Below are 141367 nucleotides of genomic sequence, written 5' to 3' on the forward strand. Positions count from 1 at the left end.
TGGTGTCATGCATATATAGGAGATAACAAAGTTTTTAAAAGTTGAGTTTCACATAATAGATGAGCATGGTGGCCAATAATCATGACACTAACTATAAACAATGTTTGGGTCTTGTGTGTTGAATAGTTGATGTTGAACTTAAATGCATCATTATTAAAATACTAGTGTTCATTTGATTTGCACTTGTTTGGTCAAAGAGGAATGAGAACAGAAGATTTTGATTTTAGTTTGTAGAAAGTATTTTATTGAATGATAAACCCCACCTTTGTGTGCGACAGAAGATAGGCACCTGCTTCCCATGGCTGGTAGTGATATTGCTATCATACTTGTGTTTCACCAGTCATTGCTCATGCCTCAAACTTCTTCTATTTTTATATTCTCACAATCTTAAATTCCACATTCGGTCGGTAAAATCAAAACATAGACAAAAACCCTCGTGCATCTTTGTACCTCAAATAAAATACACCATGGTGCATGTTCATACATTATTGGATGCTACTTATTGTTTTTTTCTTATCATCTCATCAACCTTTTCATATGGACACTAAATTGCATTTATTTATTCTTAATACAACAATACTATATTGTATCTGTATGGGTGTTACAGTATCAATTTCAAGACGCTTAATAATAATAAAATTGTGATGAAATTTTCAATTTTAAAGTGATTAATCGTAAAAATGTTGTTTTAATGAATTTAAATGAAGTTTGCACCCATTAATGATCCGATAGCAGACTCTAGAATAGGCTCTATACCATATTACAAAGTAGACTTTAAGTCTAACTCAACCCCATAAAATCGGTTCATGAGGTGAGGTTTGCACCTACTTATATACAATAAAATGTTTTCATCTCTAATTGATGAGGGATATCCAAGATATAAAAAAAAATACACTATTTAATAGTAAAAATAGCATTACCTACCAACTATTACCCACGAATTCTGAATCCGTAGGTAAATTTAGCAATAAAATCTAAACCCTAAACCACAGTTGGTAGGTAATGCTGAATTTACCTACGGATTCAGAATTCGTGGGTAATAGTTGGTAGGTAATGCTGAATTTACCTATGGATTCAGAATCTGTAGGTAATGTCCTAGGTAATATCCGTAAGTAATGCTGAATTTACCTACGGACTCAGATCCGTGGGTAAAAATCCGTAGATAATATTGATTTTTTTTTGTAGTGAGTGTGATTGCTTATTCATGTTATATTTCCTAAAGTAAGTTGATTTTATCAATTTCATCGAAATAATTATTTTGACTAGTTTTTTTAAAAGGATAGATTAAATTAAAAATGTTTAAAATAATGAGATAAAAAATTTAAAATTATTATTATTTATAATATTATATGAAGTGGATTTAATTTTTTAATTACTTTTGATTTATTTTTAATTGCACAAAGTTATCCTTTAATAAATAAAAATAATTTATTTATTATTAAAATACACAAGTTATTTATTCAAAAGTGATTGTGGACGTAACATTCCAATTTTATTACATAATATATATATATATATATATATATATATATATATTTTGCATAATCAAAGGAATGGACTTTTAAAATCTTTAAGAGAATTTATATATATATATAATACTTTTATATAGAAATATTTTCTTTTTAATCGATAGTCTTATTGATCACCAACCATATCATTATTTATTCTGGTAGCATATAAAGGCATATTGGTCAAAAAACATACATACAAAGAGATTAGCTAATTTAATTTAGAATATACAACATATGATAAAAGATACATACAAACACTTACATATATATATATGTATAATCTTTAATTGCATACTCATTATGATACATAATATACATATTATAGATTATACTATTACAATGTGAACAAGATGAAAGTCTTCGATGCCAACATCCCCAATCAACAATATCTATTGAAACATTGTCAATAATATATCAAAATTTTTAATCGTGTTCCTAATGTATAGTGTCTCTAATGTTGTGTGATTGTCATAGAACTCCTTCTGAAACACACTTTGATATTAAACATGTTTCACCAAACATTAAGAGTGAACATTTGATAAGGGTAATTCATGCATCTATTTATTCAAGATTGATGCGTAAACTTAGTTCAATTTCTCACTATTTGATATCATAATATATGTGATCACATAGTTGATCAAATTTAAATATCTCATTTACTTAATGAATTTAATATTTCATTAAATGGGTAGATATCATCATAGATATCAATACATCAATCTTTCACTAAGGGACCTACATGGATGCACAATCTCATATCGAACAAGAACATTATCATATCATATCGTTTTTTCACTTCTTATAAGTGACTAAAAGACATCATTTTCACTTAAATAATACTATGTCACTTAAGTAAGATACTTTAAAAAATTAAGAACTAATTTTAGTCATAATTTCACTTAGACTTAAGCAAATAATAATTTCTTTAACATCTTGGTGTCTTTAGAATTTTTCATAAAATTTCATAACCCATATATAATTATTAATATCACTTAAACTATAACTATGTCATTACTTGTGAGTTATGAGGCTTGAACACGCTACTTAAATCGTGTGTCCATATCGGACACTGACACTCGTATGATACTTGTAGGATATGTATCGGTGAAGTGTTTAATTCAAAAAATATCTGTTAGATTTTTTTATAATTATAGCACGATTCTAACACAATTTAAAAAAAACATTAATTTTCTAAAAACTCAAATTTATTGTATAAATTTTTATTATAATTATAAAAATAAAGAACAAATTTTTTTAAACCAGTCATAAAAAATACTTTAAAAAAATTAAAACATACTTATATATAATTTTTTATTATTAATTTATATAATTTATAATTATATAATATATAAATTTATATTTTCCTATTCTATCTTATAGGAATTATATATATTTGTGTGGAATAAACATAGTTTAGTTTTAGTTAGAGATTATTTTTCTAAAAGAAGGACTGCATAACTTTCCAATTAAAAATAACTATCATACATTAAAAAGAACACTTTATAGAAAATGATGATTTATTTTTTAAAAGTGCATTATAAATAATAAAGATAAATAAATAAAATGATAGTAGGTGAGAGAGAGGGGCATAGCGTAGTGGATGATGACGTAACGGTGTTCCATCTCTACCCAACCATCCTCACGCAACCTGCGTGATTGATTTGGGACGCAACAAATGCCACTGCCTTTTCTTCCTTCACTTCTCCCAAAATAACTGCACTTTCACCACTCACACACAACACACACTCTTTTTTCTTTTCTTTTTTTTATTTCTCTCCTCAATTTTTAATTAATAACAATTCTCCACTCTATCACATGTCAATGGATTTATATTATAATACTTTTAAATCTGTAAAAATTAATTTGGATTCTTTAATATAATAAAAATAATTTTCGTAATCATTTTATCTATAAAATAAACCATTTTCTTAATATTCCGGAGGTTTTTGGTGAATCTTACAAGTAACCTTACATATTTTTTTCATTTTTATTACTTTCTTATTATGACATAATTGAGATATAATTTTAAATAAATTAATAAGAACTTCCGCTTAATTTAGCATCAATGCTTTAGGGGTGTTAAGCACAAGCTCCAATGAATAATTATTGTTGAGAAAGTAACTATTAATTGGTTATTTTGTCTCTTTAGATGTTTTTTGTATTGAAGATTAAGACCTTAAACACTTTTATTGAAGATTTTGAAGACAAGGAGAAACAAATATTTCACTTTCCCTATGAGAAACACTTTATTAAAATTATTAATATTATATGACTAATAACCTGAATAAATGATGGCATGTATTGTGATTAAACGTAGGTACCTACGCAATGTGAAGCTAATAATAGAGGGTATTAATTAAATAATTAGTTAAGTAATTAATGTGTAGGTGTAGATGAGGTGAGATTAAAAAGGGATTAAAATGAAAATGGAATTAATTAGTGGAAAGTTTGGTCTGTGGGTTAGGGGTCAAAGGGTGGAAGTTGGGGAATGGTTGAAATTGGTATTGCTAAGGACAGAGGAGGCATAACCTAATTGGGCCCACAAATTAGATTAGGTGTAATCCAAATATGAGACAACAACTAAGGACCCACTTTACTCCTTTCCACACCTACCTAGCTTCTTCTTTTTTTTCACTTTTTAAAAAAAATAAAATTGTAATGACTTTGTACCAATACCATTTTGTAAATAATTACTTAATTATAATAATTTTAACCTTTATTTTATTTTACTTTAATTTAAAAACTTTTTATGCAAATTAAAAATGTTATATACTCATGAATAAAAAACTACATACTTTTGCTTCATTTCCTAGGAAGGAATAACCTTTCAAATGTTGACCCTTTCTAAGGGTAAATAAGTCAACCTATGTAATGGCATGTGGACTGCTTCTTTATGAAGTCAAATTTGTTTTCCTGTTATTTCAATAAACTTCAAAAGAAATTATATATATAATAGAATATGTATCTATTATCTACCACAAACACTCATACAACACAAACATGAATAAAAAATACTTATAATATCTAGAATGTATTATATAGATATACAAATCTATATATTATATAATTATTATTTATATAAATTGATAATAAAAATTTATGTCCACAAAAATTAATCTTTTTTTTCAAAATTGTGTTAAAATCATGTTAAAATTGTCATAAATCCAACAAATATTTTTTAAATTGGACATTTTACCAATACTTGTCATATGATTGTCGGTGCCCGATAAATATGTTCGACACTAACATGCCATTAAGAGGTGTGTTCGAACCTTATAGTGTATATATGTCTTGGACATTTATAAAATATAATTATAATTTTAAAGTAATTACTATAGAATAAAAAACCCAATGTGTGATAGTTTATAATTCCATAAAAATGTAAAATTTATATTGCCAATGATTAATAATTATGTTGTTTTATAATAAAAACTGGTTTAATTAGTACAAAGATGGAATATATATCGATGAAAAACATTGCCTACAATAATGAAATAAAGGACAATTTTTTTATTAAATATTATTAAAAAGTTTATAATTAATCATAATAAATTATTATTTTATGAGGATTGCACTTTTCTCTTTAATGTAATATTTAATTGACATTTTGAAGTTTCAGATTCTTAAAAAATTAACACATAAATATACATATCATTGTTTTTTTTATATGACCATTGTGCCATTTAGTTTTATGTTTTTTTAGGTTGAGATCTTTCCACGAATTTGTTGTAATGTCTCTTGTATAGTAAGTGGCATGAATATATTATTATTATTATTATTATAAGTTTTGCAAATCTCCAAGAACCAGACACATACAAACCTCTAACTCCAAGAACAGCCAAAATACCAGTCAAAAGAAATTCTAAAAGTTAGTTAAAAGAATAAAAAAAATCACAATTAAAACTAAAAAACAATATGAAAACAAGGGGATTATTGAAGAAAAAATAAACTTAATATATTTTAAAAACTGATATGATGTATGTGTTTCTTAACTTGCTAGGTAGAATTTGATGATGAAAAAATGGGGATCAAAATGAAAGAGAGGAGGAGAGAGCCAAAGAAGAAAAGAAAGAAAAGATGCATACAATTGATTTTTGTTTTATGTAACAAAGAAGTAAGAAAGAGAAAAGAAGGGGAAAAAAGAATGAACCTAGAACCTAGGGTTTTACATCTGTGCCTTTTATACTTATTCCATCTTATACATCTTCCTACACTTGGTGCCTTAAGCTCCATGTTTCCAAATGTTAGGATTCATATAAACAATAAAATATTTATGCTAATGTGTGGTTCTATTTTTCTTATTCTAATTCTTTCAATGTAGTTTAGTTCTTTAAAATGGTTTGGTTCCTCTACATTTGACAAAACATAAATTTATAACAACTTAAACTAATATTGGAACACGACTACAACCGTATAAAACATGTCATTTTATCCAATTTATTTTTTAGTTGTCAAGATAGATAGTTAAACCTATGTTAACATCAAAATTCTTAGAGATCCATGTTGTCTAAATATTAAAACATTTTATAATATGTTATCATAATTATGTAGAGTACACATTACAAGAAAATCATGAAATAGAAACCAATTTTTAGAGACCAAAATAATTAGTTGCAATAGTAACTAAATTAGAGACCATTTTAGAAACTAAATAAAAAATTGGTTTCTAAATTAGTTTCTATCATTGTTAAATAGTTTCTAAATTGGTATCTAATTAGCAATCAAGGTTTTAACTACCAATTATTTAGTTTCTAAATTTGGTCTTTAAAACCTTAGTTGCTAATTAGATACCAGTTTAGAAACTATTTAAAAATAATAGAAACTAATTTAGAAACCAAAATTTTGTTTAGTTTCTAAAATGGTCTCTAATTTAGTTACTATTACAATTAATTATTTTGGTCTTTAAAAATTAGTTTCTATTTCATGATTTTATTATAGTGATATTATAACGAGAGTTTGTTGATTTTTCAAGTCATCAATTATCAAATCATTATTAAATCATCCATGATACATATTCTCACATATATATAACTTGATAGATCTAGATAGAAAATGTATTAAAAATCTTACATAAAAAAAAATTATAACATTTCATAATAAAACTCATATAATTCAAATTCAAAATATTAAATTAATATACTTAAAAATACACGTTAAAATAACCTAATTAAGTTGATCCTGTCATATCTATCATACAAACTATTTAAAAGAAAAAAAAAATCTATTCAAACACGAATAGACAAGACATGTTCAACTTTCCTAATATTATTATTCTAAAGAAAACATAATAAAAAGTAATCTTATCTGGATTAAAAAAATACTAATTTAAAGAGGAATGACACTAGTTAGTGAAAAAAAAATACAAACTTGTGATGAGGCTTTGTGGTGTAGTTTGGATGGGATGGAAAAAAGAAGAAAGAAAGAAGAATGATGTGTGATATGTGTTTCTCTAAAATGAATCAATGAAAAATAACACTGATAACAATGTTGCAGCTAAACAATTCCATCTAAAAATAGGTATGGTGCTGTTTCTTTCTTCCATCTTCTGACAGTTTCTTAAAAAAATTATGAAATAAAAAAAATATGATTTGATAACTTCAAAAATTATATATAATTATATATATATGATAAGTTTATAAATAAATATATATAATAAAAGATAAATTTGTAATTAAATAATACAAATAATATTAAAATAATATTAAAAATTACAATATAATTATATAAAAATTGTGAGTTGTTGATAGTATTACCACTTCTCTCACTTCTTTTTTTCTTTTTCTTTCTACCATTTCATACTTCTAACTTCTATTTCAATCCAAAAAAAATAACACTGTTCAAACACGTGAACGTTTGTGTCTCAGGTAAGTCACATCCAATGGAGGTACCTGCAACTTGTAATGTAATTTTGTCGGAGTAATATATTATTTTCTAGTATTTTTCTTTATTACGGACATACATGGCAAGCAAAAACTTTTTTTTTTACATTTTAAATTTTTAAATATGTTAGCCACTATTTTTTATTACAAACTAATTCACTTAACCAACTGTAAAAATTACTAATAATTTTTTTTTTCAAATTGTTTTACTTATTCAACTGTATTTTTTCCTCCTCATTTCAAGGTTTAAGATGCAACACTGATTTCACTTCTATTCCAATTGCACAAACAATACTCTATTTTAATTAAATACACGCAGATGCAACTTTTGATTGCACAAACCATACACGCAACATTATTTTAATTAAATAAAGTTAACGAAATAATTAATATTATTATTAAATAAATTTGATATTAAAGTTAACCCATTGCAACATACTCACAGACAAAAAAGAACCCTACCTTATCCTAAACTTCGACTTTGGGTGATTATAAACCTACTAAGCACCAACTAATTGACACATTTTCTTAGATTTCTCACTTTAAGGTCGTGCTTACTTCATATACTTAAGACTCTTGAGGCTTAACATGTTTATTAGGAAGCAATTAACTAATATAAACTTAATCTTAACTCACAATTATGAGAGTGATGTTGAGAACGATAGAATTATTATACTCATCATGACTTGACATAATAGATATCCTAAGTAATCAATCAACCTTTGTCAGAAGAACCATGATTAGCATCATAATTTCTCTCTCTCATAAATGTGCTGCATCACATAAACAATGGTAAGTTGAGTGGTTTGTTTTGAGATGTGTTTTCCTATAATTGATCATAAACTCGTCATTTCGGATTACTGGGTTCAAAATTTGGTTTCAAACCCAACCCACACAGTTTACCGGGTGTAAGATTTTCCTTTTGTTTTGTCTTTTCACAGTATTATATGATATTATATAATAAATTGGTAGCATTTTATCTTTATATTTAATATAATGGTTGAATCAGTTTACTATTTATTTATATGTAAATAATGATCACATCTTGAGTTTAAAAAAAAGTAAAAACACTAATATATGAGAACGAAGGTTGATTCGGTACTCACGAGACAATCAAGAGTCGAAGTTAAGAGGAAAATGTGAGAAACAAACAAGGAGATAGGTTAGATAGATAGTAGCACGATCGACCAACATAAATGATAAATACGATACTTCTTAATAGTTCTATAGGTCTCACTTTCCTAACAGAAATATATGTATTTTGCTATTCTTATTGTGTTGTTTTAAGATGGATGATTTATGTGATTATGGTTTTTACTTCTTTGTGAGAACGTGTTGTGATTATATATATGTGTTGAGAGTTTTGAGTTTGTGTCTGATGATTGTACAGAATGAAAATAAGTAATATTGCATATAAGAAGAAAATCTCACAGAGACCTGAAAGGATGTGTGTGTGGATTCGTGTACTTTTCTTTATTTTTCTCAAATTAATGAAAAATGTTGTTTTGAGAAGTAGGTTTCATCTGATTAGGTGTTAAGAAACAACAATGTTATTTTATAATTGTGAACTTAAAGTGATGTGACTGATGCGGATTTTGGGTGAGTGAGAATGTTATGAGCAATGTTTTACATAAGATTTTAGTGGAGTAGTGAAGGTACTTGAGCTTGTTGATTTTGCATGTTTATTTCAAGAAAGATTTATCTTGTTAAAGCAAAATATAAATTTGGAAACATGATTTTAATCTTAAAACTTCTTGTTCAATAAATATGTATTGTTAGAACTAGAAGTACCAATACGTAAACAATACAATATTAATAGTTGAATTAAGTGATCGTTATAAGTAAAAATTAATTTACTAGAAAATATAATATGATTCCAGAAAGAGTTTTCTTTTTTTATAACACGAATTACTTGTTTAAATTCATTCTTAAATATTTTAATTACTATATAATCTATACATGTATAAAGAAAATTCTTCATTATAATTATTCTTTTTACACAATTTTTTTTACACAGATTTGTTCATCTTTTATCTTTATTAATATTTTATTTTATTAAATTATTTTGTTGTTTTAAAATTTCATTAGTTAACAAAATATTTTTTTAAATTTAAAAATTTATTTTATTTTGTAATTACTTGAATTTAAAATGAAAAAAAAGTTAATACTAAATTTAAAAAATATTTAAGAGATCTATAATACATTTATTATTTGACAATAATGAATCAAATTAAACTTTGAATTTAATCGTAATTTGATGGACACTTACTTTAACTTCCTGAAATAGATAAAAAAGACACAATAAAAAAAATCATAATACTTAACAATTTACTTTTTTTTAATCTTAAAAATAATAAATAAAATTTTTAAAATTAAAATTTTTATGAATGATATGTTTTATATAATTTGATTATTGTTATAATTTAATTAATAAAGATACTCATTAACAACAATTTTATTTTTTTTAATAATACGTATAAAACATCTGAATATCTATCTCTATTTTTATTTGACCTTTCTTTTAAAAAATTAATATTTTTTTTCTTATATATCTATAAATAGATAGATAATTTGATATTTAAAAAAAAAATCCACATATATCTATATTTTATTTAAATAAATATAGATACATATATGATAATTTACATATAATAATAATAAAAAATATATAAAATACAAATATACATGTCTGGGTTTCTGTTAATTATATATAATATTGTTATGTTTGAAAAATGAATAATATAAAATTAAATATATATTGTTGTAATAGGTAGTTATATTAGAAGTAAAGTGATAAGGTAAAAGATGATTTAAGAATAGAAACGAAAGATCTAAAAGTAAAAATGTGAAAAGTTGATGATGATATATGGGATAGGTAAAAATAGACAGAACATGTGGAAGAGGATGGAGGTGTGTGAAAAGGTAAGAAGTTGCATTATTTTTGAAAAAGAAAGAGGTCCCACGTGGCAGAACTTGTGAAATTTGCGAAGAAGAAGGAACACAGCAATAGTGGTTTGAACATGTGATATTCTCTGCTACTGTAAAATAATAATAATAATATTTATTTGTTAACAGAAATGTAAGTTTAAATAGTATTAAAAATTGGAGGGAGGTGCAGGTATGGTATTTGAGAGAAGTTCTGAGACAGAAAAGGAAGGAATATTCGTGAGCTTGTTGGTTTGGACCATACAAATACAATAGAAGTGGACCCCATGCTCTGTGTCTCCACGTGACATGCCTTTACCTTCACTTTCTCTCTTTTACTGTCTCTTGTATCGTATTCTCCCAGCATGCTCTCTTTTCTTCCCACAATTTCCTTTTTTTTTTTATTTCTCTCTCATATCTTCATCTAAATTACCAAACTGCCTCCAATCTTCACCACTTTCATATCATAATCCCTGTTAATTAATATTCCAAGCTCTCAAACTATATTGGAACCCTTTCTTTCTCTATCACTGTCCTTTATTCAATATCTGATATACAAACATTCAGACTCTACTAGACCACAAAACCAATTCTCAAGACAAATAAAAAAAAATCATCATCTACCCTATGAGGTACCTTATAACCAATTTTTAATTAAAATAATATAAACAAAATATCCCCTAATACAACCAATTTTTAATTAAAATAATACAAACAAAATATCCCATAATAGAACCAGAAGTCCACAAACACATTTACTGATCATATTTCCTCACCCACAAACAAATCTCATAAAAACCCACTCAAAATTGAATCTGCTTTCTTCAAACCTAAAATAACTTTGTTTACCTACTAATGTATGAGAACTGTAATACTTATTCAAAGCTTCAATAACTATATATCAGAATAACCTGCACAAAAATCCAACAAACCTGAACATATAAAAGTTAACATTCTCCACAGCATATTTTTTTCAAATACTTCATAATAATTATATTAATTCATATTGATGTTTTTAACAATTCATTCGTTATTTGAACAAGTAAACAAATCATATAAAAAGTATTTTTAGTATTTAAAATGACATAAGAAACTTTTTTTTATAAGAATTACTGAGACTTTTTTATACAAATGAGAAAGAAGCTTCCAAAGGGGATATTAAAAAAAAAACAGTTTTTAAAAACTTTAATTTCGCCACCAACATACTTAACTACGTTATGAGAGATTAGATTATTGAGTTTCACAGACTGAAATATAGAGTTTAGGATACTTATTCTTTGTGAAAGTTATAAATGTATATATAATATTCTATTTAAAAAATTGAAATAAAATTCAGGGTTGTCCAAATAATAATAATACTATCTGTTAAATACTAAAAGAATGATAAAAAAATTGTTCCCAAAATTACCGTGGGAGTAAGAAAAGTGCAATAAAAGACTTGTGTTTCTTAAAAAAAATTATATATTATTATTTTCTGTACTGAATCAAGACCTGTCTAGTCTTACCCAGCTTCATCACATATGATCAAACATCTTTCGACTCACTAAAGAGACAATTGCCCAATTAAGTTTAATGTATGCTAAATTTTGTGTATCAATATTTTCACGTATTTACCAAAATCTATTCAGCACATATATAGAAAAAAAAATAAAACCTTCCTAATTCATACAAAAACATCTTGCACTATTTTATTATTTTATTTTGGTATATAAACTTTAGCATATATTTATATTTGATACACATTTTTTTAATGAACTTAAAATATTCAAATCTAGTAGTGTTTTTTATTTGAAGGAAACGCGTGTTTAAAAAATAAATTTATTGTTCTTATTTTAACTTTTAGTTCATATCCAATACTATTATCATCATCCATTATCACGTTACATAATGGATAAACGAAAGTTTTGAATAAACGAAGTGAATTGTTTTAAGTTTAGATAGAATCTATTTTGAGTAAATTGTTTTTGAAACCTAAAATATAATTACAGTGTTTGTTTAAAAAAAAAATCTTAATCATATTTTTACACTACTTTTTAGTCTGAATAATGATTTCTTTAATTAATCTTAATTGTGAAATATAATAAACAACCCTTCATTCAATGAAGTGCAACACATTAAAATATTTGACCACTATGCATGTTATCATGTCTTAACATTAAAATAAAAAAGCTATATCCAAACCAAAGTATGAGAATATTAACATTATAAAAATATTTATGACATTACATATAGTACAATGTGGGAACAAGAAGAGGATATATATATATATATATATATATATATATATATATATATGTAAATCTCCCTCATTTGTAATGTAACCTCCACTTATATTTATTCATATTTAATATATATTTTTGAATCATTCAATATACTTTAATATTAGTTAAAATTCATACTAGTTATACTAATCTATGAATGAAGTTTATTGAAAGCGAAATAAAACTTTTATATTTAACAAGCTTCACATAATTGTTTAGTCATAAGAAATAACAAATTGCAAAGGCTATACCCTGTAAACCCTAAAACGTGAATTAATAAAGCTTCATGTAATTTTTATCTTGTTTATCATGAAAAAAAAAATAAAAAAATCAAGGACATTTGAAAGTGTTTCATGTTTTTTTAATGTAAATAAATATCTAGAAAAAACAATACACATACACTGCATTTAATTATTTTTAAAGAATACACATACAATGATTTTTTTTTAAAATTTCTATAGCATATTTATTTTGTGTGTGTTGAAAGGTGCATGCTTTTTTGCTTGTATATTTTTTTATACATGGTTTACATTGAAAATTTGTTAACAAATATGTTTACATTGAACATATAAATTATATATTAATATTTTGAAATCAACAATCTTGTAAGTAGAAGAAACAAATAGATTTGAATAATATTATTAGTAAGATAAAATACAAGTTGTTTTCACAAGAGAGACAAGATGAGAATGTTTGTGCAAAGAAACTATTAAACTATGACAACAGAGCAAATATTTTCAACTTTGTCATGCTGGTCTAACTCCACATTACCCACTTTAATTTAAGAAGAGTTAAGAAAGTTTAAAAGAGTTGAATAGAAAGATGTGGATGAATTTGTTAATTGTTAGAGTTTTAAAAGTTTTAGGCATGTAATAATCACTTGTCTCCTTAATGTATACATGTCTCTCACGGTATTTATGTGTATTTAATATTTAACAGGTGTGTATTTGCCACGAACAAGACGTGTCGAGTTGTAATTAGTTTCTAAGTAAAAAATTCTCTATGCATGTATGGTTCATCTATTCTTCTTTCAACTCAACAAGAACACGTCCTTTTGTGTACACTTGTAATCCTCCCTTCATTTGCTGCTGAGAAAAAAAAAATGAATAGTTGATCAATCAAGGGACTACAAGTTAATCAGATATTTTCAAGTGTTGGCTCACACTTCATAGCACACGTCCAAATATGTTGTTGTGTGGTCCTGGACCATGGCCAAGGAGAGAAATTAATATTTGAAAATGGCCACGCATCCATGAGTTTTGAAATAACTTGAGAAATAAATAATGTATCTGGAATAATAATAATAATAAATAAATAAAAAAGGAGAATATTGGTATAATGGGTACATATCTTTGTCTGAGAAGGTTAAAAATAGAAAATGGTTGCGTATTAAAAAAGGAAATACAATAGTTGAAGTGTGTGTGCTGACGAGTATACACAAGTGTATATGTGTGCATATTCTTGGTAGACTTTCTTGAACTTGACCAAGTTTTATTGTGCTTTTTGACTAAAGAGCTTATGGGCTAAATCAAATGAGGTAAATTTCGTAGGAGGGTTTTTGAAGAGATTATTGGTGGTTTGAATTGGGAAATGAAATGATGTTTTGGTGGTTAGAAAAAAATGAGATGATAAGTAAAATGAAGGTTGTAACAGTAAGATGAAAGAAAGAGGTTGAGTGGTTAACGCAAAATGGATAAAGAGAAGATGGTAGATGGAAAGAGGGTTTGGATTGCGATGTGAAAATGCATAAATGCAATGGGCATTAAGATGGATGGGATAAGAGAAAGATGGAAAAGACGCAAATGGGGCGACAACTGCTGTTCAGTCTTCACAGTTGTGTGGTGCCCTACCGTCCTCGCGCATCAAACTTCTTATCACAATCCCAATAAATAAATTAAATAATAATAAAACAGCTAATATTTCTACCATTTTTTTCATTATTTAATTCAATGGTTAAAATTAAAAAAGAAAACAAAAACAAACTATGGTTAAGTTGCGCGGGTGGTGTTAAATGCGCCCTCGTTGCAATTGCATATCGCTGCCGTTCACAGCGAGACAACGCCATTTCCCAATAAAAACAGTGCAACTTTCCCGCGACCGTCAAGACAAACGGTATTAGATGCCGCATCCAATAACTCATCCACGTCTGTTAACGCCGTTAATACAGACGTCTTTCACTGTCGCAGGAGCCGCCAAGGAGATCGTGCTGCCCTGTGAGGGAAAACACTACCACCGGGTGTATCCGGTTTCCAACGGGGCTCAACCGGTAAAAGCCGGTTGCCCAGAGTGGTTAGGAATTGACCGCGGTTTAATTGATTGTACGCTGTTTTGACCACTCTGGTTAAGTCTCCCTCTCCGACACTGGTTCTGGTGCTGCAATGCAAGTCATTTATCAACTGAGAGAGAACAAATAAAATATAAAATAAAATATAAAAAGAAAGATAGAAGGAGATAGAGAGAGAAACAGAGAAAGAGAGAGATTGGTTGAAAGAGTCCTCTGAAGGTGTAGAGAGAGAGAGAGAGTTTTTGGGAATTGGTGTTGCTTCGTGTGCGTTAATTTGGTCGCGCGGTTTGAGGATTTTGTGTTTGGATTCTGCAACGGTGAAGAAAAGCGGAGGCTCCGATCTTGCCATGTGGTGTGAGAGAGATCTGTGAGGAGCTTCAACGGAAAAAAAATGGCGTCGTCGGAGGTATCAATCAAGGGAAATTTGGTGAACGGAAAAGGAGAAAACAGTTCCGGTGGCTTCAACAACGGCAACGATGTTAGGAACGCTGGAGGAGAGCCTCAGAATGGTTCTTCTTCGTCATCCGCCAGAGGTAACGTGGTTTTTTCCGCGGAAACCATTAGTTCGTGCCTTGGGTAGTGTTTGGCGTGACGATAACGTGTTTTTTGGTTTCAGACGCGGAGACAGCGCTTTACCGGGAGCTTTGGCACGCGTGCGCGGGTCCGCTGGTGACGGTACCTAGAGAAGGAGAGCGCGTGTTCTACTTTCCTCAAGGACATATAGAGCAGGTAAGTGTTCTTCCACCGGTTCGGTGAGAGGGAGTTCAGATGCGGCGCTACTCTGTGGAGTTCCGCTTCTGGCTCTGTCTCTCGCAAGCGGACTTGGTTTCTACAGTGAAATTTGGTGTACTTGTGTTTTCTATATTTGGTTTGAACACGAGTGTTTGTTTTTATGGCGCACACGCACATTAGGTGGAAGCGTCGACAAATCAGGTAGCGGAACAGCATATGCCGGTTTACGATCTACCACCGAAGATCCTTTGTCGGGTCATCAACGTCATGCTCAAGGTAGCAATGGTTAATTTTCTCGGCTTTTAAACTGAGTTGGTGGATGAAGTTATATATCGTGGTACTTATTTCCTTTCTGGCGAAAATTTTCAGGCGGAGCCAGACACAGACGAGGTGTTTGCTCAAGTGACCTTGCTTCCTGAGCCAAATGTAAGTTAATTAATCTTATTTTAGTTTCTGGGTGTGGTGTAATTCCGCAACGACGTCGTCCTTATTTTTCTTTGTGGATCTGGATGATAGCAAGACGAAAATGCGGTGGAGAAGGAGGGTCCTCCGGCACCGCCTCCTCGGTTTCACGTGCATTCGTTTTGTAAAACGCTGACGGCTTCTGATACGAGTACTCACGGTGGATTTTCGGTGTTGAGACGACATGCTGATGAATGCCTCCCTCCGCTGGTTGGTTTTATTTTTTTTACCATTTTACCCTTCCACGTGCTTTGTTTGTTTTGTGTGCTGAAGTTGGGCGGTGTCTTCCCCTGTTTCGTGTTTGTTGGCAGGACATGTCAAAGCAGCCACCTACCCAGGAGTTGGTGGCCAAGGATCTACACGGGAACGAGTGGCGATTCAGGCATATTTTTCGGGGTGATTATTTAATATTAACTGTGGATCTTGTTTTTTAAGTTCGTGTTCTTACTTTTTTTTTTCCTATGACTGATGAGTGGAGTTAATTTCAGGTCAACCGCGTAGACACTTGCTGCAAAGCGGATGGAGTGTTTTTGTGAGCTCCAAGAGGCTGGTTGCTGGGGATGCGTTTATATTTTTGAGGTTTGTTAATTAATGAATAGGGTTCTAGATTTATCTGGTTTTGTTTGCTTTCTCGGCACAGACTAATTTAGGAACTTTCAGGGGTGAGAATGGGGAACTTCGAGTTGGTGTTAGGCGTGCAATGAGGCAGCAGGGTAACGTTCCGTCCTCGGTTATCTCGAGCCACAGTATGCATCTTGGTGTTCTCGCAACTGCTTGGCATGCCATATTGACTGGAACCATGTTCACCGTGTATTACAAACCTAGGTTTGTACCTTGTTGTTTCCTTGGACAACCGCATGGACATGAATGAATTTGAGTGTTTCCTTTTTGTTGTTTTCCTTCGCAGCATTTACAGCAATGTTGTCAAATTTATTTACAGGACTAGTCCAGCTGAATTTATAGTTCCGTATGATCAGTACATGGAGTCTCTAAAAAACAATTACACCATCGGGATGCGGTTCAAAATGAGATTTGAAGGTGAAGAGGCTCCCGAGCAAAGGTATGAATGGGTAGCGTAGTTGTCTATGTAATTTAGCAGTGCTGTATTATTATTGAACATATAATTTTAATGAAAGAAATTACTGGACTCTAAATGGCAACTTTGTAGGTTTACCGGTACCATTGTTGGAATTGAAGATGCTGATCCCAAAAGGTGGCCTAACTCCAAATGGAGAAGTCTTAAGGTTGCATTCCGGCTTTCATGTCACTATTGTATGTCTGTTGAATTGGACATTTTATAATGGAGTTCCCTGCGTGTGTTGTTTTTCCAGGTGAGATGGGATGAAACTTCTAACGTACCTCGTCCTGAGAGAGTTTCCCAATGGAAAATAGAGCCGGCCCTCGCTCCTCCTGCTCTTAACCCTTTACCTATGCCCAGGCCTAAGAGGCCTCGATCTAATGTGGTTCCATCATCCCCAGATTCCTCTGTTCTTACCCGTGAAGGTACAGACAAGTCACTTTTTATATTCGATATATACAAGATTTTAATCTTTGCTACGCATTTGTGAGTTTGTAAAGCCTGATATTTGTTGGTAATTAACAGCATCGTCTAAAGTGAGTGTAGACCCTTTGCCAGCTAGTGGGTTTCAAAGGGTCTTGCAAGGTCAAGAATTATCGACCTTGAGAGTAAATTTTGCCGAAAGCAATGAATCTGATACGGCAGAGAAGTCTGCGTGGTCATCTGCTGCAGATGACGAAAAGATTGATGTTGTTTCCACCTCAAGAAGGTATGGATCAGAGAGCTGGATGTCAATGGGAAGGCATGAACCAACATATCCAGATCTACTTTCTGGCTTTGGGGTCCATGGAGATCAATCTTCCCATCCATCATTTGTTGATCAAAATGGTCCTGTAGCTAACCTTAGTAGAAAACATTTTTTGGACCGCGAAGGCAAACATAATGTTCTTAGTCCATGGCCCAGTCTACCACTCAATCTCTTGGACTCTAATACAAAAGCCTCTGCTCAAGGTGGTGATACAACTTGTCAAGTTCGAGGGAATATGAGGTTTAGCAGTGCATTTGGTGACTATACTGTGCTTCATGGGCACAAAGTTGAGCATTCACATGGAAACTTTTTGATGCCTCCTCCACTGTCAACTCAATATGAGAGTCCTCGTTCTAGAGAACTGTTACCCAAACCAATATCAGGAAAACCGAAGGACAGTGACTGCAAGCTATTTGGCATCTCACTTCTTAGTAGCCCCATTGTTCTGGACCCTTCTGTATCACAAAGGAATGTTGCAATTGAGCCAGTTGGTCACATGCATAACCAACAGCATACATTTGAAAATGACACGAAGTCTGAGAATTCAAGGGGATTGAAACCGGCTGATGGTCTGCTGATTGACGACCATGAAAAGCTGTCGCAAAATTCTCAGCCACATCTGAAAGATGTTCAACCCAAATCTAATAGTGGTTCTGCTAGAAGTTGCACTAAAGTAAGTCCCCCTTTTTAATTTCTGATTTTAACTTGCGAACATCAATAGTTTTGCAGGAAAAAATTAATCAAAATGCTTTTATTTTAGGTTCACAAGAAAGGGATTGCACTTGGTAGGTCGGTAGACCTCACAAAATTCAGTGCGTATGATGAGTTAATCGCTGAATTAGATCAGCTATTTGAATTTGGAGGTGAATTAACCTCTCCCCAAAAAGATTGGCTTATTGTCTACACTGACAATGAGGGCGATATGATGCTTGTTGGTGATGATCCGTGGCAGTAAGCATCTCTGATTGTACACCTTTAGTTTATTATAGACTGGTGCATGTTATTTTATTTTCTTTAAAATGACACGTCATGTTGGATAATTCTATTTAAATCAGGGAATTTGTTGCTATGGTACGCAAAATTTATATCTACCCCAAAGAGGAGATTCAGAAAATGAGCCCGGGTACCTTGAGTTCAAAGAATGAAGAGAATCAATCGGTTAGTGAAGGTGTAGAGGCACAAGAAATAAAATGTCAGCTGAATCATTCAGCTTCAGAGGCCTGATAATTCGTATAGATTTGATTTCCATAGCTTCCAGGTAACTTTATAATTTATCGTGCTCCCCATATATGAATTTTGAATCCAGTTTTACTCAAAAGAATCTCATGGTATAAAAATGTGTTGTTTTGACAGATTCCGAACTGGAGTGGAAAGTAGGAGGTGACTGTCATAAAGCCATCCCCAGTTGGAGAATATGACCTGAAGAAGAAAATTCTAATTCTGAATCTGACTGTTTTATAAAGTAACTGCTCGTGTTTGGAATCAGAATATGGATGGCATGAATGAGTATCCATCCAATTTTGGACCTTGTCGTTGAAGTAGTAGTATTAGTATATATGCCTCTTCCCTGTTAGACACTCCTAATATAGTAGTATGTAATTGCCTTCTGCGATCCTACCTTCCTACCCTGTATATAGGTTTACTCTCTGCTTCCTTAGAACCCGAACTCATTAATGTAATTAAGTTCATATAGAAGGGCGGTTATCTGATTTTAAATATGATTGTCTCTTATTCTAGTGGGGTAGTTTGTGCCAGTATTGTGAACTTGTGGAAATCACTGGATATTTAAATATTGATATGCTTTTGGGGATGTGTAATTTAATTTTGCCTCAAAGTCTTTGTTTTTGTGCTTGGTGTTTGGCGAGTGCGGCCATTACCGTCTTGTCACGGACGGTGTGGATTGAAGTCGAAGTCATGTCACGAGAGAAGAAAGTGGACACTTGGGTCTGGAAATCTTTGATGGAGGATTTGAAAATTCTTTAGTGAAATGTATTTGTGGTTATTTGGGATGGCACTGCTGGTTGTGGTGTGGTCCTATCTGAGATATGTGTAACGTGGTTACGTGATAAAACTTCATTCCTTGAAAGCACCATCGTTCAATATCCAATAATAATATTTCAAAATTAAAAAAATTGATTGTACTTTTCTGAACAAGAAACATACTCTGTATGCCCACGTTGTGGACCTCATTATTTTCCGTGGTTCTGTCCTTTATGTCTAATAAACATTGGCCCATGGAATTCATTATTTATCTACACTAAAAGTAGCCTACTGTGGGGACTGTGTTTGGCCGAACCTTTAATTTTTGCTCAGATGCATGAGACCCCATTTATCCTGGCCTCTTTAGAAGCCAGCATTGAAGTTTCAGTTTTGTCTGGTAAAAGTTCTTTTTTTCCTCCATATTTTTCATCTTTATCTCCTTTTCATTTTTGGAAAAAGGAGAGGTGAATCGTCGGAAAGAGCAAGATTAATGAATGATTAAAAAAGAAGAGAAAGCATTGCATTAAAGCTTTTGTCCCTTCTAATTGTACAAGCAAGACGGTGGAATTTAGAAACAAGCTTGATTCAAACATGCATTTTCAGAGTGTCCCTAAACTCAGTGGAGACCATCATCAGATTTCGTTTCAAAAGGTCCCAAAATTTAGTAGTGCTTTTAATTAGTAAAATAAAATTTATCCTAATTCAACTGAGCAAAAGTTAGATGAGTCTGTAAAGTACACTTAAATTTTGAGCATAAAAAACACGAGGTCTGCTAAATTGACCTTTTGTAAAGGTAGTGCCTGTAGTTTGTTTCTTGCCATTAGTTCATGCTATGGAAGCCAGCTGAATCTAATAGAATTGCTTTGATTTGCTCTGGATGCACATCTTGACCTTCGTTGCGTAGCTGATTGAGAGAGAAAATCAGCCCTCAGCCTCAAAAAAACTCATCAATTCATAATGCTCACAATTTTTAATTCCTAGGTATAATCTCAATACAAAGTACAACCTTAATTATAAAGCAAGGAATATTCCTGGGAAGAAGTATAATACGAACAATTCTGAATCTTTTGACAATGTCTTACAATTCCTTCTATTTACTAAATGAATGATTGAATACATTTTATATTTCTAAACTATTAAACCCTTTTACTTTCTTTTACACTCAATAAACAATGAATACACACAATGTCCAGAATTTTTTCTCATCATGCTTGTTGAATTCTATAAGAATATTATTATATTAACCATGATTTTCGATAACAGTATAAAAGCTCTGATATGAATATAGTGCACAATAATTATTATTGTATAATGAGGATTAAAGAATAAAAAGAGATTAACCTGAGCTCGGAAAATATCCATGGCAAAGCCATTGCAGTAGGTGATGACTGCTTGGTGAATGTCTATGCCAAGGTTGTCGAGAGCCCTCATGGTGGACAGCAAGAGACCAGGTTTCCTCTCACAACACATCTGAATCTTTACTCCTCTTCCTTCACCCAACCCAACCTCAACCTATATTTCCACCATTTTTTTTCTCTTAATTTCATCACCATAAATCTTTATCTCAAATATTAATACTATTTATTCGTGTTAAATGCTAACTATTGCCCACATCTATTTAATAAGGAATCAATTTTGACTTTTAATGTATTAAATGCTTTTATACTTTATTCAATACTTCCCATTTTTTACTCATTAACAACTCAGAAAATACTTGTTAACAGCAAATAAATATTCATACAAGACTTGGCTTGGCTTTGATGAATTTTGCTTAACAGTAAAATTACTAAATTCAACTTTCTCCATTCCTAATTAAAAACTAATACTTTAATTAATACAGATAAATCTTTGCAGACCTTTATTTTAAGGCATAATATTATGCTTTTATAAATCACACTGTCTAAGCATATAATTACGAAATTTATTAAGTATATATATTTAAACCATGTTTAATTAAATTTTAATACTTTAAGAATATTTTAAAAATTTAAAATAAAATCAGAATAGAAATTGAACTTATAATTGAGATAACAAATAACCTTCCATACTCTCATTCATTTCCCGTTTTTATCATGGAAACCAAAATAAAACAAACAGATTCTTATTACTTTCCCTGTTAAAAAGAAAACTTTAACTCTAACTTAATCCAACAAATTCACTCATGAACTACTTATATACAATGAAATGTTTTTATCTGTTATCTGTAATCGATATGGGATTCCAAATATGTTTCGGAAATTCCCAACTTCATAAGTTTTGGGATAAAATTTAAAATCGTAAAACAAACATAGTGTAACGTTTTATTTTACTTTTGTTTTTAGAATGAATAATATAAAAAGGAAATGAGAAAGGTACTCTTTTCATGCAATCATGCACTTCGAAGAACAAGCAAAATCTAACTTGCTCATTTTTGTTGTTGTCGAGTCATATATGATATTCACACCCAGAAATAGGAACAGAAATTAAGAAAGGCATGTGGATTGAAGGATATATATATATATATATATATATATATATATATATATATATATATATATATATATATATATGGGAAAAAGAAGAAGTTCCAGAAAAGGGCAAGCAATATTACCCTCACAGGTTGGCCATTAGGGCTTGGCAATGAACTGAGACAAAGTTCTTCTTGCATACGTGTTGGTAAATTGGGTGTCAAAGGATGAAGAAAGCTTGAAGTCAATGAAGAGCCAGCATGTGGTGTTGACTCCAATTCATTGTGAAGGTCACCGATCCTTTGCAGAAGTTCCTTCAAATACTCTACTGCATCCCCAAGTATTGAAGCCCTATCCATCTTAGTTTTAAACAAAACTTGTCAAATAATTCAACAAATCCATACATATGAAAACCATGATATATATACATATATGTTGATTAGTTACCATAATCAGTTCTTATGTCTTGATTTATGAGTGAATATTATGAATCATGTGCAGCATATACCATGATTCAGTAACCCTAGTTCCTAACTGAAGAAAAAAGTAACAATAAAGTGGTGGTTATTCATTCCATCATGGTAAAACTCACATTTTTTTCTTATTTTCTGTGTGTTTTGAACTAGTGGTGTACTAAAATATTTAGAATTGAAGTTTCTGCATTATAACATATGTTATCTATCCTTAATTACACAAAGATTATATTGAGGTAAAAGTATGACATGAAAAACAAAACTAAAGGTAATTGAATGAATGCATCAAGTTTGGTGTAAAAGAAAATTTTGTCTTACTTTGCTAATATTGGGAACAATGGATCTCAGCATATAGAGTCTATCATTGAGCTTCTTCCTTCGGCGGCGTTCAGCCATCAAATTCTTCGCAGGTATCCCTGTCTTCTTCTTGCCCTTTTGATCCACGCCGCCATTGACGGTGGTACTATTCGCATTCGAGCTGTTTCCACCGTACCTTCCACTCTCTTCCATCGTCTTATTCTCATCACTCTCGTCAGAATCATAATTCAACCCCGACCATTCAACACCTTCTCCATTATTACACGTCTTCCTCTTGTTACTATCACTATTCCCTTTACTCTTGCCTTTGAGGTTATGTTCCAAGCTTTTCCTTAGTGCTGCTCGCTTCTGAAAAAGTGTTGGTTGTGCACCTGATGGAGGGAACGATTCAAGGGGTCTCAGTAAGGCCTTTCTTGAACCCTCCGCATGATCAGAGTCACCAATATTCTTGAATCCCGAAAATCCAAGACCATCTTGTAGGGGAGGCATTGCACACATGGTTGCTAAATTTGGAAGGGCTAACTGGTTATTGCCATTTGAGGTGAATAAGACACCGCCATGATGAACCTTGTTCAAAGGTTGAGGGTCAAGAAGTCCCACATCGGAAGCCGCGCGAAAGCCATGCTCCAACGGGTAAAAGGAGGGTTTGGGAGTGAGGGAGTTGAGCCCTTGAGATAGGTCAAGGTTGGTGGAAGAAGAGAAAGTGTGCAATGGTTGGTGTTGTTGTAGTAACATGTTATCAGCAAAGTTGGTGGAGAAGGCCATGTTGTTGGGCACGTGCCATTCTTCATGGATCTCAGGAATGGGTTTGTAGGCACACAGTGAGAAGAAGCTTAGTTCGTTGGCGTTTGGGCTTGACCACGAAGCAGAGTTTTGTTCTTCTGTGTCTTGCATCCAACCAGACATCATTTGGTGTTGTTTTCTTTTGTTTTGACGAATGTTGGCTTGTGTTTTGGATGGGGTAGAAGAATTGAAGAAGAGAACAAAGGACTAAGAGGTGAGAACGAGAAGTTTGCAGAAGGAAAAGGGCATCACTATTGTACTTGATATAACTATGTATTCTCTTATAAACACAATATATACTTCCAACTAAATAACATCACTTTTGCTTAGTATTTATTAACATAGACTAATCCTAGTAAGCATGTTGCAGAAATCATTCTAGTGTCACTTTTCAAATCGAAAAAACTACTGTTGTTAATATTAATTTAAAAATTGCCGTGTGTGTGTGCATTTCTATCTATGTTACTTTATAGATATTATTCTGAGTACAGAGAAGATTGCAGAAAACAGAGGGAAATGGATTACAGTGAAAGTAATGTATGTAGAGAGTATGTATCATATGTGTCTTGTGAAGCCTTTAATTCATCTCAATCTAACCCTATCCTTATCTGTTAGAAGTTATATAACCCCATCAATATCATTCAATTCTTTTTCTTCATTCAAAATTTATTCAACATGAATAATCCAAATGCTTCTGTTTTTTTCTGTTTTTTTTATCAGCAAGAAACCAAATACTTTTGTTTATAGCCCTTAAGATTAATTCTACTTGCAACTGAGCAACTCCAATTCCTTATGTAGTTGCTTAAGAATTAGTTTCTTGACACAGTTTCTTCATCTTAAAAAGTTTCATATTGTACAAAAATATTGTTTCTTTATCATAAAAAGATATTTCTTAAACTGAGTTTCTTATTATCGGAATAAAAATATGTAAGCTTTTTGAAGTTTCTTTATTATTATGAGTGATATGATACGACGTTATAAGGACCACTAGACACAATTTTTAATGCAGGAAGAAACTTAAATGAGTTTTCTTATGATGGTTGGAGATTTCCCATGTAATAAAGATTATTATATAACTGGTAAGTGGATGGAGATATCTATAAATCAGTTTTATAAGAATGAGTTAAACTTAAAATTCACTATTTAATATGATATCAGAGTTATTTCTGAGTCTATCTTTGACTTATCATACTACTCACTATCAGATCGTTATTGGAATACTCATAATGACGTGTGTCGTTATTGAACCATCCATAATAAGATTTCACATCGATTAGAGATTAGAACATTTCATAATATATAAGTGTGTAAACCTTATCTTATAAGTTAGTTTTATAAGATAAAGTTACACTTAAAGTTCACTTTTTAATAATGACCTTGTTATTTTATTTTTTATTTTTTTAAAATAAAATGACTTAAATATATTTTTAGTTGTAATGAAATGAATGAATTCTGATTTTTGTATTATTGTAAAGAATTTTTATAAAATGAATAAAGCTTATTTTAGGTTTTTTGATTGAGTATAGTTGGAGATTGAAAGTGTAGTTGTAGACTGTAATGGATAGAGGGAAAATGTTGTAACCCTGTGTGTTAGGACCCACTGAATGAAATGCATTTGCAACATGCATGTGTGATTGAGGGACAGAATTGAATGCAATGAATAGAAAAATTGAAATGATAGATATGCAGAATAGGTTTAGAAAGCAAAGAGGGACAAGAATCTTAAAGAGTGAAGGGAAAAGGAAGATACTCTTCACTTTATTGTTTCTCTACTAACCTCGTGAGAATGGGACATGCTTCTTAATTTCCCTTTTCCTTTCTCTTGTGGGACCTTCTTTCTTATTAAAATATCTATAAATGGTAAAAATAAATTATTTTTATTTTTTAATTATCTAAAATTATTCATATTTAATTCATACTAAACCATCAATTTAGTTGTTGAAATTGTACTAGCTAATCAAATTGGCCATTTCAACAACTTTTTTAAAATGTGCATCATCCATTAATTTAGTCATTCGAATTATATAATGTATTCTCAAATTGATATATTAAATAGACAAAAATATTTTAAAAAATAATTACTAATTATTTTAATTTTAAAAGTTTTAAAAATAAAACGGTGACAAAATTTTAAGATATCTAAAGTAAACTCTCGTTTCTTTTCACCTTTATTATGATATGAAACACGCACAATGAAGTGATTCTCTAATAATATTATTTTAATGTACTTTATATTGAAATAATAAAAAAATTATTTCCTAATTTTAGAAGATTTAAATAGTTCTAATTCATTAGAAAAACATAAAAATATATCTAGGTGAAAAAAAATGCAATCAAACATTTTTGTAATTAAGGTCGATTTGTTTTATTATTACATTTTTAAGGATTAATTTGATTGACAATTTATGATTTTAAGAACCATCTCGTCATTTTATTTATTTTACGGATCACATAAATTGTCCATTATAATTTTAAGTACTAAATTGATTGATGATACGCAGCTTTAAAAACTATTTTGTCATTTTATTAATTTTAAAAAACCGCTTAAGTTGGTGGTTTACTCTTAAAGTTAAAATACACTTTGTACCAAGAAAAAAAAGTTAATATACACTAACTAAAAAATATTTTATTAATTTAAAACATTAATGTATTTATAAAATATATTTTGCTTAATTTTGTAAATTAATTTCTTTTCTTAGATTCACGAGACTTGGTTTTTTAATGCATATATAATGTAGAGTTGGGAATTCTATGTAAAATTTTAATTCAATGATGATAGTAAGTACTTAATTTAGTATACGTAAAATTTTGTGATTGAAAAAAATATTTGTTTTTACTCATACGAACTAGTTAATCAACATTAATAAACATATTACGAAGTCATTTATTCCAATTAAAGAAATCATTGAACAATAAATATTACTAATAAAACATACATTACTAATAATGACTCTATTTTTTTCAATTTAATCAGCTTTTAGTTTTTTAAATTGATTTAACAGAAATTGTCATGGGTCCTAAGACTTATAGGCCTTTTCTTATTCTCACACCCCTTTTTTCTAAATTGACCTCCTCTTTTTTGAAAAAGAAATTGAAATAACAAATATAGTGCTTTGCAAGGCCAATAAAACAGTTTCTAAATTTTCTAGTAAAATTCTTTTTACACTCAACCTTTTTTAACCTGTTACCTACATATTTTTAAAATTTCAAAAATATTCTTTACTTTTGAAAATAAATATTTAGAATTAAAACAAAATACATTCTGAAAGTTAATCTAAAATAGATTGGTGTGTTATAGAAATGAAAATTCAGAAACATTCAAAATCAAAATTTTATTCTGAAAAAGTTAATTCAGAATGTAAAAAATATATTATGAAAATAACTACAAATATATTTCGAAAAGGAGGGTTTAAAATGTATTTTTTTATCCAAATCCCTTTTTGTGAAAGAGCATTTTTATCATTTCATGTAAATTTGATGCATTTTTAAATTTGATTAAGTGCAAGAAGTAATTGCAAATTTTCTACTTTTGAATGTTTTTTTTTTTCACATTTAAAACATAAACTTGAGATTCTAAAAGTTAAAGCAAACTTCTACCAAGTGAGATGAGCAAAGTTCATTTTCTTTTTTATTTGAGTTGAGTAATTTTAAAAAATACCAGTTCTTAAAAAAATACCTCAATAAATATTTTCATTGTTTCGTAATATTTATAAGATTATGATAACACATATACAAATAATAAAATTGTTAAGCAAGTACCTTTTTTTTATATATCCTATTTCCACTCCCATATAAAAGTGTGTAATTATTTTATATTTATATTTTTTTTATTGATGAAATATATCTTATAAGTATTATAATTTTTGTTTTTACTTAATTTTAAACTATTGTAATGTATAAATATTCTGATTACATTTTTTACGTGGTAGGCTTAAAGCCCCCACGACTAGTTAAATGTTAATTTAATTACATTGATTACTTTTTTAATTGCTGTGTTATAATGTCATGTATTTATTATTAATTTTATACCATGTCTTATAATATTTATACTCAATTTTAAACTAAACTAAAAATAATTTGGCAAAACATTACACTTTCATTAATTTAACCTGCGTAGTGATTAAAATACCCCAAAATATAATAATGTCAAAACAATATATAATTCAAATACATATTTTACTATAAAAAATAATTGTATGAATGTCTTAAATTGTAATGTTGGAATACTAAAATAAATATTATAAATAATGTAATAGTCACAATAATGATTGTAATATAAAAAATACAAAATGACAGTACAAATATAAATAAAATATTTTTTTTATCATTATCATTATAAGATAACGTATAAAAAGAGTAAATATTTTTTAACAAAGTCTCAGCTTATATGAAAAGGCAAAATAAATAAAGTCTGAGTAGATAAAGAGATAAAAATATAATAAATTCATGCATTATAAACCATTCATTACTAATTACTAATGAAATCAAACAAGTTTCCACAAAATAAAAAAACCAGAAACTAATAAAATGTTTTAGGGAATATAATCATAGTTTCATATACTAAAGTCACATTAAATAAGAAAATTTTGGAATTAAAGTTTTATTTTAATTACGACACTTATATGCTTTTTAAGAAAGGTTTGCATAATTAATTTAAATAATCAACCCAATTTAATTTAAAACAAATACCCAATTTCACTTCATTTACTCTATAAAGTTCTTCTTCTTCTTCTTCTTCTTCTTTTCGTTCTCAGGGTTTATGCTTTCTTCTATTTGTTCACCAAGCGTTCGTTCCTGCGTTAGTGCTAAGCCCAGTCATCAATTGGTAAGATTACGCCCTTCTCATTCATTCAAGTTACTGTTTTTTTCTTCAAATGAATCTTTTTTCTTGCTCCTCATTTCTGCTGCTACTGCTATTCGTGTTTTTTTTTTCTTGTTGCTTCTTCTATTTCTTTTTCTTGTCTTTCTTTTCAAATTATATTTCCCTTTTCTGCAAAACAAAGGGTAACCCTTACATTGGCGAATTAGACTGTGATTTTTGAGAAGTTGATCACACTATTAAGTGAGGTTTTGCTCTAAGGGTGCGCGTTTTCTTTGCGGTTCTTGTTATTGTAGAAAATTGTGGAGAAATAATCTTGTTGTGATTGCAATTGCAGTCCAAAAACCTTGACGTTGTGGCGGAAATCGCGTTCGCAATAACGATCATAGGCCATTTTTAAAACCTTGCATGTCTGGTAAAACCTTGAACACAAATTGATTAACAATGATGTAATACACCTGGCAAATTCAGCACCAATAATGCTTCCAAAAACTATGCCTATACACTGCCACCTGGCTTGACAATATTTGCTGCTGATATGTGTAATGATTGATACAGGTCAAATGATGACCCCCATTTGGACTGTTAGAACAAAATATAGTGCTGTGTCTTTAATATATACTTTTGGTTAGGTTTATCCCTTTGTCCAATGTCATCAATTTCTCATATTTTACATAATACAGCCTCCTTTCTGCTCAAACAAAACTGGGAAGAGCTTGTAGTTCATTGTACGTGTCCGTTACAATTTATCCTACAGTGCATGCCATTGTACAATTCAATTATTTTGATTCACTTTTCTTTCTTGGCTTTTATTGTAATTGCTATGGGGTTGGCTTTTACCAATCTTAACTTAAGATGCTATAATGAGTTCTGTACATCTAAAAAAGGGATGAATATTATTCCAATTGGTGAAACACAGAACAGTGAATACAATGTGTGCCGATATCCTCATTCTCAAAATGTATGCCAGACTTGCTTTCAAGCAATGGAGTGATCAAATTGCAAATTTCTCAGTTTGACATGTGCTCTGCCGGCTCTGTCATATACGAATTAGCTTTGGGTACTCACACAATTAACAACTTAAAAACTATTAAGCTTGATATTAATAACTTGCACATGCTATCCTGCTACACTAATGCACAAGGTGTAATGTCATGATGATTGGCACTTTCCAACTGCCTTGTTGAAGTTATGAATTATGTTCTCTTTCCAACTTTTTATTTCTATTTGCTGCAGTTTCAATCTGAGATATTCCTATCTTCGTGTAATCTGTGTTGTGATCAGCATATAAAGACACAAATGAGCAGTGGTGGAAGAGCTGGGAAACCCAAAGAGGAGGAACAAGATGGCATGTCCGTCCACTCTCCTTGCAAACCTCCTCCTTCCTCTGCTTCCTCTCTCCCCAAGGTCTCTGTCTCTCTATCTCTCTTTGAAATTTGAATTTGGGTTTGGAATTGACATCTGGTTATGTTGACAGGAGCAATCACAGGTTGAATTGGAGATGAGATTGTTGGAAGCTCTTGAGATTTACCCTCCAATGAGGCTACAAGGTAATACACACGCATGTTCACATACATGCACATGCACATGCACACATAACTCTTTGAGGATTATGGATGATTTTGATATAACAATTTTGGTATTGATATGTGAAAAGGAAAAATAATGTTTTTCTTTTCCAAAATGAAATGTGGGTGGAAAATTATATGTAATTAAATGAGGTTATTGACTATGGACTGTTAGTATAAATATTTTACACTGTCAGCCAACCAGCCAACCAATCCTAAATCATTGTTGGTATGACTTTTAAGGTAGTTATTGTAAAAGTCAACAAACTTACCATACATGGTGGTTTGTCAATTGAATGACAGTGTAAATATGCTTTACATTTTCAGTACATAGCCTATTTTCTCTAATTAAATTTGAAAGTGAATGTAAAATACAATTTGTTGCTGTGAACTGGAAAATTATCAATACATAATTAGTAATGTTGTCTAACTAGAAAGAAAACAATTGAAGTTGCAACATTACTAGACGTTTGATATCTACTGGTGCTTCATAGTTTGTGGACAGTAGCACCAACTGCTAAATCATGGGAGTTGGCATTGTGTGTCCTAGTAAGTGGGATTTTAGTTAAAATTGTTTTTTCCTTTGGGCAGGGGGCCATCTTCTCAATTTGAGCACTTATAAATGATTCCTAAAATTGATTATTTAAGATATATTTTGGTACGTATAATTTTTTCAAGAACTGCAGAAGTTGCTATTTGGTTATTTTCAGTTTATCTACATAACAGATTCATGAGATCAAGGGTGATGGCCTTATCTTCAATTACTCCTTTTATAATTTACTTTTTATTCTGTAAAAATCTATAGCATGTGACATTGTTTTAAACAATAAAAAGTTGTTCCAGTGATATGACAACTTCAAACTGTCTTTCTATGTTGTTCCTGGACAAAATACTAATGTATTTTTTTTTTCAATTATAGAATGCATATATTTCGAATGCTTGACAGTTGATTTACAAGATATTTTTATATGCATGAAATCCTTTTTAATAACAGTAATACTGAATTTCAAATTAAATAATGAGGGTGATTTCTGTATCTTGAGCATGTTCTTGAATATACATTTATTATCTAGAAAGGGGATTACAAAGAAAAGATGCTTTGTGTTAATTGAAGTGAGGCCAAGGCATACTGCATTAAGCTCCCTGTTTACTTTGAGGTTTCGTAATTGAAAAAATGTAAAATTTTATCCGTTTCTGCTGTAAGTGATATCTGGTTAGATTTGAACACTATGTAGTAAGTTATATGGTTAAAAATGAATTATTTACCATCATTGATTGAGAAAGTTTTGTCAAATTTGTGCACTAGCCTTTCAAATAAACAGTAAGCATTTGTAGCGATCAATGAATTGCACTTTCTTGAGTTTCATTAATGAACCCATTACATGTAATTGCTGCTTGTTTAGCTGTTATTTGATACTTTGCATTTCTTATTTTTATCAAGGGTTATGCTAAGATGGGTCATGGATGATCACTTTGTCCTTATAAAGTATTCCCTTGTTAGATAGTTAACTCTAGTTGGATCAAGATAGATTCATCAAATTTAATGCTTACAATTAATGTTGCTTTCATGAAGGAGTACATCGCCACTTTGTCCTTTATGGTCTGATGGAATTTCTAAAGAGGAAGTTTGACAGACACTTTTCTTCTGAGGAGGTTCTTCAATTGTTGGATCGGTTCTACAACATAGAAATGCTGGTATGTTATCAATAAGTTGTGGTTCTTCCCATTCATCTTGCTACCCTCAAATAAGATGTGGGTTTGTGGTATTTTAACATTGTGCTGTGGATTTTGAGAGCTGATAAAATGTAGTGGTTTATCTTTCTTCCTCAGAAAACAGATGATGATGAGATTGATTTGCTTACTCAGGAAGAAGAATTTTCCTTGCCTCAGAGTTACTTTGTGAAGGAAGAACCCTGAACAACAAGTTTTGGAGTATATACATTTTTTGCTTCAACCATTGTTCATCTTTTGATATGTACAGCTGGTTATCTATTCCTTTCCCTTCTTCCCGTTTTAGGTATATTATATTCACGTAGACCCGTTAAGTGGAGGTTCTTATCGCGTGTCTGTTAAGTTCCACCGGTAGTTCCGGGAACTCTGCTCCAGTTTGATACCTTCTGTTCTGTCATAATGTATTTAGCTAGCTAGACTAATTTGGATATAATGCCTTTTAACCGTAATATGTTTATTTATTTTAAATCCTTCAACTAAATCATTCAAATTTATTGGTAGGAATTTTCACTACCCGATCTGCAATGACAAATAGATAATGAAAATATAGTAGAAAGTGTAGATTTAATTGATTGAATAAAGAGATAGAAAAGTAGTGTTGTAGAAATTTCCCTACCAGTTAATTGGAATGATTTAGCTGATGGATTTAAGTGTATTTTTAAAGCAAAATGTGAGGAGGGGTTTTGGTTTTGTAATGAATTGATGCTGTGCTGTTTCCATGATGGTTTGGTGGAATAGAGGAAATATAGCCTGAAATAGTGTACAAATAATGGCTACTTTTCGTGTGGATGGGAAGTGCAGCCAACTAAGGAGATGATGCATTGTTTGTACCAAATCATTTTTTTAAAATTATTTTCTTTCTCCTTTCTCTCACCCCTTTTGGTTCATCATCCCTACCTCCTCGAAGGATAAGATGTTTTGTTGCTTGAAACAACTTTTATGCCGGAGCATTTTGACATGACAGTTGGAGTTGTTTAAAGGCAATGTTTTATTCTTCTATATCACCATCATTAAATATTATGTACCATAATAAATCTAAATATGGAGCACCTCATGAGTTGTTTACATTGAAGATGCTCTAATACCACCTTTGTTGTTAGACTTGTGTTCCTGTCACCTCAACCTCATCATTTAGATTTGCTTTTACTACCAACATAACCAGTTTCCCCTTCTCTACCATACCATTTTTTTAGACTAGTTGTTTCGGCAAACTTTAACATATTTAACCATTCCCTCTTGTCATATACATGTTTCATTGAGAAAAAGGTATACCACATAAATAAAACAAGAAAAATAAACTTGTAAGTTGAGGAGGATTGGTTTGAGTTGAATTCGAATTCTTCCTAGTGAATTTGAACTATTTTGAGTTGGATTTATTATGTACAATATTTCTAGACATTTTGAAAAATTGGAAGAGTTCTTCCTTCTAGGATGCATGTACTTAGTTTTCGTCCAATGTGTTTATGTAAGTACTTATAAAGAAAACAACTTCTATAATTGGCTTGGTCAAACTATAACTTTGGGGGCAATTGATCATGTAGTGCATTCGAGGATGAAATTATCAAACAATGTTAAAACAAATAAAATTGTTTTAACTCGTTTATGTTACTGTGAGTTATTTGTCACTTGCACAAGTTATAATGCAAATCACTTGTGGATAATGTTATGTTAAGATCAATTAGAAGCATTGTGGTAGGATACAAGCAAATCAAATATTAGTTTTATGAAAAATGTAAACAAAATTTCAAACTAAAGGTTTAATCTTGTAATAATAAAGATTTTAAAGTTGTGACTGTCTCTTTACCATTTCAACATTGTTACACTATGTTTCAATCTAACACATTACTTTTAAATTAGAGGACACTTGTGCACTCATTATTGATATATTTTCTAAAGAATTCAGTAGCAATTTAATTTTAAAACACTTAAATTCCATAATATGATGAATTTGGTTTCAACAATTTTTCTCTTTATGATGAAAAACTATATACAAAAATTTTAAGTTTAATGATTTAGGATCAGAATATATATATATATATATATATATATATATATTATTTTTGCTAAAGTTTTAAGTATTTTATCTTGATTTATGTAAAAGCTTAAAATGTTAAGTTCAATTTAACACAAGATAAAAACACTAAAGTGATATCGATTAAATAAAAAATACTTCTAGTAAACAGAATTAGTCACTATCTTTAAATAAAAATACAATTAAATATTGAAAAATAATTTTTTTTCGCAAAAAAAATTATTGTACTTTTGATATTAAAAACTTTAAATATTCCACTTCTCCTTCCTTTTGGTTTATCAACTAAAAAAATAACAGGACAGGTAAAGTTGATTGAAAAAAAAAACAGAATTAAATTTATTTGAAGTGTTGTTGGAGTGGAGTTTCTTCTGTAAATATAGTTAGGAACTAAGATTTGAAATTGTTTTGTGTTGTGCAATAATTTAGGTTACCTTTTATCTTTTTCACATCTCACTTTCTTGTCAGTAATACCACGCAATAATAGATTTTTATTTTTAACTTCATTAATTGCAATAGCAATTTATGTATGACATTTTACAACTTTATCATTCAAATTATGTAGCAATTAGGATCTTTTTATTTTTCATATTGTTATATCTTTTATCCTCATGCGTTGTAACATCTGATATTTGTAAGGTTGTTACCACTTAATTAATTTAAACATTAATTATTTTGTAATTTTAAAGCAATAATATTTGTTATCTATATTTATAATGTAGGAGATTTTTTTTATAATGATGTTTTGGTGTACACATTTTGTTTTCAAATTTACCCTTCATAATATTAAAATATAATAAATTTGTTTTGTTTTTAAATGGTAAAATTGGAAATATTACTTCAATTGAATTTAAAAAAAAAATAGTTTTAAAATGAAATGTGGTTTGACGTACACTTATTATTTTTAGACAAAGGCTGATATAAGAAAACTATGAGAAAAATAATATGAAAAACATTTTAAAAATTTGGTGTTATTTGATATTCTTTATGCACAGTCTAAAGTGGAGGCAAATTCAATTATGGTGTTTTCTCATAACAAAAATATATTTTTCAATTTTTATGTGAAATATATTTCTCAAAAATCTTGATAAAAAAATATAAATAAAAAATAATAAATAAATTTTTTAATTTTTAAAATTAAAAAAACTATGAATGATATGTATTATTTGATTATTGTTATAATTTAATTAATGAAAATATTCGTTAATTATAATTTTATTTCTTTTAAATAATATGTAAAATAACATTTTGAATATTAATATTTATTTTTATTTAATATTTTTTTAAAAAAGAATTATATATAGATAATTTAGAATGATTCTCTTTTCACTAGTATAGGTATAGAAGCAATAGAAATAGAAAAATAAAGAATTTGAATAACTATGACTTATGGAAGGATTTGTTGGATTTATTTGAAAAGAATGGGTAAATTTGTTACGAAATAGAAAACTATTACTCTTTCAAAATAAAATGATAAAAAGTATATTATTATATATATATTTAAAATAATAAAATAAAATATTAAAGAATAAAATGGAAAATTAATTCCGTTTATATTGTTATAGAGAAGATCTCTCTTCTTTATATATAGGTATATGGATGTGAACAAAAGTAATGTACTTTAACAGGTGAGATAAACAAGCTTCGTGCGTGCAATCGAGAAACCACTGTTATCTTCGCCGCCCACCACGCCTTCTCTCTATATCCCTTCTTTTTCACTGTAATCTTCCCAATCTTACCCTTTTCATTTCATCTCTTCTTCTATTTTATTTCTCTGCAACGCTTCCGCTGAATTTATCATTTTTATTTTTCTTGTTTTGTGTCTGTAAAAGTTTGTTTCAATCAGGTATTGGAACTGTCAATTCTCTCATGTTCAGTTTTTCTTCGCTCATGGCTTAGCGACCTAGATGTTTGCTTACGTTATCGTAAATGATTAATTTTTATTTTGAAAAAGTGGCGCCCATGTGTTTGCGGAAATGTTTTGCTTGCCCATTTTTCTTATTCAATATGTTTTTACTAGGTGGTTTGATTTATGACATGCTTTTGTTTTTTTTTTTTTCATTTTTGGTTGTTTGAATCATTTTGTTACCATCTTGTGGATAAATGCAGGCAACAATATAGGAATAATGGCTAGGGTTTTGGCTCAGTCTATCGGTATGCCTGGCCTACTGAGTGGGCAAAGGCATGGGCAGCATAAGGGATCAGGAAAATCAAGAAGGTCTCTCAAAATGATGAGTAGCTTACAAATGCCTGCATTAAGAATGTCAAGTTTCTCTGGACTGCGTACTGTGAACAATTTGGATCTTCTTTCGAGATCTCGACGAAGTTTACCTTCTAAGATGTTGACTTCAACTTCTTCTCGTCGTGAAAGGGCTAAAAGATTCGTACCCAGAGCGATGTTTGAGCGTTTCACTGAGAAAGCAATCAAAGTAATTATGCTAGCCCAGGAGGAAGCTAGGCGGCTGGGACATAATTTTGTTGGAACAGAACAGATTTTATTAGGTCTTATCGGTGAAGGCACTGGCATTGCTGCCAAGGTGCTGAAGTCAATGGGAATTAACCTGAAGGATGCTCGTGTGGAAGTGGAAAAGATAATTGGAAGGGGCAGTGGATTTGTTGCAGTTGAGATTCCATTTACTCCCCGTGCAAAACGTGTTTTGGAACTCTCACTAGAGGAAGCTCGCCAACTTGGTAAATGCTGTTCTGTTCTGTTCTTCTGTGATTATTATTACTTTAATTACAATAAAAAAAAGATTTGTATTGCCTAGAATTTTCTTTCTTTTTCCAATCAGTCCATTTATCTAGTTTTCCAGTGTTTCTTTTGTCATTTATTCTATTAAAAAAGATATAAGTGATTCGGTATGGTTGTATTTATTGTTATGCCTTTATCTGTTTTAGTCGAGTAAACTTCATTCTAATCTAATTATTTATAATAATAAAAGAATAAATTAACAAAGAGGATTCGAAACCACCCATAACCACCCATCATAGAGAGATCCTGAACTAGATTCAGTTTTAAATGGACTCCAATCTGCATTTTAGCTCACTCCTTGAAATTTTTAGGTCACAATTATATTGGATCTGAGCACTTGCTTCTTGGTCTTCTACGAGAGGGTGAGGGTGTAGCAGCACGTGTTCTTGAAAATTTGGGTGCTGATCCAAACAATATTCGGTCTCAGGTTAGTATTGTATTATAATTTTTTTTTAACTTATTTATATCATATATGAAACATGTTTTTATCTATTTTATGTGTAAAATAATCATTATTGTATTCTCACTGGATGGACAGGTTATTCGCATGGTTGGTGAGGGTGCTGACAGTGTTGGTGCTACTGTTGGTCCTGGAAGTAGTAATAACAATAAGATGCCAACTTTGGAGGAGTATGGCACCAATTTGACTAAGCTAGCTGAAGAGGTAATTGTACTATATGATTCGGCGCAACTCATTCAATTATTTCTTTTGGCTATGTTCAATACCTTGGATTACCATTTTCTTCTTTTGAATACCTGTTTGATTATTTCAACCCCTCGGGTAATAAGGTCTGTCCAAATTGTCCCTATTTTATAAAAGGTAGAAAATTTCTTGTAAATCTAATTTATGTTTATCTTTATCTCAACTATATGTAATTTTGGGAATGGATTAGTTATCTTCTAACCAAATTCTTCTAAATCGTGCCAAAAAGTTTGTAATATTTCCCAACTCAACTTAATTAGTGAATCCACAAAGGATAAATTTCATGGATATTTGATACTATCCTCTATGGAAATACAAGAAGCCAATTTCACAAACATAGCTAGTTTTTTTAGTTTTTTCTGAAAATTTCCCCAATGATACTTGGTTTGCCACCAATTAGAGATACCAAGTTTTTTTTTATAGATTTGATACAAAAATTGAACCACTTTCAAAAGCACCATATAGGATGACATCGTTTGAACTAGTAGAGCTAAAAAATCAATTAGAAGAGTCAATTGAAAGACATTCAATTGTCCTAATATGTCTCTCTAGGGAGCTCCTGTTTTGTTAGTTAGAAAGAAAGATGAAAGCTCTAGGCTGTGTATAGATTACAATCAATTAAATGAGTTTACCATCAAGAATGAATATCTTTTCCACCTAAGGATAGAGGATATGATAGACCAATTGAGAGGAGCCTTTGTATCTTCCAAAATAGACATAAGGTTAGGATATCACTAGATTAGAGCAAAGGCAGAAGATGTACAAAAAGATGATTTTAGGACAACATATGGACATTATTAATATCAAGTGATGCCTTTTGGACCAATGCCACGATATAATTATTTTCATACATATAATTATTTTCGTACATATGACCATAAATAATAAGAGATTATGTTTTTGGAAATGTAAGAGACGAATGATGTGATGAATATTGTTTATGACTTATCAACACTAGCTAACCGACATGGTCACAGCAAATAATAACGTCACGCAAAGCTTCGAAACTAGTTTTTTACAATTTTTCAATTCTATGAATTCACATGCATCAAACTTTTTGTATCCAAGCATATAATGTAATATAATATAATAAATAAAGTCACTTCCTTACTGTTGAGAAGAAATAATGCTCACCACCTGTGACATTATAATAATAATGAGAAGAAGGAATATTATTGCATTTGGGTTTCACGCTTACACTGTCATGACTCATGGCTACAGATCATAAGCTTCATCTCTAAATATATAAAAGAATAAGTAAACAACACTTAGACTACAGGAAGATGCCAAAGAAGCTTCTTCTTGGCACTACTTTTCATCCCAACGCGGACACTTTTACAATGTCAACCTTGTGTGTATTTAATTAACTGTCTCCTTTGAATCTAAAATTTCTAACTAGACTACTTCACATCATAAGTTTTCTTGACACACGTCACTCCTCTGACTTAAATAGTTTTCATAATTTAAAAAAAAAAGACATGAACATAAAAAAAGCAATTGAGAAAGGGTATTTCTTTATTAATTGTCATAGATAATATTTTTCTTGTAGAATATAAATTTATATATAGAATGTAGACTAGGCAGATAATATAGAATTTAGAGTAAAATTTTCAAGATTATTCTCTCTTAACAGTATGCAACGCTAAGTTATATCAAGTTGGGAGTTGGACAAACCATGTATGGAGTTGGAAGCTGGAGTGAAGGAGTGTTTGTTTGAGTGGGAGATGAATTAGGTAACCCACTCATGGATCAGCTGGAAGGAAAAGGACTGATAAAGGAAGGAGAGGATAGGTGGTTATGGAAGGAAGGAGAGTCTTCAAAATATACGATTAAGTCAGCTTATAGTACAATAAGGAAAGCAATAAATGGATAAAATAAGATGTTGTACGAGTATTTTTGGAAGGTCAAGCCTCTACCCTCAGGAGGTTGTTGCTTGGAGGGTGATACAAAAGAAAGTAGCAACGAAAGATAACCTCCCCTAAGGAGAGGAATGGTCTTAATTAGCTCTGTTTGTGTAATGTGTGAGGAGGAAGAGGAGACAACTAACCATCTATTTTTTACCTGTAGGATAGCTTGGCTAGTATGGTGTTTGTGCTGTAGGTGGATTGGTGAGATAATGGTTAATCATTGCAATGCAAGGTTTTCAACACCACAAAATAGAGTGTGTTGGTGTATGTGAGTTGCTATAATTGGTGAGATTTGGAAACAAAGGAATAGTGTTACGTGAGTGGTAGAGACCATCTTGAGATTTTTACGATGACACAATTAAAGGTATAGTCATGGATTACAAGGAGCCAGTAGTTGTATTTTCATATGCTGAGTGGTGTATGGAGCCTGTAACATGTCTGAAATCAGTGAAAAAGAACTAAGTGGTTATAGGAGGTACTCACTTGTAAAATTGTTGGTATTACTAACCTTTTTTTAGGTGCTGGTTTGGGAATGTTTAATTAGACTGTAGGGGTACAACAACTACTGGGAGGTGGCGCATTGGCTCTGTGATTGCTGAGAAACCTACCTAGAGCATGTGCCGTGAATGGAGGATTGACATCTATCAAGGTTGTTAGTTGCAGCAATGTAACCAAGCAGGGGCAAAGGAAGAAAGGTTAGTTATGCTGCTGGAAGTTTTCATTGCCGCAAGCTCTTGCACAGTTGGCAAAATATAGTAGGTGTCATCATGTACTCAAAGTGTGTTTTCGTGATTATGAGGAGAGTGTCACTGAAAGAGAAAGCTATTAATTAATGCAGCAAAAAGTGGAGGAATGAAGGATGAAGAATTTAGTATAACGAATGAATGATCCATCTAAAACTGGGATCATAAATACAAGAGCGCATTTTCTGGTGTAGTAGCTTAAATTTGTTTTTTTTTGGCAAGTTCTGGTGTTTAATGTATGTATATGTGTGTAAGGTTGGAACTCCTGAATAATGTGATTGTTGTTGGAGCAGGTTTTTTTGAGTTGGGTTATTATGGATAACTTTATATAGAATTGGAATTTTCTTAAAATACACTATTTATTTATTTATTTTTATTGCTGATAAAAAATAATGAAAATTAATATATATATATATATATATTAATTAGTATTATTTGACTTAATATTTAGTACAATATATATTATTCTATTAGTATAGACCTAATATGTTTATTCTATGAAATTAATTTCTACATCTTCAGTTCAAACATTTAAATCATGTGGAATAATTATATTTCTCAATGTTCATCCTCTAGAAAAAATCCCATTGTTACTAGATTTCTTATGCCAATGGAAGATCAGCTTTCATTTTATCTTATGGTGTAGTTTTTTATTACTGATCTTTTCTCAACCTGAACGATAGGGAAAATTGTTTCATTCTATCTTGTGGTCTGGTTTTTTATTACTGACCTTTTCTCAACCTGAACTATAGGGAAAATTGGATCCTGTTGTTGGTAGACAACCACAAATTGAACGTGTCACTCAAATCTTGGGTCGTCGTACCAAAAATAATCCTTGTCTTATTGGAGAACCTGGGGTTGGGAAGACAGCTATTGCTGAAGGGCTTGCCCAAAGGATTGCAAATGGTGATGTTCCTGAAACCATAGAGGGGAAGAAGGTTAGTATATGGTCTATAAAATTGTATAAATGATTCATTCTAAAACAATGTCTTATTTCTTCTATTGAGTTCGGAGCATGTTAACTGCAGATGTGTTTTTGACTAATGTTTTGGATTTTGGGTGTTTATACACTTCTGGGGAGTTCTGAATGATATGAAACCTTGTTCTGCATGATATAGGTTATAACCCTTGATATGGGTCTACTGGTAGCTGGAACTAAATATCGTGGAGAATTTGAGGAGAGATTGAAGAAACTGATGGAGGAAATCAAACAAAGTGATGAGATAATACTTTTTATTGATGAAGTACACACTCTAATTGGAGCTGGAGCAGCTGAGGGGGCAATTGATGCTGCAAACATACTAAAGCCTGCTCTTGCCAGAGGTGAACTGCAGGTAATATTTTCGCATCATGTTCAAAATGTATTGTCATTGATTTACACTTCAAAATCGATTTGTGTAATGTGTTGGGAGGATTGAGCCTATGTTTTCATTGATATTCGTCATTGAAACAAAAAATACAGAAGGATAAAAACACGTTACTTTTGCTACCTTTGCTGGTCAATAATCGTATATTTAGGTTATTTTTGCAGATATATCTTTTAGAGAAAAGAATTCATAGAGTATGTATTGTCATTTTAATTTTGACATCAAATTTGTTCAAGGAGAAAGAATTGAGTTTGTGTTGCCATTGAAACGTAAATGCTAAAGGATAAAATGACTTCTATTCTGTGTTGCGGACTCGTACATTGTGATAAATGATCACTTAGTTGAATTAAATAATGTCTATTTTTTAATATTTAGTTTTGGAATGTTTTTTATCTTAAAAAAAAAATCCTTTTGCTTGGTCAGCAGTTCAATGTTGGTTGAATAGTGTAAGAATTCAGAATAATATTTGTATTTGTAGACTGTTGAGAAATTTGAAGGCACTTAGTTAAGCTTATACTAAACTTACTGTGATGCTTTTAAGTTATTATTATATGCAGTTATTGTTGCTTAGTTCGAACTTGTACCTATTGTAAGGTGTGTGATTTTTTTATGCAGTGTATTGGAGCCACGACCCTGGATGAATATAGGAAGCACATTGAAAAGGATCCAGCACTGGAGAGGCGATTCCAGCCAGTTAAAGTGCCAGAGCCAACTGTAGATGAAACCATACAAATATTGAAAGGGCTTAGGGAACGCTACGAGATTCATCACAAACTCCAATACACAGATGATGCACTTGTAGCTGCTGCCCAGCTGTCACACCAGTATATTAGGTTTGTCATATTTAAACCCTCTGCATTTTTTTTGTTCATTTTGCTTCTGTTTATGTTGGACAGACAATTTTTTTTTTTATGTTGAATGTTAGGTATCTTCTAGCTTAAATAATTGAATTGAATCCCTTGCAGTGATCGATTTTTGCCCGACAAAGCTATAGATTTAATTGATGAAGCAGGTTCCCGTGTTCGGCTTCAACATGCGCAGGTATATTGTTTGTCAACCTTTCTCATAACCAGGACTTCTTTTGTCTGTTATAGAGCTAATTTTGCTAAATTTGCATACGTTTAGTTACCAGAAGAAGCAAGAGAGCTTGATAAGGAGGTCAGACAGATTGTAAAGGATAAAGAAGAAGCTGTTCGCAATCAAGACTTTGAAAAGGTAATGTGCCTTTACCCAAGATTGGACTTCGTTAACTAACAAATCCAATTAGACAATGTTACTTTAGTATTTCTAAAGTTGTTTTACCTTTGGTAAACTCAGAATGGAGGGTACCTCTTTCCCAGTAAAATAATTATAAAGTGACTTCTAAAACAATGCAGTGGTTTGTTCTTTGTTCAATTATGCTTGATTATTATATCTGCAAGTTATTGTGTATTAGTGTGCTGATGATTTATGAATTTTGTAATAGGCTGGAGGGCTACGAGATAAAGAAATGGATCTTAAGGCCCAAATATCCACACTTATAGAAAAAGGCAAGGAGATGAGCAAGGCAGAAATGGAGGCAGGAGATGGATGTCCCATGGTGACTGAAGTTGACATACAGCATATTGTCTCCTCCTGGACAGGTATTCCGGTAGAGAAAGTCTCAACTGACGAATCTGATCGCCTACTCAAGATGGAAGAGACTTTACACACACGAGTCATAGGTCAGGATGAAGCAGTAAAAGCAATTAGCCGGGCCATCCGACGAGCTAGGGTGGGATTGAAGAATCCTAATCGACCAATTGCCAGCTTCATCTTTTCTGGGCCAACTGGTGTGGGGAAGTCTGAATTGGCTAAAGCTTTGGCTGCATACTATTTTGGTTCTGAAGAAGCCATGATTAGGCTTGACATGAGTGAATTTATGGAAAGACACACAGTCTCCAAACTCATTGGTTCACCCCCTGGATATGTTGGTTACACCGAGGGTGGTCAACTGACTGAGGCAGTTCGGCGTCGTCCCTATACTGTTGTGCTATTTGACGAGATTGAGAAAGCCCATCCTGATGTATTTAACATGATGCTTCAGATCCTGGAAGATGGAAGACTAACAGATAGCAAGGGAAGAACTGTGGACTTCAAGAACACTCTTCTAATAATGACATCAAATGTTGGAAGCAGTGTGATTGAGAAAGGAGGACGTAAAATGGGATTTGACCTTAGTTATGATGAGAAGGATAGCAGTTACAATCGAATCAAGAGCTTGGTGACTGAGGAGCTGAAACAATACTTTAGGCCAGAATTCCTTAATCGGTTAGATGAAATGATTGTTTTCAGGCAACTCACCAAGCTGGAGGTAAAGGAGATAGCAGACATAATGTTGAAGGAGGTGTTTGAAAGACTAAAGGTCAAAGAGATTGATCTCTCAGTGACAGAAAAATTTAGGGAAAGGGTGGTTGAGGAAGGATATAATCCTAGTTATGGGGCTAGGCCTCTAAGAAGGGCCATCATGCGACTTTTGGAGGACAGTATGGCCGAGAAGATGCTTGCTAGAGAGATTAAAGAGGGTGACTCAGTTATAGTAGATGCCGATTCTGATGGTAATGTGATTGTGCTTAACGGTACTAGTGGTGTCCAGGAGTCACTATCAGAATCTCTTCCTGTGTAACGTGGTTGCCTTTACTAGAGTACTTTTTTTTTTTCTTTAAAAGAAAAACATATTTAGTTTTAGTTGTCATTGGACATACTTTTAATTGAATGCTGGTAGTTTTAGTAGTCTCAGGCAAGTTTGCTCATAATCCATCAACACAGCAAGATTTGAGTGTGAATGAAAAGAAAGGTCTGTTGGTCTACTTTAGTGACCAATCTTTATTTATCGAAATGGAATTTTAAAGTTACATTTATGGTCTTACAGCTTAACCTAAAATAGTTGTATCACAACTAATGATCAATTATCAAATGTATGTTTTTTAATTACAAAGTACAAATCCTCCGAATGGGATATACATGATTCTAATTTATGAAACTTTGGTAAGAACTGCAGTCATATCTTAACCCGATTTACATATCTTAACCCGATTTAAAGTTTCTATTGATCTATTATTGGATGAGATTATCTTTGTGTGGGGCTGACACTCCCTCCACGGCTAATCTTCAAAGCTGTCAAAGCTTTCTGAATTTCCATAGTCATGGCGCTATCTACACTCCCAGAGGACAGTTTTCTATGTGATTTCTGCAGATGGAGCTTGAGTGAGCTGCTGCTTAGTCCAGCATTCTTCCCACATATTGGGCAAACTTTCATCATTGGTTTTCGCTGAAGCCATTCCATCGAAACCTTTCCATATAGTTTCTGATCCAATTCCAATAAGATCTTTGCAAAACCGTCGTTGGGTTGTGCTCGACAGTGAACTCGCTTCAAAGCTTGCCATGCTTCTGATAAAGTATACTCCCTGCACCATAAACAATCAGTTCAAAACTCGTTGCAACTGTCACTCACGAGCAGTAGTAATCAAAGAAAGAAAGTGAGGACAATATGTACTCTTACTCGTACAATTTTGAATTTTACTTACTTCCTGAGCATTAAGTATGCGAGGACCAATGTGACACTTCTGCTTTTCCCCTCAAAGCAGTGAACTAAAACTCTTTGACCAGTTTGTTCAACATAATCTATAAAATCACATGCTTCTTCAAATATGCTGCTGATGTTGTAATCATCACTGTCACATACCTGCTCAAAAGGAACCATGAACCAAATAAATATGAAGACATTCCTAAAACGAACGTAAATCAAAAGTAAATTTTAATAGAAAAAAATATTAAAAAAAGCACAACTAGAGTGCATCAAATCATATTGGATGACAAATTCTGCTATTTAGAAGCTATCAGCCAGAAGATATTAACAATTTAAAGAGAACTGCAAAGCAAAATCTACCCCATCGATTGCTCGAATCATCCTTTGTTAATAAGAAGGATTAGAAATATTTTGAGCAGGGTAGATTCTCAATCCAAAGGAGAGATATCACCACCCAAAAAATAAATCTTAGCAAATAAGACATTAGAGTAAAGGTAAAAAATAAGACATTAGAGTAAAGGTAAAAAATAAAGTAAATACGACTTACAGAGAAATTCTTATACACAAATAGATCATGATACTGAGTTTCTGACTGTCCAATTTCATTGGTACACAAACATAAAATATTTGTGATTCCCAAGTATTGCAGTGTATGAACAGATCTTGCAGCCAATGCTCCACCAATAAATAGACTACTCGTCACGGCTGAAGGTTTCTCAGTACTTGCAGCATCTGATATCAATCCAATTCTCTCGAGAATATGCTCAAGTCTAATCTGAAAGTTAAAAGGGTAATGCAACATGAACGGAAATGCTTCATAAATGAAAGGACTCTACTACTAGTGAATTTCAGATTTGAAAGCAATAAAGTGAAGATAACCTTAAGTTCATATGCGTCAATAACACAGTTATTATCACCCTCAAAAAATCCTGGATTGAAATTGTTCTCCTGACATAGTTTGATGGCGTCACTTTTAAGCATTTCATTCCATTGTTCCAATTCTTTACTGCATTCAGCATCAACCTGGAAAACATGATACAATTTAAAAAAAGTGGAAAGAAACAGCAAATTGCGTTGCTTTTAGTTTAGTCTTATATTCCTATTTGCCAGTCAACCCTCTGAGACACTGTATTATGTGAATATGAGATCAGCACATGCAGAGTGAGGAGTGGAGCTGTTGGTATGATTTGAAAACCCACATTTTGGTGGCAAATAACAAACGGTGCAAAATCTATGCTCTCACTTGTGGAAGAAACAGGAGCACATTGTTATAAACATTGTCCACATTGGTCAATTTTATGTCCAGACATATAGTCCTATACTTCTACATTTTAAAGCAATATGCCACGGACTGATTGTTTATGAACTATGCAATATGTAAATGGAAAAATTGCACAAAACAATGTGTTACTAAAAAAGCTGCACTGAAATCATGTGACTAGAAGATAAGGTTATGTTTTGTTATGAGATCGACCTTGGCAAATTTATGGAAGTCACGGAGCATAGTAGTCAAACGCAGACTACGAAGTGGTTCCCCATTTTTATAGAACTTTCCATGGCAAGTTTCTCTTGACGTAGGACTGGAATCTCTGTTGCCTGAAGATGATGCCTTTGAAGGAGTTCTCAGTGATTCTGAATCAATCAAATCATGATGGTTATCATTACCAAGCCTCCCCTTGCATGATGGAGAGGAACAATGCCCCCCAGATGCCAGTGAAGGTGAGTCAGGAACCACAGTATCTTCTTTGTCAAATTCTCCCAAAGATATTTTACTTGAAATGTTCATAAATTGTCGTAACAAAGTATCAAGTCTTTGGTGAAGTGTGAGTAGGAATATGTGAAATCCCTGCAGATCCCTGAGAGCAGCGCGGAAACCAGTACGGAACGCATGAACTACAGACATTACGTCATTATCAGTTTTATCCATGTCTTCTTGTGGAGGACATCCTAATTTCCCTCCAGTCACATCATATATCAGGTTTGAGGCAAATTCAGAACTATTGATTAACAACTCAATCAACTTAGGATAATTAACCTGATCATTTGCACGTTTTCCAGCAGGGGGTCGCCGAGGAACACAAGAATCAATGGCTACTATGCTAATGTCCGTAGACATTGATTCTTCAGATGTTTGACCTATAAGGTTCATGTCAAGAGATATTGGAAATTCTGTTATATCTGAAAGATCAGAGGATTGTGATATCAAGCCAGGATCGTGAGAATCGAGTCTGCATTCTACTGAAGTTGACCTTCTTTCTTTCTGAAGAGCCCATGTCATCTTTGGTTTATATCGGTCAATTGCAGAATCTACAGCGGCTTTTAGCACATCTGTATTTGCACAGATAATCTTTCCAGCCAACAACAAATTTGCTGGATTCCCACGCCATCTAAGGTCACGGCAAGGTAGCCTATCTTCATTTCTGATGACAAGGTCCAGCATCAGCACCCTGCCAAGAGCTTCAGACGTTCTCTCTGCACATCCCTTTGACTTGAATGCAGTAGAGCTTTCAAGCAAGGGTGAACCGTGTACATAACTGCAAGAAGATGGTGAATCTTCAGAAATAATAATCAAAATTTATTTTGTAGAACAAACAAGTGTTTTTCTCCATAATGAACAATGGCCGTCATTGACTCTAAGAATGTTTTCTCTTTCTGTAAATGCCATATTAACGAATTTCATTGTTTTCTTCAGAAACTAGTGACAACATAAGATGAGCCCATAAATTCTTTAGAATTAAAATATTTTCTTATTAGGGTAGCGACTATCAATGTATTGCTTACCATAAAAAATAGAAGAGAAAAAAGAATCAAAATGATTATTTCTTGGTGGTTCCCACTTGCCAAAATCATTTAGATTGAGATTGATAAGAAGATACCATTTCTCGGATGATTTCATACTTGCATTAACTACGTGACAGCACAGAAGCCACATAAGTCCAAGCATAAACAAACATAATTATACATGAAACAGAAAATCATCAAGTGGCAAACGTGGTAAAAATCAAGAGTCAATATTCTGTGTACATTTTTTTAGATGGGAATATTATGTATCTTCTTTCCTAAAAATGTCCATACCTTGATGCCAACAACACCTTCCTCTGTCCAGACACTAGGTTTTCTACCCAGGACATTTTGATGATTAGTATGGTAAAAAGGAATAATAGGGACAAAGAATTCAATCAGGAAGAATAAAATTTCATGGGTTTTCCACGTTTCCTACAAATGCTAGGATACATTTACTTCTATTTAGTATGCTTGAAAAGCTGGACAAATCAAGAATAACTTAAGTATCAATTGCTGTCACACATAGTGATGGGACTTTTGTATAAGGGAAAGAACAATAATCTATTTCAAAGATTTTCTATAGGTGTGTCAAGATCAATCAACCAGTTCAATACCAAGCTTATCAAAATTCAATGAACAACATCAGAAGCAGCACAGTTGCAATGTCTGCATTTAAACAGAGTTGTTGGAAATGACAAAGCAAGCAAAGGTATTCTGTGTTTCCATGTTAAACCTGAACTAATTAAAATCAGATGGATCATACCTCATAAAAAAGAGACACCGGCTGAGCTCAAGTGCTTCCAAAAGTTCAAAGCATGTCATCTCACCAATTTCATCACCCTCAGAACTTGCTGCTTCTCTAGCTTTTTCTGCAGCTTCCTTTATTTGTTGCCATTCAAAACTGGTATTGTGAATGACTCTACCCTGCATCTTCCAAAATTAGTAGAGGAGAATGAATATGGAAGAAGTATAGTCTACTACAAAGTTAAGCTTGCAGATGTTAGAACAACCTGTGGAGTTTGGACTCCCAACCACTTGGCAAATTCATAGCCAAGACGTTCAGACTGTGTTGCCATTCTTGATGGTGATACCTTTATAACTGCTGCTGCTTCTTTTGGACAAGTATCGGCATTCCCAGGGAAATTGAAAAAGGCAAAGAAGACAACTCCTCCAGAATTTACAGTTACCTATGTGCACACAACTGAGGAGACATTAATCCAGAAATTAAGAAAATACTGCAGCAAAACAATAACTATTCTTTATAGCTTATATAGCTAACTATTATCAACATGCTCATAACCACATTTTCTTAATCCATCATATCTGACTAACCAAAAACAAAATTATTTGATCAAGTATGTATAGTCATAAATATAAGGAGCACAGATAACAAATCCAAAAAGGATATCCATACACGAGGTGTGCATTGGCTTACATGAACAACTTATGTTAGCAATCCACGGCACACAAGTGGCATCTAAAATATCAACCTGTTTGGTATTTGATCCTCAAGAATTAGCCACAAAGTATTTAGTGTACTGGTGGTTGTACACAACAATTATAGAAAACAATTAACCTCGAGAGCTTTGTTCATCTCATCCTCAGATTGTTCATTGCTACTACTGTGTTCAGTGTGGTGTAGTGAAGAGAGCATGTCCCAAGAAAAAGAGCTTGACTCAATGTCCAACATTGCAGCCTTCCCAAGCCTCTCCCACAATCTAATTTCTGTCTGATCAAGGTGCAGCACCAATTTTGGATCCTCCAACCGTTCTATAACGCTGGCCACAAATGATGCGCATTAGCAACTGTCACAAACTTCACTTTTTAAACACGCCCTAACTTCTCACCACCCCAAAAGATAAAGAAAATAACAAAACTTAGATTAAGTTCCCTTGATATTTTTGGTGGCCTCTTCCATAAAAATTAAGAGTTTCACTTTGGTAATCAGCATAGTAAAGGTTTGCATTAAAAGTCAACACAGATTACCAACCAAAAACACCTACAGAATTGTTTCTAAATTTTACCAAAAAGATAACCCTCCAAAGTAACAATAACTAACCAAGAACTAGACGTCATGGTGATGGAAGTACGATGAGGGAAGCCAGTTGAACGATGTTTTGCAGTGCGTTTACGAACCAATTGGAGCCATTGCGTGAACTTAAACGCAGGCCCTGCAGTGATATCTCCCAACATATACAAAACCTGCATTACAAAAGTCCCCAAACTCAGGGCTCCTCATGATCGATCCATGCATTTGCACTTGCATTTTCAAATATCATAACGACACAAATGTAACACCCACAAGTCTATATCTTACCCGAGAAGTCACAGTGAGAGGCAATGGGGCCTCAATCTCAGCCTCAGATTCTTGATTTTCGAGTTCCAATTCCCTCTCTTGGCTTTTGCCCTGTAATGTCCACTCCCACATGCAAAATGTTAACAATATTCATGTGCAACACCAACAGACCCAATCATGGATCTACCCCCACCAATTAGAGCAGATCACAATCACAATGAAATGCAATGCAAAACATGCATGTGATGTAATCATGTAATGTAACTTAAGATCTAAAATAAAGCCATGATGAAGAATAGAAGCATTGCATCAAAAGGTGGTTCTAACTTTTATTTTCCAAAAAAATAAATGTTTGTATTGTTAATGAAGATGTTGTGTAGATGGAAGAGGCATTAACCTGGTTTCGCTGTTTTGCCATATGGTATTGGTATATGGTATTAAAAGATGGTTTTTGTGGAATGTAAAGTCAAATTAGAAGGGGAAAATTGTACCTGAATAGCAGGCAAAGTAATATCTTTTTTTAAGGAGAGAGAAATGGGAGGATTGTGAATTATGGTAATGATGATGGGCAGTTCATGTACATAGCTTTTTGAATTGAAACAAGACACAACACAACACAGTTAACAAAGTTGTTCTGCAACAACTTTGAATGATAAGAGCTAAAGGTCATAATTATTCCTTTGTGATAATTAAGGAATATAAAATTTGTGTCATTTATGTTTCCCTCCTATAACATGTATTTTCTATTATATTTATACTCTTTTAAATATTAATTAAATAACTTCTATAAAAAAAGTATGATATCATAAAAAAATTAACGTTAAACCTTTTTTTCATATCAAATTAAAAATTTATAATTATATAAATATTAAAAAAATTATAAAAAATAAACAATTAGATAAGAATAAATATAAAAACAAGATGAGTAGAATATATATATTCAATTTAAAAAGTGTAACTACTCGTAATGATATTCACCATCAAAATCGAAATAAGTTTTAACAATTAATGTAATAATACATTATTTTAGCATAGAAAAAAAAACTAAATTATTTATTTTATATTTTGAAAAGTCCATTGATACTACCAGGTTATTAAAAAGATTATATAAGTTGCTTAATTGATGTCAATTATCAAATTTTCATTCTGTTTAATTATTTTAAATTTGAAAGAAGAAGGAATGTCCCTCATTTGAAAAACTAAATAGACAACATTTGAAAAATAAAATTAATGCTATTGAAATATATTATTGTTTGAAAAAATAACTAAATAAAAATAATTACGATAATTTATAAAATAAAATATCACACTGATAACAAGCCTAAAGATACATTTATTTGCAACTTCTTTCTAACTATGTGTACACAATACTCCAACAAACTTTCTTTAACAAGACAATGCAATCTTTTCTCTCAATTTTATTGGAAATAGGAAAAAAAAATACTTAGGCGATTTATACGTTAAGATAATTAATCTTTAACTATTATAATTTTTTTTCTTATTTTCTTTTGGATGTAGAAATAAAAATTCAAATTAAAGGACTAAAGAAGCCATCAATAGCAGCTATACCTATAAAGGATGAGAGACAGAAACAAGACAAGACACCCACTTTGCTGCTATCTCAGGATGCAACAACATCAAATTTGAATACTAAATTCATAGGTTTTACTTTTTTTTACATCTTTGTACGATAAAAGGGCATATAGATAGATCCCTAGTTTAGGGTCATCACCATGCTGAAGCTGTTTGACACTGTTAAGGGACATTATTCAACTATGGAAAGTTGGAAAGCTTCTTATCACATACAGGGGAGGCACCCCATTTTGTCTTCGTTCTTGAAAATCATACTGTTGCCTATGGACAAAGTAAAACACCAGTATGTGAATGTAACAAGTATGATTTAGACGTACACTTTTTGAAAAAATAAGAATTGCTTGGTTTGAATGATCATTCAAAAAAACATTTGTAAAATGAATTATTTGATAAAATAGTTGTACATTTTATTCAAAAAAAATAAAAATAGAATGATTTATCATGTTGAAAAACTATCAATATATGCTGTTACTTTTCTGAGTGATTATTGTTCATTATAAAGCAGAACAGCAGAAATTTGTTATATATACTACTGTTCCATTGTTGCACAAGATATCTAACGGGACAATGCTGATGTTTGCACAGAGGACAAAATCAACTTATACAGCAGGAATAGTTCCCTTTGAAAGCCAACAAAATTAGAAAAAAAAAACCATGCTGAATTCTCTTACTACATTTTTACAGAAGTTTTCTAAGCCAATGATCCATATTACATTCGACAGTCCAAAACAAGCACCCTATCATGGAAGTAAATTGGCATGTGACTCATATTTCCCCTCTCACCTTAAAATTTTCTTTTACCAACTTTTCTTTTGAAATAACAGTTGATTTAATAATGATATAGTACAAACTTAGGCTTACTTACAACCTCTCAACTAGATTAGAAAAAAAAAACTAAGTAGTGTCAGAAAATTTCAGGTAGAGGCCTATCTTCCAAGAATGACTTGAACAAAACAAACGATCTTTCAGGCTGTGAGAAAGGGGCTTCATGGGAGGCACCTCTGACAGTAGCAAATGAGAGGATACTGCCATAAACTTGAGTCCATCCACCAACCTAAACAAAAGATTTGCAAATTCTCATTAGTTCAGGACGTATGTATATTAAACAAGTTGGATTATATTTTATAGTGTTTTACTTCCATGAGAAATGTTTCCTACCATTGTTGTGCATGCATATATAACACGGTTTAAGCAAGATGTTAAGTTGTATTAGTATGTACCTGCTGGCCTTCAAACCATACTCTGTAGGGGACTGTTGTATTCAATCCTAGTTGTCTAGCCAGCTTTTGAACTAAGGTGCGGCTTCCAGTTAGTGGAATTACTGAATCTTGATCTCCACTGTAATAAAACAAAACAGGGTTATGTTAATTTGTACATGGTATTTGAAAAACATACATATGGACCTTCAAGTTCAAGTAACTGAAGTAAATACAATGAACATGGAGAAGGAAACATTTTAGGTCTAGTTGTTATACCTGTAAATTAAGACCCGAACTCCAGCTTTTATGAGTGATCCAACAACAGGAAGTGTAGGTTTCTCCAGGTTGAGCATATCATAGTCCAAAATGCTGTTGCTAACACACAATGTAACTATGCATGTTATTGTGATTGGTAATATTTTCAAAGTAATTTTACTATGATTACTTATCTTTCATGACCAATTAAGCAAATCCATTAGGGTGACCAACTAGCTTGATAAAGGATAAACTTTTTTTCCCATTTTGTTAAGTTTTGAAGAAATTACTTGCTGCAGACATCCCACTTTCGGACTCCAACAAGCTTGGCATGGAGCGCCTCTTGTACATCTTTCCGGTTCAAGTAATTAGTAACTTTGTCATCTACACATACATCTATGCTCTCATTTATTTTCTGTTTGGCAAGAGGTAATGAACAAGTCAATGTAAAAAAACAAAGTTGTTTGAAGTATAATAGCTAAAATCTGATATAGGAAACATCCACACAAGAAAACTGAGAGAAAACTGACTTGGCCTTGAGGACAAATAGCTTTGGATTGTGAAAGCACTGATGAAATGCAAACATCAAGGGTGACATCATATTTGTCCACAAACCTACTGGTTTCTCTGGCTACATGCCTCAAAACCTTTGAACAAACCGGCGAAATCGAGTCTCTATAGTATTCACTGACATACCGGGAATAATTACAACCTGTAGTAAACAATTTGTACGTTGAATCAGATATCAATCCGTGAGACCAGAAGAACTCGGCCCTTGAATTCAAGTCAGTGGCGTATTCTAGAACTGGATTACCCAACTGCAATAAAAGTATGCATTGTTAGAAATGTCCCAAGAAAGAAGCATGGTTGATAAATAAAATGGTGTGTATGTTACTTACGGCTATGCCTTTCAGATTGAATAACTTCTCCTTTTTGTTTATTTCAATCATGAGCTTTGCAAGTTGTGGAACATAATGCCCTGATGTTTTTCGATAAAGAAAAATGTGTAATAACAAATAATAGCGATTGTTACATGTGTAACTGGCATTTCGAAATTTGAGCTTTTCTAGAAATGATAACTGAACAGTGATGTGGTATGCATACCTGCATAGCTTTCACCTGCTAGAAACAAATCTCTGTTCCTGAATTGAGGGAACTTGTTGAACCAGCGTTGCAAGAATACAAGATTGTCCCTGGCTTGAGAAATCAAAATTACTGCTTCAGAAGACAGAAAGGAATAATAGCTATTTGTGTAATCAAGGACTGTGATGTTGAATCAAAACAATAGCATTCTAATGTAAGGACGAGGGATGAATAATCAAAGGGAGTTTATCATATCATGCAAAAGTTGTGTCGCATTTTTAGCACTAATTGCTGTTTTGTCTCAACTTTTTAAAAGCCTAAACATCATATGTAGTGTACGTGCCTTTTTTGACAGAAGATATGATTTAAAGAAGCTTTCTGAAGATGAGCTTATTTGTCTCAAAAGATTAAAAAAATAATAAAATGAACAAAGTTCCAAAGCAATTGATACTGGAAGATAGATTACCTGTTGTCTCATCATTCACAGTCTCATAGGAGGAGCCACCTTTAGCATAAGAGAACCCCACCCCAACTGGTGTCTCCAAATACAACATGTTTGTCTCTGCATTACAAAGTAACTCTTGTCATATTGGAGCAACTCTTGCACATATAATGGAATGATCAGTGCCTCAATGGAGTACCTCTGTTCCAACTGTACTCGTTTTTAATCAGAACTTCCCCATTTGGTCTAAAAGGTCCATTTTCAGAGAATGCACCCACTCCAAGAGAAGAACAGCCAGGTCCTGTACAAAACAGAAACTAGCTTATACATTTAAAGTCTTTCTAGGAAATTTTAAAAGCATATTCTGAAACTAAATGGTCTATATTCTATACTGATTATGCATATATTTTGTTTTTTATCTTAAGTCTTGAACTTATTTTGATTTTTCTGGTAGTGTTATATAAATATAGTTGTACCGAGTTAGAGATTGCAGACCTCCATTGAGCCAGAGAACAAGAGGCTTTGAAGCTGGATGAGTTTCTGATTCAACAAAATAGTAAAAGAGAGCTTTGTGTTTGAGGTCATCCACTGTAACATATCCTGAGAACTGTTGGAAGCCTGTGTTGGGTTGCCCGGGAAGCCGAACAATTCTATCTGCATGATTAGAGAGACAGAAAATCTCCAAGCAAAAGCTCAATTGAAGCAACACCACAGTCATTGCCATGGTTTTCCATGTGGGCAAGTTCTTCATTTTTCACAAAATGGAGAGAGTAGGACTAAGGCAGAGCAGTACCAGAAAGAGAGAGAGGTATGTGCTGGTTTTAAATTGGTACAATGTTACCGAGTGTTTACTGCATGAGGTTAATTGTGGGCCACTTAGTCATTGGGAGCTGCTTTTAAATTCATTCTATGATTACAGTTCCAGCTTTATTACATTTTTTTCCCTTGCAGGCTTGCTAGTAAACGGTGTTGAAAGTGATGTATGAGGGTTATAGATCTTAGTGCATCGAGTCTGTCTATACTATGAAGCAAAAATAAAGTTGTATACATTATTGGGCCTCAAAATACTAGAATAAGAGTCTGTTTATAAAGTTTGCTGCTATGAAAAAGAAATTAGCTATTGGAATGTGGGCTACCTTGATAATATTCCCTCTTGAGAATTACAGTGTGTGGATCTTCTTTTTAGACTTATAGTTCTACTTTTACCACACACCAACTCGTGTCCCTTTCATTCTTTAGAATGTGAGTTAAAATTACTAATGTACTATATTTTATGATTAGAAAAAAAAAAGTAACTCATTTTTCTGCATTCTGAGTCACCAGAGAATATGAGTACTTAGCACTTGGGGATATTGCAGGTTGTATGCAGAGAGATACACGGTTTGGTTTCGGTTTTCCCGAAAGATTGTTTGATTGATGAACTTTTCTTGATCAACAAGTACGGAAGCATGGAGATTCCAAGAAAAATTTAACAATCCTACTCTTGTAATTGACTACTATATTGTAGGATGTCAGAGAAGCTACAAAGAGTTTTGTGGTATATTTGAGGACTTAGTAATAGTGACCTTAATGATGAGATTTTCCTCAGGACCATACTGTTAGAAAATTATGAATGGATTTAAAATTCAAAGGAGAAATTAGCTGAGTCCTCCAACTTTGGTTATGGATTTTTCTTGATGTTGTTATTTGGGGATGAACTCGTTCCCTTTGACCAGTTATGAAAAGATTTTTCTTATTATGATAGGAAAACCTTTATTCTTTTCTTTTTCTTTTCTTCCAAACCTTTCTGTACTGCTGATACAAAGCAACTACCCTCCAACATATATCATTTCTTTTTTTCTTTTCATATACAAACTCACATGCTAGCCTATACGGAGCCATTTGTCCCCATCGTGCCAACTTTTTTACTGTTGAGGGGGCCTCCCTCAATTCATCAATTCACCAGCTGTGTTAGATCTGTATGCTAATGGTTTGGCAAACATGTGTTAAATCAGTGTTAAAACTGTGTTAAATCAGTGTTAAATCATCGGACCCTATATATCCAAGTACACTTAGACCTTAGGAAAAAAGAAGATGGTCTAATCATAATATAATTGTAACCAAGCCTACTCATTGAACCACTTATTTTCTAAGAAAGAAAGAAAAACACATAAGAAAATGCTATAAGCATTAGAACAAACAAGCTACAAAAAGACAAATATGATATACATATGGTGGGGGTTGTGTTATATATATATATATATATGCATGCAGCTCAAAGAACTGATAAAGGAGAAAAAAAATGGTCCCTACCTTGATAGCTTTTACAGAAGGCTTCAGATTTTTCATCATTAGCTGCACATAGTGTCAATGGTGTATGTGTATTGTCAACTTTCTATCAACTCTTAAACACAAAAATTCTGCTCCCACCTAACATCCATTCCATTCAATGTTCATTCTTCATGCTTAGGAAAATTTGTCTGACATATCAACATGTATATATATTGTAATAACGTAACGGTAGAAGTGTTTAGGAAGAGTTTTGGAGCATGATAATGTGTTGCATGTAGAGAAAGGACTGGTATTACTTTGTTCAATCTTTTGTTTTTCTAAGCATAAAAGATAGAGAGTGGAGAAAAAAGCTGATCCACTTTTAAATTTCCTTCTTTTTTATGATATGGTGTGCTATCACCTCCACCATCACAAGTCCCCAACTTTCAGAATCTATTAGGAACACAAACCAAAACCTTCAAAACAAAAGTAAGCATACTTAAATTAAGTTTTAAGTTTATGAACAAAAAATATTTACACTCTAAGTTTTATACTGTGTTAAAAACAATCAAAATAATTTATTTTTTTTTAAAATTAAAATTAAGAAATGTTAAGGTGTTAACCACCCTTTTGATCGTGATATTATCTTGATATAAAAACATCTTAATAATTTAAAAAAGGATATATATATATATAAAATAAATTATTGCGGACTCTATATATACCATGTGAAACTTCTGGATTTACAACAAAACTTTCAATGTTTTTTATTTCGATTCCTCGATAGGATCATTGTGCTCCCTAGTTTATTTTTTGGCTAGATTTGTTTGTCATGTGCTTGTACCTCTCGTCACGTCATAGTTATGAGTCTACTTTGTCAATGACATTTGATCAATCCAAGAGACTACTTATTGAAATTCTGATCTCATTGTTGATAATTTTACTTGTAGAGTTTGTTGTTTCATTCCATAACTTGTGACATTGTCATAAATGAAATTAGTGGAAGAACATGTAGTGTATTTGTAATATTACATAATAGAAGTTAATGAATGTAGATACCCATGTTTATTAGTTGTCTCTTCAATTCTAAATTTTCTTATCTCTTACTGAAAATGGATACAATATGGCATATCAATATTGTTTGAAACTTTGATATTCACCACTCCATTTGCATACAATTCAATATCATCTATGCACTATTATCGACTGACAATTAAGACAACAATGATGATCCACTTTCACATCTTTTCGACCATCACTCTCCACAAAAACCTATAAGACAAACAAGAAGACCACCTTGTGACACTTCTTCTAATAGATAAATTAAAAGATGTAATGTAACAATATTCATATTATATGTAATTACAATTTGCATAATTAACTTTCCTCTTTTCTTCATTTTGTGGTTAAATTGATTGATTAAAATTTTTCACATTTAGTTACTAATTTCCATATTTTTAATATATCTTTTTTTGTTATAATTTCTAAAAAAAATACATAGTGTTGCTATCTATTCTCCAATTGCACAATATGAATTTTTAATTTTACAATTAATATTTTCATATAAAAAAATTATACTAAAACATCAAACATCTTTTTTAAAAAATAATACACTACATTATAATACATTATAAGAATCCATATAAAAGTCGTATAAATGATGCATGACTTTAGTTTAATTAAAAACAACTAAAATTGGATTAAACATGATTTTTTCTCTCAAATTGAAATTGTGTCATGTTATCATGATTTCGATTTCCCTTTCACAGTTTCACGACTTAACCATTGGATAAAATTTTCCATTTTTTTTGGTACATTACACCAATTCGATTAAAAAAGTTTTAAACGTATCTTTTTTTATACTAAAAAAAACTTGACATTAGATTATTTAAAAGAATAAGGTATTTCCCGATTTAAGTTTTTATAATTTTAGTAAATACATAATTATATAATTTTAGTAGAATGGTATGAAAAAAAAAAAACGCATTCGAAAAGGAAAATGACATAATTGAAGTTGATACATAAATTAACATTAAAATTCATTAAAGGCAATAACTTCACCTTTTACCTAACGTCTCAAACAACACTTAAACATCATCATCATCATCTACATTAGTTATCCATTTCCTAAACTGCAGTTGACTAATTAAAAGTCACATGTAAATAACTAAAATAAATGGTTCAATGCTACAAAATTGGTTGAACTGGAATTAAATTGATAATAATTGAATAATAATATTCAGAAAAAATAACACAATAATTATAAAAAAAATTATAAGTGTTACTTAAACCTTGAATGGAAAAATAAAAGAATGATTAAACTGATTCAGTTACATTTTCTTGGTCCACTTTTTTCTCTTGGTCCACTGTTTTCTCTTGGTCCACTGTTTTCTCTTGAACCAGTTTCTCTATTAAATCAGCTGCTTCTTGAACGGTTGAGATGTTTTGAGAGCCATCTTCCTCAACATTGATGTCAAACTCTTCCTCCAAAGCCATCACTATTTCCACCTGCCACAACAAAGCAACAATCACCTCTCATCAATTAATCAACACATTCAAAATTCCCTCTCATCTTTAATCTATCAATGACATCAATTCACAAGTACAACAAATGTTTCATGAAAGTTTGCATCTTACTGTGTCAAGGGAATCAGCACCAAGTTCTGAAAATTTGGTGTCTGGGGTAAGCTCGGATTCAGGGGACAGAGCAAGTTGTTTCTTCACAATATCAACCACCTTCTGTACTGTCTTTGGTTGTGCCTGCACCTGCCCCATTCACAAAACTCAAACTTTAACTTGTGTCATTGCAACTTTTGAGGAAAAAAGTACTCAGAGACCAAAACTCACTGCACAAATGCGGAAACGGGAAGATCTCAAAGAAGGAAAGCTTCTCCTATTCCATCCCACACAAACTGCACCCAAACTTGAAGTTTTGTAACACCCCTGCATGTTAATTTCAAGTACCCAAATCAAATCATTCCTTCATACACCTTTCGACACTTGCATTGATTTTTAGAAATTTGAATTGGATTTTTGAATACCATTAAAGGGTAAATTCAAGCAGGTACAAGAATAATTGAATGGAATTAGAAAGATTTGGAACCTGGATAATGGGTGTAGAGAAGTTGAGGGAGGGTTGGAAGCTGAGAGAAGTGGCTGAAAGAGATGTCATTGCCATTGTGATTGAAGGTAAGATTTTGGGTGCAGAGAGAGGTGAGTGATAAGAGATAGGGTTTGGGTTTATGAAGTGGGAATGTTGAATCTTACATTGCTTAGTTGTAAAGTAAAATCATGTCTTTTGGGCAATAGTGGATGAAATCACAGAGCAGAATGAATGAGTGGTGGAGGTTCCTCTTTCAATGTAACATTCTATCCAAAAATCAAGTTGCATCTTGGCTACATCTCTTGTAACAGAACTTATGAATAAATTTATAAAAGACACCATCTTTATATGCCACATTTTTACTTAATATCAAATTTTCAGCTTTATTTTATAACTTGTTAAAATAAATTAACCTATCTCGATTTAAAATATATTAAAACATAAGTTTGTATATTTCTTAATTTTATAATTAATAAACTAATAAAATAATTAGGGTCAAATTTATATTTTTAATTGTTATATCATATATTAATCTATAGATTAATATAAAAAATAGGTTTAATAAGTTTAAATTATTTATATTACATATTTTCTCTCCCAATGTATACAAGAATTTTATGTAATACCCAATTTTCACACAACAACATATTGTAATTGGTAAAAAAAATATTTATAATTTATATAATTATAAATATTTATACAATAAAAATTCAATTTTCTTTATTATATCTAAATTTTAGATCTCTTATAAATTTAAATATTCTTAATTGATTTTTTATTAAAAACAATTCTATATTTTACCATTAATAATGTAATCGCTTGATTTTATGATTTAAATAGAGATTTGAATACCCATTAAAATAATTTTTAAACAAAATTTAATTAAAAAAAATTAAATTTATGAATAATTTAAAACTGAATTAAGTTAATTATTAATTATATTGTTTAATTTATACAAAGGATCTTCACCTCACTCATATTCCTCTGTAAATCTCACTAACCATTTCCCTCTATCCCTTCTCACACTTTCTGTTTCTTTAATTTTAATATTGATTTATTTAACAACTAAGAGATGATATCTGTATAATATGATGAATCAGTAAATAACGAAAATATTATTTCCTTTTATTTTACAAGTCAAATAATTAAATTTAGGAAAACCTTGTTTTGAGTCTTTTTTATTAGAATTGTCCTTTCTTAATATTTTAAAAATGATTATTTCAGATATTATATTTTTTTATGATTGGTAAATTCCACTTTCCGTCTTTGTATTACAAATTATATGAAAAAATAAATTAATCCACCATAAAAAGTAATGATAATAGAAAAAAAACCAATTTTTACTGAAAATTAAAGGATTTACACCCACAAACTAATTTAATGATTAATCCAATGACTGTTAAAGGAGTTTTGGAAGATCAAGGTTCTTCTTAAGGTTAGTTTCTTCATGGGTAGAGTATATTATGATGTATTGTGAGGTAGGTAGGTTTTCATGCTTCAAAAGGTTTAGCTTTTCTGGTTATAAAGGGATTGTTGGGTTTGAACTTGGAATGTTATTTTTTTTCTTTCTAAGTTTTCTGTTTTCTGATCTTTATTGTTCACTTCTTGCTGTTAAGAAAATGTGATACTTAAAATTTTCACTTGAAACTCTGAAAAAAATAATGGATATGAATCTCTATAGATAATATTGTTGGGTATGAAGTCATGACCAATTGGGTTGAGCTGAGTAAACACCTTTATGAGTGAGCTTAATCATTGTGTCCCTTTATTATCTTTATTTATCTCTATTTAAAGAGATCATTGTACTTGTAATTGGTGTGCAACAGATATAATGTAAACCTAATAGTTGTCCGTGTGGATGTAGGTTGCAGTTGGCGATCGAACCACGTTAAATCTTGTGTTGTTTATTTTTCTGCAGTTGATTCGTGATTGTATGTATTGCTTCCGCGTGCGTTTTTCCCATCAAATATATAGAGATAATTTAACGCATTCACATAAACACAGATAAACAAAATTAAATATTCAGATTAGTCCAGGAACTCTCTGTTGTAAACTTATAGGATGAAGTTGGTCACTTACTGACTTTTTGTAGAAGTTCACTTTAGAAATAAAATAAAAATTTATAAAAATTAAACTATTGATTCAACTAAGAGTCTTTTGGCTTAAACAAACTATTTATTTATTATATTATTTTCTTAAAAAACTATTTTAAGTTGAATTAAATAAAGTTATTAAGGAGATAAAACTTTTAAGTATAATTTTTTTTTAAATCAATATGTATTATACCCCAATAAATATTAATATTTTAATTATTTATAATTTTTTAAATTTTTTTTAAAAATATTTAGCATTTTGTTTATATTTTTATTAAGGAGATTTTTTCATTTTTCTATTTTTTTTTATTATAAATATGATCACCCATATAATAATTGTGAAGAATGAAGCTACTGCATGAGAAATGAAGAGGTTACAGAGTCAAAAGCTAACGGAAATAGCTCCTTATAAGAAGAAGATTGCGAAAATAAGGGACATGAAAGGAACACATTCACATATTCTTCATTCTCACCTTCTCTTTCTCTCTTCCTTCACATCACACACACTTTCTAACCACAAATCCTCCCACTTTGTCGCCCATCTTAGAATACTGTTCTATTTTCTCACTTCTGTTTACATTTGACATAAAAACATAGTCACACAAAAACACACAAAAAAAACTCTCCTGTCAGGTTTCTATGGCTCCCTCAGACCAATCTCGCCACTCTCTTGTTCCTGGATTCTTGTACTCATCAAAAACACTGTCCCTTTTGAATAATAACACAAGTCATGGGTTGCCATTGCTACCATCATCCTCCATTGCATCGCATTCATCATCATCATTGCCACTGCAGAATGGGGCCAAGAGTCCTGTGATCCTTTCACCAAAAGAGAAAATCCGCATGTTTTCTCCTACTTACTATGCAGCATGCAGTGCCGGTGGGGTCTTTAGTTGTGGACTTACCCACATGGCTGTCACTCCTCTCGATCTTGTCAAGTGCAACATGCAGGTTATTTTCTTTCCTTTTCAAGATCTCTCTTTCATTCAACTGTTTTTTCCATCATATCATACCAACGGTATTTCAAAAGATGTCATCACATGGATGAAAACAAAAATGTTGGTCCAAGGGATAAGAAGCTTGTATTTTCTTTAAAATGTCAAGAGAAATTTTGTGGTAAACAACATGTCTTGAACCAAGTTAAGACTTTGTGATCCATGTAGCAGTTTTCATCATCTAAATTGGCTTTGTTGTTGTAATGTGGCGTATTTGAGTCTGATGAATACTAATATTATTATTATTATTATTACTATTATTAAAGAAAAAGAAAGAAATAGGCTGGAAGAGTTTTACCTTCAACGAATTATTTTAGCACCACAAGGGTTAGGTCTACCAGAAAGGACTAGTCTCTCTACAAAAAGGTTGAATTTTGTGGAGAATACAAGGGAAAAACCAAAAGAAGTTCTTAGAATGGTGTTTTAAATGAACTACAATTGTTCTCCAACATTTTTCTACCTCAATTATGCACTAATTACATCTTCAAAGTTCTGCAATATGTTACTTGAATTTTATTCAAAAGATTTTGTGCTTTCAAAGTAATGCAGAAAGAAAATATAAATTTCAGAGCCGCAACTTATCAATATTCTATTATATGATCAATGTGATTGTGTTTTGCCAAACTTTCTTTTTATGACGTTCTTAACGGCAATCATAATATTCTATTGGGTTGTTTCTTTTTTAAACCATGCCACATAATCCTGAGTACTAGCAACACTTGTATACAAATTCATGTTTGATGTTATTTTCAGATTGATCCGGTAAAGTACAAGAACATCACATCAGGATTTGGAGTGTTACTGAAGGAGCAGGGCGCTAAAGGTTTCTTCAAGGGATGGGTGCCTACACTGCTGGGGTACAGTGCTCAAGGAGCATGCAAGTTTGGGTTTTATGAGTTCTTCAAGAAGTATTACTCAGACCTTGCAGGACCCGAGAATGCAGTGAAGTACAAAACGCTCATATATCTAGCTGGTTCTGCTTCAGCTGAAGTTATTGCTGATGTCGCCCTTTGCCCTATGGAGGCTGTCAAGGTTCGTGTACAAACTCAACCTGGCTTTGCTCGAGGTTTGTCAGATGGGTTGCCCAAGTTTATCAAGGCTGAGGGTGCTTCTGGGTATGCTTTTTGGTCTTTAACTGAAGTTTTTGAATAACTGTATTGTTGTAATACGTAGATATCAAACCTGATATCTGTATGGAATGTGCCCAGCATAGCTGTTCTGTATCAGTAGTTTTAGATTTTGGAATCCAAATTTGATGAGTTTGACTTGATATCCAGGTTGTATAAAGGTCTAGCTCCTCTTTGGGGCCGTCAAATTCCATGTAAGTTTCAACAATTCCATATTTGTGTCAAATCTCTGGTTGGTTGTGTTACCACATGATTAGTCTATAACCATGCATTAATTTGGCGTTTAAGTTATTAAATGCCTTTGCTTCATTAAGTCTCATGGAACGAAAAAATTTTAATTAACATTTTTCTAGACCATGTTTGCATTTTCTTGTGTCTACATGTAGCATTATGCAATTCTGAGGGGCATTCTGTCAATAGGTTATGCTCATCTTCTTTATTTGATTTTATTCTCATTTATCTCTTTTGTCTCGTGTTAGACACGATGATGAAATTTGCTTCCTTTGAGACCATTGTGGAGATGATCTACAAATACGCCATCCCAGTCCCTAAGGAGAAGTGCAGCAAAAATAAGCAGCTTGGAGTGAGTTTTGCGGCTGGATACGTAGCAGGTGTGCTGTGTGCAATTGTCTCACATCCTGCTGACAACCTCGTTTCTTTCCTCAACAATGCCAAGGGAGCCACTGTTGGTGATGTGAGTCCTTAAATAGCACACAAACATATAGGAACAGATTCACACCACATCCACATAACACATTCTATGGTGTAATGCTTCATTGTCTTTTAACTGTTGTTGGATTTACAGGCTGTGAAGAAAATTGGGGTGGTAGGACTTTTCACTCGTGGCCTTCCTCTTCGTATAGTTATGATAGGAACACTAACTGGAGCACAGTGGGGACTCTATGATTCATTTAAAGTATTTGTAGGACTGTAAGTAGCTACTATTGTACTATGTCATCACATCATATGTCCCTAGTTTTTATCACATGTTTCTCTTCTATGTCAAATGACATTTTTTGTTGTTTGCTCTTTCAGGCCTACTACTGGAGGAAGTGCTCCTGCTCCTGTTAAGTAGAATTCGCACATACTTGGGATATGCAGAAGATGGGATTTTTTAGACGAAAATAATGTATTTTTTCAGATTTTGTCCTTCATTTCACTTCAATTTGTATTATTCTTAGCTCGGTTGTCAGAAGCCGAGAGACCATCTTGTTTCAACGGGCATAACAATTAGTGTTTTATGGAATGTAGGAACTATTTTTCCTAATTTAAACTTATGATCATACAAAACCTCTGCTCAAATATCTCAATGAATTTAGTTTTTATGGTTTTCCATTTTATGAAAAGAAAAAAGGAAACTGGTCTTGATGTAGAGGCTATGACTGTCTCTGTTGAATCTATCTAGGGGACAATGCTATTTACAAAACTAGTTTTTAATTTCCATAAAAGGATTTGCCAAAAAAATTACAATAAAGATAAACGGATGGTAGCAAAAGAAAAAGGCGATGTTTCTTAAAAATCTGCCCGTAATCACCTACATTTCTACTATAATACAAAAATAAATAAATAAATCCACTAACATATCTAATAATAATAATATTATTATTATTATATATATTCAATGACATATTGTATAAACAAAACTTTACACCTAATATTTTAAGGATTCTCATTTCAATCCAATTATGCCTAAAACTTCAAAAATCAATCAAAGAAAAAGAAAATGCAGTCAACCTTAATTTTTCTTGGTATTGGATGTACTGTTGAGCCAAAAAGGGATGACAGCAATTTTGTTTTTCAAGACAGGATACGTATGACAATTTAATGAATAAATTAAACATTACTGACTTTGTGGCAATTGAATGATTTGACAATCTAAAATGTCATATATATACATCAACAAGACAATCTATGTAAGATTGATATTTGTTAAACTAAAAAATAATGAGACAATTGGGAACAAAAAGAAAAGGGTAAAATTATTTTTGCGGGTGGAAACTTTTTGTCCCTCTTCTATCTTCTGCCTATTCACTTGCACATGACAAAGTTAATGATGATAATTCCTGCAAGTACCCGTCAATGTCAAATGCTGGCGCTAGACCTTCACCGCACATTATTCCAATTTTCAACGATTATTACCCTTGACAAAATGAATCATCCTCACAACTTCGCCTTATTTGGACTGATTTTGGTCTAGGTGTAGTGGATATACTGTATCAAATACAATCCTTGCAACCACATGCCTTACTTCTAGCAAGTCTCCACGAGCTAAGGACTCGTAATCAATTTCTCTACCTTTCTTTGACAAAAAATTCTTGCCAGCACTTACTCTTACACAATCAAAAAAGTTGAGAGCTTTTAGGTACATTGATAATGGGATGACCACCTGTCAAATTGTTAACGATTAATAGTACAATCTAATGAAGATAACCAGGATCCATTAACCAAAATATCAATAGAGAAAGCCTTAGATTGCAGGACAATAATCCAATTAGCATCCAATATCTGGTTTGTGTTTTTAATTGACTTGTCTACCATTGTCATCAATCGCCAATCAAAATAGTTTAATTTTCCAGGTATATAATTCAATTTCTTACTCTTTAATTTAATAGAAACATTGATGTCAATTGTGCGACAAGGATTACACTTTCTATCTTTTGTTTCTTTGGATGCTTGCATATGCGTGTGTGTGTGTGTGTGTGCGCTATTTGAGGGAAGCAATGAGTTTCTTTTTTATGGGATGATGAACGAATGGGTTCTATATTAGTCCAGTTCATCTGCTGGGTAGCATTATCCAGAAGCATGTATAAAATCTATGTGAAAGAATATATATATATATACACACACACACACACACACACATACATACATACATATATGCTTACCAGATCTGAATGAGGAGCTTGAGGAAAGTCAGCCATAGCCCCAGAAACCAAATGCCCATTTGTCATCTGCAACAATGACCCTTTGACAGACTCGGCAAGATCCAGAATCTCAGCTTCCAAATCCTCTTCATCCAGACCTGAAGGATCTAACAATTCATGAAATCTGGCATCATGTGGTTTGTTTATCCTCCTAGCTATGCTTATTGCTTCTGACAAATTTCCACCATTATGGAGTGCCAGGCTAAATGCAGCAACAACCGAGCAATCCCTTGGTTGATCACTCAATGCTTTGTGTAATGCTAGGACAGAAACCCTGAAAGCATAGATTCGTTGTGAGTGTTGCTTTGGTGACCCAAGTAGTGATCAGCCTATAAAGATATCAAAACGTGTATATCAGATAGTTTTAGAACCTACTCTTACAATTGAAGAAATATGATAGAAGAAAAAACCCAATAATTATAACAGACAACTTGTCAAAGTGATCAAACAATTTAGATATAAAGCTGAGTTCAATCAAAAGCTCCCAAAGTATCAGTTTGAAAATAAATTTCTGAAGAACCAAAACCTCCATGTAGAAAGATTCATCAACGGCGGAGAAGACATACCCAGGTATAGGTGCAAATTCATTCATCTTGTACTAAATCTAATAGCATTAAGAAATAATCTCAAAATAAGAGTCCGATAATAGCTGAATGGTGCACCTGAGGCAAAAGATGGAATAGATGATTATGGGCATTTACCCTAATGGTCAAAGATGATATCTTCAAGCACAGTAGTGTTTGAGATATTGGGTTTCAACCTACTTAGGACATCTTTTTTGGAGGGGAAAAACTGTGTTCCAATTGCTCCAGAACTCTCTCCAAGTTATAAGCCACATTGACACATGCCAAAAATAATGTTACATAATTTGAAAAGCTTCATAAAACAAGAAAACTGAAGCATATTAAGGGCTTAACTCCAGTAAAAGAGTCAGGAGATTAACGTTCTTTCTGAGAAATTTCCCCTGAAATAAAAAAGGGGAGAAAGGATTTTTAAATTTGATATTTGTGTCTTCAAGGCTATGCCATCCTAGGACAAGCTCAAAAAGGAAAACTCGTTTATAACTATGATGTTGTCATTCTCTTGTTTTTTCAGCATTATACATTAGGTTTGTCACATATAGCTAACAAAGTAAAGCAATAAACAGACCATGCTGTAGCACATATCTTACCATAAACTGCTATGACATGGCCGGTTTGGTGCCAAAAGTTTATCAACATTGGAGAAGAAAGACTGCGGACGAAATTCAAGAAGATCCAATAAAAAAATGTGCAACTGTGATGCTAAGATTCTATCAATTCAAATTAATACTCTAGTAATACATGGAACTATCCTGAGATCATCTAATAAACCATATTCAAATTGGAAAGAAAAAAAAAATCCCACCCCTTCCATTAGTTGTTCAGAACTTGAAAGCCTTTTGTCTTTTTAATTTAAGGGAATGGGACGTTTTCAATGGTTCATACCGTAAAAATATTTGAATAAGAATGAGCGCCTAGTAATGAGAATACACAAGTTCTGATATAATAAACATTTTTCACGAAGTAGAAACAAGGAATTCAGCATGCTGAGTTTAATTGTTATTTGCAAGTATCCATGTAAAAGCAGGGAAGAAAGATTATTAGTTTCCAAACATAGATATACGTTTTAATGCACAATTTGATAAATATGATAACATAACATGTTCTAAGTTAGTTTAGCAAAGTTATATTTTGTATGCTATCCCCACTGGACTAATGCCAGTAAAACAGTCTAAATTGCCGCATGTTATAAAGTCTAAAGTTCCTAAAGAAGGATGCAGTTACCAAAAGCAAATTGGTTCTTTTGTCCCGTCTTCGAAATCCACCACGGACAAAATAAGCAGCCTGTAATATCAAATCTAAATTAGGCTAGCATTCCATGACTGAGTTTCCGAAAATAAAATAGAGAATCATCATCTACCTGAAATGGGAGAAGAATATCTAGAAGTCCAAATCTCCATAATAGCCTCAAAGAAGCTTCACCAGATCCATAAGCCAACATATAATTGATTTCCATCACAAGTCTACCCTAAAACAATTATACAGGGGCAACTAAGTCAGGATATTCTGATGTGTGCATATAATAAAGCAGGCATGAAGATCACTTTAAAAACCTTATCTAATCTTAACACTGAATATGAAAGATTTTTAATAGATTGAGCCGTTTCCCTTGAAATACTAAACCCCAAGCGAGCAGCAATTCTAATTGCACGTAAAATGCGAGCTGCAGAAAACAAAATGGAGTCAGACAGTCATACTACATATGGGGTATGGGAATGAAGTAGTTTTTTTTAACATCATTAATCCCTCCACAAAAATCTCACCACAATCCTCCTGAAAAGAAGTAGCTGCAGGAACCACTGTTCGCACCTATTGACAGAAAATTAAGTTACATAAAGTTCAAATTTCGGATTAGAAAGGGCAATATAAGAAACAACAGCTTCATAGAGATACATGCTTACTTTAGCTTTTGTGATATCTTCCATTCCTCCCATGTAATCATAGACAATTCTTGCATATGGATCAAACATCAACCTGAAAGAGCGAGAATTTGGTTAACTAACTAGCTGTATTGTATACAAAGTGGAGATGTCATGTTACAGAAAACAGATCTGAGGCCAAATGAAGAGAGAAAAAAGGAATAGAATTTTATTTTAAATGTGGCAAGAACCAGTGCACAACCCATTAATTGTAAAGTCACGACTCAAACAATTCCTCCAACGAAGATAGTCCTCCTTATCACAGTTATTAGGTGCCTCAATATCATGAGTGAAGTACATACTCGACTTCCATCTACCAGTATTAAAACTTGAAACCTAATTAGAAAGGAGAATAAAACTATCATATGAAAAGAAAACCGCCCTTAAGGAAAAATTATAGCAATCCCCCACCAAAGATAGTTCAAATGAAATGTAAAATGTTTAAATCAAAACGGAAATGTACCAACCTCAACAATGGTACCATCCATATGAACATGACATATTGGGAACCTTTTACCAACTATCTCACACCATGAAAATGTTTTCCTCACCTACAAATTGAGTCAAGTTCACTGTGCAATGTTAAGGTCTGAAGACGCAAAGCCGAATATAGAAACTTAAATTCTCAAATAACTAGATTGTATAAATTAGCTTTTATGAAAACTGCAGATATTACAAACTAAGAATGGCAATATAAAAAACACATGTTGCCGTTCTAATTACTAATAACTTGTCTCTTAGTCCACTGAGTTGTTCAGTAAACTGCCATGTACACACATCAACAATTGAAAATGAAAGTACAAATAAAGGTAACCTCTCTAAGGTCCGCTGAAGTTATAATATCAAAGTCTTTTGGTATTTGCTTTAGTATAAGATCTCGAACACAGCCTCCTACAAGGTATACATCATGTCCTACAAGAAGAAAAAGGGGTTATCAGTCATGCACTTCCCTCCCCTTGCAGACACAAACATAGAAATCGTAGAATCTTATCTTAATGGGTGCACACAGAAACACCAAGAACATAAAAAAAATGTAAAGATTAATATTTCCAGACCCCTATTAGTTACTTAGTAAAATGTATATCTCCAACTGAATAGCCTGGTGCAGGCAGAAAAAAAAATCAAGCAAACAACGACTACAAAAAATGCCCTGCACTTGCTAAAAGCTAGAGCAAACAATGTCTTGCACAGTCACAGGTAAGCGGCTTCTAATTATATCACAAATTATGCACATGTTCAGGAAGAACGAACTATAGCCCAGTTCTTTTTTTCACTTTGAATCAATCGATACAGCCATTCATAACTGAAAAAAAAAAATATCATTCACGTACAAGCGAAAGGCAAGATGTTCAGAGAAAAGAATACACTCCACAAACACACACGCGCAAATCAGCTGTTTTCCTCATATATGAAAACACGAATAAAATAAAAAAAAACTCTTCTTCTATTCCACACCAACCCGGGTTGAGAAAGCTACATGAGGAGTGAGATTAGCACGAACCCTTTTTCTTTAGCACATTCAGAACCTTTTTGGTTGGAACTGCTATCATGGAATTTCGAAGTCCAAGCTCTTTGGAATCCAATTTCTTCCATGCCGGGACCTTGCTATTATTTTCTTCATCAATTCAACACGTGTAAGAAATAAGCTTGCAGAAGCAGCAGGTTCAATAAATGAATACAAGAAAATCGAATTAAGCATTTGAAAAAGAAAAACCTAGCTCGTTAGTCCCCTTGCCTCGTTCACGAGTTGAGCCCCTACATTCCTCTACCTCAAGCGTAGGGAGAGATTTTGGAACAACCTAGGAAAATAAAAAGACACGGAGACAGAGAATTGAAAGAGGGAAAGAAGATAAAGAAAATGGAGAATGGTGTCTGCGGTTTCAGAGAAACGGTGATACCTTGCGGACACACTGGAAGGGAGCAGAGCGGAGAAGGGGATTGGGTTTGCAGGCGAACTTTAAGGTAGCGATGGCCATGGAGAATGGGTTTGGTCAATTAGGGTCCAACGTTCGTTCTTGATAGGGTTTAGGGGTTTAAGGATAGGATATGGAGTATCAATCCAAACACTTTTAGGATTTTTCATCACTCATACCATAGGCGGTTACATTACAGAGTAATAAGAGGTGTAAGAAGCAACTACTACAGTGCAAAAAAGAAAAGCGTATTTTTGAGAACATAATTTTTAGAACATTTTATAAATTCTGAATTTATATTTTAAAAGTCAAAAAATATATTTAAAAAAAAATATTCTAAAGTAATTTTTTCCTACTGAATTTCCTATTTCGAAGACACATTTTATTTATAAAACGCTTTATTCTAATCACTTAAAACTGTTAAAATAATTTGGATATTTCAGAAAATACTGTGGAGAAAACATCCCTTCTTATATACTACTATTGTTCTTCTTTCTTCGTCCTTTGTTTTCTTCTATTTTACATTTTCTATCTCATATTTTATACGTTTTATATATTTAGAAAAAAATTATATATTTAGAAAAAGTTACATTATTATGAAATTTTTTGGATTAGGAAGAAAATTTTAGAAAATGAATTTATAGTGATTTAAGAGGAAATTGTAAAAGAAATTAGATTAATTGGATTAAGATATGTTAGAGTGAATTTGTTTATAAATTTTATTCAAAATACTGTTAAATAATTATTTTTAAACAAATTATAAATTACTTAACATATGAAAAATTATCATAAAGTAAATTCTCAGTTATATAGTTAGGAATGTAATCAATTTTAAAAACTTTTATTTTAACTTCAAATAATTTTTTTATGTAAAAAACATAGTTTTATTTTTATTTAATATTTCTATTCTTATTATAAATACATATACAAAATATTTTAATGAAATCAAATCAAAAATAATTTTTTATTATTATTGTAATATATAAAATGTTATTTTATGTGTATAAAAAAGTTAAGGATAATTTTGACTTTTTATAATATTAACTTTTGTCATATTTCTCTTTTCTTCACTCAGAGAGTGATTTTATTGCGGGTTTTTTTACTATGATGGGGTTATTTTTTTTGTTTTTTACCAAAATGGGGTCCGTTTAAAAAAAATACAAATTTAGACAAGTGATGTCAATTCGGCACGACTTCATATGCACAAATCGTTTCAATTTGACACGATTCTGCCATGTCATATTGAAATCGAGTCAAGTTGGCACGACTTCAGTATGACATGACAGAAGTCGTGCCAAGTTGACACGACTTCAGTATGACATGGCAAAGTCGTGTCTAATTAAGACGATTTGTGCATATGAAGTCGTGCTGAATTGGCACGACTTGCCTAAATTTGTATTTTTTTTTAAACGGACCCATTTTAATAAAAAGTAAAAAAAAATAACCCTATCATAGTCAGCTCTCCCATAATTCATTATCTTTCTATCTTAGAAATTGAATCAATACAAACATAAAGAATTCTTATTTTTCTATTTTAGTGAACAGTGTCCACTCTATGCAAAGGAATCATTAAGGTGTCATTAATTATATAATTTGATTGAATTTTTTTATGCAAAAGCAGTTTTTTTGAGATTGTTCAATCGAAAGAAAGAGACATTCCTAAATTCATATTTTCAAAGCTTTTTTATGAAAAAAAATAGTTTTAAATAGTATAATTTAAAATAAGAAAAATCAAGCAAAAATTATTTTAGGGTTGTACAGTCTGAAAATAAAAATAAATTTAAAATTATACAATTTTAAAGTAAAAAAAACTTCTATATTACATAATTCAAAATATATTATTTTATAAACTTGAAAAACAAAGCGGGAACTTTCAACTTATGGGGTGCAGATAGAAAATATAACCCAAAGAAACACATTTGCCGGCCTAAAAACATGCTATGGCTATAAAAAAAATACTCACTTATAGCTATTTTTCATAAACAAATCGATCAAATCATGGCATCCAAAGTTCTTCTACAATAAATTAATTTTATAAAAAAAATCAATAAATGTATGGATATTTTAATTCAAAAACAATTTTAGAACAATGATATCTTAAATTATAATAATTATCATTCTTATAAATAAAAAGTATTAACTTAATTTACATATAAGTAAATTATATGAATTTTTAAAAATATAAAATTTTATATTTAAGATATATATATATATATAATTCAATTTATTATAAACATTATGTGTTTAAACCTACTTTATCCCAAATTATTCGCAGTTTTAGCTTTTTCCATTTGTTCTAACACAAGTGATCTTTTGATTTTTACCGTTAATTCCTAATTTGCCTTCAAATAAATTGTTCAATCAACTTACTTATATTATTAGTGTAATTGAATGAATATAATGTTCAAGTATAACAAAAAAGGAAATATAAGTAAGAGAGAAAAATAAAAAAATGTTTTTAAAAAAATTAAATGTTAAAAAATGGTGATGTGCATATCATGGAGATTAAAATAGTATAATGAAATCTAACTTTGTTGTTTTTTTTTTAAATGAGGGCTTAATTTTATTTAATTGGTAAATATTAGTAATTAATATGTTAGTTTTCCTTAATGAAAAATTTGAATCCATGACTTTTCTTTTCATACTTTCATCACCAACCTAACCATATATTTTTAAACTTAAATGTATGTAATATCGGATTGAAAATGGTGTCATTATTCTATAGAGGTAGTTGAACATAAATTAAAAGTGTTTTGTAAGGTTTTTGCAAATAAGTAAGAAATAGATATGAAAATGATCATTTATGGACTGAAAATGGGTTAGGGTTACTTGGTTAACATATAATATGCTTATCAAATTATCTTTATTTGTATAGAGCATCCAGATAAAACGAGAATCGTTCAATGGTGTTCCAAATTCATGAAAAAGGTGAAATAACTATTTTTTTAAAGAAAAAAAAAACTATTTGTTATTGTGACTTTTTAATAGGAATGGCAAAGGAGTCACCCGATCCATCGTTAGCCTGTCAAAAGTGAGGTGGCAAAATCAAAATAGTAACTTGTTTTTTAATCATAGATTGAGCTAACCTTCCACTATTCAACTTTTTTTTTAATTTTTTTTTTTAGATATATTTACTTAGTTATAATAATTGATATCACTTTTTGAACCATAAAAATATAAGAAAGAATAATGAAATTAAATCAAATTTTAATATTTTAATAAAAAAGTTTTAATATCTAACAAAATAAAATAAATATCAACAATACTTCAATCAATCAAATGATATATGAAAAAATTAATGTAAATAAAATTCTATATAAATATTGACCATCACAAAATTTTATTAAAAAAGTATGAGATCATTTGTTATAAGTGTCGAAAATAAAAAATGACTGGTTGACAGGTCAAGTCGCTCTACCCTACTGGATTGTCAAGTTAGACGAATCGGAACCAGTACAAGTTGATGAGTTCAAAAAGTGAAATCACCCACCTAAATAATGACGTATGAAGTGATCCGTTTTACCATTCCTACTTTTAAAGTTTGGTGGAACGCAATTTTTTTTCTTGTTGCCACTCTAAACATGATTTAGTTAAGCTAACCTTCTTTTAATCACTTTCCAAAAAACTTGATTAAATAACATCACGGCTCAGATGGAAAGAAATCATAATCTAATTCCAACATACAAAAAAACATAGATAATTTTTTTTTGTATATATTTCGGATGACTTTCTCCTTAACTTTCCCTACAAGTTTCTATAAAAGATAATTTTTTTTAAAAAATAAAATAAATTTCTTTATAAATCAAAGTTAGTTTTAAAAGTAAATTAACTTGTAGAAATTCTCATACACAATTTTTTAATTTTAGTTTTTAAGAATTTTATTTTATGAAAAAAAATCATTTTTCTTCCTTAAAAGACTTATGGAACCTCTACCTTTTCCATTGATTATGGCTTGGGGAGTCATCGTACATGGTCGCTTCCATGCATCAAATCAAAAACAAAAGTACTCGTGAAACACTCATCATAATACTATGATAAACAAAATGATAAATAAAGAGAAATTATGAATGTTAGAGAGTGATTGCTTTGTCATTACTCTTTGATAAATGACAGGTTTGACAAATGAAAGTAACTTTGTACGTAAACGATGAAATGAAAGACAAAATATTTAAGTACTAACACTATTTTAAAAGTATTTTGCCACTATTTTTCAATCAAAATATAACAAGTGTAACTTTGATCATAACTTTTATCATATGCATGTTCATTTGACTGAGAAACTCTTGTATGAATGCATATAAATCAGAATCAATGTCTTGTCTATAGCCAACATTCATCTAGTTACTAGCTAGCTGTGTATGAAACTCATTCTAACGATCGATATACAAGTCATGGTACTCATCAATGCCTTGGTTCATTTAGCTGGCAAGCATGCCTAACCAATCTATTCTGTGAAAGATAGAAAAGGAAATATATTCAAAGTTTTTCATCTCGTTAAAAAAACCGTGAAAATACTTCAACATTCATCATATTGGTACACGCATGCAGTACTGCAACATGCATGGTGGAAATCAGTGTGAATGGTTGAATGAAGACAAACGTTGCAGGAAAACACCCAAAAAGGTAGAGAAAGATATGCATGATGCATGTATTTGCACAAAGGAATATAGAATCCCAAAGTGGAAAATGTTTTAAAAGTTTTACATATGTGTGTTTTGTAGAGAAATACATGAAATGTATATTGGACGTATGCAAAGAAGTTTTCTAGTTATGACTTACGTATTGATGAGAACATGTATATATGGTTTGGAATGTTGTGTGGATTCATCAGTTGTTAATTGATTTGTCAAAGAGCTATAACAATTTGGGTCGACTATAGGTTAACTAGTATTCTGTTCATGTCTATTAATTGGTACGGCACTAACTTTTTAATTTATAAAACTTTTTAATTTAAATATATTAAAAAATGTTATATATTATCAATATCATATTAGTTGAACATTCGCAAAACTATACTAACATACTTTTCATTTCAAATTATATACTGACAAATAATTTTAAATTTTTTTTTATTTTTTTTATCAGTAAAGAATAAATTAAATTAAGAGAATACAAAAGGGGTATCACAACCCTTTTACATAAAGCAAATCACATTAAGAATCTTCAAGAATAAAGAGATGAATAGACACCCTAGAAGCAATAGATATATAATGTTTGCTGCATAAACTAGACATCCTATTCCAGCTAGTATCGTGCTCGTATTGGAATGTTATAAGCACTGCAAATTGCAGCTACAAAACCATCAAAATACACCAAAATATTGGTTTTCTCCACCACTTCATTGACATTCCTTCTACCCAGCTTGCAGTGGCACGATTGTAACACTTGTCACAAAATTAATCACTTCAATGCAGCATCTTCCATTCGCTCCTTTTTGGACTTTGGCTTCCCCCTATTTGCTCATTTTAAGCTCACTTTTATCAGAAACCAACTTCCTACTTGTCAAGATTGGTTGGAGTTTACAACTTCGACTTACACAGAACCCTGAACCAGCATACACCATGCCTCTATTGGTCTGTTATAAGACACATCAAAACAGAATCCTCCATCATGTCTTTAACATTCCTTTTGACTCCCTTGCATACAAGCACATATGTCATTTCCATCTTGCACCACCTGTAGGCCGTGACAAACCCACCAACACCTCCAACCAACTATAAATCCAGTATAGGTCGTAGTCTTAAAACTCTTGGCATCTGGGAGTCCTAATTATAACTTCTAATGCAAAGCATTGGATTAAGAATCCAGTCTACGAAAGAATAAGTAAAGGAATGCAGCTTGTGCTTCATCCAAAACTAGAATTTGAGTTGAGCCTTCTGAAACACCTCCTCCGCATCCTTTTTTTATTTTTTTATTAAATAGATGAAATTTTTTAGCATTCGTCAAGTGGTCAAAGAGTGGACAGTAACCAATCACGTTCAACAATGGTTATATCTTATACATATAGACAGTGATTAAATGTGCCATTATTCGTGCAATGCTTCGTAGTCAAATTTGTCAATATCGAAACTTCAACTAAGAATAATACTCGAAAAAAATATATACAGAGGAGCATTATCAGAAACACCAAGTTATCATGTGTACTACACAAAAACATTGTACTATAGATTGTGTTTGTGCTTGTTTTGGCATTATGAATAAATTCATTTCATTTTTTATGGCTTCTAAAGGCAGAAAATGAATTTGAATTCTCAAATATAGTTTGTAAGATGTTGCTGTGAGAGATTTCAGAAGTGTGTATAGATGAAGATATTTGGATAATTGAAGAGTGTTGGAAGTCTCTGCGCACATGAAGACGATTCACAATTCGGCATATATCACATCACATGAAACACATTTAAGGTCGATTTCATCATATGTACTGAGATAAACAGAGTTAAATACTTGATTTTCAAATTTGAATTCATGTGGAACGTGACATTGTTCTCATGACACAAGGTTTTTGGCTACTAGTATCAGAAAAGCACTTCATAGCTCTGGATCATATCAGTAGTGCCCTTAGAATTAAGTCTCCAAAATATTGTTGTGCTGTGTATTTTTCATTATTAGTCTTTTGACTCAGTTAACTGTGCTTTTTTTATCCTATATTCGATCTTACCAGCATCCTTACCAATTCTATCTTGCCTTTCCCTCACTCTTTCCCTTGTATTCATAATCTTTTTAATTGAACTCATTTAAAGAAGAAAGAGAAATTCTCGACAAAATGAAAAAAAATAAAGATAAAATTAGAAAACAATGCACAATATAAGGAATAAAAATACAAAATACATCTATGAAAGAAGGATTCATTAATTAAACAAACTTTTCAAATATAATAATCTAATGTTAAGATTCATAATAGCTGTAAAGTCAACTAGATGGTGAGTTAAGACACAAATGCTCAATGCATGGAGTTAAGATAGAGATGTTGAAGTGGTGAAGAGATACAAATGGTAAAAGTAGGACACTATAAAAAAAATTATTAATTAAATATCAATTTTAGAGAAAAAAATTAGTTATTATATTAACAACTAAATTATATATTTAAAAAATTATTGATATTTAAATTAGTTTATAAATTTATAAACTAATTTATAAATAATTATTAATATAATTATTATTTATTATTATGAATAGTAATAATTATATTAATTAATAATGATCATAATAATTATTATAAAATTAATAATAATATTGCTTCAAAACAATATCAAATCAAATATAATTGAGAAAGTGTGGGAGAATGAGAATTTCACTCTATTAATTTATAATAGTATAGATAATTCATAATTTTATGGGAGTGAAATTTTAAAATTTGTGCTTTTTTTAATAGGTTAGAAACCTATTCTTTGGAATGTGTAAACTACAGGTATGGATTTCTATTACCATTATATTTGTTTGGTCTTATTTTTTAATTAGATAATTTTATCTTTTAATAATATTAATAACAAATGTGTTACTGGAGCTCTTTTCTTCTACAAGCAAATACCTTTCACAGTTAGAAACTCGTAATATAAAAAAATATGTGCATTTCAGTTTGTTTCAATAAAAAGAAAAATCATTTGAATCAAACAAAACCAAATTATACGATTTGGTTTGGATGGTTTTTTATTTTTATTTTCTTTTGTTAAAAATTTACTTTTTTAATCTTTTAAATTAAAATATATATAATAAAAAAAATATGCTACTTAAAATCAGATAAACTTAAAAAATATTCTTAAATAATTTTCAAATTCTTTTTATCCATCTGTCAGGTTTATCGCCTTTGCTTCACGCGGACAAGCTTGTGTGTGTCCCTATTAAGACCTTATGGCCTTCTGTATCTTTCATTCACTTATTAAAAAAAAATAAAAAATTGTGTAACAATCAATTGAAAAAAATATTTCAAATATAACTTTAAATTTACCATTACAGAATATATCAAAATTAAATAAAAACCTTTCTATTAGTAATTGTTCTGATCTCAAGTTTGTTGGACAACATTGTTAAGTTCAATCACTACATCTGAAATATTATTCGCTTTGAAAGTCAGTGTTTCGTTACGATTTTATCTTTAAAAGAATATCTTAAAAGGTAAAAGGAGGAAAGTGTATGACTTTGAAGCGATATGAAACTATATTGACCGTGATATTTTATAATTTATTATATTATAAATCAAAGGAATGTATGTTTTATATGCATTCATATAATTAATGCTCTTACCAAGCTAGGTATACAAAAATAAATATATTCCCACTTGTTACATAATTTTTTTTTTTTTACGTTTATGTTCAATTTATCTAATTAAATAAGTCCAAAGATATGTTTTCACAAGTTTCTCCCAAAGGTCTATTTTTATATAAAAAAGAAAAACTTTGACATCTTATCTATCTATATATGTATAATTTCATTTTTTGATATGTTATACTTGAGTGCGACTTTGAGTAGTTCTTTTAATTAATTTCTTCCATGAATCGCTTTTAATTACGACCCCACATATTCCTGTTTGTTTACACGAGTTTTTTCCATAACAGTCCAAACACATCTCAACCATAAATACTTCATTAGAAAGTCTAAAATTTTGGTCCTTTTCTCAAACACTTTAATGTCATTCTATAATTAACAGTGTCGCTCAAATACATAATTAATCGTTACCTTTTTCAAGTGCATTAATTACAATTTAATTTCTATTTAGGATTATGTTTAGAAAATTAATATTTAATTGTTAGTTTATATACAGTTTAGAAAACACATTTAATTGCTTAGAAAACTCATTTAAAGGGGAAACTTGTTAATTTGCTGTTTAAAAAAAAATTGCTTAAATTAGCAACTTGTAAATATTTTTCTTGAATCCTTATCCTCTCTTACATAGACTGAAGAATATGACTATTACAAGTTAACTAATCAGTAGGAAGATAACTGAGAAAAAAAAAGTGAGATGATGAGTTCCAATGATTTTGAGGATACTTTTTGAAAAATAAAAAATAAGTTCTTAAAAAAATTAACTTTAATAGCCAAATTAACTAATATATACTTGCCATGTGAATTAGTTAAGAGAACAAAAATTAATTAAAACTCAATTGTGTATTCTTTATATCAGTTTTCTTACAAGACATCTGTTATTAATCAATCTGAATTCTGAATGAGAAGTGATAATTATTCATAATCCTGATAAATTAAGCTATTACAATAAATATATATATATATATATTTAAAACTTTCAAAAATATCTTTTAGTTTATAGTTTTAGTTTAAACTTTAGATATTTTAGACATTAAAAAAGATTATTGAAATGAGTTTTTGTTAAATATTTTTACATATCATGTTAATTTTCAGTGTGAATGTTAAAATGTTTAGATTAATTTATCGAGAATGTTATAATATTATAATAGATGTTGAAGTATTAAAAAATATTAATTTTTTTTAATTTTTTTTTATTACAAAATATTTATTTATGAGGTATAAAATTTAGAGTTAAAAAGAAATCAATTTTATGTCAGTTACATTATAATACATGTAAATCATATATGAAAGATAGATTATTAATTAATTATATTGAGAGTTGGTTCACAAATTTAACTTTTGTGATATGATTATATATAAAATATCGAAAGCTAAAGCATACATCTGGGAAGTACCTCATTAGCTAGGTATTCCTTTATTTCGTAGCACTGTTCTACTAGCTGAATTTACCTGTAAATAAACCCCCTAATATTTTGGGCAAGGACACTTCACAACTTCAAGTACTGCACAATCTATATATGTTTCTGTTGAATATAAATATTTTTTCTGCCAAAGAACTTTCTGTGCACTTTATTGCCAAAAATTAGTGTAACTACTGTCTCTAATATGGTATTAGTAAGTAAAACAAAAGTCGTACATCAACTAACTAAAAAAAACTATTTAATCTTTTCACAAATGTTAACAATTGACTTTATAACAGTTACAGAAAATGAGACTAACAATTTGTCTTAAAAGTAGTCATCTTAAAAAAAATATTAAAATTATTTATTAAATATTAGTTGCTAAAATAAAGATTAAATAAATTAAAATTTATTCAAAAATAAGAAAGAAATACAGGTAATAGGATTTATTTGATCTCAATCAATACTTAATATATAGTGCCTATCTGTAAACATTTTTTTTTTCATATAATGACTCTTATTAGTTATAACTTTCAAATGTATATAGGTAGATACAAAGAGGTACGAGAAAAATGTGGGAGACTGAATTAAAAAAATACAAAAATGATATTAAAATAATGGAAGAATAAGTTATTTATAGTAATTAAAAAGAAAAATATATAGTTCTAAAGTAAAATAAAATTGAAACATGAATTTTGCATCTGGAGAAGATTGCAATTTTATGTATGGTGTTATTATTTATTATCTTAAAAATCAAAACAAGAATCAATCAATAGCATTATAAATTATAACTTTTTTTTGCTATCTTTTATTCATGGGTAATGGTTAGAAAATGTTTTGTTAGAAAAATGAATCAAGTGATGACTATTGTGGTTCATTTATTGTTGACAATCACGTTAGAGAAAAAGTTTGAGTTGATGACAGTATTATAAAACAATAAAAATAAAACGGGTTGATAAGATTAGACCAGTCAAATGTACTGTCTCTGCATGAGAATGAGTTACTGCATAAAGATTTCAGCATTTTATGTGGCAAAGATCTTTTATATATAGGCCTGGCTTCTGAGTTTTTCACAGACCAACTTTTGCTGAGTCCAAACTACTGATACATCTGCATACTGCAAACCTTTGAGTATCACCCTTGCTTTTCTTCTTCCATCACTTTCCTCACCACAATTCATCTTTGATTTTCCAACCCAAAACCTCTTCTCAAATGGCAGCTTTTTCATCCCAATACTACCATCCCTTTCTAGTTCACTCCCCAACCTTCTCAATCACTCCTTCCATAAACAAACTCTCTTCTTTGGGGGACCAACAACCCCTTATAAACACCACCACTACCCTTCCTCCTTCTCATCATTTTCACAATACTCTTCATCAGGAAACGTCTCTCAATAGTGTCACTAATCAACAATCTAGCTCCGCTGATCAAACCTCCAAGGCTACTACCATCAGTGACACTGACCCTTCTGTGATAAAAAACCATAGTCCTCAGACATCCATGGTTGTGGACAAGCTCGAAAAAGGTGATGAACAGGTCACTCAAAAGGTGACCCCGGTGCAGAAGAAGAGAAGAGCAAGAAATGAACCTTCCTTGAGCAGCAGCCCCTTATCAATGGTGAACTTTTAAAACCATTTTTTCTGTTTTCCTTATCTTCAAACACATGTTAACTAGACACAATAATTGCTAACTGAGAAATGTCAACAACACACTCTTTCTAATTAAAGTATCTTTTATAATTAACTTTAAGTTGTTAGAAATTTCAGTCCTTATTTATGATTTTATAATTTCTTTTACAAATTAACCTATAGTAGAAACTGTAATAGAAGAGGTGTTGTTAATGTTGTTGGCACTCATTTTATTAATACAATTAAGTGATGCTTAATTACTTTGTAAATTATTACAGGACTCAGCAGAAGAGGCAAAGAAGAAACAAAAGAATAGCAATGGTGGGGATCAAGGAGAAGACAAGCCAAAAGAAGTGAAGAAGGATCAGAAAAAAGGTCCAGAAGATCCTCCAACAGGGTATATTCACGTTAGAGCAAGAAGGGGTCAAGCAACAGATAGCCACAGCCTAGCTGAAAGGGTACAAAATACATCACTCTTAACAACTATGAACCAGTGTGTTTGTGTATATATGTTTCAATATTAGGTGACTAGTTGAATATATACCATAATGCCAAAAAAAAAAAATCATGCTTCATTTTGAATGTTGCAAAAATGAATAATAAATGGATTATTTCAGGTGAGAAGAGAGAAAATAAGTGAAAGGATGAAGACGTTGCAGCGACTTGTGCCAGGCTGTGATAAGGTGAAGTTTCACTTCTTTAATCTTACATGTTTGAATTGCATTCATATACAACTCCCTTGAGGCATTTACTTGTTTCTGTCAACCCTTCTTGACAGCTACATTTGATTTGCTTCATAAATATTATTAGGTAACCGGAAAGGCCCTTGTGTTGGACGAAATAATCAATTATGTTCAGTCCTTACAGAATCAAGTGGAGGTAGTGGCACAACAATTATATAATTTTTTTTCTTTTCGTTTTTGAAGCTATTCCACATTGTTCATTACTTATAATGTCTAAGCAACGATTTAGCTTTATAACTGTATATTCTTCTGCAGTTCTTGTCAATGAAACTTGCTTCTGTGAATCCCATGTTCTTTGACTTGGCAATGGACTTAGACACCCTCATGGTTAGACCTGATCAGGAGAGAAAAATAGTAAACATATTTTTTTCATCTGCTAATGATAGATTATTGTTGTTTTTGTCTGAAATATGAGTAATGATGAGACTTTGTCCCACTGAATTTCAGAAATTAAATAATGCAGCATCCCCATCACTACTACCATGTGTGGAACAATGCAGACCAAACCAGGCACTTGCTTTTGCTGACACAACCACCCTGACCACCACTACTAGCAGCTTCCCCACCGCTAATAATGATGACTATCTTTTGGATTATTCATCCTCATCTTTTCTTCAACCCCACAGGCCAAATGCCTTCTTTGAGGTATGTTTAGATGAATCAAGTCACTTCCTTATATGTTTTGGTTTTCTTTGAAGGGAATTTCTTTTTTCGTTCAAAACCTTTACTTCTGATTAAGAATAGTATTCTAAAAGTAGTTTATTTTAATTTGTTTAAATGATAAACTGAATAGTAGTAGTAGATAATTACAATATTATAGAAAATTATCAAAGGATAAATAATTAAAAGAGAGAAGGGTTTTCTCTTTTCGTGTATTCTGACAAAAACATAATTTTCAGTATAACGGTGGTCAGATTTGGGAAGTAGACCAACGACAAAAGTTTCTTCATCCATATGGATTCGCCGATAACACTGGCTCTTTCAATTAATATCAATGTTTCACATAGGTAAACTCTCAATAACTCATACATTAATTGTAATAATCTATTTCTATAGATAATACATATATTCTTATTATCATGATCTTCTTCTTAAGTTCTGACCCTTTTATTTTAATCATTTTTAAGGAACTGTTGTTTCTAGCTAGTAGGTTGGAAAATTCAAAACAAGTACCAGTATCTCAGTGAAAAAGAAATATTGTTATGCATGAAAAATGGAAGTTATGGTTGGTATCACAGTATCATCATATATACGAATATATGATCATATTTTGAAGGGAATTCGTGATTTTCTTTGCTTGGTTCCTGACTTGTCCACCAAAGTAAAGAGACCTTTGAAGACGATGAATAAAGTGCAGCAAAATTAATGGTTGAAGAACACACACTAAGGACAGAAAATGCCAACCGAATAAAACCATATCTTTTACTAGATCTGTTGTTCTGTTCCTGTCCAACATATATGTGATGCACAAATTCCAAGAGACTCTATGTCAATCCTGCAGACATTGAAATTTATGTCATGTAAATTAATTATATGTTAATTATTAGAAGAAAAATGAACTAGGCAAATCTACAATTGGTAATTTATGGTTACTCAAGAGTTTTCTCCCTTTGTAATACTTTGATTAGAAGCCTTATAAATCAAGGATATCTTTATTTTTGTACTCTTATCAAAGGTAATTAACAAATAATACTCTCTTAATCACTAATTAATTCACTTTGGCTAATGGACTCCAGTATTACTTTTTAGATCAAAATGATTGTTAGTTTTGTTGTAAATTATTTATCAGAATTATGTAACTGAAGTAGAAGAAAAAAAGAGAGCAAAATAATTCACTTCAGAAGTTTCTTAAATTAATGTTACTTTATCTTGGGACAGGTGAAGACAAGTTCTTTGTAATGTCTTTATCAGGAAAGATGTCACTGTTTCTTAAGAAAGAAAAAATATCGAAAGTAGTTGTGATGTCCCTGTAAGCAAACACATTGAATTTCACTGCTCAATCAGTTTATTGCCACATATTTTGGTTTTAATGAGAAGAACCAAGTTGTGTAAAAGGCTCGTGCTTTATATTTTTGAACTAAAATCTAATGTGAAAAAAGTTTACTGAGAGATTTTCTTTGGAATGGTGATCCAGTGAACCTATCTTCTTATGAACAACCTTTGTCTCTTTCCTTCACTGTTTACTTTCCAGATGGTGAGCATGAGGGATATAAGACAACAATGGTTGTCCCTAATGGTGTCTTTTTTACAACAGTGTTGTTTTCTGAGGAAACAACTTCTGGAACCAAAAAAACACACTCAAGAAATCATGGCCAAGAAAACTTCTTTGTGTAATACAAAGGCTAACCCTAAAAGTTAGGATTAGGTTTTACAAGCAAAGTATAAAAAGAAGGAAAGATTACAAACATTTCATCCTTCCCCAAAGAGGAATAAACCATTTTTTTTTTGTTTTTCACTTTTAGTTTTGTAGTCATGGATATAAACAGTCCATATGGAATTTTTTGTCCCCTATGTTATGTATTTCTCCACCCACATGTTGCTTTCTCCTCACCCACCTTTTCCACCATTTTCCACCGATAACAAATTTTTGATTAATTTCAACTTTTTCATTCAATCCTCATCAACTATATGCATATCCATTTACAACATATATACTAACAACGGTGGTATAAAAAATTGAGTATTAAATTATTGTATAAAATGTTATACATGTGTTATGTATTATTTCTAACAGTGTAATAACCCATGGAATATATTTATTTATTTATTTATGGGGTATTATAATTGAATAATGCAGTAGTTTGTTTGTAGCAAGTAGAAAGTGTGGAGGTAGCAGGTGTCTGTGTGGGGGTGAACCTGTAGAAACAGAAGGAAAGGGAAAGGAAGGTGCTATCCAAAACCGAAAGGAATCTTTCTATCAAAATATGAATTGTGATGTGACACAAAAAATGCAGTTTTGGTGTGAAAAACACAAGAAAATGTCACAACACAAGACAGACACGGAGACACCCATCCTCTTAATAAATTTTGACTCGTCTATTAACTCTGTGTGTCTACAACCCTATCACACCATGTCACCGTCCAAACCCTACCTCACTTTTATGCAACTATACATAACAAAACCAATCTTTTCACACCAAAACCATTTAATATATATTATTTACGATTTTGTTTCCAGATAAAGGTAAACTTCATTTCATTTCATCATCACATAGAGGCTTTCATGTCTGCAAGACTTTCACCGTGTATATGACCATGACCAACCACCTCGATATTCCTAGACTCTTCCACTTTGCAATTGCATGACACGTCAAAATCTTAAAGATGAATAATCATATATCCCTCTTCTTGTTTGTAAATTGGTAGCGTCTAGCTATTTCCTTAGGGGGAAAAGATGCAGGCTTATATACTTTGCCTCCTGTAATTTCCTAATAGTCACATCTCAGTGTCTGCTTTCCACTCTGGGAAATACAGAATCTACAGGATATACGTTGCCAAAACTAACAAAAAGCATCTTAAAAACTAAGGAACAATCCACCGTTGTGGCACCTTATAATTATATTCAAAATATCAGTTAGAAAGAATCAGAAACTCGTTCTTATATTTTTAACATAATTTAAGACCAAGCACCTTATGATTGAATACAGTTATAAATCATAGATTCAAAATATTAGTCAGAGAGAATGAAAAACTCGCTGTTGTATTTTTAACATCATCTAAGACCAAACATTAACATTAACCTGTGTCAAGAAAAATACTTATTACCTCCGTTGATAAGATATAATATATTAAGAAAAATAATATTTAAATATAATTAATTTTATAAAAATATTTTTCATATTAAATAAATTATTAAATAAAAATTAATTTTAAATATTAAAAATAATTAATCATTATATTAAATAAATTAGATATTATTTTATAAACAAAATTATTAATAATTTCTATTTATTAGTATCGAATTAAGTTGGTAACTAATTAAATCCTTTTATTTTTCTTATGTGAATGATTCATGTTGATAACCGTGTTCAAACTCCTCCCTCGTATGGCAAAATGGAACAATTTTATATCTAAATGTGGTTTGATAAATAAAACACTTAAACGACATGATGAGACTTGTAATATAAAGCTTAATAAGTTTTTTTGTCCAGATTACTATGCCGACATATCTTAGATTTGGTCAAAGTCCTCTAAACATCATGATTAAGTTTCAAAATTGAATGAAGTCTAAAATGAAATCTTTTCATGGGTCCTCACAGAGCTAGCTTCGTTATGATTTTGACGTAATTAACGCCAATTCAGATTTAATCAAAACTCATCACTAATAATAGACCAATCTTATTTGATGCTAGTGATGAGTATAAACCTAATGCTTACGTATTTGTAGCATCATGCATAATGTGTATTAATGTTGCTTTAATTTGTTGTTAGTGAAATGGCACGTGGTGCTAATTGGGAAATATTGATCTAATTGTTGGATATACTTTGCATCCTAGTCATTTTACTCAACATGGAAAGTAGGTGTGACAATGATGCCACAACGTTCTTCAAAACAAAGTAACTGTAATTAATATTGTTGGAAATCTCAATCTACTAGATATTAAGATATTCCATTGTATACGGGTGGGTGCAAATCTTATTTTATGAACCGATTTTATGGGGTTGAGTTAAACTTAAAGTTCACTTTATATTTTTGTTAAAAAGTTCATTTTAAAACAGTTCTGTTACTTATATATCTCAAATTTCCACGTCTAAATTAAAATAATGGGAATTGAAATTCAGTTAAATGGGAAAATCAAATTAAAGAAACGACGAACAAAGAATCAGAATGCTATTTTTTTTCAAAAAATCTTTAAAATAGAATATTATAGTTTGGGGGGGTTGTGATACATAAATAGCATGTCAGATAGCTAAGAAAAAAAAAATGAAACCGCAGGATGTGTCTGTGTCTGTTTTGAAGTTTTTGATTGTGCTAAAAAAACATGGTGGGTTTAGTTGCAGGTTTTGATTCTGACAAATTTTGTGAATGTGTCTATATTTAGTGGGGAAAAGAACAAATGAGTACTTGCATGTAAAACATTTGCCTTATTTTTTGCAAACCTTTTTCTTCTTATAATTTGAAACTTCATAAGAAGTGAAAAACTAATTAAAACTGAATGCTATCCTTATTTCTTATTTAGATAGTTTTAAATTCAGATGATTTTTTCTGGAAGGTTTCATGTTTATGTTTGTCTTCCTTATTTTCTTGTTTGATTTGAGAAATGAGTTTCGTTGTTCGGTTTATGTTGAGGTTAATCGGTATTAAAATTGAGGTATTTTTAAAATATCTCTATTTATTGATTTATTTTTTATTAATAAAAAAAATAGAAATAGGAAGCATGGGCATATTTGGACCCAGTTTGCCATAAGCTTTACAAGTTGGTATTCATTTATAACACTTTAAACATGGCATGTCCAAACACTGCACTTGCCGTACTCTTAAAATCCATATTTGACCCTCTTTCTTAGATGATGACTTCCAGTCGCAGGTTAATTAAAAAATAAAAACAAACTGTGTATTATATAAGATTTTTTTATAATTTTATTGTTTAAGTTTTTTTATTTCAAGATAGTATAATAATTTATTTATGATTCATTAATAATATCTTAGTAACCAGATATAAAAATACCCATGTAAATTTATCGTTTTGTATAATTTAATATATTATATCATGTATACCATACAACAAGAAATTCTTGTTTCTCATACATACTTTTAATTCTAACACTAAAAAAAAATTATTAAATAAAAATCAATTTAGAAACAAAAATAATTAATTGTCATACTAACTAAATTAGATATTATTTTAAAAACTAAAAAAAATTGATTTTAAAATTAGTTTTTATTATTGATAAATAGTTTTTAAATTAGTATCTAATTAACTATCAAGATTTTTCTATCAATTTTAAAATTTAGATAATTGGTACTTAATAGACACAATTTTTTATAATATAAACGAGCAATTTCATCTGTTATACTATGTAAATTTGTTAACCTGTTAAGTTAATGCTCCAATTTAACCAAAAAGCAAAGCAATTTCGTCTGTTTTCATTATTTAAAAAAAAAAATTCACACTGGTTTACCGTTTTACCTATTTATTTTGAGTAATAATTTTCTAATTCAAGAGTAAAGACATTCTTAAGAAGGCAACTGATCAAGTTTTCTTTTTATAAGTACATGTAAGTGAATATGGCGTGCATTTGAATTTCTTCTTCACACTTGCTGGTGTGTCAATCCCTACTTCTTTAATTAATATTTCTCTTCAACTTCTACTAGCAGATACATTTTTATTTGTCTTATTCTTATGCATTGTCTTTTCAAGTCTGATTTTCTTATCAAGTTTAATTATGTTTTTCAGGGTATTAGTTCTGTTTGATGTAAGGTTTAAATATTTACTTACTTTCTGATGAAAGAGGAATGAATATTTTAAGTCAAAACAATGAGAGAATTTTTAGCATCTTGAGCTGAGATGGAAAAGGAAAAGGGTAGTGGTTTGTTTGCATGCTTTGACTAATTCTTCTTCTAATTGTTTAGGGTTTTTAATGTTCTTGTTTTCTTACAATAAAAGATTTTTTTATAAATTACCTCCAAAATTATTTGTTAATAAGATGATTGGGGTTTAAAGACAAAAATATTTTTAACCTTATTATAAAGTGAATTTTAAGTCTAACTAAACTTCATAAAACCGGTTCAATGAAGTAAAGTTTACACCCACTCATATATTATGAAAAATAGATTCAAATATATAATGGACGTGGGATCTTTAATAAACCTGTTTTAGGAATTGAATCACTCTGCATTTATAATTTTTGAAGTGACAAAATGGAGGAATAATATACCATTGTTGAATATCGTGCCTTATAAGTATGATGTAATTGTTGACTAGTAGTATTTGCATGCTTACAATTGTACATCATGACAGGCAAAGAAAATATTTACAGTGGAAGTGAAGTATATATATATATATATATATATATATATATATATATAACGACACATCATCATTAACTTCATGAAATTTTATTTAATTTTTTTATTTTTAAAATAAAATAAAAAATATTTTATCTACATTGGTTACACTTCTCCAAAACTGTTTTCTTGAAAGGATTTTTGAAAAAAAAAACTAGCAAAGATTGCAAAGAACAAAACAAGATGCGTGAAAAACAACACCCTTTTGTTATGGGTAAAAGGCCTTTGAATCAGGTTGGGCTGTGAAAAATGGACTGGTTGTTTCTTTCTGCACCGTAACAAATTTCTCCCTGCATTTCATCATTTTTGAAGAATACTATTTTATCCCTTTTAAAAATGACTTTTCAGATTATTTTTTCTGAAATATTTTCAGAACATATTTTCGGAATGTCGGATTTACCAATCTGAAAATAAATAAAAAATATGTTACGAAAAGTATATTTCATAATAGTTTTTGCCTTCTAGATTTCATATTCCAAAAATACTCTTTTCTTACATAATCTCTATTCCGCAAACACTTTTTTTTACGGAATCTCTATTTTAGAATAATCCAAAACCATATAAAAAGGTAATTTGGGTATTTTAAAAAATGTAGGGCACATGAAAAAAAATTGTAGAGGTGCATAAAGAAACTCCCTTATTTTCTGCAACCAACAAATTTGAATATGCACCTAATCAATTTTTGAATTTTCAAAATTGTTTTTCATTTTGGAACTGAAAATCTGAAATTAAAAATATATTCTGGAAAAAGAAGTCTGGAATATATTTTTGTGTTCTGGAATAAATAGGAAAACAAAAATCTCATTTAAAAAAAAAAGTAATTCCATAATAAAAAAGATACATTATGAAAAAAAAAATCTAGAAATGTATTTCAAAAAAAGGATTTTGGAAATGTATTTGGATTCCGAAATTAAGAAAATTATTTCAGAATCCTTTTTCCACAGGATGTATTTTGATCTGCAGCCCTTTCTTTTATTTAAAAATTGGAAAGGGCATTTTTATTATTTCATATAAAGCATTGGGTAAAGATTCAAATTTGTGGGTGCAGGAAGTAATCGCCTCTACCCAATTGAGTTAAGGTTGTGGGCCTCAATCACTTCGAAGTGTGTTAAGTCAAATTATTCCTGCACTATATAAATTTCAACCTGCAATATTATTTTTTAAATTACTTTTATTTCGGATTTGAAAATCTAGATAATTCAAAAATACAATTCAAAAATTAAAATCTCGTTCTTAAAAAAAATTCAAAATGAAAAAAATACATTCCAAAAAATAAAATCATGAACACAATGTCTACTTTTTTATCTACATTTTTATTTTTTTTAAGATATTTTTATCATTTCATATAATTATTTTCGTTATTTTAATAACAAATTGGATAGAGGTTGAAATTGAAACTGCTCAAAAGAATTTGCGGGGTTAATTAGATTGATAATCAATGAAACTCGGACACCCCTCTTAAATGACATGTCGGTGTCTGATGACACCTATAGAACACGTATCCGTGAAGTGTTCAATTCAAAAAGTATTTATTAGATTTTCGACAATTCTAGTACGGTTCTAACACAATTTTAGAAAGGAAAAATATATTAATTTTTTAAAAATTCAAATTTTATATTATAAATTATTATTATGATTATAAAAATAAGAAACAAATCATTGTGAATCACCCGTCATTAAAAATATATTTTTACTTCAAAAAATAATCTGGAACCTACTTATGCACATAAATTTTTATTATCAATTTATATAATTTATAATTATATAATATATAAATCTGTGTCTCCGTATTTTACATTTTAAAGATTTTACGTATTTTCATGTTCGTATGATATGAGTATCTATGTCAGTTGATAATCCATTACTTTCTTCTTTAAAAAATTAGCTGATATAACATATTTTTAATGGTTAACTTTTAAGTATTTACTGTTTTAGACTTAAGTCAGACAAACTAATATATAACATAACTGAAGAGTAGCTAAATAGCTTAAAAGATTAAGCCAAAACTAGTTAAAAAAACAAGAAAATTCTTATATTATACAGCGATCAGAAAGTTAATAAAAACAATCATATGGAATGATACATAAAATTCAGGAAATTAATCTTTAGCAAGATTGAGAACTTAAAAAGGGTCATCACACTTCGTAAGAAAGAACAATAATTGCTTGCAACTGAAACAAAATATTGACTTCAATTTTTTGTCTTTTTCTTTAATCGTAAATACAAATTAAAAATATTACAAAGCTGAAATATACTCTCTTAACTTGACGGGGAAGATTGGAATAATGCATAAATTGGTAATTAGGGCTACATGCTTGAAATGGTACAGTGGAAAATGTATTTGTGTGACCACAGTTTTGAAGTCAACTCTAGTAATTTTCATTATCTTTTTCATTTCTTTTCTGAGGAGTTTAAAGGAATAAAGGGGGAGAAGTCAACTATAAAATTGACACTCTTTATGAACTCAACATCTTGTTTTATTTATTTATTTAGATTTTACGTTCTCAAAACTTATCTAAAGATATTATCATCGTCTTTTTAATAACAAATTGTAAATGGAAAATATAGTTAAAAGAAAAAAAAGTACATTAAAAATGGCATTCTTCTATGAAAATTAATAATTGACCATAAATTAAAAAATGACAAGGTGCAATAAAAATGAAATACTTGACACATCAATCTTGTTTTAATAACTAAATTGGAATGTATAGTTATCTATTAAAAAAATTGTTGGAATTTGTTCTCTTCCTTGATAATTTGTGAATCCCATAGTTATATTATACAATAAGTCTTCCACTAGATAAAAAAAAATATAAATGTATTTTTGCATTCCTTTATTATAATAGTATTTTTTTAATTTGGTTTCTTTTGTTTCTTTTTAATTTGATTCTGTACATTTTAGTTGAAAAATTATATATATATATATATATATATATATATTAAACTCAATAGTCAAAAATTATAAATAAAAATTAATTTTAGAGATTAAAAATAATTAATTATTATATTAATTAAATTAAATACTATTTTAAATATTAAAAATCATTGATATCTAAATTAATTTTTATTATTAATGAATAATTTTTAAATTTATATTTAATTAATTAATAATATTTTATCTATCAACTTTAAAATCTAAATAATTAACAGTTAAAATTTTAATAATTAATTAAATATTAATTCAAAAATTATTTATCAATAATAAAAATTAATTTAAATATCAATAATTTTTTAATTTTTAAAATAATATCTTATTTAATTAATATAACAATTATTATTTTTTATTTAATAATTTTCTAATACTATTTGTACATAAGATAATATAAGATAATATAGTAAGACAGTAAGAAAGAGATGGAATGTCAGAAGGAACAGATTCAGTGCAAGTTGGTTATATCAACATGCAAACTGTGGTAACACCAGCAGACTATTCTCCCATTCTCATCTCTGATATATATGAGCAACACCATGCATGCATCATGGTCCCTTCTTCCTCTAGGTTTTGACTTTTTAACATATTCTTCTATCCCTATCTCAGCCTCACAGTTCACTGGACAAAAGTTGTGTGCAATCAGAAGTCATAGATGACACCAAGTAATAATAACACATTTGATGATAACAAGGAATAAATAATGTACAAAATATTTTGACATTTTTGTGTGACATGGTGACTAGCATTGAAGTTTTGAGCTATAAATAGTGGATTTGTGAGTGGTTGTTGACAGAAAAGAGAAGAGAGGTTGAGATGAGATGAGAGAAGGGGTCTTGCATGTAGACAAGAGCTATGTCTGGTAGCCAAGGATGACTTGCCTAGTTATTCCATTACCTGGGACTTTGATTTGTCTCATATTAAGATATGAATATGGAGACCCTTGTTTGGTAAAATTTTGGCAAGTTTCCCAGGCTACTTGATTCCCTCTTGTCTTTCCTGTTAGACCTTCTTTACTCTTTTACCATAATTGCTCATCCTTTAAACCACAGCTAACACATCAATCAATGTGCTGCATTTGCTTCTCATCACATAAACTCTAAATGGTATGTCCCAATATCTTCATTCTAGTTCCATGGAGTTTTTCAGTAAATCATTCTTCACGAGATGCAGAAAAAAAAAAAACCACTTAATATATTATTGAGTGTTGGAGAACAACTGGTAAAGAAACAACTTTTTGTTATTAATATATTATTGAGTGCTAAAAAAACATGCACTAGATTACAACTAATAAAAAAAATATAAGAGAAACAACTTTTTTGTTCAAATGAACTAATATTGAAATAATATTTGATCAAATCATTATTGTAAAGTGTTGTCTATCTATCTGTCGTTCTCAAAGTAATATTAGTTAAAATTTATTAAAAATAACAAATTTAAAAATCTTATTTTTTTATTTAATGATTATTTTATTATCTTGCATTTTTAATAAATTTTAAAGTGTTTTTGACATTATATTATTAACACTAATCAAATCAACTAACTAATTATCAGATAATCTTAAATGTTTGTCGCTTACTTTATATATATATCACTACACAAATCATCAAATATAGAAACCCATTTTTTAAAAGTCGGAACAGTAACTAAAAAATTGGTTTCTAAATTAGTTTTTATTATTGTTAAATAGTTTTTAAATTGGTATCTAGCAACAATGTTTTATCTACCAATTATTTAGTTTCTAAATTTAGTCTCTAAAACCTTGGTTGCTAATTAAAGACCAATTTAGAAACTATTTAACAATAATAGAAATTAATAGAAACTAATTTAGAAACCAATTTTTGTTTTAGTTTCCAAAATACTCTAATTTAGTTACTATTGCAACTAATTATTTTGGTCTCTAAAAATTGGTTTCTATTTCATGATTTTCTTGTAGTGTATATATATATATATATATATATATTATTTTTCTAGTATTCCAGGATCATATATAACATATATGTTTATATGGATGCCCTATAATAGTGATATGACAAGTTTAGTAAGAATCTCTGAAATAAAATTTTATATCATTTAAAAATTTATATATAAAATTTAAATTAGTTTCATGAAATTAGTTTGTAAAAAGAGAGTGATCTCCTATTTGTTAGGGAAGTTAGAGGTGAGTGTAACGGAAGATTGAGAAGGATTTGAGAATTGAAATATAAGGGATCATGATTTAAACATCTTTTCTCACTCATTGTCTTGTATTGTTCTCACAAACATCAACAAATAACTCGTGAAACTCTTGTATAATCTTACTATCTATGTGTTTATATATGGCTTCCATAATTTGATATCAGTTGTTTGGTTTCGTTTTTAATGTTTTGATTTGTTTCATGAAATTGAAATTGAGTTGTTGTTGGAAAATACTTTTGGATTTCTAATATAAATGAAATCACACAATAGTTATAATTATTAGGAATAAAGGTAAAGTTCTTGGCCATTAAAATACTAGGTTGAGATTCTTAGAATTCACAGGATTAAGGAATTAAATTGGAACCAAATAAAGAATTCAATGATATTAAGTGAATGGAATCATGTATATACCATAAGAATGTTTCATAATCGTTAAATGAATGAAATTCAATCCTAACAATTATTCTTACTGTTATTTAATATTTGTGTTAGTATTTTCTATTTTAACAATATTTCCCCTTGTTGAAATCACAATGAATTTCTGTATAAATGGATTTAATTTATTAAAAGTTTCAATTAGGATAACAAAATTATAGTGATATATATACTTGTATTTGTGAAACAGGACAACCTATATTATCAATGCTATTTCAATGACTGGTACAGTTGATACTAGTCTTAAAGAGTTCATCATGATTATTTTTCAATCAAAAGTTGCAGATGTTATTTTTTTTCTTGTTACAGCCTAATTTTATTTTTCAATCCATATTAGTTAGGGTTCCTTAGGTCAACATCAGTAGTGTTTTTCCAGCAGATATCAAATACTGATTTTTTTTTGTTGAACTCAACTCGCCTGGACTTAATTTTAATTTATGTATGTAAAAAAAATGATGTCGTCCAAAAAAATTTATTGAAAAATAATGAAACTATTTTTTAATTGACAGTCACAACATAAAGTTAATAGACAATAAAAAAAAATACTATCCACTATTCGAAAAATAACTCTGACAAATACCAATAAAAACAATTCGTGGAGTAAAAAAACAACATTGAGTTATGTCGATCTAAAAAAAGCTTTTGTTGACATCAACTACTTTTCTTTTACAATTTGATAAAGAGAATAACTTAACCAATATCGACTAATGCTTTATTAAAATAATAACTTTTTGGTAATTCAAATATTTTATTTAAACAATGCATTTAAAAAAAAAGAATTCAGTTTAAAATGAAAACAATTCAAAATTGAAGTATTTTAACTTCCTTAAAATTGTGAAGTTTCTGTTCAGACAATTAGTTAAGGTTTCTAAAAAGACACTGTAATTCCTATTAGGTGCAAGTAATACAGAATTTGTCTTTATTTTCTTATCAGATCATATGAACTAGCCTTCAACTACCTTTTGAATTTAAGAACTTCTAATAAACGTCCTCTCGAAGACAGGTATCATAACTTTATTTTAATCAGTTCAATTCCTAGCTGGGTATAGGAAAAGACTGTTATAGGAAAGCATTTAATCTTTAAGAATACCCTTCCCCATTACAACACAAACAAGACGTTTTGTTTGTGACCATTTCTCGAGAAGGATTGTTGTAGTTCTTTCCCAAAGCTTGAATAGATGCAATTATGAACAATTGAACACAGTGTCTCATGACAGTTTCTCTGCAGACATTTTATCTTTAAGGAAAGTTGAAAATTTACCCATCGAAATTTATAAATGTCGATTGATAAAAAGGATAAAAAAACAAGAGATGGGAAAAGTTTCCTACATACAGTATTCATAGTGGACAGACAAAGCAGAAAACATGCTGGGAACCAAAAGGGTCTACCTCTAGTCACTAAAAAAGTCACATGTACACATGATACTTTACAGGTATCTCATTTATAGCAAGGATAAAAGTTGAGTCTAGCCAAATCAGTAACTAAAAGTAAGTATGGGGTACCTTCTGTTGAAAAATCACACGTGTTCACAAAATTCAAGCATAGCATGCTTATCAAGGCATGATTTCAACTAGAGGTCAGTCATTGCAAGAGGTTCAAAATGAAACCGTACGTACTCGATACAGATGAATGTCAGGAGGCTACTTGATAGTGATGTAGCGATTGGTTCCATGTCTGGCCCAGTACTCCTTAAGATCTAATGGTATAGATAAATCATGGCCTTCTAACACCAACCTGCTGAGAAGTCTTGTAAAAACACTTCCACTCATCTTTCGTCCTCCAATGCGAGCATGGCGCTTGTTTGGAAGCTGTGGTAATGGATGCATAGACAATGTTGTGGTACAACATGATGACTGCCATCCGCCATTCCCCCATTTGTAGCACTGTCGTGGTATGCCAGTACATGTGCAAACTGGAACTGGCATGGTAGTTTCGTCAAATGTAACCAAATTCAGGCCAACATCTTGCCTATGCCATTCAGATCGGATCTTTGTACCTTCAAAAGAAGCCTTCCTATTTAAATCCTCACCCATTTTCTTTACTTTGTAGGGTGGGTTTGATGCCTTAGAACTAATTACCTTGTTCTCCTTTGTTCTCTTTGCTTGAGGAGATTTGACAGCTTCAAAAGGTATAACTGCCAATGGGGAGGCATCCTTTGTTTTGTATGAAGCTTCAGACATGTTAGGCAGATGGTTTGAAGAATGGTGCATTCGTTTTGATCCACATTGGATTCGACTGCCAAATGGGAAGCTGACAGAATTGTTCCGACTCTGAAGGGCTGCAAGGGCATTATCCCGTTCCAAAATGGCATTATCCCTTTGAGCAAGTGCTTCATCCCTCTGCCGAATGGCTGCATCCCGAGCAGCCAAGGCTTCATTCTTTACAGATATTGCAGCCTCCAGTTCAAGCTCCAGAATGGCAGCCTGCCTTTCAGCCATAATGGACCTAATCTTCTTATTCATAACCAGTGCATTTGGCTCTTTCACTTGATGCTGGGAATCAGTATTCCACTGCAAATGCAAAGTTCAATCCAATTAATCAATAAAGTGACCAGTGGTGCAAAGCTAAAAAAGAAAGATCACAAATTTATGTATTCTATTTACCATGGAATGTGCTCCTCTGTAGTATTCCATCTTATGCCTGTCATTTTCATTTTGACGGCCATCCTCCATTTTTCATCTAGAGGATTTTGCAACAGATGTGATAGTTGAAGTCAAGAAGTCATGGGGTTTAATTAATCAACAATCTCCAGCTGAAAGGAAAACCCTGCTAACAATGAGAAAAGCAAAAGTTTAGCATTAGGTCAATAAGTAAAGAAAATAGACATCAACGCTCCCAAACATTGTTCTAATGCAATCTGAAAAGAATTTAGCAAACTTAAATGACTGCTAAACAGTTCTTTATTTGATCTTACACACTACAGACAGAAGTAGATACAAGGAAACCATTTATTGAACAACAACTTAGGTGTTAAATGGAGATAAGTCTCCAACAATGAACTACACTCAACCTTTCCCATTACCATTTTACCAACAATAGATTTATATGAAGGAATTTAAGTAGACAGTGAAAGACTTAATTTCTGTTGCATGTAGATAAAATTCACTTAACCTAAACATGACAATTTTTTACATACCACACACACCAATGTACATTATAAAGCAGATATAATGAGAAGTTTAGAAATAGACATAAATAAAAAAACAGTGACTAACTATATATAAAACTCTTCATTTGAATGTTTGGCATTAAAAAAGGGACCAAGGGAGCTTGAACAAAAATAACTTTGTCAAATCCATACCTGAACACAATCCTTTACTCTATTCTAGCACAAGGAAACAGACCAGGCCCAAAAATTTAAAACTTTCAGACTTTAAAACTTCCAATCCAACAGATTCATGTGTGTTATGCACTTAAAAACGTTACAATATAAACAAGAACATCCATTAAGAAAGTTACTGATAACAATTAAAAGTAGCAAGACTGATATATCAAACATAAAGTACAGGGCATGTTTTAAAAAATTCAACCATATTTCCAATGAGTAGCCAGAAGGAGCAACCCTTATTGCATAAAGGTAGGTGTCCATTTTTTCTTATCACTAAAGTTTCACTGTGCACGACAGACTGAATTTTTTTTAGTTCTTATTGTAGTTTGGGAACATGTTGGACACAGATTGGAAAAATGAGAGTTTGCAGTTTTACAACATTCATTTATGATAACCTTTTTCCGAACTTTACACAGCCTCAAGTTGCATAATGAGGAAGGAAAATATTTATAAGCACTCAGCAAGTATTACTGCTTTAGTATGGGAATGAAGTAAATTTCCACTACAAGGTATAATTAAGAGCAAGACAACTAATAAGTGGCTTGGGAAAAGAAAGCCAAAAGCAAGTAAGTATAGACCTAATTTTTTCACAATCTTAAAATGGGAAAATAGCCATTTTCTCACTACAAATGACAAACAAAAAGGTCATAAAATGGCAAACCTTAAATCAAGGTACAGTTATAATAAAGTCAATGCATGGCCTTGTCCACTAAAGTTGAGTAATATATTCGAAGCACGTTGTTCTCAATTTCTCACAGAATATGCAGGTTAATAATTGATATTATGGGCACCTCAAAAACACCATGTTACATGGGTTATAACGTGACTATTATTCTAGTCTTTGACCAATAAGGTATGATCTCCAACTGTCTAATAAGGATATCACTAAACATTAATCCTTCAAAACTTAACGAGCAAAAGTTGTTTCACAGTCATTGACAAAACCCACCCAATATTTTGTTAACATGAATCATATTGAAAGGAAGTAAACAGAGTCCCAAGAAAAGTTTCAATTCAGCGTGGCCAACCTTAGCTAATTCTCTATTTGAAGTTATCAAAATTATATACAGTTACAGTTACAGGGAGACAGCAAATACTCCATAGATCTGAATTATGAAATACTGTTTGAGGGTCCTATGGCAAAGCAGGGGCTTTTACACGGTCTAATAGCTAATAATCCTTAATTCAAGAGCAAGAGTCTTGGGACAGTGCCCAGAGAGAGAGAGAAGCAAACAATAAATTCCAAAAGCAGAAGAAACCACTTATTCAATCCATAGTTATCTAAGTGAAAATACAGCAGTCCAAGTTACGAAGAACCAAAAAGACAGATGCAATTCATAACTCATTACTAAGATCATAGACACCAAACTGAATATTTAAATGCTAACAAAAAGAAAACAAATGAATGGCATTCACTTCCCCAAAAGTATATAAGTAAAGCACATTAAGTAACCTTTTTGTTGTTTCCTTTTCACACGAATGTGACCAAACGCACTTGTGATCACATCATTGTGCTAAAACCTCAAGTCAATCTCTAAAACCCTCTCCCATTTTACCAGTACTGTTCACAACACTCGATCCACCAACACATTGCAAAAAGAAACAAAACAAAACACACTTTTTCCCAATCTCCCAATTCAGGAACTCGTAAGCAGCTATAAGCAGGCATGCAATGCAAATACAAAATCGAAAGGGGGTGCGGCAGGTATATTAAGCGAAAATCACGAAATTGCAGTGTGAAATGAATCCCTTGGTGAATTTGAGGATGCAATAAAATGGCATTGAAAAGAGTGAAAGGTTTTAGTAAAAGGTTAGAGAGATTACAGAGCTTTAGGTAGTAATTGGGAAGGAAGAGATAGTAAAATGTGGAATGAGAGAGAAAACCTACAAGTAGTGGAAAGGAATTGAAGGGAAATGGAGAGAAATTAGAGAGAGAATAAGAAGATACCTGCAAGGCTGCAACGACACTGTTGTTCGACACTTCTGTGCAGAGAGGGTTGCGTTTCACTCTTCCCTTTCTTCACCTTTCATCTCATGTTTTCCTTTCATCATCAATTCAATTTCATCGCAAAATACAAATTTCATTTTTTCTTTTCTTTTTTCCTTTTAAGTTTTTAATATCTCTTTTTATATTATATTAGTAGAAATAGAGACTCTATGTATATTTTATTTTATTAAATGAAAAAATTAACCTTTATTATTTTATATATTAATTCTAGTTTTAGTATATTATTTATATAAACCTTGTTTAAATGGAATGTGAAAAAGAAAATAACAAAAAGTTATAAAGAAAAATAGAATGAGAAGTATAATAAGATCAATTTCATGGTTATTTCATACGAGAGAAAATACAATAAAAGAATAAAGTAGTTTCATGAATTAAGAGGTGTATTTAGAAGTAAATTCTGTATACTAAAAACAAATAATGATATTAACATATTGTTATAGATGTATAGATAATATTATAGGACCATGATAAAAAAAAAATTGCTTAATATTTTAGTTAAAAGGAGTATTAAACATCTATATTTTATTTTATTTTATTTTTTTATAATTTTGAAATATATATCTGAAAACGAGTTAAACAAAAATTAAACATTTTTCTTACATGAATGTTGAAGTACTCACGCAAATTTCAGTTTTTGTTTTGTTTTTCAAGATATTTTCTTCAAAGAAAAAATTATTCAAAGCACTAAATAGATGTCTCTAAATAAAAAATAATTTTTGCTTTATTAAATTAGAGAGACTAATATATAAACAAGAAAAAAATTCTCACAATCCAGACTTATTTTGATGTAACAACATTCATTATACATATAATAAAAAATAATTTCACTCTATCTACTAAAGATGTAATACTAGCATGAATTTTTTGTTTATATTGTTATTTAATCATTAATTAATATGAACTTTTAGAATAAATTGTCAATTTTCTATTAAGTGAAGTTATTTAACACATTATTTGGATGGCTATTTTTTTTTTTTGGCTAGTTTTGGTTTTTTGGGTAGATATTATCTTGATAAATATTGAATGTGACAAGAAAATACTTTTATGCTGAGATTAGTAGTTGGACAAATCAATTAATAAAGAATTGAATAATGGTAGTAAATGAATTGTACTTTTTTATTTTTTTTTAAAATAGTATCTATTATATTCTATTTTAAATGTTTTGAAAATCAATTGCCTGAAATTATAGTTGTCATATTCATATCTCAATTAGTTATTCTTGGAGATTCACATTTTGAAATAAATTTCTAAAAAAATGGTCGAATAAAAGATAAAAATTATTGTTACACACTCTAAAATAACAAATTAAGAATTAGTCATGTATGAATTATTTAGTTGATACTATATTCATTTTACCAACTAGAAAAAAACAGATTGGGAATGTTGAAAATAATTAGATGAAATTAAAAATGTCATTATAATAATGAGATAGAAAAATCCCTTAAACAAAATTTTAATAAATTTATGTATATTTTATTATAGTCTATTAATTATTCTGTGTTATACACTATTTCTTTATTCATTTTATATGTTTTTATTATTTAATTTATTTTTAGGAATATATTGCCCTTATATTTTATATTTTTATGATTTAATTTATATCGAGTGCATACAGGTTGTTATATTTTATATTTCTAACATTTATTTTATTTCTAATGCATACTAGTCATTTTATTTTATATTTTGAATTTAATTCTATTAGTTTAATTTAAGAAAATTAGATAAGGAGAAGGAATAAATAAATAAATAAAATTCAATAAATTTGAATAAAAGGTACTTACATATGTTTTTTTATTATACTTTTAATTATTAATATATAAGAAATTGTTATACCATAAGAAATAAGAAATGAAATTAGAATCATATTAATGTATGAGTGTATATATTTGAAAATTTGGAATTTGATAACTATGATAGGAAAGACATAATATGGTTAGATTTATAAATGTAATTCCAATGTAGTAGGTAAATATTTAGATAATTTAAAATAATTTTTTATATTATGATATTTGTAGGTTAAATTTGAAATTGTTTATTACTTGTTAAATATCGTTTAGTTTGTACTAATGTATTTAGTATAAGTATTCACCCACTTCCTAAGTAATTTTTTTTTTTATGTTTATATTGGAACATCAAAGGTATCCATATGTATGATTTAGAGTTTTATAAATTTAGGTTTGACCTTATGTTCCTATTTTTTATTATTATGGTTCGAGTTTATTAAGATTGATACTTTACTTCCAAATATTTTACGTTGAATTAGAGTATTATTCTCAATATAAATTAAAAAAAAACTCCATTCTATCTTAAACATTTACATAAAATAAAATAAAAAACATTGAATTACCCTAGAGAATAAATATATTTGCCATACTATTTGGGTAGAATATTATTATAGTTTTAAAACTTGAATATTATTTATAGTAATTATTAATGAAATAATGCATATAGTTTATAAAATGTCATTTAGATATAGTTTGTAAAATGAGCTTAAAATAAATTATTTAAAAGAATTGATTTGGTGATTTAAAAAAGGAATAAATGGAAGTACCCCTAATTAGTGTGGTAGAAAACGTGGTGGTTCTGTGGAAAATGTTGTGTGCATCATTAGCATGTTCTAGTTAAGACTACTGCAAATCAATATAACATATCCTTACATTGGAACAAGGGTTACAATTAGGAGTTTCTTCAACTTCTGTTATTCTTATTCACTCTTATTTCTCAATTCAAACCCTATCCCTAATTCTGCATTTTCTACACACTTATTAACCGGAATGGCCGAGATTCAGCCGCCGGAGGGGCAAATAAACGGTGCCGGAGGAACCCTAATTCTTCATTCCTTGGAGCCCGCCATCGGATCCAAACGACAGCGGCGCCCGAGCGTCCGATTGGGCGACATCGGTGGCGACCAGCCCTATGATTCCACGCGCCGCAACACAAAGCCTTGGAAACTCGCCTTCGACGGCCATCACCACCACCACCACCACCGCAGCAAAGACAAGGACCCAGGTAAACCCTCCAAGACTCGTCCTTTAACGAACCTGAGCGAGTTTAACGAAACCCTAGAAGTCTCGAACGACCGAGAAGCGGGGAACGTGGACTCTGTTGCAATTGGCAGCTGGAAGGTTAAGGAGTCCAAGAAGAGGGGCTCTGTGGCCACCAAAAGGGTCAGATCGAATTGGGTTTCGCGAATCGAGGACGGTGGTGGGGATAATGGTGGCGGAGAAGGGGAGGGAGAGAAGTATAATAACGGAGACGAAGAAGGCGAGGACGATGATGGGTATCGGGAATTTGAGGTTGAGAATTCGGAGAGCCCTTTGAAGGAGCAAAGCCCTATTCATAGTATGGAGAATCTGGGGGTTGATGGGCATAGGAGGGTTTTTAAGGGTAGGGAAAGGGAACAACAGCATGACGGGGTTGAGCTATCTGCACCGTCTGATACTGATGTTAGGGATTGGAAGTGTGGGGATAGGAATAACGAGAATGGTGGTGGAAGGGTTAGGGGCGGTGAAGATGGGGTTAGGGTTTGGCTTAATGGACTGGGGTTAGGGAGATATGCACCCGTGTTTGAAGTGCATGAGGTGGATGATGAGATTTTGCCCATGTTGACCCTAGAGGATCTGAAAGATATGGGGATTAGTGCTGTTGGGTCCAGGAGAAAAATGTACACGGCCATTCAGAAGCTCGGGAAGGGCTTCTCCTGAGCTGAGATTGTTTTTGGTGATGCCCTGCCTGCTGATGTAGATTCTCAGCCGTAGTGAATTCAGATGCTTGTGTCTGAACTGAACTGAGTTTTAGTATGTTCTTCCATGACTCTTTTTTCTAGGGTTGGAAATGTTAGGACCTCACATGTTGTTTGAGAAACAAACATCCTTCTTGAAATCCAGTGCAAGTATATATAACTCTGCGAATTTTGTTGGAGCTATTCATTGAATTTTTTTTTTGTCTGAAGCAATTCTAGATTTCTAGTTGTTGTATTTCATTGATGACTTGGATCGGTGACGTGAAGGGACAACATATATGGTATAATGCAATTGGAAAGTTTTTTCCATGAAAGAAAAGGGGCATGCTGTTTAATTTTCTCATTTTGTCCATGGAATGCCGACTATGCCATTATATCTTACACAGTACGCTTTCTGAAATGTTGCGTGGGTAATGTAGTCTGTTTTTTAGGACTTACAATGCTTAGAGAATCAATAACTTCTTCCCCCAAAATGTAGCATTTCAGGTGTTATTCTCCAGGTAAATTAATTACAACATTTTAGCACATGTATTTTGTAGATATGATCGTAGTTTGGTATGTTTTTATTTGATTATCGTGGTATTTATTCACATTCATTTATTCAGAATTTAATTGTTGCTTGCAGTAAATTCTATTGGCAACTTCTGTTTTACTAATGTTCAACGTCTAATAACAGGACGCATTCAAGTTTGCAATGATGTAAATTCTGTTTGTGTTGGCCACATCTGTTTCTCTTGCCACGTTCAACAATGTTTTATATTTTAACCAGGATGTTGGAATTAACTGAGCTGGTGTTAGTTACCTTTTTGTCGTTGTTGCATCTAAAACTTATTGTCTTGTGTGGATGTCCTATGGTTATGAATACTTGCAATTATATATTTTTACATAGCAGGAGTGACTTTGGAAGAAATGATATAAAGTATTTAATGCTTCAACTGAATTCTTTGTCTTGTATATCCAGTGATGGGGGCACCATCTAAAAGTGGAAAATTTGGTTGTGCGTAGTGGATCATGAGTGAGTATCTTACTATTTGTTGATGCTCCCTGAAATTTGAGTAATTTCTGCTGTGTTTTCTGCTTTATCCATCTCTGGGTTAACATATTTTAAAATTATTTTGACATGGTGGATTAATTTGATAAAAGCTTAATGAAGTTGGAGAAGGAAACTCCATTGAGAGGATGAATGCTTTCAAATAAACTAGCACGTTTGCCTTGTACTTGATTATATTAAGAATAAATTAGCATAGCCTAGACAGAACGACCTTAAGGCACTTATGCGAAGATGTATGGGATCCTGTTGATGGGACCGGAGTATTTTGATTGTTTGTCTTGCTAGGAGATTAACTGATTAATAGAGGTAACAATTTGGAAGTTGAAGAATATGCTTAAGATTGCATTAATGGAGTGCAAACAGCTTACGAAGAGAAGGTAAATTACGCGGTAATAATGGCGATATTCCTAGCAGTAGTGGAGTAGTATCTTTTGTTGAGCATACCACCGTCACTGTTGAAACCACTATATGATACGTTATTTCTATTGTTCACATCAGTGTTTCAAAGCCATCAAATGAAAAAAAGTTTTCAAATCATTATATTTCAATCATGGTAACCATTGGAGACAAGAATCAAAAGTACAGCCTAAGTTAAGGAGTGCAATTCAATTTACATGACCATGGCGTACCAAATTCCAAAAGACAAGACTAAACCAGATTTGTTGTCCTGTAATCTATCTCGGTTGAAGTATGCTTGAATAACTTCATCAAAATGAGCTTATCAATATTACAATGAGTATTTGTATCTCTCAGTGTTACACCTCTGGAGATTAGTAATTCTCATGGAAACAAAGAACACTTTAAAAGAGAGTACAAACAAAATTCGAGAATTTCAATAGTTTAGACTGAACCCACTAGACTATTAGACTGTAGTTTTTGTATTCTCACCCTTATTACTTGAATTGTTTGACTTGTCTTGTTTTCGATTTTCACCTTCAAACTCTTTGTATCCCTTTGTATAATCTTTCAAATCTATCATTTGATACTTTGAATTAGTTAAGTTTGGATTTTGTAATATCCTTATATCTTATTTATATCTTATTTGTGTGTTATAAGTTTGAATTTGCAATTTTTATATTTGTTTTTGCTTCTAATATATTTAAGAAACTAATATAAAAATGTTGCAATTTGCAACATGAGTTAGTAAAATAAATTAAAATATAGTCAGATTTTTTTTTTAATCCCCAATAACATGTGATACTAAAAACAAAGTACCTGACATTTATAATTTAGAAATATTCATAATATATCACTCCTAATAAAATCTAATTTTAAATCTGATTTTCTAAAAACATGTTAATATAATTTTTTTTATATATAATATCACTTTGATTGTCCTTCATCTAACATGTAGATGAATAAAACTATAAATGCTCAAGGAGTATATATTATACTACTATAATTTTTACTAATAATATTAGTCATCTAAATTATAAATAAAATATATCATTTAAATCACAAATAACACGTATATCAATTTTGTTAAACAATTAACCAGTCTTATCATCGTGGACAAAATATTGTTACAATGTATGGGTATAAAATATTGTTAAAACAATTAAGATATAAATAAATCATTCAGTTATTTGTTATTATCAAAACATAAATTTTACATATATTATTTTATCATGAGACTGTATAATGGATAATAGAGAATCTAGTGTCTCAACAAATCATTTAGTCAAATAGTTCAATATCTCAGCAACTCTAACATGTGATGTCGCGAACTTTGATAACACTCATATTACCTTCCTATAATTTTCACGGGGATTGTGGCACTGTGTTTGTTTGGCATGGTTTTCATTGGTATCCTTTGGTGATATTAATGTTTGAACCATTACATATTGTAACTGCTGTCGTTTAAAATCATAATAGAAAAAACATTCTTGCATATGGTATTTCCTTTCATTATTATTCCAACTTTAACTGTAATTGTCTAGTCTCAATTTTCATTGATATTGGTTTTTATTTGTCTTCTTATTAGTACATGTTTACTCAACTCTTATTCAATTAAAAATCTGGCATTCTAATATACAAATATAACTCATTAGTTTAAACACATTTCAGTTACATTTAATGGTTTAAAAAAATTTAATATTCTATAAATGATGCAGACCATTAATCTTGATATTCATTAGACATCAAATGAAGTCGAGATTCATTATATTTTAAATTTATGAGTTATAAATGATGAATATGATTCATGAACCAAAGAGAAACTGTTACCACAAAACCTGGACAATAGCGAGCTGATCCATACTTTACACCCATCTTACATTTAAGACTTTTTCTTTTTTCTATCTCTCCTTGTTCCATAGTCATTGGAGTGTGGGAAAGAACAACACGAATATACAAATCTAATGAAGATCTAGCGTTATACATCATACAACAAAGACTTGTCAATTGAAATACATAACAAAGGGATCATCAACATGGGAAAACAAAGAATAAATAAAAATCACAATATACAGGGTCAAAAATCATTCCTTTCCTCATTCTAGGATGCCAAAATCCAAAGAAACAGATTAATTGCTTCTAAATAATAAATCAAATGAATGACCAATTGTTGATAGCTTGAATGAACGGAAAACTTTCCAAGATGTAGCCATCTGGGAGTCTGCAGTATTACTTCTCCTCACTTTGTCTATGGCAGGATCATGACTTATAACAGATCCAGAAGGTTTTGAATCAAATATGGTAGAGGCTGTGGAAGTTTCGGTGGCTCCAAATGAAACAGCTCCTTTATTTGATGCATCCAGTGGATATCCAACAGCTCCATCCTGATGAGGAGGTGGGAATTTCTCACTCTTACTTTTTGCATTTGCATGGGTCACAACTCTCCACCTCTGAAAAAAGACACATGTAAATTGTAATGTTGCTCAAGCAAATAAGAAAAAGCTGAAGTGGAAAGCTTGGTAACCATAAAATGGACACAAAATTCATCAGAGAGCTATACATTAAAGAGACAATACATCACAAAAAATGTTTTTTGAAGCCAAGCTGCATAATACCAGAGAATCCAAGGCAAAAAAATGGTGCTAAAGAATGTAGGTCTCAGGTTCCGGAGAGTTTTATAGTTTATAGATTTTTTTATCATGAATATTGGTGCAAGTGTATAGAGTAAAATGGATGCTCAGACTTAGAATATACATTAAAAATGTGTGAATGAACTAGGGTGTGTAAAGGAACAGAAAATTAAACTTAACAACAGCATAACTAAAGTGATTCTCGAGTAAATATGGAGAAAAAAAAATCTAACAGAAACATCTGATCTGGCATACATCTAAGTTTGCTTGGATCTCTGCATTGGCTTCCGGGGCTGGAATGGCCAAACTACGCTCGCGTACTCTAACCCTTTTGGCACCATCAACTGCATTGGTTTTTCCACTTAGAGCCTTTTGCCTGAAAATGGTAAAAAATACAAGTTTTAATAGCACCAAGACAAAAGCATCTACAAGTTACCAAAGGCAATACTGAATAATATAACCTTCTTGCTTCTTCATCTCTCAGTTTTATATCCAATTCTTTGGTAGGAGGATACTTTGGCAAACTAGATGGTTCACAAGTATAGGGCTCAGTGGTAAAGAACTGCAAATAGAAAATAGTTGTGAATTAATACATTACATCTCAAATATATAACACTAATCCACAGTAATCACTCACCTCACTATTTAGAGCAGAGGAGGTAGTGCCACGATCATTAGGATCTATTGCAAGAAGAGTTTCAATCAGAGGTAACGAAGAAGAAGGGAGATCCTTGAATGTTTCTAAAATGTTTCTTTTATAAGGTTGCTGTGGCTTAAAGAGTGTAGCATTTGGCAATCTATATTTCTTCCAATATTCCTCAGATGGAGAGCCACATAACTTAAATATTTTGTGCAGCTGCTCAACCTAGGTCCAAGCAATTAAAATATCAGCCACTCTTCCAGAAAATATGCATTGCAAGATATAAAATACAGAAATATTAAAACATAAATTTGATATTATATGAACTTCCTAAAGCTTGGTAAAGGTGCAGTGTATTCAAATGCTTAAACATTCTCGTATAAAACTGGCTTGTAAGGTGATGATTGCCCACTCATCAAATTGATAAAAAGTGAATTTTAAGTCTAACTCATCTCATTCTCACAAAACCAATTTATAAGATGAGGATTGTCCACTTATATACTCTAAATTGAACTTATTTTTTTGTCTAAGTGGGATCTCCAACATTTTAAGTTGCTTCTCTTTATTTTCTGAGTGCAATCTGGTTTCTGCCTTTAGGCCTATAAACCATATCTGGTCAGCGGTCCATCATGATAAAAGGTGAGTGCCATTGATCAAAAGAAAAAGTAATCATGTTGATGAAACAGTCCATCCTTAGCCCCCCACTTCACCAACTTGGTTGGTGACTAAAAGCAACTTAACAGTAAAATGGGGGAAAAAAGGAATTCTGCCCACATGTAAGGACTCACAAGTAATTTCAGGTATGGAAAAATTATGAACAAGCAAGGTGATGCATCAATCAAGTCAGTGCCTGACGTAAATGAGAACAGATAAGATGTCATTGCAGTCATTATTAGTCTTTAACATTTGATACAAACTTTTGGACAAAAAAATATGAAGAAAAACAAAATTCTTCTTAAGCTAATGGTATTTAATAACAAGTTAAAAAAATAAAAGTTTAGAGAACTTCTATGAAAAACTTCTATAAATTAGCTTATGCACAAAAAGCCATTTGTTCTTTTTGTTATTTTTCTCACCTAGGAATGTTTATGGATAAGTTTATCTAAAGAGTTCAAAGTCACTCACGCAACAACACAAAGAACAAACCTCTGTTCGGCCAGGCATGATTGGCTTTCCAGCAAGCAGCTCTGCCAAAATGCAGCCAGCACTCCAAAGGTCGACACCCACGCCATATGATGTAGCCCCTAAAAGAAGCTCAGGAGGACGGTACCAAAGGGTCACAACTCTACTGGTCATAGGATGTTTTTGTTTAGGATCATAGAAAGTTGCCAATCCAAAATCTGCAATTTTAAGTATTCCTTCGTTGTCAATGAGCAGATTGGAACCCTTAATATCACGGTGCAGAACACCTCTGCTGTGGCAATGCTCAAGGCCAGATAGCAATTGCTTCATATAACATTTGATCTGTCATATAAAACATACTGAGAAACAATCAGCCTATCAGTACAACTTTTCCTTACATTTTTCAATATGAAATATTAGTCCTCCCTTCTGTTCTTACTTTCAAAAGGCACTACTGTTTCACATAACTTCACCATGAAACCAAGCAATAAAACTGTATCATTTAACATTCTTCTTGCAACATTACAAAATGTAAGATCATCACCATCCAAATGGATAAAGTATTACATGGTCTCAGACCACCATGTAGTCATATTCCTGCTCAGGCTTGGTATGTAGCCCAGTCTTTCAATTTACAGAAAAGAGTTAATAAAACTCGATAATGTGTCATGTCAAAATGGAATGGAGATTATGGCAGTCGGGGACCATATAATAATTTTTACCTCCCTATATGATATGCAAACTAGGGACAAATGATAATGTAAAATATATATACACATACATACATTTTTTTAAACTATAACATTGATACGTACATACTTTGGTTATAAACAACCAAAGGAATTCTTTAGGGATTAGATGGAATTTGAACATAAAAGTAAACATATTCCACCTTATTTTAAAAAAATTCCCTACAGAATTCCCATCATTTAAAAACCAAAGCACTTCAATGCATGATACTTTGAATTCATTTAAAAATTGAACACCACTCTCAAAATTCTCCTTCCAAACAAGCATAAAGCAAAGAAAGTTCTTTCCTTCGGTATACTTGCATGGATAAAGCAAAACTTCCGAATCAAGTGCCGAACTCATTTTATGGAGTGATGTGACACGGGAAACTTCAGAGCAAGAATCATACAAAATCAAAAGTAATGAACACGCTCGGGACAGTGAATGTAAGGGACCCAACAAGAGCTTGTCTTGAAAGCTTAATGAGCAATAAACGATCCAGTAAACAAAAGAGCTTCGAGTTTTATAACAATACAACAAAATGGCGACGAAAGATGGAAAAGAAAAATTTGGAAAAATGAGCATAAAATAGTGGTACCTGTGGCTCAGAGAATTTGAAACCCACACCAGCTGCAAGACCAGCAAGATCATGTTCCATGTACTCAAATACCAAGTAAAGACTGGATGATATTCTTGAAGTAACCAACCCCTCAAGCTTCACAACATTGGGGTGATCAAGCCTCCTCAAAACAAGAATCTCTCTTGCCATGAACTTCACACTCTCTACCTCCAAATTGTCAAATCTAACCTTCTTCAAAGCCACTATTTTCCCAGTTACAAGGTCCCTTGCTTTATACACATTGCTATAAGTCCCTTGCCCAATCTGAACCACACCCAAAACCAAACAACACAAACATCAACAATAAAACCTTTTTTCCACTACACGAGTCAGCTACATAAACCACGTAGCGTCATTCAGCTCGACTTAAGAAACTATCTAAAAGAAGAACAAAAACAACACAAACAATCATTTAAGAAAACTTTTATTATTATTATTATTATTATTATTATTATTATTATTATTATTATTATTATTATTATTATTATTATTTATTTATTTATTTTTTGGAAACTGGAGTTAAACTTCGAAGTTCAAACTTGAAAACACTTACCTTAGCAAGCTTCTCGAACGTGTTGGCACGGCGAGGAGTCCAGTCTCCAAGTGCGTCGCCGGCGACGACCACCAGCCACGGCGGCCACCCTTGGTGGCTCGTGATGAATGACTCAAGTCGAGGTCTCCGGCGCTCCGGCGCCAGAGCCTCCTGCTTCTCCTGAATCTTAACGGCATTATTTCCGCCGCCGGCAGTGGCGGTTTTATGCCGTCGACAGTCGACAGAATCCGCCGGCTTCCGAAGGGCGCAACCCATCTGTCAGAGGTGGTGGCGGCTGTGGGTGGCGGTGGCAGGGTGTGGAAGACGCATGGAGGTGCCGTCAGCCGTGAGGGAGGTGATTGCCGGCGAATGAGTGATGATTCAAAGGTTTGTTTGTTGTTTAAGAATAAAAATGATTTTTGAGGTAAGGAGTTTGAGGATGTCACAAATTCGCAATGTAGCTCTTTTTTTTTACATCAATTCGCATGCCACTCTATTATTATTACTGTACTTCACACACTATCTAGTACTAATAACTGTTCCAACAAAACACTGCATACTTAATGACATCATCATTTTATCGTTGAAATTCCAAAGTCTCATCTCTGTAGAACTTTTTATTATAAATTATTAAAAACAACACTCATCTATACACACTGAGATATTATATTCAAATTTATTTATACATTTTAATCATATAAAAACATAAATGTTAATATATTTTGTTTTTTTCAAAGAGGGTAAATTAATTTTTATTAGAATAAAATGATTATTTATCTCTAAAAGAATTGAAATGTGCAGTTGAAAGAAAAGAGAGATTGTGAAGGAAAGGTGGAAAGCAAAACGACGCAGCATAGCATGATGGCATGGCATGGCATGATGAGGACGTAGATTTTGTGAGGAAAAGGTTAAGTGCTTTTCTTGGGTTCTGAAGGTCAATTATTGGTTAATGTTTGCATGTAGTGAATAAGAACTAAACTGCTACTTACACAAAGTTTATTAATTAAATTCTGTTCTTACATTAAATGCAGATTTAAGCTATATATACCTGAAATTAACTCATCTACTTCCCACTCCACCTACCACCACTACCATAATAATCTCCATTTATTCATTCAGAGTGTCTATGGTGAGTTTAGAAGGAAAAACAATACTTTTAGAGAGAATTTAAAATATTTTATAAAAATATATTTTTGAATAATTTTTTAGAAATTTATTGAAATAATTTATTTATTTATTTAAAATTAGAATGTTTTAATTTCATTCATTTTGTTTATGCATGTGACATATTTTGATGTGTGCTTTAGAACTAACATAAAAATTAGATTTTTTATGACAATTGTAAAAAAAATAAAAATTCCTGTGTGATATACGTGGATTTAAAACTTACATGAGTCCATTTTAATACATAAGGAGGCGATTCCCTGTCTAACAAAATAAGCTATTTTCTTCCCAAAACAGTTTCTGAACTCTATAATGAGTTAGTAGGTAAAAAGGTATGCAAAATAGGTTTTATAAAAAAACTTAAATTGAACTTTATTATAACCATACAAAAATATGATTAAAATATACATGGAAACTTCGAGTTTATCAACTCAATAATGAATTAAATATTGAGAAGATTTTATTTGATGATTGGATGATATGTATAAATTATCTTATTTTGAATAGGACTTATCATCAAGTATTGATTAATTTATTTCCAAAATTTATAGAGGAACAATTGCTGCTGAGACTATTTCAGTTTTTTTTTATAATATATTTTAGATATTAGATTCACTTATCTTATTTAGTCTCATTACTACTTTAAGGTCCACAAAATAAAGCGGGTCGGGTTTCTCGGTCTGCCCTTACCTTACTTAGGTAAAGTGGATTAATTTTTTTAATCTTTCAGTTTGTTTGTTTTTTTAATTTTGAATTTTTTTAAAAGATCTCATATTTTTTAAATTAAGATCGTGATCAATATTTTATATACATATAATTTTATTTATATTAATTTTTTATAAATAGTTTAATTCATTAAAATATTGTTGATATTTATTTTATTTTGTTATGTATTAGTTTTTTATTAAAATATTAAAGTTAGATTAAATTTTATTATTCATTCTTATATTTTTATTATCTAAAAAATAATACTAATGACTACAATCAAATAAATAGATTCAAAATAAAAAATAAAAAAAAATTAAAAAATTAGCAGGTTTCACTAATATTTTTGGACAAGACAAATTACTAATTTCAGTATGTATTTCCTTAACAATTAGTGATGAATCGGAGAAAAACGGATTTGGCGGACCCGTTTTTCCACCCCTACACATATTATCCACAAATTTTAACAAAAAATAAATCAAACATAAAAATTAAAATAAATAACAAATTAATTTCTTTTCCAAGAATATCATAATTATATATTGTTATTGTATATGAGATAGACTTCATGATCACAAAGACCTTATTTAGTTGTTGGATGTATGTCCTTGATTGAAGATGTGACCTCTTTGGGGTTGATGTAACTGTATTTGTTGGGTTTCTATATCTTGTATTGAGATTTTATCTTGATCTGTAGTGCAATGTTTGTTGGATCCTTAGTTGGTAGGGTGCTAGAAAATTTGTTTTTAGAGTTTTGTATAAGGGTTAAAATACCCTGAAGTATCTCATTTTATTTTATTTATTTTTTGTTGATAAAAAAAATATGAGATAGATTTTTCTTCCAGTGAAACAAGTTATATCTTCATCGTCAATTTTTTCCTTCCTTTAGATTTCTTTATTACTACTTTGGCATCAACTCTTGGTTGAAACATTACACGTTTAAATAAGTATTTTGTATATATGTACAATAAATATTATAATAATAAAATATATTTATTTTGATTGTTGTGCATGTATATATTATATGTACAGAATTTGATATTATGCAAAGGGACAACATTGTGACAGAGGAAAGCAAATTCAATTAGCAATGGTGAGAGAGAATAGTCGAACGTGGGTGTGGCCCTGTGGAAAACAACTTTTAGTTCAAACAAAGAAAATTTATTGACGTGATTGAAAAGGAATTGGCCTATATGTATCCACTATACTCATGAAAAAGCACAATATATATTATTAATCAAATATTTATCATTTCATACATAATTATTTCTACTTAAAAGTCTAACATTACAATCATCATCACCATTGATTTATCATGCATCACTTGGCTCACCTTAGATCTTCCAAGAGATATTGATGTAATATGCAACCATATCTTTTTCACTATGTCTCAGATTTATCACATATTTTTATATGAATTTCGTAAATAAAATTAATTTAAATATTTCATTTTTATATGTGTAGATTGTATAACAACAAAAGAAAGAGAAATATCATCACTGGTCAATACAACAACAAATATGGAAGAAAAGAAAACTCATAACAATGATATTTTATATGACGTTTAGGACTTTCCAAACCAATAGTTTGAGCGTGTCAAATTTTAAGGAACATATTTTAGAAAACTTTAATGTAAAGTTTTTAACAAAACGCAAAAGTCGTAATCTATTTTTAGGCAAATTTACATCTAATAATACATTTAATTTACGATAATCAATCAAATATACAAGGAATACAAAATTAAAAAAGATCATCACCCTCAAAATCAAATTTACATGCCCCCACTTGATGATTATATTGAGATATGGAAGAATTGTCATATGATAAATGCAATAAATTATGGGCTTATTATGTTTTGCTGGGTGGAAGCAAGGAGAAAGCCAAAGATCTTGCAGAAAGCTTGAAGAAACTACCCACAACATCAAGATCTATTTATTTTTTTTCATTTGAAGAAGCTTTTTGAGCAAGAGAGAGTGTTTGTCTGGTATACTGAGGCAAGCTTGGCATCATTGCCCAGGTCTGAATTAGAGATGGTACTGAAGTCACGCAAGAGGATCTAAGGAATATTTTCATTGGCAAGGGGTTGCTGAAACTTACTCTCAGTTTTCTTGCTTGTTCTAACCTCAAAATGGAAGCACAGAAGAAGAGACATGAATCTGTCCAAGGTCTTATTCACCATACTGTCCATGAGACGATTCAACCTGTCATTATTTGCTACAGTTTATTCTCAAAATCAGAGAGCTTCAATACTAAGAAAGTAAACAGAGTAATTCGTAGGGAAAGGAAGAATTCAAAGTTTTTAACCCAGAAGATAGACTGGTGTAGTGGAAGTGTAAGCATGATAAAATATGCCACATATTTCTCAGAACCAATCTCTATCAGTGCATTGCTTCAGAATGTTGACCATGTTCTTGCACTCTCCGAAGAGGTCCTTTGAAGTCTTATTTAATAATCAATACACTGTTACAAGTTTGCTTCCTTACCTGTGGAACTTAGCAGTTGTATGATATTGGTAGTCCTCAAAGTAAAATTATAAGAAGTCTATTAATTTGTTAACTTTAGGATAAGTCATTGGGATTCTCCCATGGGATTCAGAAATGTGATTTTGATTTTCATGCAGACAAATTTTCCTTTTTTGTTTTACCCTCCTTTTTACCGTAGTTTAAAAATTATTCTAAGTTGAGGGGAATGGAGAAAAGGACTAATGAAAATATATTGTATAAACATAGGAAAATAATCTACATCAACGCTACCAGAAATGCATGAAGCATTTTACATGAGAAGACAGATATGGTCTGCATCTGATTGATGGAATCATAAGAAGGGAATTCAGAAGGAGCTAAAAACGTAAGTAGGCCAACAAAGAGGCACAGACAATGACCAAATAAAAAAGAAGAAAGTGTAAGTTATCTTTCATTCTTTCTAACAACTATTGTGTTGATGATTTTGTTGCTTTTGTAGTAGTAACAAGGGTTTTGTCATCACCAGTACAGACACACATTGGTTGATAGCACGACCTAACCTTGATTAGAGTCCTCACAGCACCAAATCTCTTCTTACTTCCTTTTCTCTTTGGAATTGATGCTGATTCCCGAAATACCTTACAAAAACATCAAACATAAAGCATAATCACTAAAAGTGTTTTATTGTTGTCTTCATTTGTCTCAATTGGTAGATGGAAGATTTTGGGTATCTAGAATATAAACCAGGTTCAGGCAACTTTAGACATGTTGTTTCTTTTTGTTCTGAGTGGTTCACACAACAAATTTAAGCACAAAAGAAAAGAGTAAATGAAGTGAATTGAAATGGTGAAATACTGAGAGCAACTTACCTGGTTTGAATTTGTTGATGTAAATGTTTCAACACTATTTAAACTGAGCGTTTTTTGGTGCATCTTACAACCTGCATCATTTGTCAAGATTTTCAGATGAAAAGTGAAGGTGCTTTTACCAGATAATGCTATGAATTCTTTTAGTACTCACATTCACCATCCTTCTTTTTCTCGGGATCAATGCAATAAATTCTGAAACTAGGTGATCCAGGACGTATTAACCTTCCAACTTCATCATCACTATCATCATCATTCTCGTCACCTTTTGCACCCATTTCTTGATCTTTTTCTTTCCTGGGCTCTCCCTCTAGCTTTGCACTCTTGTCCTCCTCTGTTTTCATCTCTGCCTCAACCATCTTAACATCATGATTCCATTTATCTTGGTTGGGATCCACGTCTCTGTTCTGCTCCGTATTATCTTTGTTGGGGTGATTCTCCTCCATAACTTTACCTTCAGAGTTGGGCATTGGAGCCACTCTGGACAGTTTCTCTGCGGCTGTTACCTGTGCCACCATTTCCTCTTTGGGTTTCTGAATCTCTTGTGAAGAAGAAACCTTTTGTCCCGATTCATTTTCAGGCGAAGATTGAGATTTGCCATCCTCTTCATCAGCACACTTCAATAGCTTCTTCTTGGAAAGGGTGCTTTCTGCATTTTTATGTTTTTTTAACTCATCAAATTTGGCAACAATTCTTGGGAGGGTTTTCGCAGGTAAGGCGTCTCCTTCGGCTGCATTTGGCTTTGAATTGCGTAACCCCATTGCAGGAAAAAAAAATAATGTTTTGATTGAAATTAAAGAAGAGGCAGGTGGTGGAAAATGATATGGTTGAGAGGAAGAAGATATAAAGGTGGAGGAAAATGGAGAATTTTTTAGGGTTTTTTGGTGTTTTGGAGTTAAAATAACCATATGGAACATAAACAGTCTGGTTTTACAGTTAATGGCTGTCAATATTCGAAAAAAAGACATTTGACTTGTATTGAATTTCACACGAACGAACAAAGAATCTTAAATTTGCAATTTTAGAAACTAACTCAACTAACTTGTTCTCTTGGTGTGTTGTAACTCTTTTTCCTTGTTGGAATTAGAAACCGTTAGGATAAACGATTAACTTCACATGTTGGCATGATGGCTTCTTCTTCCTGCACCCCCATAATTCTGTAAATCCCAAAACTGACCTTCACCTTGTTTCGAAAGTAACTTGTTGATTTTCAGATTGCTGAATCCGGAAGTCTAATTTTTGTTACGAATTGATAGATTTGGAAGATTACCGGATTCATCAATCTGGAATATTTATGGATTTTCCAATCTGGAATGCAAAAAAATAAATGCGGATTTCCCATTCCGTAAAATTATCGAATTGCATTGTCCGGAAGAAGAAAGAGTAGTGTGAATTTTATGTGTATTTTGGGGTTTTTAAAAAATAGTAGGGATATTATTGTCTTTGCATTACATTGTGGGGGTGCAGGAAGAAAAATGTAGGGGTGCAGAAAGAAACTCCCTGGCATGATTAGGGTGGCAAAGCTGGCCGACCCATCCCGCATAGGTCCACAAAATGCGCGTTGGGTTGACCCATCCCTCATACTGCGGGCTGATTTTCATGATATGTCTGCATGTGAGTTGGTCTGTAGGCTTGCGGGTCAACTTGTTTTTTTTTTAACCTAAAAGAAAAAACAATTGAGTGTTGCATAAATAACTAAAAGAAAAAAGAGATTGTAAAATTAATGATTTATTATATTCTTTTTAAAAGTTTATTGTCTAATCCTTGGAAATCAATGTTCATGAAACCAAGCTTAGAACAAATACAACAAAGGATTCAGGATATAAAATTTATGTATATGTCTATACCAGTTAATTAATAGAGAAAATGAAAGTTTTTTTTTTAACAACGAGATTGATTACTGTGTTTCATGCGCTCACAAAATATAAAAATTAATTGTATGTCTTGTTAAATCATTGTCACAATATAAAGGGATGATCACTTAAAAGGAATCGTCAAATTTTGTAAAAAATAGTTTAATCACACTAGATTTAATTAGAACCCTTAGTGTTGTAATGTAATGAATCACTATAGAATAAATTTTAATAAAAATTGATCAACAGGGAAAGTTATATTCTAACTAGTCAAGTCAATTATTATTACTTATTTTTTTGTGGGCTAGCGGGTCAGCTCACCTCGCTCCGATGTTGGCCCGCACAGGTCGCGGGTTATGCCAGACGGACTAATGCGGGTCAGCGGGTTGAAAACATCAACCCGCCCCATATTTTTTACCGCGGACCGACCCGCATGGTCCGTTCTACTTTGTCACTCCTAAGTTTTGATAGAATAAAAAATATGTTAATTTTCATCATTTCTCAAATGATCAAAATGTCATTTATCAATATGAAATAAAAAAAGGTTTATAAGATGATCGTAATAAAAATATAACTAGAGTGAAACTTGTATTTTATGATTGTATAAATTATGATATTTTTTAAATTTTACAACGTATACGATTTGATATTTTTTGAAAAAATACAGGGTGGCATTGTACCATTTTTCAAACAATTAAGAAAAATAAGCACGGGAATAAAAGATATCGAGAAATTTTATATTAAATTAAAAAAGTGTTAACGCAATTTACTCTATTTATTACTTTGTGTTGTTTCCATTTATAATAAAAAATTACAACTTATGCTTATTTTGTTTCGAAATATCTATGTCTACTGTATTAATTATTTTAGATTAAAATATTTTTAACTTTTTAATAAAAACTTTCGTGTTTCGTGTTAGATATTACTATACAATTTGATATCTTAGCTAGATAATGGACTCTTAAACGCGGTCCTAATTTGATCCAATAAGAAAAGTCCACCAAAAGTAATATAAATAGCACATATACAATGTTATGAGAACCGAATACCGAACGTCTTTGTTGACTTGAGCGTCGGAGTTTCTTCTGCTAGTACCTTCCGAGTCTGGAATACGAGAAGACTAAAAGCCGAATCTAAAAAAGAAGAGTAAAATATTTGCAAGGGAGCTAAAGAAAAGTACGACCTATCGGTAGAAGATAGAAAAATCCTCTCAATAGTTGTCTAATTTCAACTCATCATTAACAACTAAATTTTTTAATTTTTCTCAATCCTAATGAATTGGGGATGGATAAATGTTATACGTATAACAATTTATAACAAACCGGTAAAAATTTATGCATGTAGATTCAATTAATAACCAATAAATCACCAATTTGACATGACTATGTGCAACTATTTAAAGTTGATTCTCTCTCTCTATATATTAATTTAATTAAAAAAATATTATTTCTAGCCAACTAATCTAAAATTGTAATTGTTATGATATTGAAAATGAATGATTTTAATAATAATTATTTTAGAAAATTATATTTGAAATATCATTCAATTAATTGCAAAACTATTTAAACTAAAAAATTATTAAAATAGAATTCATACATTCCCGTAACTGAAATTCTGGCGAAACAACAATCCAGAAAAGCTTTATAGATGAAAAGGATCAAATAGATTCAGAGAACTTTAAAAAACAAATGTGTATAAAATATTAAATTTAAATAAACGAATAATGTCTATATTGATTCTTAATAAATTTTAATTATTGTTTCATGAAAATAAAGAGTCATAATGCTGTTAAAAAAAAGGTAAAGATAATACACAACTTTAATATTCTGATGAGCAAAAGGTCCACTAATAATTGAAAATAACAGCAGTGTGTAAGTAATTCTAATAATAAGAAGTTACTTTTGTGTATAATATTCTTTATGTATGAAGAGAAAAAGTTACATTTAAATTTCAAGGTTTAGTTATTGATGATGCATTTATTTTATAGACCTCAAATCTTTATTATTTTAACATTAAATGGTTTTTTTTATCTACTATTAGAAGTAATTAAAATAATTATCAACTAGAAAATGACAGTAAAAATAAAATAATCGTGGTAATGATTAGTTAATATTTAATTATACTTTCAAAATTTTATAAAGTTCAACCATTATTTTATTATCAATGTATATTATAAAATATAGTATTTTCATTTACAAAATTGTTACTTTCTCATTGTCTTTCATTTTCTTTTCATTTTAATATTCTCTTGGAAACCTCAAGAGAATCTTTAAAGGTTTAAAAAAGATAATTGACATCAAATTGTTGTAGATTATAGTAGTTGAAAAAATAATTTTATTTCAATAAAGTGTTATTGAAAAATTTATTATCATATATAAAAGAAATATCAAAACAACTTGAAATGATAAAGTGGTAGAATAATCACTTATAGATTAATTAGAAAGACTAATGGCTGTTCCGAATCTAATAAAAAAGAAAATAAAAATTATAAATAAAAATTATTTATCTTAAAAGAATTTGAACATTATTATGAAGTTGACTTTAAGTCTAACTCAACCTCATAAAACTGGCTCAATGGGGGTGAGGTTTGCACCACTTATATACTATGAATCATCTCTAGTCGATGTGAGATCTCCAACCAACATAATAAAAAAACTATATAAAATTGATATAAATATTTAAAAAGAAAATATCAATTAGTAATTTGAATAAACTTTAAAATATATGGTAGATTGTCAAGATATTACATATTCTTCTGAATAAAATATTTTTTAATATAAACTCAAATCCATTTGCGTCAGCATATGGTATCAAAATAACTTTTGATTGAGAATACTTTTCTTTTCTTTATATTAGGTTTAACAAAAATACACTATAATAAAATTATTAAGTATTTAAATTTAAAATCAATAATTTTGATAATTAATTAGATATTAATTTAGAAATTCATTTTATTAATAATACAAATTTATTTTAGATATTAATAATTTTTAATCTTTAAAATAAAATTATTAAATATTTAGTCGAAAACTAAAATTTTGATAATTAATTAAATATTAATTTAAAAATAATTTTATTAATAATAAAAATTGTTTTAGATATATTTATAATTTTATTACTTTTTAATACTATTTAATTTAATTAATAAAGTGATTAATTATTTATAATTTTTAAAGTTAACTTTTATTTAATGATTTTGTTGTATTATCGTATTGAAATTTTTACCACCCCATTAACTATGTCTAATTAAAACATAGAAAGAAGCCTATAAAAACACGCAAAATGGATTGGAAACACGCAATGAGAAAAGCATTACAAAGGGTAATTAATTAGTGGAGAAATTTGCAATTAAGTGGTGGTTGTAGTAACCCTAAAAGTAGGCATAGCCACCACTTGTTTCTTCATGATCCGATGCATTTGAAGAGACTTCCATAATGTTATTAGAACTTGAACACGATGAAGATGTAGAAGAATCGGTTTTTCCTAACATCATAAAATCAAACATTAATCTTGGTCCATTATGAACTCTTTGCTTCTCATCAACACCACTTTCTATACTTCTTTTCTTCATCGATAAGCGACACAAAACCCAATCTCCAATCTCGTTTACGTAGTTCTGCCAATATACAAACCCATTCATTATACAAATCACACACTCTACTTTTCACAATTTATGTGCTATGAAATCAAAAGTGAAGAAATGAACATAAATTCTCATAAAACTAAAAAGGAAAACTTACATGGGATGAGTTGCAAGCACCAGTTTCTGCATTAACAAGACGATATTCATGCAAGACCCAGTCAGTTCTGGAGCCTTTAGGAGATTTTCCTTCATAAAAAATCAATGTTTTTCTTATCCCCACAATGCCATTACAAGCATTTGAAGATGATGAAATTCTCTTGTCTGACCCTGTTGCCTTCCAATATCCACACTTTGTTGTTCTGTTCATGCGATTACCATTTCTATACTTTGCTTCCTTTGGACTGAAAAAATACCTCTCTTGCGGATCACAATTCCCTGAACACATGCATGCCATATTAATTATGCTGCAGAACAATCTTACTAAGCCATGCTGTTAAATTCATGCACAGTTTAAACCAACTTCTATAAATTTGATTACATGGTGTGTATATTAAGGAAATAATGGTTTTGCTGTTATTATTTGAAGAAATAAAAGGTAAAGATAGTTGTTATTATTACCTGGTAAATCCCAAGGATCATGCTTGCAGACATTGATCTCAGGGATGATAGAAGCAGGCAAGGGATATGAGAAGACCTTACACTTGAGGTATTGGAAAACAAGTTCTTCATCTGTTGGCTGAAAACGAAAACCAGGAGGCAATTTGCTCACTCCATTTTTAACAAAATTCAGCTTTTCCATTTGCTTTTGAAAGTTTGGAGTCTTAAATTGAAGAAGCAAAGAAAAGGAAGGAAAAGAAGTAGAGACTTTTGGAGGTGGAAATGAGGGTAGAAGCACTTGAATCAAATAACTTGGTTCATATTTATATATAGTAAGTATATGGATTCAGAATGAGAGAGAAAAAGTTGGTCTTTGGAAAAAGGGGACAATACTTAACAGACTAAGTTTGAGGTTTGACAGTTAATTATACATTTTTGCTTTCCTTTCCTACCAGGATCTTCAAAGATATTTTAATTACCACTTTACCCCACCTTTTATTGATAAAGTCACTTGTTTTTTTTTTCTTCTCTATTTACTGATGGGAAAACCCAACATTTACTTAACCTTTGTAAAACTTATTCAACTAAATATTAGAAGAAGAAGAGATTTATGATATCAATATTAAAATAAATAAAAAATAATTAATTATTATAATGATTAAATTAGATATTATTTTAAAAGTTAAAAAAATTATTGATGTGTTACCAAAATTTTAACTATCATTCATTTAAAAATTTGGTTTTAGTTTTTAAAGTCATTTAGAAACTTGGTTTTAGTTTCTAAAAATTAATAACTAAAATTTTAGTAGTTAATTGGATATTAATGTAAAAATTATTTATTAATAATAAAAAATAATTTAGATATTAATAAGTTTTTTAAAATTAATATATAATATAATTAATATATCAACTAATTATTTTTTATCTTTAAAAATATTTTTTATTTAATGATTTTTTTATAATATATAAATCTCTATATAATAATTAATAAGTGGTTTACTATCTAAATATGTGTAATTTACAATTTGAAATAGTGTTTAATAACTAAATTTGTTCGTCTAATGCTGTAAATCTGAATTATTAAATAAAAAATAATTTTAAAAACTATTATTATATTAATTAAATTAATATTATTTTATAAATTAAAAAATATTAATATATAAAGTCATTTTTATTATTAATGATATTTTTTTCCAACTCCACCCAGGATTATTGTATAGGAAAGTCTTGCATGTGACTGTTAGTTGCCTGAAACTTTATTTTGGTGTTGCAATTTTTCAAGAACCAAGAAATAATCCATTATATATCTTGACTTGCTTTTTTCTGTAAGAAAAAAGGTTTACTCAAAATTACCATATTTAAAGTTTTCCTAGTGGATTTGCCATGCCATACATATATAAATATATAAATATAGTAAGATGATAGAGGCTTTTGTCCTTCTTTTAATTATGAATTTAAATTATTGATGGATATGTGACTCAGACTCACTTTATGTATGCCACACTTTATGTCATACCCCAAGTCTTTTTAATTTTATAGTTTTCTTTAAGACGATTTAGTTCATTTTTCGTCTGTAAGAGATAAAGAAAAAAACAACATAGTTTTATGTGTATGTTTTCAGTAAAAAGCAAAATCACGATGAAGCATGGAAGTAGTCAACTGTGATATATACACTGAAACTTTGTTGTACCCCCTTAAGAAAAAGGAGTGCTACTTTCCTTCACCAAGAAGATGTTCTTGTAAATCAGATTTTGAAAGATTCACTCCCTCTCTAAAATTAAAAAAGAGAATAACAAAAAAACCAAGTTGCATTTTTACATGTTGAAATCTCTTTGCTTAAGACAGCAGCAACAGAGGTTTCCTTTGTGGGTGTTGTATCCTTTAAAAGATAGTGTCTTATATATATGTCTCTACACTTGGCCGTCACCTTCATCACTTTAGTTTATAAAATGCTTCTAAATAAGCATCAATTTCCATTACCGATTCTTGCACGATCAGTATACATATATAGTATGTATAAATTAATCAAAAACTCAAAAATATAATGTTTTGGTATTAAGTACATTGAGATAACATACTTAGATCAATCATTCAAGTACGTTGAGATAATGTACTTAGGATCCACTATAAAGTTTGATAGTCACGATTTTGTTCTTAAAAGACGTATCAGATAATTAAGGAAAGAAGGTGTATATCAACGGTCATTAACCTTGACTTCTAAACGATGTGTGACTATTGAGTATAGCATAACAAATTTCCAGCTGAGAACTAAGAAACGAGAATTCGTCTTTGAAATCTCGTATCATTGTCACATACATTTAAGGATAAAATTATCACGAAACTTCAAGAAATTTCAAAACGAACAATACCTCGAATACAATTATTCAACTTTAACGATGGTATATTAATATACCTGTATGGATGTCAGGGGCCGAGTAATATTGATCCACGTCGATACACAATGGTTGTCGTGTCCTTAGCTGTCCGATTCTTCAATTCTTTCTTCCTCTTCGCGTGCTTCGGCCGGTCGGCGGGTACCTGCGATTGCACTCCGACGCTCAAGTCAGCGCTAGTGCTCAATGAGATTCTCTGATAGTATGGAAACGTACATTTTCCCCCTTTCAGAAGTTTCCTTAATAGGTTGACTTGGGTCTTGACTGTGTGGGCCAAGTAATCGATTACTAGAGACATGCTTAGTGGTATCTGGGTCGTGCCTGGTGGCTTCTTGATATCAAGGGAGTGCTCTAGAAAATGTTTTTAACTTATTCAATGGAAGTTATAATCGTTTATTTTCCACATATAACCATGCTCATTATTTAATTAAGTTATTTAATGTGCTTCCTTCAATCGTCCGGTACCGACCGATACCATTAACATATTTAAAGTCAAAACATATAATAACAATAATAATAAAAAAAAAACATAGTCATTGATAAAGTCAGTGATATATATTGTTATTAATTTTATTCATTAATTTTAGGATAAATGACCTATTTGATCTCTATATATATTTTAAATACTATTTGTAAAAAAATATATAATGTGAACCTAATTATAAAGAGTGAAACAATCGCGTTATATTTTGAATTTTGTAAAATTATTTTATTATTAATTTATAATTATAAGGGCCCATTTAAAACTATATAATAAACTATTTATTATCAAGTTATATATATTTTTTAACATATTTATTATTAAATCAGAATTTTCACTTTTTTAAAGATGAAATTGATGGTGTGGAATGGAGATTCTAGACCTAGTTAGCTATTTAGGTTAATTTATTTACTTTTTAAAAATTGAAGTCTGTTTCCACTTCTCTCTCTCTTCATTTATTTGTGTGGAGCCTCTCCTGCAAATAATGTCATTTTCTTTCACCATTATTTTCAAGCTTCTTAAGTTCTATGCCAAAGTGAGTTGTGCTTTTTGTCTACGTACGTTGAAAAGTCGTGCAATGCTTAACGCATAAGAAACTTGGTCAATGATCATTATCTCCTTCACTTCCACTTAATCACACTCTCTCTAACATTCAAACTTTCACACTTCCATTTTATCATAAATTTCCCTTCTAACTTTTTTCAATGTTGGAATTTAATAACATACATTCATATTGTTCTTTTGTAGGGATCGAAATATCCTTAATCTTTCATTTTTTTTTCTAATAAAAAATAAATAAATTTTATTTTCATCGTACACAATAAATTTTATTCACTTTAGTCGATAAGTAATTTGTAAAATTGGGTATTAAAATTTTTGATTTTACACTACAAGAAATTTTTTAAATATAAATTGGTTTTAGAGACCAAAATAATTGGTTACTATTTAACTAAATTAGAGATCATTTTATAAATTAAAAAAATTATTAGTATATAGAGTAGTTTCTATTATTAATAAATATTTATAAAATAGTTTTTAAATTGGTATTTAAGTGTGGTCTTGGGTTACATCTAATATGCTCCTGTTTACTTTTCTTATTTTGAGTGGTGCATTGATCCTTTGTCCTGTATGTTTTTGTTTAAGTGACTTTGAACTTCAAGGCCTTTTGTTTAAGTAGGATGGGTTTGAGGTGTTTGATTGTATTAGTAAAGTTTTTTTTCTTTTGGTTGGGTTGTTTGTTATTTTGTAGTCTAGTAGGTTTTTGGTAAGTTGTGAGGGGAATGATGAGTCTTGTTGTGTCATGTTCTCTATAAGGGTTGGATCACCTCTGAAGTGATTCATATTTATTCATTTTTTACTTGTTGATAAAAAAAATTTAATCTTTAGTTACCAAAGTTTTAGTTACTTACTACTTTCTATTCTAAATTAGTCTCTATTAGTCTTCTAGAAACTAATTTAGAATCTAAAATATTAGTAGTTAAAACCTTGGTAGCTAATTTAGATATCAATTTAAAAACAATTGTATAAATTTTTATTAATAATAGAAATCACTTTAGATACAACTATTTTTTTAGTCTCTAAAATATTATTTAATTTAGTCAATATAGTGACTAATTATTTTTTGTCTCTAATTTTGGTTACTATTTAATGATTTTCTTGTAGTGTTATTAAATGATTTTACTATCAGATGATGTAATTGTTACTTCTATCTTCTTATCTTCAATTCGTGATTTTTTTATCTCCAATTCCTTCAAATAGTCAACTCATTTTCAAAGATAAAAAAAATAAATTGACTAATAAGTTATAGAAAATTAAAAAGGAAATAAATAAATTTATTAGTGAGCTGGGATGAAAAGACAGAAATAACATTACATCATTTAAATTGACGATAAAAATCAAGTACAAAATATTAGATGAAAATATAAAATAAATCAATTAAAATCAAAGTTCACTAAAGAAGAGAATGATTTGAGCGAGAAAAAGATCCGGTGATTGTATTTATGCAGGAGATTCAGGAATATCTCTTTTAATAGGGAAGAAACTTGGGTTTTTTAATTTATTTTGAGGAATAAAGGCAATACCGACAACACAACACCTAAAATGGTCGGTGACGTTAAATAGGATGCCAACTAGAACAAACCTAGGTAGATATCATATTGTGATAGAGAATATGTTATGTTTCCTATGTGGTGAAGTGGAGGAGATTTCAGTCATTTGTTCATCTGATGTAAAATTATTAGAAAGGCATGAGACATGTGTGGTAGCTTAAATATAGAGTTTGCAAACTTTTCAGATGGAAGAGAAGATTTTGCCGATGTTGAATCTTTAAGAGATAAATGTAAAATGGATGCAAAATCATAGTGAATTGTCCATGGAGCTCATGCACCAACACTTCAAAAGATTTAAACTACTTGGACAACCATGTTCTTCTTCTTGTTGTGAAAGAAAGTGGAGTACCTACTCTTTCATACATTCTCTGAAAAGAAATAATATGATACCTAAAAGGGCATAAATTCTAGTCTTTGTCCATAGTAATCTTTGTATTCTCTTAAGAAACCCCTCAAAATACAAAGAAGAGGAAACTAAATTGTGGGATATTGGAGGAGATAATTTTTCATTGGATGACAATGAAATTTTTGAGATTGCTAGCTTATCTTTTGATGAACCAAAATTAAAAGTTATATTTTTTAATAAGGATGACATATGTAAAATTCAAACATTATAATTTAAACAAATTTATCTTTTGTTAGACTTTTTAAATAAATGTTTCTCTTGATTTTTTTTAGATTAGGAAGCATATTAGTATATTTTAATAATATATATTGTTGTGTCTCGTATCTTATATTCTAGTCTTTATCCATAGTAATCTTTGTATTCTCTTAACTAAAAATGTTATCATTTAATCTTACCAAGTGTCTTAAATTGATCATACTTATTATCTAATCTTATAGTATCATATTTGGATTAAGAAATCATTATGGTACCTATTTATAAACTACTTGTATAATAAAGAACTTTACAAAAATTAAAAATATTTAAAGTAAATAATAAGTGAACAGTAATATTAAATATTTTACCATAACTCTGTAATTAGATTTAAACCAATCCATCTCAACCATATTGGTTTTATTTGAATTGGTTGAACAAAAATCATTATTAAAATCAACTTAACTAAACATAAATCAATTCAAATTTTAATACTTTACCAAACAATCCATAAACAATCTCCTAATTGGTTCACTTTCCTCAAGACCAACTTTAACAACACTCTTCTTTTGCTCGTTAATCAATTGAACTTTTAATTTACATCTATAAATTGTATCGTCACTCGTTTGAACTTTTAATTAACATCTAAAAATATTTCTGACAGCCTCATCTGGGTGCACTATACAGTGTCTTGAGTTGAGTGTCTGGGGCCAGTAGTCGTATTTGATTCCCCAACTTCGATTATGGTCTCAGGAACTTGTGAAGTTGTTTCCCATGGAGGGAGTCTACGAACTGGACTTTCTTGGCCCTCCACTCCTTCTGTGTGAAGGATCCTGCTTAAGTCCACGGACTTATCGGTCAATCCACTATCTTTGCTTTCACTATCCTTGCTACGTGCTTCATTCTCAGACCCATCTCTATGATGACTCTCCTCATCTTCATGCTCATTATAAACTGAATTCCCACCTAATAATTCCATTTGCCTGGTGGTTCTTTTCATCATTGGGCCTAACGGCGTATTGTCCGTTCTTCGATATGAATCTAATGGCTCCAGTGGAACCTTAGACCTGAAATTATTCTTGGATGGAGGAATTCTAGAACAGAATACTTCTTTGAAGTTGTTAAGTATCCCTCTGTTGTATGGATTGCTTTGAGGGTCATACCGGTATTTAAAATTTTCGTAAGTAGACTGCACATTAGACAAGAAGAATTTTCATTAACATACGTAAGAAAACCAAACAAGAAATGCACCATACTGCTTCATTGTTTGTGTACATATGACATCCACATAGCAGACTATCTCATAGTTCAAATGTAGAATGCAATAAACGATGATTGCATGCGCACAGGAATAGTGAAAGTCATATTTTACGTTTCAAAGAATTATGAGCTGAATGGCATTCAAACCTGGTTCGTGCTGATGAGGTACGTGTGGAAAACAGCGAGGCCGCCAACAAACCAGACACAAACAAAGGAGTAGATTACTAGTGCAGTGGATGCTATAGTTTTGGACATTGCTCTCCAAATTGATATTTTCTCGAAGTCCTTGATCCTTACAATGTAAACCCAGCAAAAGGCATGTACATATAAGCAAAGCAGAGTGGCTGAGAAAACAAACATGTAGTAGAACCGGTAATTTCGCTGCGGCAATGTACATACAAGCAAGGAGTAATAGAAAAGGTTATTCAGCAACTTCACCAATCCATATATCTGATATAAACGTGATTTTTTTGAATTGTTATTTGTCCTTGTGCATGTCATATTATACAATGTTGCACATGAAAGCAGAAAAATACCAACACGCATGCAAAATAGTCATCATTTTTTACTACTGTTCCAAATTTTATTTTGTGAGAGAGGAGAATAAAAAATATGGAATACGATCAGCAAACTAACAAATTCTTTGAACATCAAAGACAAGGAGCTTGTCAAATGTGCATATAGGAAGCTAAAGCTATTACCTATAATTCCAAGAGCCATTACTATTTCTCTTCTCATATCATTTATGTTCATTGCACATTCAGTTTAATTTTATGTACTATCTAAAGCTTTCCATCAAAAGAGAATCACATTCTATACGGTTAGCCAAAGATATTCATGATTAAGAAGCCTGCCTGCCCTCTCTAAATAGTGAATATACCAATATCTTCTTTTTATTTGTAGCTGACAAAGAATTTGAACAGAGTAAACTAAGTTAACGAATATCCCAGTAAAATTGATTTTTTCTCTAGGGAGGGTACTTCACAAGGCCAAGAAGTTTTCATGAAATAGTAGACTCGTGAGATAAAGATTGCAGAAGTTAACAAATGGGAAGGAAAGTGCAAAATTCTAATTACTGAGATAGTGTTCCTTGAATACAATGAGTGTGAGAAGATATGGAAGGATGACCATTACCAGTCCAATGCATTGACCCACCCATGGGCAGTGATGATCAAATCGCTCTACGCAGTTATCACAGACTGAACAGTGAGAAGCACGGACGGGTCTGTAGAGCATGCAAGTATCACAATATTTGACTTTCACTGTTATACCATTGACAATTACATCCCTTGTCCGTGGAAATCGTGATGTTGAAATTTGCCCATTGTTGCTATTCTCAGTCAAATGATAGTCATCTGGCTCCGGAGGATGAGCATTACGAGGTACTATGCCAGGATCTCTTCCTGAGGTCACTAGAAGGGTGATTAGAGCCTGCAGGGAATACGCAAGAAAAGTTAGGAGTACAGTGGTAAATGAGAAAGTTTGTGCTGCAAGAGATCTCGATATCCGCATTATTTTTCACTCGTTTAAGTAGAAAAACAAAAACACTAGAGAATCGTGCACATCAGAATTTTTTTATCCATGTATGTTCAGTGTTGCTCAAATAAATTACAAAGGCAGTGAGTGGTTAAGAAAGCAGTAGACATGATCCTTATGCCTGATTAATATTTATCAGAACCAATGATATTTTACTTCACTTTAATGAGACTCCCTCCTCTCCTTCCTATTCGATCTCAAAACTCTGTTTCCTATTAGCATTTCTGAAAAATATTTGTTTTTAAGTTTATAAGGTAACATGTTGAAATCTTAGCAGAATGCAGATGTTATCTCTCTATAAATAGTTACAGGGAACAAATATACAAGCTGTATGAAGTAAAATTGTCTAGGATAATAATGTTTCACTTCTAATTTGAAAAAGGAGTTCCTTTCAAAATGTATGGATTAACTTTAATGCCTTGTGCTTTTCAGCCATTCAGTTATATAATTTTATTAAAATTATTACATTAGGAGAAAATGAAAATGATATGTAACTAAGAAGGTATTTATTGTTAAGGGGTTATAGGAAAAATTCTTCGTGCTTTGAATATCAATTGTACTAAATGCAGAGTTGCACGCACTTACAAGTAAAACAGAACAAACATAAACTTCAGTGCTGTGATAACTACAGACAAGTATCAATGAATGGAAATGGAAAAATGTCGTTTTGCTTCAGTCCTTTGTTTCGAGATGAGAAGTCGTGACTAGTATCATTTCTATAGCAGGATTTTCAAGGCACGTTTCCCTAAAAGATTTCTCTAATCTTCCGTTTAAAGCAATGAAATATAAAATCCTAGGTTAAGAAAATGTGAAGTTACGCTCTCTCGTGCTGCTTAGGTTTTAGAGGCACCTATAAGGGATTGTATCTTGAAGCAACAAAGCCAAAACTCATTCATACATAAAAGAGAAATGTTATGCATCGCTCAGATCAAATGACTACTGCACATTTACTCTTTTCTCATAACAAATAATTAGGAACGAAAAAAGAGAAGAATTGTAAGATAACATGTTAATGTACAGATAAAGATAAAAAAGAATATCATAAAAATTATAATGCAAATAGTATAACTCATAAAAGAAAAACCAGTCTCATTATAAAGAGTTTTACATTGTACTTTAACCAGAAATCTTCAGGTATAAAAGTAAAAATAGTCTCATTATAAAGAGTTAAATACTGTACTTTAACTCGAAATTATCATATATACAAAATTACTTGAAAGTCACTTTACCATATAACTTTTTATTGGTTCACCATATAAATATTATTTACACTTTGGATGCCTAGAAATTAAACTTGACATAAAATAAGCTATGATACAGGTTACAGGGAACCATTGGGCGTATTAATAAACGATGGCTTCCTCTAACAATGGATATTCAGAACAAAAAATGACTTACAAACAATGTGAGGGCAATAACCACACCCATTATTGACCATCCATAGTGATTAGGAAAATCATCCAATAATTTCCTCGCTACCAAAGCACAGAACACAGCGCTGGGAACAAAAATAAGAAAAATCGATATAAATACAGATTTCACATCAGGCCCAAATATGAGCCTCCCTCCGAAAAGAAACACCTGAAAAAATTGAAATCACGATTTCAACCATCATAAACAACAAAAACAATACAAGTACTATTTACTAAACAGAAAAACCAATTACGCAGAAACAGCAAGGGTTGAAAATATTTCAATCCATTTCAGCTATCTAATAACCAGAAACTCTAGAGTGTTTTCGCATGCGTGCACTCGTCATGCTCCCAAGTCAACTCGTTGTTGAGTGACACAGAGAACTCGGAATCGAACTCGGAGTGGTAAAACAAGCTCTAAAATTAATTATGCAAGTGATCGGAGAAAGTTGCGTGCAACTTACGTTACTGCCTTCCCAGACGCGATAAGTTCTGATCAGCGATGGAGCAGAGGTATCGGCGGAGTCTGAACTCGCCGGCGGCGGCGGTGGCATTGTGTGCGTGTAAAGATCGCAATTAAAGCGGCAAGGCAATGATTAATGAATGGATGAATGAATAAATGAAAATTGAAAAGAGAAAGAAGACACCAAAACAAGGACGCTACCTCTGGTCAAAGCCTCCAAGGGCGAACCAAAGGCCAACTTTCTCTCTCTCTCCTTCACACCCTTTTTAATTCATTTCTTCATTTATTATTTTGACTTTAATATTATTTCTCTTATTCAATTTATTTCCCGTGAAAATCATTAACTTTTTAGATTCTGATGCATTTATTGACTTTTTTAGATTTTATTTCATTATATATGATATTTAAAATCAGAGATATTAAAATAAATTTAGATCAAATATCAAAATAACTTTTTAGTTAGTTTTTTTAAAAAAACAATGTTTATTCAAAACAATTTAAAATATATTATTTTATTAAAAAATAAGTAAATGATAAATTTTATATATCAAATGACTGTATATAAAAATAAATTAATTTTATTCGTGTAACCTGAGTTTTTAAAAACAACTTTTAATTTAATTTCTTAGTTTTCTAGTATTTGTTAAGATACTCCCAATGATCCTTCAATCCTTCAAAATCCGGTAAAAAAAACTGAAATCAGAAGAAATATTTTATTTCTAAAATAAAGAAGTTTAAAATATATTTCCATAAAAACTTCTGAAAAAAAATGTGTTTCTGCAATATCTTGCAATTTTGAACAATATTTTTGCGCATCAGCAACTGCCAGATTAGGAGCGTTGACGAGGAGGAGATTAGGGGCGTTGATGACGAGGTAAGTTACCAGTGTCTGTCTTAATCAAGATTTTGAGTTAAAAAAAATAAAATAAAATAATAATATGTTTTAGTCTATTGATTTGTTTAACTTATCAATCTCTTTATTTAACAAAGAAAACAAGTCGTGCGTGTACGTATATTTTTAAAAAATTAATGTGCTTTCTTTATTATAAATATTATTTATAATAATTATATTTTATTAAATTAGTACATGACATAAATTTATAAATGTCATTATAATTTTAATATGTATATATATATAAATAAAGTGAAAACATTAATTTAGAATACGATAATCTTATAATCGTTATTTATTTATTTAATTATTTTTTAAAAAATTATTCAATTATTTACTTTATTAAATAAATAAATAATTTTTCTTTCAAAAGATGAACAATTAAAAAAAAAAGTTCACAAACAATTATTATTATTATTATATTATTACTTATATGTTTTGGTGTTTTGGTGGTGGGAAGGAAGTGGATTAGTTTAATCCGAATTAAACTAACTCAATGTTAATTAGATTAGTTTGATATTCAAGTTACTTAAAAACATAATTAAATGTTAATCAATTCAAATTTAATTTTAACCTGAGCAACCTTTCCTATTTTGCTAATTTTGGGTTGAGCTTAAGGGCATTTTCTTCCTTTATCTATGTTGTAATTCCAAAATAGTCTTCATATTGTTAGGTTTTTTTTTTTATTTCAAGTAGAAAAATTTGAAATACAAATTTAGTTTTCAAATTTTAAAATTTGGAAATTATTTCAGAAAATTAATTTTGTATTTCGAAATTTTTAATTTAGAATTTATTTTTTATTCAGAAATTACATCTAAATTTTAAAATTCAGAAATTATTTTTTCGATTCAAAAATAATTTTTGAATTATAAAATTTTAAATGTTATATACACTCAAACGAAAAAGAAGATGACGAGTGCAGGGATTTAGATTTAATTTTTAACTTTATTAAGAGTAAATTTAACTTTTCACCAATCTCTACTGCACTCATCATGTGTATGTTCAGGACCAAACCGACTGAACTAAGAAAAAAAAATAGGCAATTTCTCTCTGTACCATATATTTTTCATTTTTGGTGTGTAACACAACTTTTTAAACTTAACTCTGTACTTGTCTTCTTTCTTTTGAAAAAAAGTTGCATAAGAGCTTGGTGTCCATTTTAGCTACAAAGGAGCTCGTGTTGGTGTGGTGGTGGAGAAAAAGTTTCACTCTTAGTTATGGTGCACATTGTTATGAAGTAATAAAGCACATTGCATCTTCGTTTTTGCCATTTTTTAGGTGAGTTGTTCCCGAATGACGATATCTGGAAGTCTGGATATAGGCTTACAGATACATGAATACGAAGGCAATGTCAGTACTTCCAGATATAAAAATTCGTAAGGTAATTTCATTTTCAGTTTAAGATTCTAAATGCACATGTCCGGAAGTTAAATATGAGTTTCAAATATCTATATTCGGAATGAATATTTAAGTTATGGATATGAATATCCGGAATGAACTTTTGGATTCAAGATTGTTACATCTAGAATTTTTCTTGACTGGGTGATAGGTGCACTTAAATGTAACATAGTTTCTACTTCATTAAGGATATTATAGTAATTTCACATGAAATATTGAGTGTTCTAAAATAATATGATGGAGGGAGAATCAGCCAAGAAAATTCCCTTGCAACCTCATAAGTTGAGTAGCTGGGCTAAGCCCACTTTCTAACATAGGATTCTACAAACTGAACTAGTTTTTCTATTTACACTCCATCAAATTACTATTTCAACCTTAATTTGTATTTTTCTAAACAGTTGTGTTCGCAGTCCACTTTTCTAGTTTCCACCATTATCCCTTATTCATCGCCCCAACCCCTCCACTGGTTTCGCTTCACCAATGATGAAGAAAAAAGACCAAGATTTTAACCTCATCAACATCAAAGTTATATCAGCCAAACAGCTCCCATAAACCTGCATTCTCTCTTTTTTTAAAAGAAAATTCGTAATGATCAAAATAATTCTAACAAATACTTTTCGAGAACACTATTAACAACATTTCTAAACATTACTTAAAGTACACCTCAATCTTTTTGCACTCAAAATCTTAATAAAAAATATTTAATATTAACAAGATAATCTAATAGAATGACCATTAAAAAAAATTATGGTAAAGTTTAGGATAAATAACTATATTTGTTTATAAAAGCGTCAGACATTATTTCATTAACAAAGTTATTAGATTGTTTTATTGGTGTTAAAAGAGGTGTTTTCGAATGAGATTGAAACCAAGAAAACGATTCAACCCCTTCTCGATTAGTCGGCCTATTCTGCCCTCATTCCTCTCAAACGAACCCCTTCTGCACCTCTCACTTCTCCACTCCTCGTTTCTATGAAATTCGGGTTCGGATGGTACCGGTAAAAAATACTCTAACGCTCGTAAGACTTTGGCATTCGGAACTCAGTGTATTTAATACTAGATGATGACGTACCTGCTTTTTAGAATTTGTACTTATTTATATAATTATTGTGGACCCTTTGTTATTGGACTTGATTAAGGATTTACTCTGTAATTAAAGACACACTATTTAATGTTTCATCTCTTATTAGTCTAGTTAGTTTTATGCTTGGGTGTAATGATCTCGATCATACTTATCAGATTAATTGTATTCCGATCGGTAGAATAGGTTTATTAAAATTATCGTTGATGTATGTGATATCTTGTTTGTTTGTATGATAGTTGAATTTATTGATGTGATAGTTTAAAGTAAAAGTTTTTTTTCGTTTATTTTTTTAAGAATTAAAACATCATAACTTATCATTTTGATTTTTTTTACTTATTGTTATTTTGATTTTTAGTAGCACTTCTGAGTTTTTAATTAAGTTTTACATTGCACGTAAATGATTAACAAAAATATTATCATTTTATTTGACATTTTTTTATTATCTTTTCACATATTTTATGGTTAACGTTCACTTTTGCATCATTCATTTTTATACTTAGTTCATAATTTAAAACTAAATATTCATAAGAACAAATAGATAATATTTATACCAAGTTCCTAATTTAAAATTTGAATACTCATAAGTTCAAATATAAGTTTTAAAATATGCTTTTCAAATATCTTAAAATATATCAATAGAATTTATTCAAAGGCAAGAGAGATAAAAAGGTAAAGAACATAAAATATATCAATAGTGAAAATTTAAAACTACACGTATCCTAAATGTTCTTGGATGAAGGAATGTAAGTGAGGACAATTTTCACCTCATAAATAAGATAAATTAAACTAAAACATGTTTTAATACACTTTCTAATTTGTATTATTGTTCTAGCCCAAATAAATGTATATACACATAACAAAGCTTAACTTACGTTTAGACTTGTAAATTTATTCTATTTTCAACTATTTATCCACCTGATGATGTGCAAGTCCTTTAAAATATAATAGTTTTCGCAATATTTGGAAAGAAACATAATTCAAATTTAACTTTAATTTTTTTCAAGTGATTATTAAATTTTAACTCTTTTATAAATAAACACCTAAATATTTAATTTTATTTTAACTAATCCTTAAAATTTAATGAATTATTGACATTTGATGTGAATCCAAACACAGTTTTCAAAATTCGATCTCCCTGAAAAAAACTAATATCCATACATTTTTTGTTGCTGCAAAAATATACTTACATAACACAATCTTACAGCTAATATAACATCCTTTTATGAAATTAATAACATTATTTTATATCTGTCTGTAATATTAATTATTTCACGATAAATTTTTATACTGATCTTACTGAACAATCTAAACCTAATTTTATAGTTTTTCATTCCTATTGATTTTTTTTTTCATTATTTTAAAAATCAGAGTATTTGATCGGAAATCAGACTATTAATCAATCAGACAATTTTAAGAAAACCAACTCATCTCAGGATCATTCAGAACTGGCATAAAGAATCGGTTTGACCAGTATTTGTTTTTAAAAATATTTTTAGATAAAGAAAAACAGATTATTTTAAATTTTATCTTATAAAATTAACATTACAATTTGTTTACAACAAGATAAGTCGATGTTGACACTCGTGCAAACACTGTTATTTGAACTAATTTTTTTGTCTTCAATAATGTTATTCCATGTTGCATGATTGAGGCCAAGATGAGACCTGTACTTGGTATGAGAAATAATGGCATGATCGTTGCTTAACCATGACAGTTTCAAGGAACCTGAAGTAATGTCACTGCCAAAACCTCTTCTATAGTTCACAATACCAACACCCCATTTGATCCAAAATGAGAACTAGCTAACTCCAATAAACTAACGAACTCATTATTATGATCATCACTATCCCTTTCTTGTCACTGTTTGCAATAAAGAATTCTACTGTAGTCTACAGTTTCTGTACTCATTCATTGGGGATTCGATATCGCCAGACAAATCCCTAATTCCCTGACTTCTTGAAATCAAAGTGTAAGTTCACATTGAAAGAATACAAGAAATAGCAATTTCTATGTGATTCTAAAAAAATCCGTTCAAGAGAGGAACAGTTATTAAAGATAATCAACAATAAATTCATACTTCATGCTAATATATTATTTGAGGAGGATGGGTACACTCTCAAATCAGCATCTAAGAAATTAGAAAACAACTGAAAAGGAGAGCAAACAAAATTATTTAATCTTTTTTGGAAAGTAAAAGGACTACTCTGTATGCAGCTTGGAAAGTGTTGTTAGATAGGGGAGTGGTGGTTGTTGAAAATACTACATGTGTTATGTGTGGGAGGGAAATGAAAGAAGTAGTCATTTATTCATATCATGTAAAATTGCAGAAGGTGTATGAAGTAAATGTAATAACTAGATATAGGTGAGGATGGTGCAACATAATCAACTCAGATCCCATTTTTAGCATTCAACTTCTGAGTTTAATGATTTTGGAAATAAGATATGAAGAGGTATGTGGATAGATATCATTTGATTTGGTGTATTTGGAAAGAGAGAAATACAATCATATTTAAGCCTCAAAATGGTCACTAAAGGAAATAGGAATGGAAAATGAAAATTAAAGATGGTCACACTACAGTTCAGAATGAGATATACATGTATAATTTCAGGTAGTGTCAACATAATCTGTCACCATTAAGATGTAGCAAATTTGATTTGTAATGGTAGATAATGTTTGATTCATATATACTGCAAGTTTAATTTGTAGGGATTAATAAAGAAGATCGATATGAGATGGACCAATCTGAAATGGTGTAAAAAGCAATAAATGCATAATAAGACATAGACTAGAACAAGTTGGGAGAATGAATAGGCTCTAATAAATGGGTTTTTTGTAAACTGAGACCTATGTTAACCATGCTCAGACCCAGTAGTCAAAAGGATTGTGTGTTTGTTAGCAGGTAAGACTCAATTATGAGAAAATGTTGAAGTGGAGCTCATGAAATGCTAAAGATAGCATGGTAGTAGAGAGGATAGATTAAAGATCCCAAATGGTTGTGACAAACAAACTATGGAAATACAACTGAAGAAATGGTATATGTAGAAAAATAAGGTTCTTACAGAGGAGAGTTGCAGAGTGAAGTCATTCAAATCTATGTCAATTATGTCAGAGTAGTACTTTTTGGAGGATATCATGTGAACAGGGATAAATGCAAGAAAAGGTTAATTACATTGTATCTCTTGCAGTGAATACCTTCACTTATATCTTAAGCATTACCAAAATGAAAAATAGATACAATGCAGTGTAATTTCAGGAGACATCATTAGTTGCTTGGTGTGTTTATGTACATTTATTTTAAAAGTATATATAAGGATATACTTAAAAGGGATACCTCAAGTGCCCTATATAGTTGTATAATATTTTTGCTGATAAAATAAATATATTTTATTTCCAAAATGGTGTTGGTTCAGAGTTCACAGAGGAACCCTAATGCACTTTGTTGAATGTAATGTAGAGAGGAGAAACTTAACCATTTTTGTGTGGTCTTGGTGGATCCAATTATTCACAGGAATAAGAATTTAAGGG

At 30.8% G+C, this 141367-nt stretch overlaps 16 protein-coding genes across 25 annotated transcripts; 6 read left to right on the forward strand and 10 right to left on the reverse strand.

Annotated features, from left to right (window-relative positions):
- Positions 1-14613: 14613 nt before the first annotated feature.
- Positions 14614-19697, forward strand: LOC137812570 (auxin response factor 2B). Its single transcript, XM_068614650.1, has 15 exons — positions 14614-15393; positions 15477-15589; positions 15773-15868; positions 15962-16018; positions 16109-16264; positions 16366-16450; positions 16543-16633; positions 16715-16879; positions 16995-17114; positions 17223-17298; positions 17386-17557; positions 17658-18553; positions 18641-18831; positions 18936-19138; positions 19234-19697. Exons 1-14 carry the CDS (start codon positions 15252-15254, stop codon positions 19102-19104), a joined length of 2529 nt encoding a protein of 842 aa, XP_068470751.1. The 5' UTR covers positions 14614-15251; the 3' UTR covers positions 19105-19138; positions 19234-19697.
- A 658-nt stretch (positions 19698-20355) lies between these two features.
- LOC137812571 (transcription factor ICE1-like) lies at positions 20356-24164 on the reverse strand. Its single transcript, XM_068614651.1, has 4 exons — positions 23099-24164; positions 22451-22666; positions 21202-21372; positions 20356-20764 (listed from the first exon to the last, which is right to left on the reverse strand). The coding sequence occupies exons 1-4, from the start codon at positions 24005-24007 to the stop codon at positions 20681-20683; spliced, it is 1380 nt and encodes a 459-aa protein (XP_068470752.1). The 5' UTR covers positions 24008-24164; the 3' UTR covers positions 20356-20680.
- A 4424-nt stretch (positions 24165-28588) lies between these two features.
- On the forward strand, positions 28589-32448 carry LOC137812572 (uncharacterized). Of its 2 annotated transcripts, none has more exons than XM_068614653.1 (5): positions 28589-28706; positions 29985-30107; positions 30178-30250; positions 31842-31963; positions 32099-32448. In XM_068614653.1, exons 1-5 carry the CDS (start codon positions 28641-28643, stop codon positions 32183-32185), a joined length of 471 nt encoding a protein of 156 aa, XP_068470754.1. In that variant the 5' UTR covers positions 28589-28640; the 3' UTR covers positions 32186-32448. The 2 variants fall into 2 exon arrangements, with proteins under 2 accessions (XP_068470754.1, XP_068470753.1); XM_068614652.1 differs by having other exon boundaries at positions 28594-28706; positions 29937-30107.
- A 3141-nt stretch (positions 32449-35589) lies between these two features.
- On the forward strand, positions 35590-44373 carry LOC137812573 (chaperone protein ClpC, chloroplastic-like). The gene is made up of 10 exons (XM_068614654.1): positions 35590-35748; positions 36138-36719; positions 37092-37207; positions 37319-37444; positions 40886-41071; positions 41252-41467; positions 42116-42333; positions 42466-42541; positions 42626-42715; positions 42966-44373. Exons 2-10 carry the CDS (start codon positions 36155-36157, stop codon positions 44142-44144), a joined length of 2772 nt encoding a protein of 923 aa, XP_068470755.1. The 5' UTR covers positions 35590-35748; positions 36138-36154; the 3' UTR covers positions 44145-44373.
- On the reverse strand, positions 44293-50771 carry LOC137812574 (dual specificity protein phosphatase PHS1-like). Its single transcript, XM_068614655.1, has 11 exons — positions 50525-50771; positions 50149-50238; positions 49891-50033; positions 49408-49609; positions 48842-49018; positions 48595-48755; positions 46522-47581; positions 45927-46070; positions 45595-45822; positions 45046-45203; positions 44293-44925 (listed from the first exon to the last, which is right to left on the reverse strand). The coding sequence occupies exons 1-11, from the start codon at positions 50543-50545 to the stop codon at positions 44589-44591; spliced, it is 2721 nt and encodes a 906-aa protein (XP_068470756.1). The 5' UTR covers positions 50546-50771; the 3' UTR covers positions 44293-44588.
- A 1587-nt stretch (positions 50772-52358) lies between these two features.
- On the reverse strand, positions 52359-55549 carry LOC137812575 (serine carboxypeptidase-like 45). Of its 2 annotated transcripts, none has more exons than XM_068614657.1 (10): positions 55195-55549; positions 54899-55000; positions 54724-54819; positions 54279-54371; positions 54074-54153; positions 53705-53992; positions 53465-53589; positions 53196-53288; positions 52941-53058; positions 52359-52774 (listed from the first exon to the last, which is right to left on the reverse strand). In XM_068614657.1, exons 1-10 carry the CDS (start codon positions 55448-55450, stop codon positions 52625-52627), a joined length of 1401 nt encoding a protein of 466 aa, XP_068470758.1. In that variant the 5' UTR covers positions 55451-55549; the 3' UTR covers positions 52359-52624. The 2 variants fall into 2 exon arrangements, with proteins under 2 accessions (XP_068470758.1, XP_068470757.1); XM_068614656.1 differs by having other exon boundaries at positions 53196-53294.
- A 3595-nt stretch (positions 55550-59144) lies between these two features.
- LOC137812577 (acyl carrier protein 4, chloroplastic-like) lies at positions 59145-60370 on the reverse strand. Its single transcript, XM_068614658.1, has 4 exons — positions 60053-60370; positions 59797-59892; positions 59587-59715; positions 59145-59457 (listed from the first exon to the last, which is right to left on the reverse strand). Exons 1-4 carry the CDS (start codon positions 60125-60127, stop codon positions 59266-59268), a joined length of 492 nt encoding a protein of 163 aa, XP_068470759.1. The 5' UTR covers positions 60128-60370; the 3' UTR covers positions 59145-59265.
- Positions 60371-62653: 2283 nt separating this feature from the next.
- On the forward strand, positions 62654-65597 carry LOC137809809 (mitochondrial phosphate carrier protein 3, mitochondrial-like). Its single transcript, XM_068610882.1, has 6 exons — positions 62654-63096; positions 63894-64255; positions 64418-64461; positions 64747-64961; positions 65073-65197; positions 65303-65597. The coding sequence occupies exons 1-6, from the start codon at positions 62785-62787 to the stop codon at positions 65340-65342; spliced, it is 1098 nt and encodes a 365-aa protein (XP_068466983.1). The 5' UTR covers positions 62654-62784; the 3' UTR covers positions 65343-65597.
- Positions 65598-66130: 533 nt separating this feature from the next.
- Positions 66131-71818, reverse strand: LOC137812578 (uncharacterized). 3 transcript variants are annotated; one of them, XR_011081267.1, is made up of 14 exons: positions 71590-71793; positions 71406-71490; positions 71193-71306; positions 70506-70603; positions 70159-70242; positions 69894-70027; positions 69674-69746; positions 69536-69581; positions 69326-69435; positions 69133-69240; positions 68997-69056; positions 68363-68424; positions 67153-67520; positions 66131-66653 (listed from the first exon to the last, which is right to left on the reverse strand). XR_011081267.1 is itself a non-coding variant. In XM_068614659.1 (14 exons), exons 1-14 carry the CDS (start codon positions 71665-71667, stop codon positions 66441-66443), a joined length of 1578 nt encoding a protein of 525 aa, XP_068470760.1. In that variant the 5' UTR covers positions 71668-71818; the 3' UTR covers positions 66131-66440. The 3 variants fall into 3 exon arrangements, 2 of the variants coding, with proteins under 2 accessions (XP_068470760.1, XP_068470761.1); XM_068614659.1 differs by having other exon boundaries at positions 67153-67465; positions 71590-71818; XM_068614660.1 differs by having other exon boundaries at positions 67153-67465; positions 71193-71296; positions 71590-71801.
- A 10518-nt stretch (positions 71819-82336) lies between these two features.
- LOC137812579 (transcription factor bHLH137-like) lies at positions 82337-85229 on the forward strand. Of its 2 annotated transcripts, none has more exons than XM_068614662.1 (8): positions 82337-82883; positions 83173-83352; positions 83512-83577; positions 83705-83773; positions 83893-83991; positions 84085-84282; positions 84537-84644; positions 84765-85229. In XM_068614662.1, exons 1-7 carry the CDS (start codon positions 82479-82481, stop codon positions 84624-84626), a joined length of 1107 nt encoding a protein of 368 aa, XP_068470763.1. In that variant the 5' UTR covers positions 82337-82478; the 3' UTR covers positions 84627-84644; positions 84765-85229. The 2 variants fall into 2 exon arrangements, with proteins under 2 accessions (XP_068470763.1, XP_068470764.1); XM_068614663.1 differs by having other exon boundaries at positions 83893-83964.
- A 12215-nt stretch (positions 85230-97444) lies between these two features.
- Positions 97445-101593, reverse strand: LOC137812580 (protein BASIC PENTACYSTEINE4-like). 3 transcript variants are annotated; one of them, XM_068614664.1, is made up of 3 exons: positions 101466-101593; positions 98793-98955; positions 97445-98699 (listed from the first exon to the last, which is right to left on the reverse strand). In XM_068614664.1, the coding sequence occupies exons 2-3, from the start codon at positions 98859-98861 to the stop codon at positions 97830-97832; spliced, it is 939 nt and encodes a 312-aa protein (XP_068470765.1). In that variant the 5' UTR covers positions 98862-98955; positions 101466-101593; the 3' UTR covers positions 97445-97829. The 3 variants fall into 3 exon arrangements, with proteins under 3 accessions (XP_068470765.1, XP_068470766.1, XP_068470767.1); XM_068614665.1 differs by having other exon boundaries at positions 98793-98958; positions 101466-101584; XM_068614666.1 differs by having other exon boundaries at positions 100971-101469.
- Positions 101594-104085: 2492 nt separating this feature from the next.
- Positions 104086-105586, forward strand: LOC137812581 (uncharacterized). Its single transcript, XM_068614667.1, has one exon. It carries the CDS (start codon positions 104300-104302, stop codon positions 105227-105229), a length of 930 nt encoding a protein of 309 aa, XP_068470768.1. The 5' UTR covers positions 104086-104299; the 3' UTR covers positions 105230-105586.
- A 3004-nt stretch (positions 105587-108590) lies between these two features.
- LOC137812582 (probable serine/threonine-protein kinase At1g54610) lies at positions 108591-113531 on the reverse strand. The gene is made up of 7 exons (XM_068614668.1): positions 113008-113531; positions 112434-112718; positions 111131-111448; positions 109982-110209; positions 109806-109906; positions 109600-109720; positions 108591-109164 (listed from the first exon to the last, which is right to left on the reverse strand). The coding sequence occupies exons 1-7, from the start codon at positions 113260-113262 to the stop codon at positions 108844-108846; spliced, it is 1629 nt and encodes a 542-aa protein (XP_068470769.1). The 5' UTR covers positions 113263-113531; the 3' UTR covers positions 108591-108843.
- Positions 113532-116535: 3004 nt separating this feature from the next.
- Positions 116536-119095, reverse strand: LOC137812583 (stress response protein NST1-like). 2 transcript variants are annotated; one of them, XR_011081268.1, is made up of 4 exons: positions 118338-119089; positions 118187-118257; positions 117160-117955; positions 116536-117056 (listed from the first exon to the last, which is right to left on the reverse strand). XR_011081268.1 is itself a non-coding variant. In XM_068614670.1 (4 exons), the coding sequence occupies exons 1-4, from the start codon at positions 119089-119091 to the stop codon at positions 117024-117026; spliced, it is 936 nt and encodes a 311-aa protein (XP_068470771.1). In that variant the 5' UTR covers positions 119092-119095; the 3' UTR covers positions 116536-117023. The 2 variants fall into 2 exon arrangements, 1 of the variants encoding a protein (XP_068470771.1); XM_068614670.1 differs by having other exon boundaries at positions 117878-117955; positions 118338-119095.
- Positions 119096-123302: 4207 nt separating this feature from the next.
- On the reverse strand, positions 123303-124507 carry LOC137812584 (NAC domain-containing protein 83-like). The gene is made up of 3 exons (XM_068614671.1): positions 124238-124507; positions 123777-124054; positions 123303-123652 (listed from the first exon to the last, which is right to left on the reverse strand). Exons 1-3 carry the CDS (start codon positions 124416-124418, stop codon positions 123407-123409), a joined length of 705 nt encoding a protein of 234 aa, XP_068470772.1. The 5' UTR covers positions 124419-124507; the 3' UTR covers positions 123303-123406.
- Positions 124508-130347: 5840 nt separating this feature from the next.
- LOC137812585 (probable protein S-acyltransferase 5) lies at positions 130348-134750 on the reverse strand. 2 transcript variants are annotated; one of them, XM_068614672.1, is made up of 5 exons: positions 134469-134750; positions 133991-134173; positions 132191-132487; positions 131204-131437; positions 130348-130985 (listed from the first exon to the last, which is right to left on the reverse strand). In XM_068614672.1, exons 1-5 carry the CDS (start codon positions 134556-134558, stop codon positions 130476-130478), a joined length of 1314 nt encoding a protein of 437 aa, XP_068470773.1. In that variant the 5' UTR covers positions 134559-134750; the 3' UTR covers positions 130348-130475. The 2 variants fall into 2 exon arrangements, with proteins under 2 accessions (XP_068470773.1, XP_068470774.1); XM_068614673.1 differs by having other exon boundaries at positions 133991-134090; positions 134469-134613.
- Between the last annotated feature and the right edge of the window lie 6617 nt (positions 134751-141367).

This window comes from Phaseolus vulgaris, chromosome 2 (assembly GCF_000499845.2).
Source record: "Phaseolus vulgaris cultivar G19833 chromosome 2, P. vulgaris v2.0, whole genome shotgun sequence".
NCBI classification, from domain to species: domain Eukaryota; kingdom Viridiplantae; phylum Streptophyta; class Magnoliopsida; order Fabales; family Fabaceae; genus Phaseolus; species Phaseolus vulgaris.

Excerpts from the sequence above, each read along its gene's own strand:
- LOC137812570 (XM_068614650.1), top strand. The coding sequence starts at position 15,252 with ATGGCGTCGTCGGAGGTATCAATCAAGGGAAATTTGGTGAACGGAAAA. Across the intron at positions 18,554-18,640 it reads CTGCTAGAAGTTGCACTAAA|GTTCACAAGAAAGGGATTGC; the intron begins GTAAGTCCCCCT and ends CTTTTATTTTAG. Across the intron at positions 18,832-18,935 it reads GTTGGTGATGATCCGTGGCA|GGAATTTGTTGCTATGGTAC; the intron begins GTAAGCATCTCT and ends TATTTAAATCAG.
- LOC137812571 (XM_068614651.1), bottom strand. The coding sequence starts at position 24,007 with ATGATGTCTGGTTGGATGCAAGACACAGAAGAACAAAACTCTGCTTCG. Across the intron at positions 22,667-23,098 it reads TTGTTCCCAATATTAGCAAA|ATGGATAGGGCTTCAATACT; the intron begins GTAAGACAAAAT and ends TTTAAAACTAAG. Across the intron at positions 20,765-21,201 it reads TGGATATTTTCCGAGCTCAG|CTACGCAACGAAGGTCAAGA; the intron begins GTTAATCTCTTT and ends TCTCTCAATCAG.
- LOC137812572 (XM_068614652.1), top strand. The coding sequence starts at position 28,641 with ATGCTTTCTTCTATTTGTTCACCAAGCGTTCGTTCCTGCGTTAGTGCT. Across the intron at positions 28,707-29,936 it reads CTAAGCCCAGTCATCAATTG|TTTCAATCTGAGATATTCCT; the intron begins GTAAGATTACGC and ends TATTTGCTGCAG. Across the intron at positions 30,108-30,177 it reads CTGCTTCCTCTCTCCCCAAG|GAGCAATCACAGGTTGAATT; the intron begins GTCTCTGTCTCT and ends TTATGTTGACAG.
- LOC137812573 (XM_068614654.1), top strand. The coding sequence starts at position 36,155 with ATGGCTAGGGTTTTGGCTCAGTCTATCGGTATGCCTGGCCTACTGAGT. Across the intron at positions 36,720-37,091 it reads AGAGGAAGCTCGCCAACTTG|GTCACAATTATATTGGATCT; the intron begins GTAAATGCTGTT and ends TGAAATTTTTAG. Across the intron at positions 41,468-42,115 it reads TTGCCAGAGGTGAACTGCAG|TGTATTGGAGCCACGACCCT; the intron begins GTAATATTTTCG and ends TTTTTTATGCAG.
- LOC137812574 (XM_068614655.1), bottom strand. The coding sequence starts at position 50,545 with ATGGCAAAACAGCGAAACCAG. Across the intron at positions 47,582-48,594 it reads CGGTGTCTCTTTTTTATGAG|TTATGTACACGGTTCACCCT; the intron begins GTATGATCCATC and ends ATCTTCTTGCAG. Across the intron at positions 45,204-45,594 it reads TTGTGTATAAGAATTTCTCT|GTATGTGACAGTGATGATTA; the intron begins GTAAGTCGTATT and ends CCTTTTGAGCAG.
- LOC137812575 (XM_068614656.1), bottom strand. The coding sequence starts at position 55,450 with ATGAAGAACTTGCCCACATGGAAAACCATGGCAATGACTGTGGTGTTG. Across the intron at positions 54,154-54,278 it reads AGCAGGTGAAAGCTATGCAG|GGCATTATGTTCCACAACTT; the intron begins GTATGCATACCA and ends GAAAAACATCAG. Across the intron at positions 53,059-53,195 it reads GTTCGGGTCTTAATTTACAG|TGGAGATCAAGATTCAGTAA; the intron begins GTATAACAACTA and ends GTTTTATTACAG.
- LOC137812577 (XM_068614658.1), bottom strand. The coding sequence starts at position 60,127 with ATGGCAATGACATCTCTTTCAGCCACTTCTCTCAGCTTCCAACCCTCC. Across the intron at positions 59,893-60,052 it reads TCTCTACACCCATTATCCAG|GGGTGTTACAAAACTTCAAG; the intron begins GTTCCAAATCTT and ends ATTAACATGCAG. Across the intron at positions 59,716-59,796 it reads CCCGTTTCCGCATTTGTGCA|GTGCAGGCACAACCAAAGAC; the intron begins GTGAGTTTTGGT and ends TGAATGGGGCAG.
- LOC137809809 (XM_068610882.1), top strand. The coding sequence starts at position 62,785 with ATGGCTCCCTCAGACCAATCTCGCCACTCTCTTGTTCCTGGATTCTTG. Across the intron at positions 63,097-63,893 it reads TTGTCAAGTGCAACATGCAG|ATTGATCCGGTAAAGTACAA; the intron begins GTTATTTTCTTT and ends TGTTATTTTCAG. Across the intron at positions 64,256-64,417 it reads AAGGCTGAGGGTGCTTCTGG|GTTGTATAAAGGTCTAGCTC; the intron begins GTATGCTTTTTG and ends CTTGATATCCAG.
- LOC137812578 (XM_068614659.1), bottom strand. The coding sequence starts at position 71,667 with ATGGCCATCGCTACCTTAAAGTTCGCCTGCAAACCCAATCCCCTTCTC. Across the intron at positions 69,241-69,325 it reads CAGTGTTAAGATTAGATAAG|GGTAGACTTGTGATGGAAAT; the intron begins GTTTTTAAAGTG and ends TAATTGTTTTAG. Across the intron at positions 68,425-68,996 it reads AAAGAACCAATTTGCTTTTG|TCTTTCTTCTCCAATGTTGA; the intron begins GTAACTGCATCC and ends TTTCGTCCGCAG.
- LOC137812579 (XM_068614662.1), top strand. The coding sequence starts at position 82,479 with ATGGCAGCTTTTTCATCCCAATACTACCATCCCTTTCTAGTTCACTCC. Across the intron at positions 83,578-83,704 it reads TTGTGCCAGGCTGTGATAAG|GTAACCGGAAAGGCCCTTGT; the intron begins GTGAAGTTTCAC and ends AAATATTATTAG. Across the intron at positions 83,992-84,084 it reads CTGATCAGGAGAGAAAAATA|AAATTAAATAATGCAGCATC; the intron begins GTAAACATATTT and ends ACTGAATTTCAG.
- LOC137812580 (XM_068614664.1), bottom strand. The coding sequence starts at position 98,861 with ATGGAGGATGGCCGTCAAAATGAAAATGACAGGCATAAGATGGAATAC. Across the intron at positions 98,700-98,792 it reads ACAGAGGAGCACATTCCATG|TGGAATACTGATTCCCAGCA; the intron begins GTAAATAGAATA and ends TTGCATTTGCAG.
- LOC137812581 (XM_068614667.1), top strand. The coding sequence starts at position 104,300 with ATGGCCGAGATTCAGCCGCCGGAGGGGCAAATAAACGGTGCCGGAGGA.
- LOC137812582 (XM_068614668.1), bottom strand. The coding sequence starts at position 113,262 with ATGGGTTGCGCCCTTCGGAAGCCGGCGGATTCTGTCGACTGTCGACGG. Across the intron at positions 112,719-113,007 it reads CGTTCGAGAAGCTTGCTAAG|ATTGGGCAAGGGACTTATAG; the intron begins GTAAGTGTTTTC and ends GGTGTGGTTCAG. Across the intron at positions 109,907-109,981 it reads CCTCTGCTCTAAATAGTGAG|TTCTTTACCACTGAGCCCTA; the intron begins GTGAGTGATTAC and ends TTCTATTTGCAG.
- LOC137812583 (XM_068614670.1), bottom strand. The coding sequence starts at position 119,091 with ATGGTTATTTTAACTCCAAAACACCAAAAAACCCTAAAAAATTCTCCA. Across the intron at positions 117,956-118,186 it reads CATCAACAAATTCAAACCAG|GTATTTCGGGAATCAGCATC; the intron begins GTAAGTTGCTCT and ends TGTTTTTGTAAG. Across the intron at positions 117,057-117,877 it reads CTGTGAGGACTCTAATCAAG|GTTGAATCGTCTCATGGACA; the intron begins GTTAGGTCGTGC and ends AAATAATGACAG.
- LOC137812584 (XM_068614671.1), bottom strand. The coding sequence starts at position 124,418 with ATGGAAAAGCTGAATTTTGTTAAAAATGGAGTGAGCAAATTGCCTCCT. Across the intron at positions 124,055-124,237 it reads TGATCCTTGGGATTTACCAG|GGAATTGTGATCCGCAAGAG; the intron begins GTAATAATAACA and ends GCATGTGTTCAG. Across the intron at positions 123,653-123,776 it reads GTGCTTGCAACTCATCCCAT|AACTACGTAAACGAGATTGG; the intron begins GTAAGTTTTCCT and ends GTATATTGGCAG.
- LOC137812585 (XM_068614672.1), bottom strand. The coding sequence starts at position 134,558 with ATGCCACCGCCGCCGCCGGCGAGTTCAGACTCCGCCGATACCTCTGCT. Across the intron at positions 132,488-133,990 it reads TTATTGCCCTCACATTGTTT|GCTCTAATCACCCTTCTAGT; the intron begins GTAAGTCATTTT and ends TATTCCCTGCAG. Across the intron at positions 130,986-131,203 it reads ACCTCATCAGCACGAACCAG|TCTACTTACGAAAATTTTAA; the intron begins GTTTGAATGCCA and ends TCTAATGTGCAG.